At 39.3% G+C, this 144,179-nt stretch overlaps 2 protein-coding genes across 2 annotated transcripts; one reads left to right on the top strand and one right to left on the bottom strand.

The window, feature by feature from the left end:
• Window positions 1–34,739: 34,739 nt before the first annotated feature.
• On the top strand, window positions 34,740–81,927 carry LOC133612662 (1-phosphatidylinositol 4,5-bisphosphate phosphodiesterase zeta-1-like). Its single transcript, XM_061970288.2, has 12 exons — window positions 34,740–34,813; window positions 40,752–40,947; window positions 43,339–43,540; window positions 45,642–45,786; window positions 49,760–49,912; window positions 53,992–54,180; window positions 54,284–54,440; window positions 57,471–57,587; window positions 62,187–62,359; window positions 66,212–66,338; window positions 73,566–73,715; window positions 80,845–81,927. Exons 2-12 carry the CDS (start codon window positions 40,758–40,760, stop codon window positions 80,925–80,927), a joined length of 1,686 nt encoding a protein of 561 aa, XP_061826272.1. The 5' UTR covers window positions 34,740–34,813; window positions 40,752–40,757; the 3' UTR covers window positions 80,928–81,927.
• Window positions 81,928–82,740: 813 nt separating this feature from the next.
• On the bottom strand, window positions 82,741–138,713 carry pik3c2g (phosphatidylinositol-4-phosphate 3-kinase catalytic subunit type 2 gamma). Its single transcript, XM_061970289.1, has 33 exons — window positions 138,585–138,713; window positions 133,386–133,910; window positions 133,230–133,309; window positions 124,131–124,288; window positions 123,936–124,050; window positions 123,759–123,870; window positions 120,822–120,889; window positions 120,629–120,692; window positions 120,429–120,554; window positions 120,316–120,346; window positions 117,527–117,710; window positions 117,317–117,439; window positions 115,641–115,769; window positions 114,485–114,599; window positions 113,002–113,135; window positions 111,010–111,198; window positions 110,841–110,934; window positions 110,670–110,764; window positions 106,736–106,916; window positions 106,545–106,652; window positions 106,387–106,479; window positions 106,193–106,322; window positions 104,417–104,553; window positions 102,795–102,964; window positions 102,556–102,712; window positions 100,711–100,820; window positions 96,267–96,435; window positions 93,265–93,383; window positions 91,926–92,022; window positions 91,785–91,851; window positions 88,517–88,596; window positions 88,321–88,446; window positions 82,741–83,659 (listed from the first exon to the last, which is right to left on the bottom strand). Exons 2-33 carry the CDS (start codon window positions 133,860–133,862, stop codon window positions 83,507–83,509), a joined length of 4,191 nt encoding a protein of 1,396 aa, XP_061826273.1. The 5' UTR covers window positions 133,863–133,910; window positions 138,585–138,713; the 3' UTR covers window positions 82,741–83,506.
• Between the last annotated feature and the right edge of the window lie 5,466 nt (window positions 138,714–144,179).

Here is a 144,179-nt window from a genome sequence, read left to right as displayed (position 1 = left end):
TAATGAGAAGACAAAAAGTGCAAAAACAATAATGTTCGTGTCGGAGGAGTTGTGAATCACAGGTGTACCTAATGTTGTGTCCCTGCAGTCATTCACAACTCCTCCAACACGAACATTATTGTTTTTGCACTTTTTGGCTTCTTATGAAATAACTTTTTTAAATAGATTCAATCTTGCACGTGGAAAGTTCAAGTGTGGGCTTTAGTTGATATAACACTCCCGTCGGGGGGTGCATTCTACGGCGGAGGTGCAGGAGGCGGGATTACTGCGAGCCTCAGCCAGTGCGTCTTTTGCAGCCGTTTTATGATCGCTCAGCACAAGAAATACTTTACACACATACAGTTGTTGACAAAATACACTGTACATTCATTATATACCTCAGCTAACTAAACTATGGAAATGTATAATATAATTCATATAGCAATACGGTCTCACTGCACAGCAGGCCAGCAGTTAGCCGAGTCCGCAATCCATGGTGAGGCACAATTGAGTGACGTGCCTCAACTGGCTGCTGTTCACCGCACCGTCTCTTCTCAGTATTTGAACAGCAAATGTGAAAATTCAGCGATTTTAAATAAAAATAATCTAAAACTGGTGAAGTTAAATGGAAAATAACTTTATAGTATAAACACTGGATACATACAACAATTTAATAAATGTTTTTTCATTTTACATTTTTTTTCTTTCCATGATGGCAGGTGAGGCGGGGCCTCACCTGCCTCTAGTGACTGCACGTCACTGATGCAGAGGTGGGTAGTAGCGCGCTACATTTACTCCGTTACATCTACTTGAGTAACTTTTGGGATAAATTGTACTTCTAAGAGTAGTTTTAATGCAACATACTTTTACTTGAGTATATTTATAGAGAAGAAACGCTACTTTTACTCCGCTCCATTTACCTACATTCAGCTCGCTACTGATTTTTATCGATCAATGCACGTTTTGTTAGTTTTGGTTTGTCAGACAGACCTTCAAAGTAGGATCTATTTCACCAATCAAATGCAGATCATCTTTGCATGTATATATTGCACATCTTTTACACAAACCTTTAGTGGACCGGGCTCTCGGTGGTCAACTTCTGATGCGGACAATCCTTCCTCACATTAACCTTCAGGCAGAAGTTCATCCCCTGCATGAGTATAATTGAATGAGAGCGGATTTATGTTTTACACAGGATTGCAGCACATTGCCTGAGGTCAGTCATAATTAAAATTGTAGTCAGCAAAATGTTGTTGATTAGTTTGTTACACAACACACTAAATTAGTCTTGCTGTCTAATTATAGCCACAATCCTTTTCATTAGCCGTACAGTGTGCTGGCCAATTTGTTCAACCCGGCAGAATGCAAGTAGCACTTGTTGAGGGGGGAACGATAATGAGGGTAAAAATGACAATGGCTCATCAGAAATTGAGTTTTGTCCCTCCTGACAAAATAATGAATGGTGGTTGTTTTATTGTGGAACCACCCTTGGGATGTGATCATCTCCATCGTGCTCCAAATACTCGGAACGTTTGGTGTTTATGTCAAACAATATCTGAGAAAGTGTCAAATGTGTGTCTTCAGGGACGAGAGATGATGTTAGAGACCTGCCACATTGTGAAGGAGTTAGCATTTATTATGTTTATTTTACATTCTTGAAGATGGACGTTTCAGCTCCTCCATCATAGCGGGGCTGAATAAGAGAGTATCATCTCAGTCATTTCCCCGAGCCCAGCTCTCTCCTAATAATGAACACCAAAAGCAACATGTCAGAAAATGATGACTCGGATGCTTCAAAGGCGTGCACGCTGCTGGATTATGACTTCCTTATACAGCTGGCCATTTGCCCAGAGCTAAAGCAATGTCTCTGGCGTAAAATAACAAGACTACTAAAGCGGGGCCAAGAATTACGATTCTCTCTGCACAGGCAGCCTTCTTTTCCGTGCACAAACTTTTACATTTGACTCTTCGATGCTTAGTATGAGGCGGCTGGCTTGAATGCATAGGGTGGGGCTTGAAGGACTTAGATGCCCATTTTGGAAAAATATTAATACACGGGAGACTAAATTTGTAGTCATTTATTAGAAAAAATTAGTCAAAAAAAACAAAACATTAGTTTTTTCAGTATTGCATAATAAGTACCGTATTTTTCGGACTACAAGTGTCAGGACTTGGACTGTGGCGTGGTTTGTTCTCCCATGGTGCAAATGAACATTTGGACCAGACATGGCGTGAAGGTGAAGACATATTTAATTTTACTATAACAAAAAGAACAAACTAAAGGCGCGCACAAGGGGGAAGTACAAACTTGACAAATGAAACCAATACTTGCACGTGGGCAAAAAACTAAGGACATGAACAAAAGTCGCTAACTGTGGCATGAATCGAAAAAACTTACTTGGACAGGGCATGAAGTACGCAGAGGTAAACAGAGTGTGACAGGGGTATGATGTCACCAGGGAGACTTCCTGGCAACAATGGGTTTGAATAATAGTGACATGATTAAAGACAGGTGCGTGAGTCGTGAGGGCAGGTGAAAACTAATGGGTTGCTATGGTGACTAACAAGAGTGCACAATGAGTCCAAACGTGGAACAGGTGAAACTAATGGGTAACCATGGAAACAAGACAAGGGAGTGAAAAGCCAGAAACTAAAGAGTCCAATAACTAAACAAAACAAAACATCCTTTCATTTTCTCAAAACTAACGGTGCGCCTTATAACCCGGTGCGCCTAATGTACGAAATCATTCTGGTTGTGCTTACTGACCTCGAAGATATTTTATTTGGTACATGGTGTAATGATAAGTGTGACCAGTAGATGGCAGTCGCACATAAGAGATACGCGTAGACTGCAATATGACTCAAGTAAACGACACCAAAATTGTATATGTTCCATTGAAAATATAGAACATTACACACGGCGTTTAAAAATCTATCAAGATGTTTTAGTACGACTTTGGTAAGCTATGAAGCCGCACCGCTTGATGGATTGTACTGTGCTTCAACATAGGAGAATTATTATGGTGTGTGTATAAGGTAAGACATATTATCTGGCGTTATGTTTCGCAATATTATGCAAAAGTAACTTTTCTTACCTTCTGGTACCTGCTGATCTGTATTTGGGATCTGCATAAGTCCTGAAAATGTGCACGTGTCCACCTTGTAGTCTTCTTTTTCACTATCTTCTTGTTATGGGACATTCATCCTCCGCTGTTGCCATTTCTAATACAAACCCCGTTTCCATATGAGTTGGGAAATTGTGTTAGATGTAAATATAAACGGAATACAATGATTTGCAAATCATTTTCAACCCATATTCAGTTGAATATTCTACAAAGACAACATATTTGATGTTCAAACTGATAAACATTTTTTTTTTTTTTGCAAATAATCATTAACTTTAGAATTTGATGCCAGCAACACATGACAAAGAAGTTGGGAAAGGTGGCAATAAATACTGATAAAGTTGAGGAATGCTCATCAAAAACTTATTTGGAACATCCCACAGGTGTGCAGGCAAATTGGGAACAGGTGGGTGCCATGATTGGGTATAAAAGTAGATTCCATGAAATGCTCAGTCATTCACAAACAAGGATGGGGCCAGGGTCACCACTTTGTCAACAAATGCGTGAGAAAATTGTTGAACGGTTTAAGAAAAACCTTTCTCAGACAGCTATTGCAAGGAATTTAGGGATTTCACCATCTACGGTCCGTAAAATCATCAAAGGGTTCAGAGAATCTGGAGAAATCCCTGCACCTAAGCAGCTAAGCCCGTGACCTTCGATCCCTCAGGCTGTACTGCATCAACAAGCGACATCAGTGTGTAAAGGATATCACCACATGGGCTCAGGAACACTTCAGAAACCCACTGTCAGTAACTATAGTTGGTCGCTAAATCTGTAACTGCAAGTTAAAACTCTCTTATGCAAGGCGAAAACCGTTTATCAACAACACCCAGAAACGCCGTCGGCTTCGCTGGGCCTGAGCTCATCTAAGATGGACTGATACAAAGTGGAAAAGCGTTCTGTGGTCTGACGAGTCCACATTTCAAATTGTTTTTGGAAACTGTGGACGTTGTGTCCTCCGGAACAAAGAGGAAAAGAACCATCCGGATTGTTATAGGCGCAAAGTTGAAAAGCCAGCATCTGTGATGGTATGGGGGTGTATTATTGCCCAAGACATGGGTAACTTACACATCTGTGAAGGCGCCATTAATGCTGAAAGGTACATACAGGTTTTGGAGCAACCTATGTTGCCATCCAAGCAACGTTTCCATGGACGCCCCTGCTTATTTCAGCAAGACAATGCCAAGCCACGTGTTACATCAACATGGCTTCATAGTAAAAGAGTGCGGGTACTAGACTGGCCTGCCTGTAGTCCAGACCTGTCTCCCATTGAAAATGTGTGGCGCATTATGAAGCCTAAAATAGCACAACGGAGACCCCCGGACTGTTGAACAACTTAAGCTGTACATCAAGCAAGAATGGGAAAGAATTCCACCCTAGAAGCTTAAAAAATGTGTCTCCTCAGTTCCCAAACGTTTACTGAGTGTTGTTAAAAGGAAAGACCATGTAACACAGTGGTGAACATGCCCTTTCCCAACTACTTTGGCACGTGTTGCAGCCATGAAATTCTAAGTTAATTATTATTTGCAAAGAAAAAATAAAGTTTATGCGTTTGAACATCAAATATCTTGTCTTTGTAGTGCATTCAATTAAATATGGGTTGAAAAGGATTTGCAAATCATTGTATTCCGTTTATATTTACATCTAACACAATTTCCCAACTCATATGGAAACGGGGTTTGTATAAAGTAGTGTAATGAAAATGTACCTCAAATGTATTCCTGGACACATCATGCTCTGTCACTGATTAAAATTTTAACAAAAATGTGTCCTGTTACTTCTGGTGGCCCTCGTGGCGTGTGTGACTAGGAATTTCAAAGCAGCAGGTTGTGAGTTTAAATCCATGTCGGAGTTGAAGTAAAGTTTCTAAACTTATGTTTTAATGATGTTGAAATTGTTTAATATGCTTAACTTTAGAATAGTGATTTAAATAAGTGGATTGCTCACTGTGTTGCTCAAGGTGATATCATTGATATGGTGCTGAGAAAACCCACGATTTCAGATCGCTCTAAAAACATCCAAAAGCCTCAAACAATTTATATCCATTCATCAACAAACATAACACGAATATGTAATAACAGGCATAATAATGATAACATGTAATATTTACAGTGCTTTGGTCATTTTAAGCATAATTGAAATTTCTCCCATGGGCGCGTTGTCATCTTAGGCCGTTTAATCGATCGCAACTGGACTGCTTGGTTTGTATTGGTACTAGAGTAGGCTTCATCAGTTCCTGCTCATAGATTTAGATTGGTCAGATCTACTTTATTTTTCGGACTATAAGGCGCACTTAAAATCCTTTAATTTTCTCAAAAATCGACAGTGCGCCTTATAACCCGGTGGAACTAATGTACGGAATAATTTTGGTTGCGCTTACTGACCTCGAAGCAATTTTATTTGGTACATGTTGAAATGATAATTGTGACCAGTCGATGGCAGTCACACATAAGAGATACGTGTAGACTGCAATATGACACCAAATTTTGTTCCATTGAAAATATAGAACATTACACACGGTGCTCAAAAATCTTCTACCTTCTGGTATCTGCTGATCTGTATTTGGGATCTGCATAAGTACTGAAAATTTGCGCTCGTCTGCCTTTGTAGTCCGTGGCCACACCGTAGTCGATAAGATTCTTCTTTTTCTCTATCTTTTTGTTATGGGACATTCATCCTCCGCTGTTGCCATTTCTAATATAAAGTAGTGTAAAGTTCCTACTTATATCTGAAACTAGTAATTAATGAAAATGAGTAAAATGAACTGTTAAAGGTTAGTACTATTAGTGGACCAGCAGCACGCACAATCATGTGTGCTTACGGACTGTATCCCTTGCAGACTGTATTGATATATATTGATATATAATGTAGGAACCACAATATTAATAACAGAAAGAAACAACCCTTTTGTGCGAATGAGTGTAAATGGGGAAGGAGGTTTTTTGGGTTGGTGCACTAATTGTAAGTGTATCTTGTGTTTTTTATGTTGATTTAATTAAAAAAAACAAAAACAAAAAAAACAACAACATACCGATAATGAAAAAACCATTACCGATAATTTCCGATATTACATTTTAAAGCATTTATCGGCCTGCCGATATTATCGGACATCTCTAATCTTCAGAATGGATCTGACTATCATTTAAAAAGGTTTCCCTTTAAGGGACCTGTTTTTTTGTCCCCTAAAGGTGACTGTGTAAACAGAGCAATGTCCCCATTGCCAGAACACACACACACACACACACACACACACACACACACACACACACACACACACACACACACACACACACACACACACACACACACACACTGGTTATCCACCATCAGACATTGCCACTGTCATTTGGCTCCATGTCTGGCTAATAGCTCCAATGAGCCACGTAAGCAACAAATGAGCTTGTTAGAATCCTCAAACATGGCCTGACCTTATCACCAAGTCGAAAAGAAAATCTCACAGGTTCCTGTGCTGGGTTATTACTGACAGGAATCTTTTGAACCTTGACTGTATACGCATACTTGCCAACCCTCCCGGATTTTCCGGGAGACTCCCGAAATTCAGCGCCTCTCCCGAAAACCTCCCGGGACAAATCATCTCCCGAAATTCGAGTCCGCTTTCCCACAATATAAACAGCGTGCCTGCCCAATCACGTTATAACTGTAGAATGATCGAGGGCGAGTTCTTGGTTTCTAATGTGGGTTTATTGTTAGGCAGTTTCATTAACGTCCTCCCAGCGCGTTAACAACACACATCAACAGCAGTCACGTTTTCGTCTACCGTAAAGCAGTTCGTCTGCCGTAAACAGCAATGTTGTGACACTCTTAAACAGGACAATACTGCCATCTAGTGCATTTGATGAAAGCACTTTTGTGCGTGCCACACAGCAATGCATCAGAGAGGGTGTTCAGCATGGTTAGAAAAATAGTGACAGAGAATAGAACAAGGATGGACAATTCAACCCTTAACTCACAAGTATATGTGTAAATAAATGAACACTGAAATTCAAGTATTTCTTGTATTTATATATATATATATAAATATATACAGGTAAAAGCCAGTAAATTAGAATATTTTGAAAAACTTGATTTATTTCAGTAATTGCATTCAAAAGGTGTAACTTGTACATTATATTTATTCATTGCACACAGACTGATGCATTCAAATGTTTATTTCATTTAATTTTGATGATTTGAAGTGGCAACAAATGAAAATCCAAAATTCCGTGTGTCACAAAATTAGAATATTACTTAAGGCTAATACAAAAAAGGGATTTTTAGAAATGTTGGCCAACTGAAAAGTATGAAAATGAAAAATATGAGCATGTACAATACTCAATACTTGGTTGGAGCTCCTTTTGCCTCAATTACTGCGTTAATGCGGCGTGGCATGGAGTCGATGAGTTTCTGGCACTGCTCAGGTGTTATGAGAGCCCAGGTTGCTCTGATAGTGGCCTTCAACTCTTCTGCGTTTTTGGGTCTGGCATTCTGCATCTTCCTTTTCACAATACCCCACAGATTTTCTATGGGGCTAAGGTCAGGGGAGTTGGCGGGCCAATTTAGAACAGAAATACCATGGTCCGTAAACCAGGCACGGGTAGATTTTGCGCTGTGTGCAGGGGCCAAGTCCTGTTGGAACTTGAAATCTCCATCTCCATAAAGCAGGTCAGCAGCAGGAAGCATGAAGTGCTCTAAAACTTGCTGGTAGACGGCTGCGTTGACCCTGGATCTCAGGAAACAGAGTGGACCGACACCAGCAGATGACATGGCACCCCAAACCATCACTGATGGTGGAAACTTTACACTAGACTTCAGGCAACGTGGATCCTGTGCCTCTCCTGTCTTCCTCCAGACTCTGGGACCTCGATTTCCAAAGGAAATGCAAAATTTGCTTTCGTCAGAAAACATGACTTTGGACCACTCAGCAGCAGTCCAGCTCTTTTTTTCCTTAGCCCAGGTGAGACGCTTTGCGCGCTGTTTCTTGGTCAACAGTGGCTTGACACGAGGTATGCGGCAGTTGAAACCCATGTCTTTCAAGCGTCTCTTGGTGGTGGATCTTGAAGCACTGACTCCAGCAGCTGTCCACTCCTTCTGAATCTCCCCCACATTTTTTAATGGTTTTTTTTTCACAATCTTGACCAGGGCGCGGTGATCCCTATCGATTGTACACTTTTTCTGACCACAGTTTTTCCTTCCCTTTGCCTCTCCATTAATGTGTTTGGACACAGAGCTCTTAGAACAGCCAGCCTCTTCAGCAATAACCTTTTGTGTCTTTCCCTCCTTGTGCAATGTGTCGATGGTTGCCTTTTGGACAGCTGTCAAATCTGAAGTCTTCCCCATGTTTGTGTAGGCTTCAGAACTGGACTGAGAGACCATTTAAAGCCCTTTGCAGGTGTTTTGAGTTAATCAGCTGATTAGTTTGTGGCACCAGGTGTCTTCAAAATTTAACCCTTACACAATATTCTAATTTTGTGACACACGGAATTTTGGATTTTCATTTGTTGCCACTTCAAATCATCAAAATTAAATGAAATAAACATTTGAATGCATCAGTCTGTGTGCAATGAATAAATATAATGTACAAGTTACACCTTTTGAATGCAATTACTGAAATAAATCAAGTTTTTCAAAATATTCTAATTTACTGGCTTTTACCTGTATATATATATATATATATATATATATATATATATATATATATATATATCAGCAGTCCTTTGGGGTGACTGTGGCAATGTGGAGTTTATAGTAAATGCACTTTGCACATGCACGTTTTGACGTATACCATACTAGCCAACCTTGAGACCTCCGATTTCGGGAGGTGAGGGGGCGTGGTTGGGGGGGCGTGGTTGGGGGCGTGGTTAAGAGGGGAGGAGTATTTTTACAGCTAGAATTCACCAAGTCAAGTATTTCATATATATATATATATATATATTTATATATACATATATATATATATATATATATATATATATATATATATATATATATATATATATATATATATATATATATATATAAAAGAAATACTTGACTTTCAGTGAATTCTAGCTATAAATATATATTTATTTTATTATATATATAATAAAATAAATATGAATTCTAGTGAATTCTAGCTATAAATATATATTTATTTCATTATATATATATATATATATATATATATATATATATATATATATATATATATATATATATATATATAATAAAATAGATATATATTTATTGCTAGAATTCACTGAAAGTCAAGTATTTCTTTTATATATATATATATATATATATATATATATATATATATATATATAAGTATATATATATATATATATATATATATATATATATATATATATATATATATATAAGTATATATATATATATATATATATATATATCAAGTATTTCTTTATATATATATATATATATATATATATATATATATATATATATATATATATATATATATATATATATATATATAAAAGAAATACTTGACTTTCAGTGAATTCTAGCAATAAATATATATCTATTTTATTATATATATATATATATATATATATATATATATATATATATATATATATATATATATATATATATATATATATATATATATATATAATGAAATAAATATATATTTATAGCTAGAATTCACTAGAATTCATATTTATTTTATTATATATATAATAAAATAAATATATATTTATAGCTAGAATTCACTGAAAGTCAAGTATTTCTTTTATATATATATATATATATATATATATATATATATATATATATATATATATATATATATATATATATATAAATATATATATATATATATATGAAATACTTGACTTGGTGAATTCTAGCTGTAAAAATACTCCTCCCCTCTTAACCACGCCCCCAACCACGCCCCCCCACCTCCCGAAATCGTAGGTCTCAAGGTTGACAAGTATGGTATACGTCAAAACGTGCATGTGCAAAGTGCATCTACTATAAACTCCACATTGCCACAGTCACCGCAAAGGACTGCTGATGTTTATCCAGCACCATGGCAAAAGTGGTCAACATATCGCTGGGCTGCCAGCTGAGTGCGGGAGGTGCACTGATGCAGAGACACGGGCCAGATCCCGGGCTTCGTGTTCACTGGCCGGGAATTATCACATCAAACATGCACGGCCGACGGTTGTGACATTCTTGGAGCGCAGCCATTTCAGCCGGGTGTAAAGTGAGGACCGTGACCGGCGTCGTGCACCAGTGATTTCCCACGACACCAAACAACATTGCGATCGACAGACAAGCAGGGAGGAAGTTCTCGTCCTGCACGGCGAAACAACAAACACGCTCATCTGTTGTTTAAGCTTTGCTGACGTTTGGGGATTTTTTTTTTTTTTTTTTTTTTTAGATTTTCATCAGTGCTGGCTTTGCGATTTATTAAATGTGGGATTTTTTTTTTTAGTGGAAAGACCACTAAAAGTCAGTCACGCTGCGGCAAAGACTTAGGTGATTTGATCAGTGCACCCTGCAGCACTGCACTCAGAGAGCTCTCTTACAATATCACATTTTAATCACGCTATGCTGAATATTCAGCATTCGCTGTTCTTGTATTATAGGCATACCAAAAATAGACCTTTGGCAGGCTTCAATTGGTATAGTTTGTGAAATCATGGCGGGAAAGGCGTTGATCTACACTCAAAAGCATGCATGTTGATTTTTGATATATGCAAACCTGTTCTGCATAGCTACTGTAAGTATCAACTTGCATAACATACTGTACTTTTCGGACCATAAGGCGCACTTAAAATTCTTTAATTTTCTTAAAACTCCACAGTGCGCCTTATAACCAGTGTGCCTAATGTACGGAATCATTTTGGTTGTGCTTACTGACCTCGAAGCTATTTTGTATGGTACATAGTGAAATGATAAGTGTGACCGGTAGATGGCAGTCACACATAAGAGATACGTGTAGACTGCAATATGATGGCAGTCACACATAAGAGATACGTGTAGACTGCAATATGATGGCAGTCACACATAAGCGATACGTGTAGACTGCAATATGATGGCAGTCACACATAAGAGATACATGTAGACTGCAATATGATGCAGTCACACATAAGAGATACGTGTAGACTGCAATATGATGGCAGTCACACATAAGAGATACGTGTAGACTGCAATATGATGGCAGTCACACATAAGAGATACGTGTAGACTGCAATATAATGGCAGTCACACATAAGAGATACTTGTAGACTGCAATATAATGGCAGTCACACATAAGAGATACGTGTAGACTGCAATATGATGGCAGTCACACATAAGCGATACGTGTAGACTGCAATATGATGGCAGTCACACATAAGAGATACGTGTAGACTGCAATATGATGGCAGTCACACATAAGAGATACGTGTAGACTGCAATATGATGGCAGTCACACATAAGAGATACGTGTAGACTGCAATATGATGACAGTCACACATAAGAGATACGTGTAGACTGCAATAGGATGGCAGTCACACATAAGAGATACGTGTAGACTGCAATATGATGGCAGTCACACATAAGAGATACGTGTAGACTGCAATATGATGGCAGTCACACATAAGCGATATGTGTAGACTGCAATATGATGGCAGTCACACATAAGCGATACGTGTAGACTGCAATTTGATAGCAGTCACACATAAGAGATACGTGTAGACTGCAATATGATGGCAGTCACACATAAGAGATACGTGTAGACTGCAATATGATGGCAGTCACACATAAGAGATACGTGTAGACTGCAATAGGATGACAGTCACACATAAGAGATACGTGTAGACTGCAATAGGATGGCAGTCACACATAAGAGATACGTGTAGACTGCAATATGATGGCAGTCACACATAAGAGATACGTGTAGACTGCAATAGGATGGCAGTCACACATAAGAGGTACGTGTAGACTGCAATATGATGGCAGTCACACATAAGAGATACGTGTAGACTGCAATATGATGGCAGTCACACATAAGAGATACGTGTAGACTGCAATATGATGGCAGTCACACATAAGAGATACGTGTAGACTGCAATATGATGGCAGTCACACATAAGAGATACGTGCAGACTGCAATATGATGGCAGTCACACATAAGAGATACATGCAGACTGCAATATGATAGCAGTCACACATAAGAGATACGTGTAGACTGCAATATGATGGCAATCACACATAAGAGATACGTGTAGACTGCAATATGACGGCTGTCACACATAAGCGATACGTGTAGACTGCAATATGACGGCAGTCACACATAAGAGATACGTGTAGACTGCAATATGATGGCAGTCACACATAAGCGATACGTGTAGACTGCAATATGATGGCAGTCACACATAAGAGATACGTGTAGACTGCAATATGATGGCAGTCACACATAAGAGATACGTGTAGACTGCAATATGATGGCAGTCACACATAAGAGATACGTGTAGACTGCAATATGATGGCAGTCACACATAAGAGATACGTGTAGACTGCAATATGATGGCAGTCACACATAAGCGATACGTGTAGACTGCAATATGATGGCAGTCACACATAAGAGATACGTGTAGACTGCAATATGATGGCAGTCACACATAAGAGATACGTGTGGACTGCGATATGATGGCAGTCACACATAAGCGATATGTGTAGACTGCAATATGATGGCAGTCACACATAAGAGATACGTGTAGACTGCGATATGATGGCAGTCACACATAAGAGATACGTGTAGACTGCGATATGATGGCAGTCACACATAAGAGATACGTGTAGACTGCAATATGATGGCAGTCACACATAAGAGATACGTGTAGACTGCAATATGATGGCAGTCACACATAAGCGATACGTGTAGACTGCAATATGATGGCAGTCACACATAAGAGATACGTGTAGACTGCAATATGATGGCAGTCACACATAAGAGATACGTGTAGACTGCAATATGATGGCAGTCACACATAAGAGATACGTGTAGACTGCAATATGATGGCAGTCACACATAAGAGATACGTGTAGACTGCAATATGATGGCAGTCACACATAAGCGATACGTGTAGACGGCAATATGATGGCAGTCACACATAAGAGATACGTGTAGACTGCAATATGATGGCAGTCACACATAAGAGATACGTGTAGACTGCAATAGGATGGCAGTCACACATAAGAGATACGTGTAGACTGCAATATGATGGCAGTCACACATAAGAGATACGTGTAGACTGCAATATGATGGCAGTCACACATAAGCGATACGTGTAGACTGCAATATGATGGCAGTCACACATAAGAGATACGTGTAGACTGCAATATGATGGCAGTCACACATAAGAGATATGTGTAGACTGCAATATGATGGCAGTCACACATAAGAGATACGTGTAGACTGCAATATGATGGCAGTCACACATAAGAGATACGTGTAGACTGCAATAGGATGGCAGTCACACATAAGAGATACGTGTAGACTGCAATATGATGGCAGTCACACATAAGAGATACGTGTAGACTGCAATATGATGGCAGTCACACATAAGAGATACGTGTAGACTGCAATATGATGGCAGTCACACATAAGAGATACGTGTAGACTGCAATATGATGGCAGTCACACATAAGAGATACGTGCAGACTGCAATATGATGGCAGTCACACATAAGAGATACATGCAGACTGCAATATGATGGCAGTCACACATAAGAGATACGTGTAGACTGCAATATGATGGCAATCACACATAAGAGATACGTGTAGACTGCAATATGACGGCTGTCACACATAAGCGATACGTGTAGACTGCAATATGACGGCAGTCACACATAAGAGATACGTGTAGACTGCAATATGATGGCAGTCACACATAAGCGATACGTGTAGACTGCAATATGATGGCAGTCACACATAAGAGATACGTGTAGACTGCAATATGATGGCAGTCACACATAAGAGATACGTGTAGACTGCAATATGATGGCAGTCACACATAAGAGATACGTGTAGACTGCAATATGATGGCAGTCACACATAAGAGATACGTGTAGACTGCAATATGATGGCAGTCACACATAAGCGATGCGTGTAGACTGCAATATGATGGCAGTCACACATAAGAGACACGTGTAGACTGCAATATGATGGCAGTCACACATAAAAGATATGTGTAGACTGCAATATGATGGCAGTCACACATAAGAGATACGTGTAGACTGCAATATGATGGCAGTCACACATAAGAGATACGTGTAGACTGCAATATGATGGCAGTCACACATAAGAGATACGTGTAGACTGCAATATGATGGCAGTCACACATAAGAGATACGTGTAGACTGCAATAAGATGGCAGTCACACATAAGAGATACGTGTAGACTGCAATATGATGGCAGTCACACACAAGAGATACGTGTAGACTGCAATATGATGGCAGTCACACATAAGAGATACGTGTAGACTGCAATATGATGGCAGTCACACATAAGAGATACGTGTAGACTGCAATATGATGGCAGTCACACATAAGAGACACGTGTAGACTGCAATATGATGGCAGTCACACATAAGAGATACGTGTAGACTGCAATATGACTCAAGTAAACAACACCAACATTTTAAATGTTCCATTGAAAATATAGAACATTACACACGGCACTCAAAAATCTATCAAAATGTTTTAGTACGACTTTGGTAAGATATGAAGCCGCACCGCTTGATGGATTGTACTGTGCTTCAACATACGAGTATTATTACTAGGGTGTGGGAAAAAAATCGATTCGAATTCAAATCGCGATTCTCACGTTGTGCGATTCAGAATTGATTCTCATTTTTAAAAAATCTGGGTTTTTTTAGTTTTTTTTTCATTTTTATTTATTTATTTTATATGTATATATATTTTTTTTTTAAATTAATCAATCCAACAAAACAATACACAGCAATACCATAACAATGCAATCCAATTCCAAAACCAAACCCGACCCAGCAACACTCAGAACTGCAATAAACAGAGCAATTGAGAGGAGACACAAACACGACACAGAACAAACCAAAAGTAGTGAAACAAAAATGAATATGATCAACAACAGTATCAATATTAGTTACAATTTCAACATAGCAGTGATTAAAAATCCCTCATTGACATTATCATTACACATTTATAAAATAAATGAACAATAGTGTCACAGTGGCTTACACTTGCATCGCATCTCATAAGCTTGACAACACACTGTGTCCAATATTTTCACAAAGATAAAATAAGTCATATTTTTGGTTCATTTAATAGTTAAAACAAATTTACGTTATTGCAATCAGTTGATAAAACATTGTCCTTTACAATTATAAAAGCTTTTTACAAAAATCTACTACTCTGCTTGCATGTCAGCAGACTGGGGTAGATCCTGCTGAAATCCTATGTATTGAATGAATAGAGAATCCTTTTGAATCGGGAAAATATCGTTTTTGAATCGAGAATCGCGTTGAATGGAAAAAAATCGATTATGAATCGTCTCGTGACCCCAAGAATCGATATTGAATCGAATCGTGGGACACCCAAAGATTCGCAGCCCTAATCATTATGGTGTGTGTATAAGGTAAGACATTTTATTTGGCGTTTTGCTTCGCAATATTATGCAAAAGCAACTTTTCTTACCTTCTGGTACTTGCTGATCTGTATTTGGGATCTGCATAAGTCCTGAAAATGTTCGCCCGCCTGCCTTTGCAGTCCGTTCCGACGCCGTAGTCGATAAGCTTCTTCTTTTTCTCTATCTTCTTGTTATGGGACATTCATCCTCCACTGTTGCCATTTCTAATATAAAGTAGTGTAAAGTTCTCACTTATATCTGTCAGTAAACTCGCCATGAAAGCGCTAAAACATACCGGTGTAGTGAGTTTACATTATTCACCCAAGGAACTTTAGTTATTAGACGTTGTCAAAGGTGAGCCACGTAAATAAGACCGCCCACAAAACGGCGCATCCTGAAGCGACTGTCAGCAAGCGGCTTGAAGATGATCTGTAAAACCTCATCTATGCAACATTTTGACCAAAGAACCACCATTACATGTTATGTAGACCACAAGATAGTGTTTAAAAAAAAAATCATAATATGACCCCTTTAATGCACCCTATAATACGATGCGCTTTTTGTATGAAAATAGACCTGCCTAGACCCGCTCATCGGCAGTGCGTCTTTTAATCCGGTGCGCCCTATGGTCCGGAAAATACGGTAAATTCATGCATTAAAAATGTGCATTTTTTTGTAGGGCTGTCAATGTTCACAACTTGCTGTTGCAAATGTGGAGTTTGAAAAAGCCATGCCGACAGAAATCTTCAGTGGTACATGGTTTATTCATCGATAGAAAGGCTTTGTGAATCAGGTGAAGAGGACAACAAATAAAGGAAGTGTTTGTGCTAACAAACGCTGCAGTGGTTTAAAATCTTTTTTACACCTACCCAAAATCAACTGGAAAGTGTCCCAGGCCAGGTGGACCAGACAGGCAACTGTCCATCGAGTAAGTCACCATGATACTGATTCTGATACATGGAGCACAGTGCTTGATATTAGTTACCATACTTTTCAGGCTCCTGCGCGCATCGGTTTTTAAAGGGGAACATTATCACAATTTCAGAAGGGTTAAAACCATTAAAAATCAGTTCCCAGTTTCTTATTTTATTTTTCGAAGTTTTTTTCAAAATTTTACACATCACGCAATATTCCTAAAAAAAGCTTCAAAGAGCCTGATTTTAACCATCGTTATATACACTCGTCCATTTTCCTGTGACGTCACACAGTGATGCCAATACAAACAAACAGCAAGGTATAGCGACATTAGCTCGGATTCAGACTCGGATTTCAGCGGCTTAACACTGTCTGATAAGATAATTACTAACAACTATGAACTAGGTTTACAGCATATGAAATACATTTGGCAACAACATGCACTTTGAGAGTGCAGACAGCCCATTTCAGGCGCGCTACGAACATATATTTTTCCACGATTTCAGCACTCAGGTTAACCATACCTAAATAGACACAAAATACTGCATTACACAAGACTACCCGAATGTACTCGAATGATTGAAAAAAACAAATGTTTTTAAGCTAAATTATTGGTAAACACAGTTTATGTATAATAATTTACGTAAAACCGCGAGTAATGAATAAAGTTTTCATCAATTAATATATTCTGTAGACATACCCTCATCCGCTCTCTTTTCCTGAAAGCTGATCTGTCCAGTTCTGGAGTTGATGTCAGCAGGCCAGGGAAGCTAGGGGCGATATTCTTCTCTTGATCATCTTCGGTGGCATAAGGGACGGTGTGAGCCAAGACATCCAGGGGGTTTAGCTCGCTCGTCTGCGGGAACAAACTGCCGCCATTGCTTGCCGTGCTACCGAGGTCCTTTGTCCCTGAATAGCTCACACACTCCGGCAGATTCAATGGGGGTCTGGCGGCAGATTTCTTTGACTTTATCGTTGGAAATGCATCTGCTTTGAGTGTCGCAGGATATCCACACATTCTTGCCATCTCTGTCGTAGCATAGCTTTTGTCGGTAAAGTGTGCGGAACAAACGACTGACCATTTCGTCGGCTTTCCCCACACCCTCGTATTTTGAACAAATTTCGTCCAATTTCTTGCCACTTTTGCATCTTTGGGCCACTGGTGCAACTTGAATCCGTCCCTGTTCGTGTTGTTACACCCTCCGACAACACACCGACGAAAGTGAGAAAATGGCGGATTGCTTCCCGATGTGACGTCACGTTGTGACGAATAATAGAAAGGCGTTTAATTCGCCAAAATTCACCCATTTAGAGTTCGGAAATCGGTTAAAAAAATATATGGTCTTTTTTCTGCAACATCAAGGTATATATTGACGCTTACATAGGTCTGGTGAGAATATTCCTCTTTAAAGGGGAGCTGCATTTTTTGTGGATTTTGGCTATCGTTCACAATCATTATGAAAGACATGACGACAGATGTATTTCTTTTTTAAAGCATTCTAACTGGTAAATAAAAGTCTGTTTACAGCAAGGCCAATGGGAGGTCCTCCATTGCGTCCATAAAACCCAGGGTTTTCCCTAAATGTAATTGAATGTGGAGTGAAGCCACAGCATTTTCATTACCGCCACACCTTAAAAAAAGGGCTTTTTTTATACTTAAAAAAGGGAATTAAAGTAATATAACATATTGTAGACCCCAGAAAAAAAATCACACAAAGTCAGACGCTATTTTTACTTTTTATTACCAATCTTATGAAAACAAACAAGGGCACAGTTCCAACAGGTTTTACCTTGATGTTACAGTTACCGTACTTTTCAGGCTACTGCGCGCACCGCTATTTAAAGGGGAGCTGCATTTTTGGGGGAATTTTGGCTATCGTTTACAATTATGAAACACATACAATCATTCTAGTTTGTAAATAAAAGTCCACTTACAAAGGAGCCAATGGGAGGTTCTCTTTTCCGCCCTAAAAACCCAATAAATAGTGATCCAAAAAGCGCCAACAATACTCCATTTTCAATTTGTGACCTGAAATATTAACAAAGTATTAGTAATACTGTTCTTATAAGCGCTAATGCAGACGATCTATTTATAGCGGCGGCATGATCACAATGTGCCTATGTTGACATCATCAACTGGTGAGCTGCTTTCTCACCTCTGGGATCATGAAAGTTTATTCTAGATCATAAATCATGCCTTTCACCTTGATAGTAGAAGGATGAGGACGTACTCCAACAAGTTGGTACACTTTGACAGCAAATTTAGACCCGGAAATTGCGAGAACGACTCAAAAAGATGCTTGTTTCCGCCCCCTTTTCATCACGAGGATTATGAGTCATGTTTCATCTAAACGGGATACTATCAGTCAGAATCCTAATGACAGAAGACATTGTACAGTAAGTGATGTTTCATTATGTTTGTTGGCTCTCATAAAGTCTGCAGTGAGTAATGATCAGTAATGTTGTTGGGGAAAAAAACGAACGTTGTGATGCGTTTTTGAAATTAATGTTTGAAATGAGCAAAATACGTAAATATTAAATGTTATTATACATGTGCCCATTACTACATTATATATATATATGGTGTTTGGATGTTTTTTTAAGAGCTTCACAGACAGAATAGAGCAACTATCATAGGCTCCATTGTAGGCAAACTTTTGATCGCAATTATTTACTATTCAGAATGCATTAAAAAATAAAAACATATGTGTGCCCGTCTTACATAAGGATTCTGAATGAACTAGGGTTGTACGGTATACCGGTACTAGTATAGTATCACGTTACTAATGAATCAAAAACGGTACTATACCCTGTTTGAAAAGTACCGGTTCGCCATATGGTTCGCCGCGTCATCGTCATGTCGTGACATTGCTGGTTTTACGAGCAAAGGAGCATGTTCGGCAGCGCACAATCACAGAGTACTTACAAGCAGACAGTGTGTAGACAGAAAAGGGAGAACGGACGCATTTTGGCCTAAAAACTAACGATAAAGGTTAAGTTATAACACTGAAACGCCCTCAGGAAGAGGTGCTTTAAAACATGGCTAGCTAGTTAGCGGCTAATGTCCATCCGCAATCGGCAGCTTCTTCTAAATCACTAATCCTCGCCTCCATGGCGACAAATAAAGTACGTTTCTTACAAGTATCATCCCTGCAGGACGAGGAATAGCTAAACATGCTTCACTACACACCGTAGGAGGATACAATAGCCATACTTGCCAACCTTGAGACCTCCGATTTCGGGAGGGGGGGGGGGGGGGCGTGGTTAAGAGGTGAGGAGTATATTGACAGCTAGAATTCACCAAGTCAAGTATTTCATATATATATATATATATATATAAGAAATACTTGACTTTCAGTGAATTCTAGCTGTAAATATATATTTATTTTATTATATATATATATATATATATATATATATATATAAATACAAGAAATACTTGAATTTCAGTGTTCATTTATTTACACATATACTTGTTGATTTAAGGGTATATATATATATATCCAGAAAATATGCAAACAAAACTGTGTTTAGATAATTGATACTTCAAACTTGCATAAATAAATCTTAAGGAATATAACATAACTTGGCTTCTGAGAGCTTCAAAATGTAATGAATAAAATGCTAAAGTTGTTGATAAACAAGCAATTATTTTAAGAATTAAATATGGTCATTTTAAATTAATTACTATGATCATTTAAAATTAATTATTTCAAACATGAGTGTGAATGTTGTCTGTCTATCTGTGTTGGCCCTGTGATGAGGTGGCGACTTGTCCAGGGTGTACCCCGCTTTCCGCCCGATTGTAGCTGAAATAGGCTCCAGCGCCCCCCGCGACCCCAAAGGAAATAAGCGGTAGAAAATGGATGGATGGATGGATGGATGGATGTTTATTTTAATGCATAATTCTATGGCTGGATGTGATAAGGCGTCAGAAAAAATACAAATAAAAATACAATTAATTTTGATGTTTTTAGCAAAATATAGTAAAAATGTATTTAGTTTTTTTTGTTTTTTTTTAATTAATAAATATATTTATTTGTAGGTAAGATAAACATAATAATACAATTTATCTCTAGTCTGGATGATTTAGTTCTTGTCACCCTGTTGTCCTCCCGTCGTGAAAAAAGGCTGTTGTCACTCAGGTCCGCATGGAGGTGGAGGGGGCGTGGCCTCCAGCTCCGGCTCTAAATCGGGAGATTTTCGGGAGAATATTTGTCCCGGGAGGTTTTCGGGAGAGGCGCTGAATTTCGTGAGTCTCCCTGAAAATTTGGGAGGGTTGGCAAGTATGACAATAGCTCAGAATGTAAACAAATGCCATGGGTGGATCTACACCTGACATCCACTGTAATGATACCAAGTACAAGAGCGTAAAATATTGGTATCGAGACAACCCTAGAATGAACAAAAAGTGAAGTTACCCACCAAATTAAGTCATGTGATTAATGACATTTTATTCAAAAAATATCTAAATATTCCTGTATGACATTCTGACAATCAAACTGCACGTGTGTTCAAATATTGGAGTCTTTTTAAGTCGATTTAAATTCCGCACAAAAGTAATTTCCTGTCATTAAAAGTGTGATTAAGCTTAATAGAAATTGTGATCATTCGACTGTACTCATTTATTTAGAAATTGAACTCGTATTGAAAGGGTTGTAATTAGTTAAGAATGTATATTTTCATAAATGAACAAGTTTTTTCCCCTAGAATCCAAAAAAATATAATTACAATTTGCAAACTTTATCAAAAGATTTTTTTTTTCCTGGTAAATTGCTTACGACTCTGAAGCTGCTAAATTCAATTCCCAGTATGTTTTATTTTAGAAACAATAAACATGAATTAATCAAGTGACCTGTCCAGTGAGGTCCCCCAACTAAAGTGAGGCTGTGTTCCATGCAGATATTTAACATCAACTACTCCTTCGGCTTGCCTACAGGGTAGGAATGGGCTGTCGCTATGGTAACCATTGAGCGGTCTTCCCCTTGAGCTTAAAAAGTCAGCTCATGTTGTCATTGTTTTGCAGCAATATGCACAACAAAACCAGTAAATAGAATGTGAATAAGAGAAGGGATAAAGAGCTGATTCCATGTGTGGATGCCTAAATGCGATAGGAAACTATTTTGTCGCGATGCAAACTTCAAGAGAAAGTGTGGGAAAAGACTTCTAAAAAATTAAAAGGATAGAACATTAGCACATGGTGGTGGTAGATGACATGATAAAATATGTTAAAATAACGAGTTAACTTATGTGATTTTTCACAAATATTGCATTAACCATGTATATACTGTGTGCACAGGCTTACCTGGGGTGAAGCCCAGGGGTCCCCACCCAATTAAGGGCCCCCGATTTTGATGTGATTGGTGTTCATAGCTGGCAATCACAGACAGCTCAGCTCGGTGTAGAGATTACGTACTCTCTCTCGGCTGCTTTGACATCCAGGTCGCCGGTGTCAAAAGCGAGCGTGTTGACTACTGAGCTAAAAGCCGAGACAATCTCCCAAATCTACAGCACTATTCTTGAAGTTGACTGAACTCTGTTGCACGCGCACAGACGTGCATGCGCCCGTCTCTAAGGAGAAATATTCATAAACGCAATTATTTTTAAAATGCATGATATTTTTGTCTTGGTTCTGTTGAGTAAAATCATGGATTGTTTTTCTTACTGTTTTTTGGGGCTGAGGGGAGAGAGGAGGGTTGAGGTTTGGGCGGGGTTGTTGTGGTTTGCCGGGGCCCCCAAAACCCCAAGAGACCCCCTTAGGTCCTGTATACGTGGATTAACCAGGCAATTTATTTTGACAATACAGCAGAAACGGGATTTATTTGGCCCTATGGCTGGGCGATACGGCCCAAAAAATGACCACAATTCATTTTTTCATATCATCCGTTCTTGGATTAATATTACAAAGTATTTTTTTTCATTATTAAAGGTGGATTGTCCCGTGCAGGATTATACCGACCACCGTTGCATCCCGTCATCACAAACTTCATTCAGCAGTAAACAAAGTATCAGTGGTGTACTGAATACTACAATACACACTGCTCCCCTCACCTCCCAGGGGGTGATCAAGGGTGATGGGTCAAATGCAGAGAATAACAATCAGTGACAATCAGTGGTACTCATACTTGCCAACCTTAAGACCTCCGAATAGTTTGCCATTTTTGTTTGGTGTGGGTTGACAGTGTGGCGCATATTTGTAACAGTGTTAAAGTTGTTTATACGGCCACCCTCAGTGTGACCTGATTGATTGATTGAGACTTTTATTAGTAGATTGCACAGTACAGTACATATTCCGTACAATTGACCACTAAATGGTAACACCCGAATAAGTTTTTCAACTTGTTTAAGTCGGGGTCCACATAAATCAATTCATGGTATGTATGGCTGTTGACCAAGTATGCAGGGCATTCACTTATGTGTGTGCAAAAGCCGCATACATTAAGTGACTGGGCCGGCACGCTGTTTGTATGGAGGAAAAGCGGACGTGACGATAGGTTGTAGAGTACGCTAAAGGCAGTGCCTTTAAGGCACGCCCCCAATATTGGGAGAAATCGGGAGAAATTCGGGAGAATGGTTGCCCTGGGAGATTTTCGGGAGGGGCACTGAAATTCGGGAGTCTCTCGGGAAAATCGGAAGGGTTGGCAAGTATGGTGGTACTTACTTTTTTTAATTTCAAGTTAACATTTACTAAACAATGTAGCATACAGTCGAGGCCAGGGGTGTCAAACTCATTTTAAATGGGGGGCCACATGGAGAAAAATCTACTCCCAAGTGGGCCGGACTGGTAAAATCACAGCACAATAACTTCAAAACAAAGACAACTTCAGATTGTTTTCTTTGTTTAAAAATAGAACAAGCACATTATGAAAATGTACAAATCATGTTGTTTTGTTTTTTTACACCTACATGTTGCGGTTAATAGTATTCTATCTTTATTTGTCGTTATTTATATTTTCTGAATAAATTATGTGATAATGTTCATCAGTCAACTGATTGGTGTTAATTTTCAAATTAGCAAGTTAAAAAAAATATCAAAATCAAATTACAGGATGTTATTTATGTAGTTTGCTAATTTTCCTCGAGTGGCACACTAACATCACGTGGTTATTTTTATTTTTTTTACATATGTAGCATCATCTACAAAGATACAAAGAATTGCTATTGTGACATCTAGTGGACACATTTAGAACAGCAGTTTCTTTCATTCCAAAATTTCGGTTCATTTTCATCACTTAGCAAACTCATCCCGTGGTTACCTGAAAGGCAATCGATGCATATGCCGGTGCAAAGACGAGTGAGGAGACCGACACACTCTGACTGGACTTTAGTGGGATTACTTTCCCATGTTGTTTTGTTGAATCTTGCGATTTGATCCGATTTTTATACATTCTATGAATTGGTTAGGATTTATTGCATATTGTGGTGTTGTGACTAGACTTTGATTGGTTATGGTCGCTCTGCCGACTTGTCTCCACTCAAGATGATCCCTTGCCGGCCCCACTATGGACTGGACTCTCACACTATTAACTAGATCCACTCAACATCCATTGCACTGGTCGGTCCCCCACATCTGCGGTCCCCTTTAAGGTTTCTCGTTGTTCCCATTGGGTTGAGTTTTTTCTTGCCCTGATGTGGGATCTGTTGTGGCTTGTGCAGCCCTTTGAGACACTCGTGATTAAGGGCTATATAAATAAACGTTGATTGATTGATTGACTGATTGATGGTTGTGGTAGTATCTTGTTTCTAGCATGTACACAGTTACAATATGGTGCATCACATTCTCCCAGTTTCTCGAATGCTACCAAGTTTTGAGCAACTAAATGATGCGTTAAGGAAAGATCGACAGAGAAGGAGAAAGGGAAGTTTGCTGTATGAAAAAATGGCAGGATTACTTCGAGACGACACAGGACATGCCTGAGTCAGCTGGGACTAGAGGTGACATTTACCTTCACTTTTGAATAAGGAAATAGTGTCTGCTTGAGTCAGGAAGAAAGTTCCACAAGAAAGGAGCCTGATAGCTGAAGGCTCTACCTCCTTTTCTACTTTAAAAAAAAAAGAAAGAAAAAAGTAAGCATGAGCTCTGGGAGCGTAGCCTTCTACCTTCTTGATAAGAGCTCTTTCAGGTACATTTGTGCCATGTCGCGCTTTGTGTGTGAAAAGGAGGATTTTAAGTCCTAAATGTGACATAAAGCAGGTACGGGAGAGATACTCTAACCCAGTGGTTCTTAACCTTGTTGGAGGTACCGAACCCCACCAGTTTCATATGCGCATTCACCGAACACTTCTTTAGTGAAAAATAAAATGTGTTTTTTTTCTTTCAAATCCAAGACAAATTTATATGTTGTTTTTTTTACTGGTGCAGAAAATGAACCGTGCATGAACATCACCTTGTTCAAAGAACAAAACCAACACATGGCATGAACTCAGAACAAATTACACACCTGCAAACCAGTCTGACTTCTGCTGTTGCCTTTGAGAGACCAGTTTAGATATGCGTGGCTTCACCATGGCAAGTGCCATCCATCCATCCATCCATCCATCCATCTTCTTCCGCTTATCAGAGGTCGGGTCGCGGGGGCAGCAGCCTAAGCAGAGAAACCCAGACTTTCCTCTCCCCAGCCACTTCGTCCAGCTCTTTCCGGGGGATCCCGAGGCGTTCCCAGGCCAGCCGGGAGACATAGTCTTCCCAACGTGTCCTGGGTCTTCCCCGTGGCCTCCTACCGGTTGGACGTGCCCTAAACACCTCCCTAGGGAGGCGTTCGGGTGGCATCCTGACCAGATGACCGAACCACCTCATCTGGCTCCTCTTGATGTGGAGGAGCAGCGGCTTTACTTTGAGCTCCCCCCGGATGACAGATCTTCTCACCCTATCTCTAAGGGAAAGCCCCGCCACCCGGCGGAGGAAACTCATTTCGGCCGCTTGTACCCGTGATCTTGTCCTTTCGGTCATAACCCAAAGCTCATGACCATAGGTGAGGATGGGAACGTAGATCGACCGGTAAATTGAGAGCTTTGCCTTCCGCATTACTGAAGATGCCGCACCGATCCGCCTGTCGATCTCACGATCCACTCTTCCCCCACTCGTGAACAAGACTCCTAGGTACTTGAACTCCTCCACTTGGGGCAGGGTCTCCTCCCCAACCCGGAGATGGCACTCCACCCTTTTCCGGGCGAGAACCATGGACTCGGACTTGGAGGTGCTGATTCTCATCCCAGTCGCTTCACACTCGGCTGCGAACTGATCCAGTGAGAGCTGAAGATCCTGGCCAGATGAAGCCATCAGGACCACATCATCTGCAAAAAGCAGAGACCTAATCCTGCAGCCACCAAACCGGATCCCCTCAACGCCTTGACAGCGCCTAGAAATTCTGTCCATGAAAGTTATGAACAGAATCGGTGACAAAGGGCAGCCTTGGCGGAGTCCAACCCTCACTGGAAACGTGTCCGACCTACTGCCGGCAATGCAGACCAAGCTCTGACACTGATCATACAGGGAGCGGACAGCCACAATCAGACAGTCCGATACCCCATACTCTCTGAGCACTCCCCACAGGACTTCCCGAGGGACACGGTCGAATGCCTTCTCCAAGTCCACAAAGCACATGTAGACTGGTTGGGCAAACTCCCATGCACCCTCAAGGACCCTGCCGAGAGTATAGAGCTGGTCCACAGTTCCACGACCAGGACGAAAACCACACTGTTCCTCCTGAATCCGAGGTTCGACTATCCGGCGTAGCCTCCTCTCCAGTACACCTGAATAGACCTTACCGGGAAGGCTGAGTGCCACTCTGTAAAAAAAAGAAAGTTGAGAAAACGCAAATTTTCAAGTCAACATGATGCAACAAGATTTTTGCGTTTTCTCAACTTTTGACTACTGCTGGCCAGACACTGTTTTGGTATATTTTGTTGGACTAATTATAGTTTTCAAGTTAGTCAGACTCAGAAATAAAGTTTCACTATGTTTAACTACCAAAACAGTGTCTGGCCAGCATAGTCAAAAGTTGAGAAAACGCAAAAATCTTGTTGCATCATGTTGACTTGAAAATTTGCGTTTTCTCAACTTTTTTTTTTTTTACAGTGCACTCTCATGTCATTTTCACAGCAAGGTCTGTTCCTTTTCTTCGTTTTTATGTCCAGCACCCTCGAAAAGGGTTGCTCGCAAAGACTGGGGGTATCCATAATTCGCCGATAGGGAGAAGTTTTTATTTACACGATGAGTCGGGTATGTCTTGACCTCCGCCGAACCCCTAGGGTTCCATTGAACCCAGGTTAAGAACCACTGCTCTATGATCTCTAGTCCTGGTTTGTGCAGCAGCATTTTGGACACGCTGGCGGGGCTTTGCAGTAGTGATGCGCGATACCACTGATTTTCTGACCAATCCGATACCAAGTAAAATGATGTCTGGTATCGGCGATATCGATCCGATACCGATACCTTGTGCAAATATACCTAATGTGTCTGGTTAAATATAAAAAAATGTGTACTTCCAAGTGTGGCTGGGAATAATCTATAAACAATATAAATCACAAGGTATAAAAAGCCGCTGCCTGACCAGGGCTCAGAAAATCTGCAGAGACTCCTCCCACCCCCACCAAGGACTGTTTTCACTGCCGGACTCTAGAAAGAGGTTCCGCAGCCTCCGTAGCAGAACCTCCAGGTTCTGTAACAGCTTCTTCCCTCAGGCCGTAAGGCTCTTGAACGCATCATAATAATCCCCTCAATTCCCCCCAAAAATAGATTAACTGGCTGGAATATAAAGACAATATAACATACATCCATAAACGTGGATGCATATGCAAAAGTGCAATATATTTATCTGTACAGTAATCTATTTATTTATATCTGCACCTTATTGCTCTTTTATCCTGCACTACAATGAGCCAATGCAACGAAATGTTGTTCTTATCTGTACTGTAAAGTTCAAATTTGAATGACAATAAAGGGAAGTCTAAATCCGAGTCACTAAGTATAACAAATGAAGGCGTTATTCTGCACTGAACGTATTCTTATTCACTTTATTTAGGGTCTCCAAAAAGCCCACAATAAAATTATACATACACTTGCAGTTTTCTAATACTGAGTGACTCATTTTAATCGGCAGTGTTATTATGCACTTACCATGGCGGAAGAAAAAATAGTTCCCACCAAACACCTTTTATATACAAAACCCCAAACCAGTGAAGTTGGCACGTTGTGTAAATGGTAAATAAAAACAGAATACAATGATTTGCAAATCCTTTTCAACTTATATTCAAATGAATAGACTGCAAATGTGGACTCGTCAGACCACAGAACACTTTTCCACTTTGCATCAGTCCATCTTAGATGAGCTCAGGCCCAGCGAAGCGTTTCTGGGTGTTGTTGATAAATAGCTTTTGCTTTGCATAGTAGAGTTTTAACTTGCACTTACAGATGTAGAAACAAACAGTGGCTACTGACAGTGGTTTTCTGAAGTGTTCGTGAGCCCATGTGGTGATATCCTTTCCACACTGATGTCGGATTTTGACGCCTGAGGGATCGAAGGTCACGGGCATTCAATGTTTGTTTTCGGCCTTGCCGCTTACGTGCAGTGATTTCTCCAGATTCTCTGAACCTTTTGATGATATCACGGACCATAGGTGGTCAAATCCCTAAATTCCTTGCAATAGCTCGTTGAGAAATGTTGTTCTTAAACAATTTGCTCAGGCATTTGTTGACAAAGTGGTGCCCCTCGCCCCATCCTTGTTTGTGAATGACTGAGCATTTCATGGAAGCTGCTTTTATACCCAATCATGGCACCCACCTGTTCCCAATTAGCCTGTTCACCTGTGGGATGTTCCAAATAAGTGTTCGATGAGCATTCCTCAACTTTCTCAGTCTTTTTTGCCACTTGTGCCAGCTTTTTTGAAACATGTTGCAAGCATCAAATTCCAAATGAGCTAATATTTGCAAAAAATAAAGTTTACCAGTTCCGAACGTTAAGTATCTTGTCTTTGCAGTCTATTCAATTGAATATCATTTTATTAGCCCTCCCTCACCTTATTTTAAACATACAGTAATTCATTCAACCATTATCCTTATTTGTTCTGTCACCTAAAGCTTGGATGTTGATGTGACAATTACTAGTCAAATATATTAGTACCTGAGCGTTCGTACTTTGTACTAGTTTCTACCCAAGTTTTTGCGTACTCTCTCGGTTATACAACCGAACGTTGTGCATAATGAACTATTTGCGTATCAATTTGCAAAATCAAATGCTTACTCAGTCTCTGGGATTGTTGTATTGAGCATGCCTGCAAAAGTAATCCATTATGAGGTCAAAGACAGCACTTTGATAAAATCAAAAACGACTTCGGAGCAAAGTACAAAGGTGGCCCCTTCCAACAAGTCTTCAATAAAAGTAATGTTAGATTAATAATAACACATTTCTTTATTGATATCTATTTCCAATTATTTTCTCTCTGTGAAACCCGCCTGTGTAATTATTCTCTGTAAAATGTGTTTTGTGCTAAATAATTTTGGGTGTCTGGAATAAATTCATTAGTTTTACATTTATTTTTGGAGAAACTGATTCGGTTTCCGTATAATTCGGTCTTTCACACACGAAAACCGAGGTACCAGTGTGTTGATGGATTAAGTTTAGTTTCTTCAATGTACAAAACCTATAAAAGCACCATGCAAATTTTGCGTTTAGACACTACTTTACTAGTGTAAAACATGTAAAAGTCAATAATCATTCGAGAGATCCTAAAAAATAGTAAATGCAAAATATCCTTCTTGTCTTTTACTGACAGAAACCCCTGAACAGCCACTGAGACGAGATGGACCGGAGGAGTTCTACAAAGAAGCTCAGGCATCCTACGAGGGAAGATGAAGCAATCCTTTGGTGACTTTGAAGTCTTTGGGAGAATAAGCGTAGGAGGTAGTCTATGCATCAGATATCGGTCTGATATCAGCAAAAAAAAAAAAAAGTATCAGATGATGTAGCTTAGCATGTAAAATTTCCTTTAAAACTTCCAATACAAAGAGTTCTGCACTTGGGTCACGTTCCATGTGTCAGGTAAACCTCAACGAATGCGACCATATGAATCCCCTTGCTACTGTAAATGTCTTACAGTAAGCACACATGGTTTGTCTTTTTTTGTATTTTATTCAAGTCTTTTACAAAAGCTATGTGCTAAGCTATCTGCACGAAACATTAAAACATTTTAGCTTTGTGTTATAGGTGACAAAGCAAATGAGCGTAATAATTCATGATATATCTCAATAATAATGGCTTTATTTATTTATTTATTTTTTTTACCCCTGATACAAGCATTTAAAGCCACTCATTTACTGCATGTTAGAAGTGTCCCTTTCCCTCGTTAGTAGGTACTGATTATGCCCATGGACACATCATTTTACAGGACTTTCCTGCGACAAACTATTCATTACCTAACTTGCTCGCTCAGAAATCATTGCAATCAATGACAGATTTGCAGCTGAAGCTCCCCGAGTCAAACTATGAATATTTTATTCAAAGGTATTACATATAATTTATTGATGCTGTTTATTGTGCAATATTGTCTCCTTTTACCTGTTTTTGGCATCCTCAGCTAAATGTAATCTCTATTCTTCTACCTGACGCTATTTTACTTTTGAACGTCAAAAAAATCTCCTATTTGGGATGAATTGTGTCTTATTGTTTATGAAATAGACTGGGGGTCAGCAACCCGCGGCTCTAGAGCCGCATAGCGCCGCCCTAGTGGCTCCCTGGACCTCTTTCAGAGATGTGTAAAAATGGAAAAATGTTTTAATGTTTTCTGTAGGAGAACAAACATGACACTAACCTTCCTAATTGTTAGAAATCCCACTGTTTATATTAAACATGCTTCACTGATGAGTATTTGTGTTATGTTTACTGGGGGAGTTGTGACGGCACAGAACCACAAGGGGGAAATATTGCTCTGTCACACCGCGGTGAGGGATGTCTTGTCTTGGTTTCTTCTGTCTTGTGAATTGCATGTTTTACTTTGAAAAGTAACTTCTCTCGTGTCAGATCACTTGCCCTTCCTTTTGTGTCATCAGTCTGATGTCATCCCTGACCCCTGATTGTTTCCACCTGTTTCCCATTACCCTCATGTGTCTTATAAGCCCATGCCTCCACTTGTCTTGAGTCTTCGTGCCTCTCTAGCATCCATGTCCATGCCTTGCCTTACCTTGCCTTGCCTCGTCTCGTGTTTATATACCTTGATCCTGAATTCCTTCGTTGCTATTTTGAGTTTTCCTTTTCTCCTCCTCAGCAGAGTGATTTTTTGTTATTTAGTTTTTCAGCCGAAGTGGTGAGTTATCAGTTTTTCTTACGATTCTTTCTTTCCTCAAATTTTTGAGTGACATTTTTTGTTAACCTTTATTAGATTAGAGAAGTGTATAATTTTTCATAGCCATTGTTTCTTCCTCCTGTTGGAGCGTTTTGTGTTAATAATAAGTGTTATAGCATATTCGGCGCCAATTATAGTTCGTCTTTGTTTTTGTGTTTTCCTCCTTTCGGAGTGATTTTCGGTTGTTCCTTTTTTTTGGAACCTTTTTCGCCGACTAGTTTTGTTATTGTAGATATTGTATTACCCTGACTCTGGAGGTGAAAGGAAGCTGTCAAAATAAAAGCCTGTCGAAGTATTCCCTACTCTGCATCTGAGTCCTATCCTTTTGACCAAGCCTGACATGCTCTATGTTTTTATTATACCTGTATATATATATATATATATAGATATATATATATATAAATAATATAATAAATAATGAACAATATAATTTAATAAACTATAGAATAGTGTGTGACAAAATACCAAGAGTGTGTGGTGTTAGACTAGGTGTGGGTAGTTACCTGGGTGTTTTACCTAGTGTTGACTCGAGAGGAGGGACAAGACATGAAGTCCGTGGGGGCAGGCAGATGGTCAGGGCGAATGGCGAGGCGTAGGAGGTCCGTGTCCAAGCGGGGGTCGAGAATCGAAGAGGCAGTCCGGGAAGCAAAGAAAGCTATGACTGACGCGACGGTACACGATAGATTACGTTCCGGCGAGGATCCTTGGGTCCACTGGTCTATATACAGCTCGTCCTCATCAGTCCCAGGTGTGTTGATTGCTGATCGCCTACAGCCTTGCCGGCATGTGGGCGTGAACCGGCCAGCGCGAGCAGGGGCGTGTCTCGGCGCAATTCCAACATAGGTGCTGGCAGACCCAGCCGCCGGAGAAAAGCGGGTTCGAGCCCGCGCCGTGACAATTTGGCAAGCACCGTTTTGTCCTACTAATTTCAGCGATCCTTGAACTCATCGTGGTTTTGTTCCCATGTACAACTTTCTCCGATGCTGCCACAGAAAGACGTGTTTTATGCCACCCCTTCTTTGTCTCATTTTGTCCACCAAACGTTTTATGCTGTGCGTGAATGCACAAAGGCGAGCTTTGTTGATGTTATTGATTTGATCAGTCATATTTGCAAGCTAATTAAAACTAACATGTTATTTAGGCAAGCTGTATGTACATATTGCATCATTATGCCTAGTTTGTAGGTAAATTGGAGCTCATTTTGTGGGGCAGTATAGCTCGGTTGGTAGAGCGGCCGTGCCAGCAACTTGAGGGTTGCAGGTTCGATTCCCGCTTCCGCCATCCTAGTCACTGCCGTTGCGTCCTTGGGCAAGACACTTTACCCACCTGCTCCCAGTGCCACCCACACTGGTTTAAATGTAACTTAGATATTGGGTTTCACAATGTAAAGCGCTTTGAGTCACTTGAGAAAAAGCGCTATATAAATGTAATTCACTTCACTTCACTTCATTTAATTTCCTCTGTGTATTTAATTCATATTTGCATGTCTCATGACACATTATCTGTATGTACAAACCCCGTTTCCATATGAGTTGGGAAATTGTGTTAGATGTAAATATAAACGGAATACAATGATTTGCAAATCATTTTCAACCCATATTGAGTTGAATATGCTACAAAGACAACATAGTTGATGTTCAAACTGATAAACATTTTTTTTTTTGCAAATAATCATTAACTTTAGAATTTGATGCCAGCAACATGTGACAAAGAAGTTGGGAAAGGTGGCAATAAATACTGATAAAGTTGAGGAAAGCTCATCAAACACTTATTTGGAACATCCCACAGGTAAACAGGCAAATTGGGAACAGGTGGGTGCCATGATTGGGTATAAAAGTAGATTCCATGAAATGCTCAGTCATTCACAAACAAGGATGAGGCGAGGGTCACCACTTTGTCAACAAATGTGTGAGCAAATTGTTGAACAGTTTAAGAAAGACCTTTCTCAACCAGCTATTGCAAGGAATTTAAGGATATCACCATCTACGGTCCGTAATATCATCAAAGGGTTCAGAGAATCTGGAGAAATCACTGCACGTAAGCAGCTAAGCCCATGACCTTCGATCCTTCAGGCTGTACTGCATCAACAAGCGACATCAGTGTGTAAAGGATATCACCACATGGGCTCAGGAACACTTCAGAAACCCATTGTCAGTAACTACAGTTGGTCGCTACATCTGTAAATGCAAGATAAAACTCTCCTATGCAAGGCGAACACCGTTTATCAACAACACCCAGAAACGCTGTCGGCTTCGCTGGGCCTGAGCTCATCTAAGATGGACTGATACAAAGTGGAAAAGTGTTCTGTGGTCTGACGAGTCCACATTTCAAATTGTTTTTGGAAACTGTGGATATCGTGTCCTCCGGACCAAAGAGGAAAAGAACCATCCGGATCGTTCTAGGCGCAAAGTTGAAAAGCCAGCATCTGTGATGGTATGGGGGTGTATTAGTGCCCAAGACATGGGTAACTTACACATCTGTGAAGGCGCCATTAATGCTGAAAGGTACATACAGGTTTTGGAGCAACATATGTTGCCATCCAAGCAATGTTACCATGGACGCCCCTGCTTATTTCAGCAAGACAATGCCAAGCCACGTGTTACATCAATGTGGCTGCATAGTAAAAGAGTGCGGGTACTAGACTGGCCTGCCTGTAGTCCAGACCTGTCTCCCATTGAAAATGTGTGGCGCATTATGAAGCCTAAAATACCACAACAGTTGAACAACTTAAGCTGTACATCAAGCAAGAATGGGAAATAATTCCACCTGAGAAGCTTAAAAAATGTGTCTCCTCAGTTCCCAAACGTTTACTGAGTGTTGTTAAAAGGAAAGGCCATGTAACACAGTGGTGAACATGCCCTTTCCCAACTACTTTGGCACGTGTTCCAGCCATGAAATTCTAAGTTAATTATTATTTGCAAAACAAAAATAAAGTTTATGAGTTTGAACATCAAATATCTTGTCTTTGTAGTGCATTCAACTGAATATGGGTTGAAAAGGATTTGCAAATCATTGTATTCCGTTTATATTTACATCTAACACAATTTCCCAACTCATATGGAAACGGGGTTTGTAATATTGGCTGCATTTCTGATAGTTGTTTGTGTGCCACGTTGTTCCAGACCACAGCAAACTTTACCCAGCTTGCAGAGATTGTAATAAAACCATTAGAAGAAGACATCCTAACGTTTTCGTTAACTTGGACAAACACATCTATACCTTTGGCCATTAAAAGCCAGTAATTTCCAGAAGTGATTTCATCCTGTGAGAAGCCTCCATTTTACTAATGTTTTCCAATGTTGCAAAAATGTGTTGAATAAAAATTAAAATACAACATTTCTGTCAACGAAGATTTGTTTCAGCCTTTGATAGTAGGCTAATATAAGACTCTTACATCATGTGTTGCCTTCAGTATAACACTTATATACGGCTTTTCATTTGTTGCGGCTCCAGACAGATTTGTTTTTTGTATTTTTGGTCCAATATGGCTCTTTCAACGTTTTGGGTTGAAATAGGCGGGGACCGAGGTGTCCTTCAGCAAGGCACCGATGCCCCAAATGCTTTCACAAGACAATAACAGCATTTGGATGAAATCTGTGGGCCAACAACATTCCTTGGTACCAATACATGACCTGTGAGAGTAACAACGTCTTTGATATCAGGCCCGCCTTTGACATGATGTAGACAACTTTAAGATGATATCGACTATCAACTTAAAAGGTGATGTCATACAGCATCGGCTTCAGGGGTAGATGATTATTTTCGAGTCGGTAGAAATAAACAGAGCTGAGTGAAACTATTAAAGATGTCCACAACACCTGTGCTTGTTCTCTCAAGCCAAGGGAAGAGTGAAGGTATGAGAAACAATTATCTTTTGAAAAGGTCACCACTCATTACAGTAAGGCCTTGATCTACTGAGATCCCACATAACAAGTGCTAAATAGCATGCACAAAATAAAAAGATGCAAGTTCTATTGGTTTGTGTGTTGAGGGTGATCAAGTGAGCGTGCAAAATTGATAACGAGTGCAAAAACTGATCTACTAAGATTGTGTAGTGAGGATTGCGACTCTTAAGTGGTGAAAACAGAGCGCAATCCATTATCTTCATGAATATGCTGATTATTGGAACACCCACAATAAAGTGAGGAGCGAATACAATCATTCAGCGTTTGCAATGTGATTTATCAAGACCGAAACTGTGCGAGGACGCAGTTTTGCGTTCCTATTTAGCCCGTTTGGGACGTATGTGCAAACTGGCACAGTTATGCACAAATGGCTGCAAAAAGGAGGCGATCGCTGCAATGGCCAATAATGGCAAGAAAACCCTCCGTCCGTGAGCGCGTAAACATATTTGGACTGTCCGAAATAAAAAATATTGGACATATTGTCTACTCACAATACCATTTTAGAATTGTATAACTGCTGGATGACGTATGATACTTACGGTGCGCCCTATGGTCCAGAAAATACGGTAAATACACTGCAAAAAGTCAGCGTTCAAAAACAAGAAAAAAAAAAATACAAAAATGAGGGGTATTTTATTTGAACTAAGCAAAATTATCTGCCAATAGAACAAGAAAATTCAGCTTCCATACTCCTTTTTATACACTTTACATGAAATACATTGGCGGCAAACTCCGTAGCTTGCTAGCTTGTGCGCGCCATCTTTCTGAGACTCTTATTTTGTTAGTGCAGGCAGGAGGAAGCAGCGCTTTTATTGTGAAGACAAGAACTGTGCAGTCGGTCCTTAGAGTTTTGACGGCAGGTACGGCGTGAGAGTCTTGAAATAAAAAGTATTTCTTGCCTTCCTGTCGGTCATTTTTTCTTAATAATGATCTGGCAGCAGCCAGCGTCATCTCACAAGACCCTCGGGTGCCGTGAATGTCAATCAAGTGACGAAAGTGACGTCTTGGTGATGATTGATGATCGCTAATTTTTAGGTCTATTTTTTTGGTATGCCTGCACTGCAAAATAGTCAGTGTTCAAAAACAAGAAAAAAAATTACAAAAATGAGGGGTATTTTATTTGAACTAAGCAAAATTATCTGCCAATAGAACAAGAAAATTTGGCTTGTCAAGACTTTCCAAAACAAGTAAAATTAGCTAACCTCAATGAACCCAAAAATACCTTAAAATAAGTATATTCTCACTAATAACAAGTGCACTTTTCTTGGTAGAAAAAAAAATTAGACCTTTTTTTCTCAATATGTTGAAAAATATTCTTAAATGAAGTAAATGCTAGTGCCATTATCTTGACATAATGATATGCGCTCGGCATTGCATTTCTTGAAACCAGCAAACTTATACTAAAAACTAATTTATTTTTCTTAATAGAAAGGCAACAAGGCAACCGTTTGTTACTCTCGGGGTCTCCTAGCCGCTCAGGCAAATCATATTGTCTAAAAATGCATTTTTCCATCCATAACACGACATCATCACGCCAAGTGCGTGCTCTTTCAGTCAATTAGTGCGCATATATACAGCCAGGCTCCCGACCAAAATGTTTTAATTGTAATTTTGAGGAATTCATCTGAATGTTCATTTGTACATACAGCTTGCCTAAATAGCATGTTAGCTTCGATTAGCTTGCAAATATGACTGATCAAATCAATAACATCAACAAAGCTCGCCTTTGTGCATTCACGCACAGCATAAAACGTTTGGTGGACAAAATGAGACAAAGAAGGAGTGGCATAAAACACGTCTTTCTGTGGCAGCATCGGAGAAAGTTGTACATGGGAACAAAACCACGATGAGTTCAAAATTGTTAGAAATGTCAAATGTTAAATGTTTCAATATTAACTGTCAGTTTACTGTACTGTGCCAACTGTACTACTATATGAGTATGTCTTTTCTATTGTTTCATTGAAAATAAAACAGCAAAGTCATCTGTTTTAATTATGAGACACAATTGTGTCAAAGTAAGAAATTATTACTTTAAAAAAGTAGTTTTATACTTGTGAGTGTTGATGACACAGCTTTGCAACAGTTGATATTCTAGTTTCAAGCATGTTTTACTCAATATAGGTCATCAAATCTCAGCAACAAGCTGTAATATCTTACTGAGATCATTTAGGACCAAAACACTTAAAACAAGTAAAACACTAACATAAAATCTGCTTAGTGAGAAGAATTATCTTATCAGACAGAAAATAAGCAAATATCGCCCTTATTTGTGATATTTAATCTTACTTACATTTCAGTTTTTGCAGTGTACAAAATGACATTGCTGAAAAGACTCGTATTTTTATTTCTGACAAATAAAGATGGTGGACTTCACCAAGCTGCAAGGTCGTGGTGACTTAAAAATCATGATCTAATTTACAAACTTGTTGTACCCAGCATGCATTTCACATAATTCTACGATTTGCAACGAGACAATAAGCAGAGTCTGTTCCTTTGACTGCATTCACTGAGAAACATGTGCTGGGTACCCATTGACAGTTTTTAGCTTGAACTGATGCAAGAACTGCGAGAAGGGCTGTAGAACACAGAATAGAAGACAGGGAAGGGAGGTTGTGAGATGCAACACACACACACACACACACACACACACACACACACACACACACACACACACACACACACACACACACACACACACACACACACACACACACACACACACACACACACACACACACACACACACACACACACACACGCTCAGATACTCAATGATAAGAATAAAAAGCAGCAGCGACTCTAAAGTCTGATGTGTCACATTAGAAGTGTGGCTCCATATTTATTTCAAAAAATAAAAACTACTTCCAAAAGTGGCTATGTTTTGTTCTACTTCTGCCTTCACGTCACCACGGTGGATGTTGAATAGAAGAGGTGATTGAAATGCTGACGTTCAGCTTTAATTTAAGGTTGTTGTTTTTTTTACAACGTAATAAAAGACATTCAGGATGTACAATAAATAGAAACAGGAATCAGAGGACATTTTTTGTAATTTGTGACTAAAAACAGCCATTATATGTAACCCCATTTTTATAATGATACACTGGAAGTGTAAATATAACCAAGTAGGAAACTTTGAGGGAATAAAACTGAGAAATAATTGGATACAAATCATCGACAGACGCCAAACTCTCGGGTTTGCTTGCTGGAAACTTAAACTATTACTGACCCATTTACACTTTTTTATTCTACTATGTTTTGGGTATAAAGATTAAGTTAAAGTTAAAGTACCAATGATTGTCACACACACGCTAGGTGTGGCGAAATTATTCTCTGCATTTGACCCATCACCCTTGATCACAATAATTTTTGGTGATTTAACCCCCAATTCCAACCCTTGATGTAGGAATTGTAATGTTTTAAAGTGTTTATACAGCACACCCCGCGACCCCAAAAGGGACAAGCAGTAGGAAATGGATGGATGGATATTGTTTGATTGACAACATTTTGATGCAATCAGAAAGTGTTTTTTTATTATTATTTTTTAAGATTTTTGATAATTGGGGTGTCAAAGTTAACGTGATACTAAGGAGTAGTGTTGTCCCGATACCGGTGTCGGAGGCAGATATTTACATATATCCGAATTTAAGTGTTACTTCTTTTATTTCATAATCATATTACAAAACAGCTAGTGTTTTTCTTCCAATTGTGGTCTTTTGGTTGTCTGCAAAAAACTGTGTGCTTAACCTTGAGTGAGGAATGTAAGAAAGAGAGATAATGGTCATGTGTTTTGGCTGGAGGGACAAGACTGCGTGGGTGGGAGGGAGAGACTTGAGAGAATAGAAGGTTTCCAGTTTTTTTTAGGGCAGACCATCTTGGCGGCGCGATTGAATGTTCTATGCTGGACTGGTCTCAATGTATATGCAAAGCTTTGCAAATATATTACAAAATACCTATTCTGTCTCTGGTGGGGGCAGCACGGTGGCAGAGGGGTTAGTGCGTCTGCCTCACAATACGAAGGTGCTCAGTAGTCTGGGGTTCAATCCCAGGCTCGGGATCTTTCTGTGTGGAGTTTGCATGTTCTCCCGTGACTGAGTGGGTTCCCTCCGGGTACTCCGGCTTCCTCCCACCTCCAAAAAACATGCACCTGGGGATAGGTTGATTGGCAACACTAAATTGGCCCTAGTGTGTGAATGTGAGTGTGAATGTTGTCTGTCTATCTGTGTTGGCCCTGCGATGAGGTGGCGACTTGTCCAGGGTGTACACCGCCATCCGCCCGATTGTAGCTGAGATAGGCTCCAGCGCCCCCCGCGACCCCGAAGGGAATAAGCGGTAGAAAATGGATGGATGGATGGATGTCTCTGGTGGTTTTTCTACTCAGCTTTAAGTGTCGTAAAGAGCTTGGGAGCGACTTGTGACTTGAATTCCCTGGGAGGAACAACTGGTCCAAACGCAACACCGGTAACCAAAATGTATTTCGATACTTTTCGGTGCTTTTTGATACTTTTCTAAATAAAAGGGACCACAAAAAATTGCATTATTGGCTTTATTTTAATAAAAAATCTTAGGGTACATTAAACATACGTTTCTTATTGCAAGTTTGTCCTTAAATAAAATAGTGAACATACGACACAAGTTGTCTAATTTTTCTTTAAATGTGCACTCGTCAGACCACTTTGCATCAGTCCATCTTAGATGACCTCGGGCCCAGCGAAGCCGGCGGCGTTTCTGGGTGTTGTTGATAAATGGCTTTCGCTTTGCATAGTAGAGTTTTAACTTGCACTTACAGATGTAGCGACCAACTGTAGTTACTGACAGTGGTTTTTCTGAAGTGTTCCTGAGCACTTGTGGTGATATCCTTTACACACTGATGACCCTTTTTGATGCAGTACCGCCTGAGGGGTCGATTCTCTGAACATTTTTGATGATATTCCAGACTGTAGATGGTGACATTCCTAAATTCCTTGCAATAGCTCGTTGAGAAATGTTGTTCTTAAAGTGTTTGACAATTTGCTCACGCATTTGTTCACAAAGTGGCGACCCTCGCCCCATCCTTCTTTGTGAATGACTGAGAATTCCACGAAAGCTGCTTTTATACCCAATCATGGCACCCACCTGTTCCCAATTAGTTTTTCCAAATTAAGTGTTTGATGAGCATTCCTCAACTTTCTCAGTCTTTTTTGCCACTTGTGCCAGCTTTTTTGAAACATGTTGCAGGCATCACAATTCCAAATGAGCTAATATTTGCAAAAAATAACAAAAGTTTTCCAGTTCGAACATTAAGTATCTTGTCTATTCAATTGAATATAGGTTGAAAAGGGTTTGCATATCATTGTATTCTGTTTTTATTTATGATTTACACAACGTACCAACTTCACTTGGGGTTTGTGATATAAGCAGGATAACGACAATGGTTCGGCCTCACAGTTCATGATCCGTGTTCGAATCCTCGTGTAAATCTCTGTGTAAAGTTGCCTCCCTTCTACATCCCAAAAACAAGCCTGTTAAGTAAATTGAAGACTCTATATTGTCAAAAGGTGTGAATTTGGGATGCTTGTGTTCCGTGTCCTGTGATTGGCTGGTGACCAGTCCAGTTCAGCCCTGCAATGAGGTGGCGACTTGTCCAGGATGTACCCCGCCTTCCGCCCGAATGCAGCTGAGATAGGCTCCAGCACCTCCCGCGACCCCAAAAGGGACAAGCGGTAGAAAATGGATGGATGGACAGTCCAGTTCATCCGTGACCCTCATGGGGACAAGCGGTAGAGAAAAATGGATGAATAGTTAATAATAATGATGTCATCTGAAAGATTGGATTTCACTCAAAGATCTACTAAACATGGTTAGGATAAGGATGCATAATGTTTAAAAAAATATATATGGTGGTTTGCAGATCAAGATGAGGAAAAGCAAGGCCCCGTCCACCAGGAGAGGAGAAATCCAGAACCTCTTTCAAAGTTATGCCTTGGGCCAGGCGGTCTTACCAGCCTGCTCCCTGCTCAGGTTCCTACACAAGGAGCAGTTGGAGGTGACTGCCAACGAGGGCACGGCGGAGAGTTTGATCGAGAAATATGAAATTGAGGAGAAAGGTGAGCAAAGAGAATCTGTGGGACGTTTCTGCAGGCTGCTTGTGATTAAGAATGCTGACTTTGATGTTCCTTGAAGCCAAGTGTTGACACTTCACCGACACGAAATGATGCACGCCCGACCAAAGACGATCCATGCAGAAAGATCTTATGCATGGATCTCAAACTCGCCTCCCAATTTTCTGTGGCCCTCTACTTAACTTCATAATATAGTGTAACTGCATGTTTGTGGCAAATTACAGCACAACAAACACAATGAGCAACTTCCTGCACTGTAAAAACTGAAATCTAAGTAAGATTAAATATCTCAAATAAGGGTGATATTTGCTTATTTTCTGTTTGATAAGATAATTCTTCTCACTAAGCAGATTTTATGTTAGAGTATTTTACTTGTTTTAAAGGCCTACTGAAACCCACTACTACCGACCACGCAGTCTGATAGTTTATATATCAATGATGAAATCTTAACATTGCAACACATGCCAAAACGGCCGGGTTAGCTTACTAAAGTGCAATTTTAAATTTTGCGCGAAATATCCTGCTGAAAACATCTCGGTATGATGACGCCGGCACGTGACGTCACGGATTGTAGAGGACATTTTGGGACAGCATGGTGGCCAGCTATTAAGTAGTCTGTTTTCATCGCAAAATTCTGGACATCTGTGTTGGTGAATCTTTTGCAATTTGTTCAATGAACAATGGAGACAGCAAAGAAGAAAGCTGTAGGTGGGAAGCGGTGTATTGCGGGCGGCTGCAGCAACACAAACACAGCCGGTGTTTCATTGTTTACATTCCCGAAAGATGACAGTCAAAGCTTTACCATTGGCCTGTGGAGAACTGGGACAACAGAGACTCTTACCAGGAGGACTTTGAGTTGGATACGCAGACGCGGTACCGTGAGTACGCATGCAGCTGCAGCTTCCAAACATTTGATCGCTTGCCCGTACGTGCGTGCCGCTATGTGCATGTCACGTACATAACTTTGGGGACTTTGGGGAAATATATGTGCTGTATGAACTTTGGGGAGGTGAACGGTACTTTGGGCTGTGGGATTGAGTGTGTTGTGCAGGTGTTTGAGTTGTATTGGCGGGTTATATGGACGGGAGGGGAGAGGTGTTTGTTATGCGGGATTCATTTGTGGCATATTAAATATAAACCTGGTTGTGTTGTGGCTAATATATATATATGTCTTGTGTTTATTTACTGTTTTAGTCATTCCCAGCTGAATATCAGGTCCCACCCGCCTCTCACAGCATCTTCCCTATCTGAATCGCTTCACTCTCACTTTCCTCATCCACGAATCTTTCATCCTCGCTCAAATTAATGGGGAAATCGTCGCTTTCTCGGTCCGAATCGCTCTCGCTGCTGGTGGCCATGATTGTAAACAATGTGCAGATGTGAGGAGCTCCACAACCTGTGACGTCACGCTACTCGTCTGCTACTTCCGGTACAGGCAAGGCTTTTTTATCAGCGACCAAAAGTTGCGAACTTTATCGTCGATGTTCTCTACTAAATCCTTTCAGTAAAAATATGGCAATATCGCGAAATGATCAAGTATGACACATAGAATGGACCTGCTATCCCCGTTTGAATAAGAAAATCGCATTTCAGTAGGCCTTTAAGTGTTTTGGTCCTAAATGATCTCGTAAGATGTTACAAATTGTAGCTGAGATTTGATGAGTAAAACATGCTTGAAACTAGAATATCAACTGTTGCAAAGCTGTGTCATCAGCACTCACAAGTATAAAACTACTTTTTTAAAGTAGGAAGGAAGTGCAACCAGGAACTAAAGAAGTCCAAAACTAACAGAACATAACCAAACTAAACATGATACGGACCACGGATCATGACAGTTGGTCGCTACATCTGTAAGTGCAAGTTAAACTCCTACTATGCAAGGCGAAAGCCATTTATCAACAACACCCAGAAACACCGCCAGCTTCGCTGGGCCCGATCTCATCTAAGATGGACTGATGCAAAGTGGAAAAGTGTTCTGTGGTCTCACGAGTCCACATTATAAATTGTTTTTGGAAACTGTGGAAGTCGTGACATCCGGACCAAAGAGGAAAAGAACCATCCGGATTGTTCTAGGTGCAAAGTTCAAAAGCCGGCCTCTGTGATGGTACGGGGGTGTATTAGTGCCCAAGGCATGGGTGAATTAAAGTGTGTCATAATTTTTGCGCTTAAGAAACTTTTATGAGTTTAGCTCCAGACTTCTGTTTGTTTGATATTTGATACTGCCACAAGTGGTGGAAAAAGTGTATTACCATACGGATCACAGCTGAGAAAGATACTTTTTGGCGAAAAATACTAACACATTTGTGCTCCGTACTTTTACTACATACCTAACTTTAATGACAAATTAACTTTGTGTCGTCACTTGTGCTCTTCTAGCTTCAGAAAGTCAGTGCATGACCTTTGAAGGATTCCTGCGCTACATGGAGTCCAAAGACTGTTGTGTGTTTGACCAGGTCCACACATCTGTGTACCAAGACATGAACCAGCCGCTCACCAGTTACTTCATCTCCTCCTCGCACAACACCTACCTAACAGGAGACCAGCTCGTAGGCAAAAGCCACCTGGATGCTTACGTCTGGTAAAGATGATTCTAATAGTTTCCAACACTGCCAACCAAACACATCATGTAGAAAACACTCTGCTAACTTAACAAGCAGGTTTTAGCATCTTTCTTTGCTCTCTTTAGGGATGTCAAAGTGGTTTTCATTGAGGGCCACATGGCAGTTATGGTTGCCATCAGAGGGCCGCTTGTTACAGCGAATAATGTATGAATTTGCCTCTCCATCTCATTATTAATTTTGTCAATTGTTTTAAGTAGACTTTCCATTTTACAGCAAAAACTTTACATATACAACATTTTACTGTAAAATAGTGTTTTGTTTTTTTTTTACAACATTTTACGGTAAATGGAAAAACAGTATGTCAGGTTCAAACACCGATGACATCTATTAAACAGATAAGAAGCAAGGAATTAAACAGAGACAGGATTCAATTTGGCTCATGAGGAGAAACATCTGGGCTGCACTCTTGTACAGTTTTCCACCACGCTCTGCCAAAATGGTTGCACGCCTACACTTTTATTTGGACTTTCCCTGATTACGTAGCAACAGCTGTTTCTAAGGGGAGATGGGGTCGTAAAAAGCTGTTGCACTCGGTCACAAAACAGTTCAAAGAAAAGCTGCCTGGAGCTTGCGTCAGGTCCTGCTTCCTCTCCGCTTTGTAGACGGGTCAAGACAAGATCTTCCTGTGGATCACGATAGATCAAAGAAACCGACACCTTCATGTCGCTTCCCCTCATACACAGTGGAGTTTTACAAGATCAAAGACAGCTTTTGTCTCCTCGCCGGGAACTAATGGGAACAGAAAGTTTTGTGATAACTTACATACAATTATTCTGACACAGCACCACCGTTTTTTGGGTGTGTTTTTACGGAAAAAGCTGGCAGCTTAGTTGCCAGAATTGTTGTGTTAAATTGACATTGGTTTTTACAACATTATATTGTTAATGGAAAAACAGTACAAGTTTGTTTTTTATTCTGGCAACTCAGCTGCCAGTTTTTCTACCGTAAAAACAAATGTACCGTCTTTCCATTTACAGTAATACACCGTTAAAAACAACAGCCGTAGATTTTACAGTCAAAAACTGGCAGCTCAGTCAACAGAATTTTAACGCAAAAAACAGTTGTAGTTTTTTTCAATTCACAGTAATATGCTGTAAAGAACGACATAACATTTATTGTAATTTCTATTAATTTGATCGGTAGTTTGCTGTAAAGTTAAGTATTTTTATTTAGACAAAAACTTGTTTGGAAAGTATGATAATATACTGTAATATTTGTTGCAATAATGGATACTAATACAATTTAAAAGGCATGCAATTTCAAGCAGTACATATATTTTTTCTGTCAAAATAAAAATATGACATTAGCCGCTAGCTAGCTAGCCATGTTTTAAAGCATCTCTTCCTGAGGGCGTTTCAGTGTTATAACTTCACCTTTATCTTTACTTTTTAGGCCAAAATGCGTCCATTCTCCCTTTTCTGTCTACACACTGTGTCTGCTTGTAAGTACTCCGTGATTGTGCGCTGCCGAACATGCTCCTCTGCTCATAAAACCAGCCATGTCACGACGTGAAGACGACGCGTCATCATGCCCGTTAAAAAAGGGGAACGGGGGGCAGGGACCGGTACTTTTTCGAGGCGTTATAGTTCCGAATATTATTCATTAGCATCGCGGTACTATACTAGTACCGGTATACCGCATACAACCCTAGTTTGTTGCACTAAAATCGCAGGAACAAGTGAAAGTTGCAATAAATTGTTTTTTTTACTCTATAATTATAATAGAGAAATTTGCTGAAGAAGAATTAATTAATGAACAAATTCAAACAACAAGACAAAAAAAGCATCTGATTAACATGGCAAACACAAATGTGCCAAACAGGTGTTGTCCATCACAACAAAGTACGCGTGTATTACTGCAAGGAAAAGACTAAAAATGATGTCTCAGCTTTCACTTGCAAAAAAATATATGCTAAAGATGAGTAAGCAACACAGATAATCTTAAAAGGTCATTACTTTAGAAATGACAGTGTGTTTATCAGCTGTACACTGACTATTCTAAGTATGTTTCAGCGCAGTAATGGCGATGCATATTCAGTGTGTGATGTGTGTGGCACAGCGCTCTGAGGAAAGGCTGCCGATGTCTGGAAATAGACTGCTGGGATGGACCTGGTATGGAGCCTGTAGTCTACCATGGGTACACTTTGACCACCAAGATACTCTTCAAGGACGTCATCACCACCGTGGACCAGCACGCCTTTGAGGTATAACGCTCAATAGGAGGATTTTTCTTTTCTTTAAGACGAGCACCCCCTGTTGTGTTGTCCTTGTTGGACCCTCACCTCCCTTTTGAACCAACTCATCTCTACTAACAGCTTGCAAGTTGTATTTTAGATGCAACGTTCAATGAAGGCGTTTGCAGTTTTTTTGTTGGAAATGTTTCACCTTTCAATCCAAAATACTTATTCAGTTCTAAATGTTATCTTCCTATTTGTGTTTTGGGGTGTGTCCCCAAGGTGGTCACCATACTTGCCAACCTTGAGACCTCCGAATTCGGGAGATTGGGGGGGGGGGGCGGGGGGGGGGTATACTTATAGCAAGAATTCACTGAATTTAATTTCTTTATATATATATACATACAGTAGTATATATATATATATATATATATATATATATATATATATATATATATATATATATATATATATATGTATGTATGTGTGGGAAAAAAATCACAAGACTATTTCATCTCTACAGGCCAGTTTCATGAGGGGTTCCCTCAATCATCAGGAGATTTTAATAGAAGCATTCACATACCATGGTTTATATAGAGCACAGAACGGGTAGGTACAGGCAGGCGTAGGGGCGTGGTGATTGGCTTATGTGTTACCTAGGAGGTGTTTCCGTCTGTGACGGCATGCTGATACAATTTCGCTGCACTTGTTGAGGGATGAAAGGTCTGGGCGGTATATAATAAACAGTTTCTCTTTTAAGCATAGGTTGCATCTTTTATTACCACTGTTGTAAGGTGTGCTGGATGCAAGAATTTGCCATGTTATTGAATATTCAACATTATTGTCTTTGAGGTTCCAAATGTGCTTGCTGAGTTCTGTAGTATTCCGCAGGCTTTGGTTCCTGAAGGAAGCCTTGTGATTGTTCCATCTGGCTTTGATTTCTCCCTCGGTTAATCCTACATACGTGTCAGATGTGTTAATGTCCTTGCGTGTTACCTTTGATTGGTAAACGACTGATGTTTGTAAGCACCCCCCGTTGAGAGGGCAATCAAGTTTCTTGCGACAGTTGCAGCCTTTGTTGGTTTTGGAGTCGCTCTGTCTGGGGCAAACGGCTCCTTTGCAATTGCTTTGTTGTGATTTGAAATAATTTGTCGTATATTGTTCATACAGCTGTAGCTCAATTTAATGCTGTTCTTGTTGAATACTTTTCTTAGGGTATTGCCTTTGGGGAAGTGTTTGTCGATTATATATATATATATATATATATATATATATATATATATATATATAACAATATAAAATTTCAGTGTTCATTTATTCACACACATACACACACACATAACACTCCTCTACTCATTGTTGTATTTGAAAGTGCAATGCTTTGCAGCCAGTAGCACAGCCTTTGAAGGAGCATAGGTATGGGCAGCATCTGTGAAATTTAATTTGCAGGAAAGGAGTGAGTTTAGGGTTGAATTGTCCATCCTCGTTCTATTCTCTGTCGCTATCTTTCTAACCATGCTCAACACCCTCTCTGATGACTTGCAAGCGTACTTCTTCTTCTTACTCGTCGTCGCCATGACTGTCTCTTCTTCGTTCTTCTGCTTCGTCTCCTTCTTATTGTGTGTGCGGTTGTGCACTCTCCAAAAGCCGTAGATGTTATAACGTGACTGGGCCGGCACGCTGTTTATATGAAGGAAAAGCGGACGTGACGACAGGCTGTCCTCACTCAGGTCCGCATGGACCTGGAGGGGGCGTGCCTTGTTGTCCAGCTGGAAATCGGGAGAAATTCGGGAGAATGGTTGTCCCGGGAGAGGCACTGAAATTCGGGAGTCTCCCGGAAAATTCGGGAGGGTTGGTCACAAGAGGGCCATGTTATGGCTGATGCATGATTGCCATTCCTTTTCCTCTGGTCCTCCAGTGAGTAATCTGTTTATTTTCCGTCATGGTTGTGAGGATTAGTGTCTTAGAACCGGCTTCACACTGTGGATAGACGCGTTTGTCGCAGCTTGCTCTCAAATTCGAACCAGTGTTCTGGCGAGACACGCAGACTCTGGAATTCATGCAACTCCTGCATAGAAGGAATATGGAAATGCAATTGTTGTCTTCTTATAAGCGTACATCCCTTTTGAAGGAATCTTTCACTTGAGTACAACTTCAGCCATGTGAACAGAGCTGTGGTAAAGATTGGCTGGGCTCAGCAACTCATCAGCCAATCGCCGATCGGTTAGAATAAAGCAAATAATGGGCGCCAATCCAATCCCATTATCGGAATCGAGACAAAAACATCCCTATTGTGACCACCCCCAGGGGACAACCAGCAGAGACATAAATAGGGACATGGATGACTGAGGCTATGTCTACATTAAGCCGGATAACTCCTTCAACGAATAATTATTCAGCCACACTAACCCATCGTTTAAGGTTCCCCTCCTTGGGTAATTTTTTACACGGGTAAGTGCGCCGTGTCTTTCTTGAGTCTCCGGCTCTTAGCTTCGTATGGACTCATTGATCGTTTACAAACTGAGTTCGGAGAGGAAGTGACGCCAGAAAGGCAGGAAGTGACGTGAGAAAGAACACGTCAGAGCCAGCTTCATAACAAGCGCTTTCGTAACTCGGAGGTAACCACTGAAAAGATGGAGGCAAGTCATCCAGACATGCCCGTGTTTCTCCTTCCGTCTGTACAGACGCTTGTGGAAATCACACATGAATACCTTAAGAGAAGGAAACACGCAATTGCAGCTATGTGGGATACAACACATCTCAGCTGTGATTCTACTTACCGAAACACTTTGTCCATTTGTCGAAGGAGAGACAACGAGAATGCGGGCTACTGTGGATGTGATAAAAAAGATAGCGTGTGCTTTGTATTACCTGGCCAACGAGGGAAGACTACGGAAAACAGCGAATGTTTTTGGACTGGCAAAGCAGACTGTATCAGTTATTGTCCGCCATGTATGTCGCAGACTCAACGTCTAGGTCCAAAGGAGTGTCCAAAGTCACCAAAAACAAATGGCCAATGAAGGTGAAGGTAAAAGAGTGAGGAGTGTCCTGACCAGATATCTCGATCCCTAGTTAGATTGATGTAAAATGTTCTTAATCACATTGATTACTTTCACTTGTCCACTAAAGATTTTATTAATTTATGATGGCTCAGGTGTGATTGACTACAGTAGGGCCCCACAGCACACTGGATTCCAGTTAATTGAAATACCACAACACTGGATATTGTTGAGATAAGTTAAATGTAATTTAAGAACTTGCACACAAAGCAACACTGGAGGTGACTATGACTATGTGCACATTTTCCGCGCATGCGTACTAGGTCGCGTTTTGACGGCGGACGGAGTGGGGGTCTTAAACTGTGGCATTGTGTGTGTGGACTAGGATAAGGTTAGGTGGGACTTACCCTGGATAACCTTAGTGTCATGACTTGGACTATGGCGCAGTTTCCTGCGTGGATTGCTTTCCCGAGATGCAAAACAACTGGACTGGACATTGGATGAAGGTAGATACATGATTTAATTCTTACTTAAAAAAAGAGTGAACAAAAGGCGCGCACAAGGCGGAGAACAAACTTGGCTATGAAACAAAAAACTAGCACAAAGGCAAAACTATGGACATGCAATAAATAAGCACTTACTGTGACATGAACTATGGCATGGACTATGATATCAAGGGTATCATCAGGTAGCATGGGTAGTAGAGGTAATCATGGCATGAAGTGAGCAGAGGTAACAGAGGTAATGTCGCCAGGCTGAATACATAAATAGTCTCTTCATTAGTGACAACAGGTGCGTGAGTCCAAAACGTGAAACAGGTGAAAACTTATGGTCGCCATGGTGACAAAGCAAGGGAGTGAAAACAGGAACTAAAAAGAGTCCAAAAACCAAACAGAACAAAGCCGAACAAAAACATGATCAAAAGACATGACACTTAGTGTAGAAGGGGCCTGAGAATCTACAGACAAGTTGTGTTTAATGGCTCTATTACGGTTTTCTGGCAGGTGTCTGTTTACCCGGTGATCCTGTCACTGGAGAACCATTGTTCTAAAGAACAGCAGGAGGTCATGGCCCTCTACCTCACTGGCATACTGGGGGACAAACTGCTCAGTGTCCGCCTGGATCACCCCACCACTGGAGACCTCCCTAGCCCAAAGGTAAGACTTAAGTAACATGGAAGATGTTGCTTTCTTAGGGAATTCAGAGAATTCCATATTTATGGGAAACAGTTTGGGGAAGATCCATTTTTCTGGTGACGCTGTCCTTCATTTGCAAAGCTGTTTCATCTCAAATTGATTCATGTTCAAACAATGTTACAACTTCTGTGCTCCCGCGTCAGACTGAAAGTAGCCTTGCAGTGACTGGCTACAGCATATCCAGTCGCCAGATGATGAGTTGGATGAAGGGCTTTAGTCTGAGAAGGGATGTGTTTGCAGCGCTTTCTCGCCTGAGAGCTGCTTCTCATTTGGAATTTATTGCCAGAGAGCATTTTCATCCGCGTCGACTCGTGATTCTTAAAGCTTCCCGAATAAATGTCTTCCTTTTTAGATGTCAGAGAAAAGCTGTGATGTCTGCTTTGACAACCAGCAAGTTGGAAGTTATTTTAGTGCTTTATCCGAATTGACTTGCAAATAAACAAGATAGCATATATCTGTCCCATATACTTTTTCACCTGCACTATAACTTCATGACTTCATTAGAACAACTGAATTATTGTAAAAGTCATAACTTTTTACCAACTGGTACAAGGTGATTGCAGTATACATCATGTCTACTTTGACTTTGTCGGTTATTTAGAGCAGTGTTTTTCAACCTTTTTTCAGCTAAGGCACATTTTTTGCGTTGACAAAATGCGGAGGCACACCACCAGCAGAAATCATTAAAAAACAAAACTCAGTTGACAGTAAAAAGTCGTTGTCGCAATTGTTGGATATGACTTTAAAGCATAACCAAGCATGCATCACTATAGCTCTTGTCTCAAAGTAGGTGTACTGTCACCACCTGTCACATCACACCCTGACTTATTTGGAGTTTTTTTGCTGTTTTCCTGTGTGTAGTGTTTTAGTTCTTGTCTTGCGCTCCTATTTTGGTGGCTTTTTCTCTTTTTTTGGTATTTTCCTGTAGCAGTTTCGTGTCTTCCTTTGAGCGATATTTCCCGCATCTATATTCCAGTTGTTTTTATCATTCTTTGTGGAGACATTGTTGGTTGTCATGTCATGTTCGGATGTACATTGTGGACGCCGTCTCTGCTCCACAGTAAGTCTTTGCTGTCGTCCAGCATTCTGTTTTTGTTTACTTTGTAGCCAGTTCAGTTTTAGTTTCGTTCTGCATAGCCTTCCTTAAGCTTCAATGCCTTTTCTTAGGGGCACTCACCATTTGTTTATTTTTGGTTTAAGCATTAGACACCTTTTTACCTGCACCCTGCCTCCCGCTGTTTCCGACATCTACAAAGCAATCAGCTACCGGCTGCCACCTACTGATATTTAAGAGTATTACACGGTTACTCTGCCGAGCTCTAGGCAGCACCGACACTCAACAACAACAACATATAATTTGCAGACTATAGCTACAGGTTTGCAAAAAATATTTTTAACTAGGGATGTCCGATAATGGCTTTTTGCCGATATCCGATATTCCAATATTGACCAAACCCTTAATTACCGATACCGATATCAACCGATACCAATATATACAGTCGTGGAATTAACACATTATTATGCCTAATTTGGACAACCAGGTATGGTGAAGATAAGGTCCTTTTTAAAAAATAAAAATAAATAAATAAAATAAGATAAATAAATTTAAACATTTTCTTGAATAAAAAAGAAAGTAAAACAATATAAAAACAGTTACATAGAAACTAGTAATGAATGAAAATGAGTAAAATTAACTGTTAAAGGTTAGTACTATTAGTGGACCAGCAGCACGCACAATCATGTGTGCTTACGGACTGTATCCCTTGCAGACTGTATTGATATATATTGATATATAATGTAGGAACCAGAATATTAATAACAGAAAGAAACAACCCTTTTGTGCGAATAAGTGTAAATGGGTTGAGGGAGGTTTTTTGGGTTGGTGTACTAATTGTAAGTGTATATTGTGTTTTGATGTTGATTTAATTAAAAAAAATAAAAAATAAAATTTAAATTTAAAAAAACGATACCGATAATTAAAAAAAACGATACCGATATTTTCCGATATATTACATTCTAAAGCATTTATCGGCCGATAATATCGGACATCTCTATTTTTAACCCAAATAGGTGAAATTACATAATCTCACACGGCACACCAGACTATCTCACGACACTAGTGTGCCGCGGCACAGTGGTTGAAAAACACTGATTTAGAGACGTAGCAGTTATTTCCAATAATATCATGCAAGGTGACGGTTATTTCTAATTACCGGTACTAGTGTGAGGAGTGACCCTGTTAATTTTACACCAACGTCCAGATTGACTATTAATCATTTTTCCGAGATGTCTTATAGCTCTCCATTTCAGTGCTCTTTTCTTCTTCTTTCTGCGTTGTTTTCCTTACAAAACCCAAAACCAGTGAAGTTGGCACGTTGTCTAAATGGTAAATAAAAACAGAATGCAATGATTTGCAAATCCTTTTAAACTTATATTCAATTGAATAGACTCCAAAGACAAGATATTTAATGTTCGAACTAAGAAACTTTTTTTTTTTTTTTTGCAAATAATCATTAAGTTAGAATTTAATGGCAGCAACACATTGCAAAAAAGTTGGCACAGGGGCATTTTTACCACTGTGTTACATGGCCTTTCCTTTTAACAACACTCAGTAAACGTTTGGGAACCGAGGAGACTAATTTTTGAAGCTTTTCAGGTGGAATTCTTTCCCATTCTTGCTTGATGTACAGCTTAAGTTGTTCAACAGTCCGGGGTCTACGTTGTGGTATTTTAGGCTTCATAATGCACCACACATTTTCAATGGGAGACAGGTCTGGACTACAGGCAGGCCAGTCCAGTACCTGCACTCTTTTACTATGAAGCCATGCTGTTGTAACACCTGGCTTGGCATTGTCTTGCTGAAATAAGCAGGGGCGTCCATGATAACGTTGCTTGGATGGCAACATATGACCACCATTACATGTTATGTAGACCACAAGGAAGTCTTTTACTTTTCGAAAAAATAATAATAATATGACTTCTTTAATGCGCTTTATAATCCAGTGCACCTTATATATGAAAAAAGATCGAAAATAGACCCGCTCATCGGCAGTGCGCCTTATAATCCGGTGCGCCCTATGGTCCGGAAAATATGGTACTCAGTTTGTAACGTGTGTATCCAATATGCTTCACGTTTCCACAAAACACTTTTTAACATATTCAACAGTCTTCTGCCATCTGGCATCTAAAGTGGATAGTGCTCCCCCCAATTTGTCACGTTTCATGTGTCAGGTAAACCGTGACGAATGGGGCCATCCCCTTCCTACTGTACATTTCCATTTATACAAGTTTGCATAAAGACTGATTATTCGCGAAAAAACACATTAATTGTCAGGTTCAAATACTGATGACATCTATTAAACAAGACATGAATTCATTTAAGTGGACCCCGACTTAAACAAGTTGAAAAACGTATTCGAGTGATACCATTTGTACGGAATATGTACTGTACTGTGCAATCTACTAATAAAAGTTTCAATCAATCAATCAAAACAAGAAGCAAGGAATTAAACACAGAATTCAATTTAGCTCAATTGAGGAGAAACGCGTAGACACTGTACCCTTGTACAGTGTCGTCCCACGCTCTGACGAAAGATTGTACGCCTCCTCTTTTATTTGGACTTTCCCTGATTACATGGCAACAGCTGTTTCTAAGGGAGGGGGGTCGTAAACAGCCGTCACCCTTATCACAAAACAGTTCAGAGAAAAGGTGCCTGGAGGGGAGTCAGGTCCTGCTTCCTCTCCGCTTTGTAGATCTCGGGTCAAGATAAAATCTTCCTGTGGATTACAATACGTCAAAGAAACCGACGCCCTCATGTCGCTCCCCATCCTACACAGTGGAGTTTTACAAGCCTTTTGATTGGTAAGATCAAAGACAGCTTTTGTCTGTTCGCCGGGAACTCATTGAAACACAGTTTTGTGATAACTTAGATACAATTATTCTGACAATCATGTAAAACGCAGATTAATCACCCAATTTATGAATAGTTTGACAGATTGTGTGTGTGTGTGTGTGTGTGTGTTTGTGAATGTTCACGCAGGACCTAAAGTATAAGATCCTCATTAAGAATAAAAAGCTAAAGCCTCGTGCTAAGGTAGAGGGAGTGACAGGGACAGAGGCAGACGAGAGTGGAGATGAGGGCGAGGAGGAGGAGGAGGAGGAAGAGGAGGAGGAAGATGACGATCTACAGAGCAGACTTAAGTTTTGGTCTCCCAGAAAGATAGTCAAAGTGAGTCAGACTGCAGGCCGAGGCTGAAACAGACGAGAACAGTATGATGTCACACTCGACACACTTGTCGTAACCACCGTTGTGTCTTGTCTCATTTGAGCAGAAGAAGAAGGTGGTGGTGGCGGACGCTCTGTCCGACCTCGTCACCTACACCGTGTCTGTCAAGTTCATCAGCTTCAGCCATTCCAAAGACAGTCAGAACTACTGTGAGAACACGTCGATGGCGGAGAAAAAAGCCCGCAAGCTGGCCAAAGTTACAGGTATAGTCGCACCTCCCGGACTACAGGTGTACTACAGTCGTGACTCAACACACATTCTTGTATTTGTTACCTTCTTGAGACCTCCGGAAAATGCCTACCTCTTCAGGACCACCCTTTCTTGCTTTATAAAGATTTGTATGTACAACATTAATAATTTATACATACTATGCAAATATAAAAAAGGTAAGCTTTTAGTTTAATTTTTTTTTTTTTTTGTTCGTAATTGTTTTTTAATCTTCATTATTTACTTCAAGTCATTACAGTATGTCTCTATATAATTTTTTTACTTTTATTAATTTTGGCCAAAGAGGGCGCATTTAAATTTCTTTCACACACTTAATACATATGTCGACCAAAGGGGGAGCACTTCAAAGTTTTACATACACCTGTTATTTCATATGTTGACACACACAGTCAATTTGAAAAATCCCTGCTTTTTGGGACCACCCTAATTTTGATAGATTTCACCTCCAGGGGTGCAAATGAGACATTCTCTATTAGATGCAATGGTTTTCTGTATTGGGACCATGATTTATGTCCTAACTTGTTCACCGGTCCTCATATGGAAGGTACTTTTCCTTTTGATGTCTCAAGAAGGGTAGAAATACAAGAACACACACACACATTATTGTATTTGTTACCTTTTGAGACCTCCGAAAAATACCGACCTCTTTTGGACCACCCTTTCTAGATATATAAAGATTTGTATTTACAACATTAATAATATATACATACAATGCAAATATAAAAAAAGGTAAGCTTTAAGTAAATGTTTTATTTTTTGTTTGTAATTGGTTTTTAATCTTTATTATTTACTTCAAGGTATTACAGTATGTCTTTATATACATTAATTAATTAATTTTGGCCAAAGGGTGCACATTTCAATTTCTTACACACACTTGTTATTACATATGTTGGCCAGAGGGGGAGCACTTCAAATTTTTACACACACTTGTTATTTCATATGTTGACCAGAGGGGGAGCACTTTTAAAACCGACACACAGTCAATTTGAAAAATCCCTCCTTTTTGGGACCACCATAATTTTGATATATTTCACCACCAGGGGTGCAAATGAGACATTCTCTATTAGATGCAATGGTTTTCCGTATTGGGACCATGATTTATGTCCTAACTTGTTCACACCTCCTCATATGGAAGGCACTTTTCCTTGTTGATGTCTCAAGAAGTGTAGAAATACAAGAACCCACACACACACACACACACACATATAATGATTTGTATTTACAACATTAATAATATATACATACTATGCAAATATAAAAAAGCTTGTTGTGAAAAATGTGTTGGAAATTCACAAGAAATAGTTCACAGTTTCACAAAAACTTTGAATTTTGGCAGTGTTATAATAGAAGTAGTAATTTAACTCAATGCTAGTCAAAATTGTACAAGAAAAACTGAACATTTGTGCAATATTTTGATAAAAGTTGGAATTTTACTGAATAACAGTCGCAATTTCACAAGAAATGCTTAAAATGCTGGCAATTTTATAAAAAGAGTCGTAATTTTACTAGACAAAAGTCACAATTTTATAAGAAAACTTAAAAATGTTAGCAATGTTTTAATAATAATCAGAAATTTTACTCATGTCACTATTTTACAAGAAGAACAAAAAAATTAGCAACATTGTGATAAGTCAGAATTTTATATGACAAATGTCATCACTTTGCATTAAAAAGTAATAATTTTACATAAAAAAGTAATTTTACGAGAAAATATTGCAATATTAGAGAAACCAAAAGAATATGAAAAATTGTTCCCAATTTTATAAAAAAATAAACTTTTTTTTTGTTTGTAATTGTTTTTTAATCTTTATTATTCACTTCAAGTTATTACAGTATGTCTCTATATACATATTTTATTTCAACTTTTTTTATTAATTTTGGTCAAAGGGGGCGCATTTCAATTTCTTACACACACTTGTTATTTCATATGTCGACCAGAGGGGGAGCATTTTTAAGACAGTCAATTTTAAAAAATCCCTCCTTCTTGGGACCACCCTAATTTTGATATATTTCACCAAATGAGACCCCTTTTTTTTGTTTTTTGTAATGTGCTTAAGGCCGAGGACAAACGAGTCACGGACCACAGATGGCCCCTGTGCCGCACTTTGGGCAACACAGCTGTAGAACCTAACTGTTAATTGCCACTATAGTCTTAGTACCGTAGTGTATTTGTTCATCCTATGGTCTCATATGGGACGCGAGTTGTCTTACGTCAGCACCAGAAGTCGTCAGATCAGCTGTTCACCTGGCAAATTTTTTGGGGGGATGAATAGGCAAGTCCATCTTTAGCTGCCGTCTTGTTTTATCATATATTGCTGCCTTTGCACCTGTCAATGTTTACTTTTGTATGCACATTAAATCAACCAAAAAAAATCCTGACTTTGGAGCAATGTTCACAGACTCTAGTATTTGGCTCTCTATTGGATGCAATGGTTTTCCGTATTGGGACCATGATTTCGGTCCTAACTTGTTCACCGGTCCTCATAGGGAAACTACTTTTCCTTGTTGATGTCTCAAGAAGGGTAGAAATACAAGAACACACACACACACACACACACACACACACACACACACACACACACACACACACACACACACACACACACACACACAATAGTGCAAACGCTCCGAACACAGAAATGATCCAAAACAACTAAAAAAATACAAGCAAGCCATGAAACTAATATTCATGTTTTTAACAAGAATAAGAGGAAATAGCCTTAAACTTTACATGTTATCACCGGCGATGTTTTTGCGAGTGACCTACTTCCGAATGGAAGAACATGAGCAATGACATCGCCACTATTGTCAACAAATAGAATTGTCGACAAATCGTTGCAGCTCTATTTACAATGAGTAATTCCAACTTCCTAGACATGTATTTACCACAATCACCCCTGGAACTAATGGACAGTAATAAACAAGGGTTTCCTCTACACTGATTATTCACATGATATATCCTTTATGTTCATCTTTTGACTGCGTGGCATCCTCTTTTTTTGAAGGTAAAGACTTTGTTCACCACAATCAGAGGTTCCTCAGCAGGATTTACCCAGCAGGCTCCAGGACGTCCTCCTCCAACTATAACCCTCAGGAGTTTTGGAACGTCGGCTCGCAGCTCGGTGGGTGTTTGTATACATGACACCATCACGTGTGTGCAGCACAAACTGGTTTCATTTACCCCAGTGGTCTTCCAAAGTGCGGCCCGCAGCTGATTTTAAAAAAAAGGTGTAAAGTAACAAGAAAATGTTGCAATGTTGACACTAAAAACACAATGCTGCCATGCAGGCAGTTTTTTTTAACTTTAGAACTGTCATTCTACAAAACCTAAAACCAGTGAAGTTCGCCCTTTGTGTAATTCATAAATAAAAACAGAATACAATGATTTGCAAATCCTTTTTAACTTATATTCAACTGTATTAATAATGAATTATTCTCCTTGAGAAATGTTGTTCTTAAACCGTTCGACAATTTGCTCACGCATTTGTTGACAAAGTGGTGACCCTCACCCCATCCTTGTTTGTGAATGACTGAGCATTCCATGGAAGCTGCTTTTATACCCAATCATGGCACCCACCTGTTCCCAATTAGTCTATTCACCTGTGGGATGTTCCAAATGCGCATTCCTCAACATTCTCAGTCTTTTTTGAAACATGTTGCAGGCATCAAACACCAAATGAGCTAATATTTGCAAAAAATAAAGTTTTCCCAGTTCGAACATTAAGTATCTTGTCTTTGCAGTCTATTCGGGGCGGTATAGCTCGGTTGGTAGAGCGGCTGTGCCAGCAACTTGAGGGTTGTAGGTTCGATCCCCGCTTCCGCCATCCTAGTCACTGCCGTTGTGTCCTTGGGCAAGACACTTTACCCACCTGCTCCCAGTGCCACCCACACTGGTTTAAATGTAACTTAGATATTGGGTTTCACAATGTAAAGCGCTTTGAGTCACTTGAGAAAAAGCGCTATATAAATGTAATTCACTTCACTATTCCATCGAATATAGGTTGAAAAGGATTTGCAAATCATTGTATTCTGTTTTTATTTACCATTTACACAACGTGCCAACTTCACTGGTTTTGGGTTTTGTATAATTGCTGGATACATTTAAAGCTGATCTACAGATTTGAGCCTTGAAAGTAAAAATAACATTTATATATATATATATTGCATATTTTTCCATAGAAAATTGGTTTTATTTGTAAAAAGAAAAAAAAAAGACATACAACATAAAAAAATTTAAATTTGAAAACTTTAAATTGATCTACTGTACATATATTTTTGTGTTGGAAGTTTAAAAAAAATAATGTATTGATTTATTTTTAACACTTTAATGACTGAGACCAGAGTCTATTTTGGGTCCCGGGAACTTTGACATTCACCAAAATTGAGGGGAGCCCTAATCATTTTGAAAATTATAAAATATCAACATGTCCCCCGCATGTTTAATTTTTCAGTTAGCGGGCCTCAGTGGAAGAAATTTGGACACCCTGGTGAACAGCCTTTATTCAACTGCCACGTGTGTTGACAACCGTCAGACTTGACGGCCAGACCTTAAAGCAGGCCAGGGCAATTATTTTGACTCGGAGGGCCACATTTAGAGAAGAAAATCTGTCTGGGGGCTGGTATATCTCATTTTTAGCAACTGTAATACAAAACCTCACAATAATGTCTGATTGAATGCTAAAAACGTTATGACAGACCGCCTTAAAAAACGGAATGGAATTTAACATTTTTTTACTGAATGAGACACTCAGAATGTACATGAAAATAAAGAATGTGGGATTTACAATATTAACTATGAACGATAAAACACTGAATATTGACAACATATGAACGTCGCACCCCCTCTCCATCCACATATATTACAATCAAACGAAACGCGACAAAAATGCAACAAACAGTAAAATATGAACACGAAGGGTAAAAAAAACAAAAAAAAACACCTACAGTCTGATATATCTGATATATCACTAAGCTTTAGAACTTTGTTGTAAAAATCTCCATCCGCGTCTGTCCCTGACACCCACATTTCAGGCTCTGGAAACACTCTGTGGAAACGCTCCCCACCCACACTGCTTGGTGCCTCGTCTGAGCTGCTGTGACTTAGAAGACCATAGTAACTAATTAGATGACCATATTAACTAATCAGATTACCATAGTACCTAGTATATCATGCAAAAGCGCAGATTCCGACCATTGAAATATTTTGTATAGTTGAAGACTTACGGTCATTAGAAAACATCACTGCACATCATAATGGCAGCTACACTTTCCATCTTAAAGATCTAAAAAAAAATATTTGGGAATGTCCAGCGGGCCAGATTGAAGAACTTAAACGGGCCGCATGTGGCCCATGGGCCTTAATTTGCCCAGCTCTGCCATAAAAGGAAGCCATTGCAAGGAACCACACACACGTTATGATCATCCCATTTGCTCTTTTAAGGATTTACTATCGCATATTTTTGAATTATTACTGAAAAAATACATTTTTGAAAAACAAAAATTTGCTTATTTATACAGGGTCATGAATTTTGGGATATTTACAGTATGGGAAAAAGAAAAATGTTTTCATTTTTCTAATGTGAAAACATTTAGTTGAAGTTGTCAGCCCTTTCCAAAGTTGAAAGGTGAATTCCATATTAAATGCCGGTTAAAGGGGAACATTATCACCAGACCTATGTAAGCGTCAATATATACCTTGATGTTGCAGAAAAAAGACCATATATTTTTTTAGCCGATTTCCGAACTCTAAATGGGTGAATTTTGGCGAATTAAACGCCTTTCTAATATTCGCTCTCGGATCACATCGGGAAGCAATCCGCCATTTTCTCAAACACCGAGTCAAATCAGCTCTGTTATTTTCCGTTTTTTCGACTGTTTTCCGTACCTTGGAGACATCATGCCTCGTCGGTGTGTTGTCGGAGGGTGTAACAACACGAACAGGGACGGATTCAAGTTGCACCAGTGGCCCAAAGATGCGAAAGTGGCAAGAAATTGGACGTTTGTTCCGCACACTTTACCGACGAAAGCTATGCTACGACAGAGATGGCAAGAATGTGTGGATATCCTGCGACACTCAAAGAAGATGCATTTCCAACGATAAAGTCAAAGAAATCTGCCGCCAGACCCCCATTGAATCTGCCGGAGTGTGTGAGCAATTCAGGGACAAAGGACCTCAGTAGCACGGCAAGCAATGGCGGCAGTTTGTTCCTGCAGACGAGCGAGCTAAACCCCCTGGATGTCTTGGCTCACACCGTCTCTTAAACTGGACAGATCAGCTTTCAGAAAAAGAGCGCGGATGAGGGTATGTCTACAGAATATATTAATTGATGAAAACTGGGCTGTCTGCACTCTCAAAGTGCATGTTGTTGCCAAATGTATTTCATATGCTGTAAACCTAGTTCATAGTTGTTAGTTTCCTTTAATGCCAAACAAACACATACCAATCGTTGGTTGGAAGGCGATCGCCGAATTCGTCCTCGCTTTCTCCCGTGTCGCTGGCTGTCGTGTCGTTTTCGTGGGTTTCGCTTGCATACGGTTCAAACCGATATGGCTCAATAGCTTCAGTTTCTTCTTCAATTTCGTTTTCGCTACCTGCCTCCACACTACAACCATCCGTTTCAATACATGCGTAATCTGTTGAATCGCTTAAGCCGCTGAAATCCGTGTCTGAATCCGAGCTAATGTCGCTATAGCTTGCTGTTCTATCCGCCATGTTTGTTTGTGTTGGCATCACTATGTGACGTCACAGGAAAATGGACGGGTGGTTAAAATCAGGCACTTTGAAGCTTATTTTTTAGGGATATTGCGTGATGGGTAAAATTTTGAAAAAAACTTCGAAAAATATAATAAGCCACTGGGAACTGATTTTTAATGGTTTTAACCCTTCTGAAATTGTGATAATGTTCCCCTTTTAATATTAATTGAAAGTGGACTGATTCAAAGCAGCTCTTATCTCGTGTAAAAAAAATAAAGAGAGAGACCGCATTGGCTTAGTGCAACATTAAAGTGGAACATGTCTAATGAACAGTGAAAGAACATTTCCTTGCACCACCTAATCTGGCTTTCACCTGCAGACAAACTGAAATGGTTTTTAAATTGATTTCACCGCCACTGAAAATGTGCTTGTATTATTTCCCTCGACTTTATCCTGGTCGAATTCTAACTTCTGCTGTTCCATTTCGTTGGAGCTCTCCTTCAATGAACCAGACAAAGGCAGAGTTCATGTGCACGCGGTCTCTCTCTCTCTCCTGGCACAGCTGGATAAAACAAACAAGCTAAAAGGCGCAACCTTGATGCGTGTGCTGCTGTTTTGTCTGCCGCTCCTGTCGCCTCGCTCCCTTCCCTCGGCTGCCAGAAAGCGAGCCTGATGTGAAACCTTGCAGATTGCTGGCGCGACTGTGCAGTGGAGACATTTTGGGTTGTTTTTTATTTGAAAGATGCTGCAGGCTGGATGGATCAATGCCACTTCAAATCAGTAAATAAGTTACATGATTTAAAGTTGGTTATTATCTGTTGTTCTCACTGGCTTTTTGCATGCGCGACAAACCCTCACACGTACACAAGAGTAGGGAAGAACATTCTCTGCCCGTGATGCAACATGGAGGATGGTTGCAGATGCATCATGCACAACAAACCAAAGCTTCTCATCTTCGAGGACACACAAAACAAGAAAAAGCTCGATTCTGTTCATTCCTCACCATTGGCCTTGTGGTATTTTGCAGTGGCACTCAATTTCCAGTCCCTGGGATTGCCAATGGACCTTAATGATGGCCGTTTCCAGGACAACGGGGGCTGTGGGTATGTCTTAAAGCCTGCAGTGCTCATGTCCAGTCAGAAGAGCTTTGATCCTGGCGGCAATCAGCGCGGCGTGCAACCAACACACCTGCTGCTCAAGGTACGACCGTGACAGGGTCCTCCTGATCCACTCTGGGTGCATTAGGGCAGGGGTCGGCAAACCAAAATGCTAAAAGAGCCATATTGGACCAAAAATACATGTCTGGAGCCGTAAAAAATGTAATGTCTTTTATAAGTGATATAATGAAGTCAACACGTGATACAAGTGTCTGTATTAGCTATAATAGCCTACTATCAAAATGACTACAGTATTTTTTGGAGTATAAGTCGCACCGGCCGAAAATGCATAATAAAGAAGGAAAAAAACATATATAAGTCGCATTTTTGGGGGACATTTATTTGATAAAAGCCAACACCAAGAACAGACATTTGAAAGACAATTTAAAATAAATAAAGAATAGTGAACAACAGGCTGAATAAGTGTACGTTATATGAGGCATAAATAACCAACTGGTATGTTAACGTAACATATTATGGTAAGAGTCATTCAAATAACTATAACATATAGAACATGCTATACGTTTACCAAACAATCTGTCACTTCTAGACGCTAAATCCCATGAAATCTTATACGTCTAGACCAGGGGTCGGCAACCCACGGCTCTAGAGCCGCATGCGGCTCTTTAGCGCCGCCCTAGTGGTTCTCAGGAGCTTTTTCAAAAATGTATGAAAAATGGAAAAAGATGAGGGGAAAAATATATATTTTTTGTTTTAATATGGTTTCTGTAGGAGGAAAAACATGACACAAACCTCCCTAATTGTTACAAAGCACACTGTTTGTATTAAACATGCTACACTGATCGAGTATTTGGCGAGCGCCGTTTTGTCCTACTAATTTTGGCGGTCCTTGAACTCACAGTAGTTTGTTTACATATATAACCTTCTCCGACTTTCTAGGACGTGTTTTATTCCACATCTTTTTCTGTCTCATTTTGTCCACCAAGCTTTAAACGTTGTGCATGAATCCACAAAGGTGAGTTTTGTTGATGTTATTGACTTGTGTGGAGTGCTAATCAGGCATATTTGGTCACTGCATGACTGCAAGCTAATCGATGCTAACATGCTATTTAGGCTAGCTATATGTACATATTGCATCATTATGCCTCATTTGTAGCTTTATTTGAGCTCATTTAGTTTCCTTTAAGTCATCTTAATTCAATTTATATCTCATGACACACTATCTGTATGTAATATGGCTTTTAATTTTTTGCGGCTCCACAGATGTGTTTTTGTATTTTTGGTCCAATATGGCTCTTTCAACATTTTGGGTTGCCGACCCCTGGTCTAGTCTCTTACGTGAATCAGCTAAATAATATTATTTGATATTTAAGGCTAACGTGTTAATAATTTCACACATAAGTCGCTCCTGAGTATAAGTAGCACCCCCGGCCAAACTATGAAAAAAACTGCGACTTCTAGTCCGAAAAATAAGGTATGTGTCCCGAGCTGAAGCAAATCTTTGTTGACAGAAATGTTGAAATGTAATATTTAATCTACCCATTTTTACAACCATACCATATCAACTTTATTTATAAGGCCCTTTAAAAACAAGCACAGTTGAAGAACAAAGGACAGACTGTACACCACAAAGAAATAGAGGCAAAGGACAGACTAAAAAAATAATATTTAAAACAGAAGTAAAATACACTTTGAAAAAGCAAATACAAAGAACAATTTGTAAGATAGATAAAAAGCAGTTAAAGACAGTTAAAAAAAAGTTAAACAGTTTAAAGTCTCATGCTGGGTTAAAAGCCAGTGAATAAAAATGGGTTTTAAGAAGGGTCTTAAAAGTAGCCAAAGAAGGGGCCTGTCTCACATGGAGAGGGAGATCGTTCCAGAGTTTGGGACCCGCAACAGAGAAGGCTATGTCCCCTCTGAGCTCGCGCTTTGATTTGGGTACCTCCAGGATCAGCTGATCAGCTGACCTGAGGGACCGGGGTTTTTTTTTTCAAACAATGTTGCCTTCTTCCAAACTTGCTACAAATGAGCCATTTGGAATTTTAACTTTAGTGACGTATTTTGCCTTACTAATGTCAGCGGACATCTCCATATATGGTCAAGGTTTGCCCAAAGAGCTTTCCACGTGTCCGCCATTTTTATCCAGTTGTAGTCTAAAGTTGTAGTCGATAAGTTCCTTATTTTCCCTCTATCCTTTTGTTGTTGGGCAGAATGGCTCGTACATCCACATGCATACGATTTCTAATAAAAAAAATGTTTTATATAAATATATATATATATATATATATATATATATATATATATGTGTGTAATGCTGTATAATAGACTGTATTTATATTATTCACATGTAAAAATACCTAAATGTTTATTGTCTATTGTGAGTGAACTCTGGTGCTGAATTTTCCCCAGGGATCAATAAAGTACTTTCTATACTATTCTATATATATAATTTTTATTTTTATTTTTTTTTCCCAAACCCTCCCTTTTTTTCATACTTTGTGTATAACAATGTTTATACTATTTGACTCAAACTTTCATTAAATTTGATGTATTTTTTTTGGACTAAACCCAATTCAAAGAAAATAAATTCTTCTTTTTTTTTTTGTGGGAAATGACTAATTTTAATATAATTAAACATACATTATTACTATCACTGGGGATCAAACAGTAAATCTACCATATGAAACAAGTGCTTCATGCTGCGTCCTTTGGGCCCAGAAACAATGTGAAGAGAACTTTGCTATTATCAGTGACGGAGCAGTAAAGTGCTAGGAAAACGTTTGCGCCGTTCAGTGTCACTGAGGGAAAAAAAGTAGGGATGTCCGATAATGGCTTTTTGCCGATATCCGATATCTTCCAACTCTTTAATTACCGATATCAACCGATATATACAGTCGTGGAATTAACACTTTATTGTACCTAATTTGGACAACCAGGTATGGTGAAGCTAAGGTACTTTTAAAAAAAATTAATAAAATAAAATAAATAAATTAAAAACATTTTCTTGAATAAAAAAGAAAGTAAAACAATATAAAAACAGTTACATAGAAACCAGTAATTAATGAAAATGAGTAAAATTAACTGTTAAAGGTTAGTACTATTAGTGGACCAGCAGCACGCACAATCATGTGTGCTTATGGACTGTATCCCTTGCAGACTGTATTGATATATATTGATATTAATATTGTGGTTCCTACATTATATAACAGAAAGAAACAACCCTTTTGTGTGAATGAGTGTAAATGGGGGAAGGAGGTTTTTTGGGTTGGTGCACTAATTGTAAGTGTATCTTGTGTTTTTTATGATGATTTAATAAAAAAAATTTTTTTAAAAACTATACTGATACCGATAATTTCCGATATTACATATCAACGCATTTATCGGCCTCTATATCGACATCTATAAAAAAAAAAAGGTTGATAGGTAGGTCGGTAGTTTTTTATAAACAGTTTGCTTTCTTCTCATTTACTCCCCTCCACTTGGGTAACTACACTTAATTTTAATTTAATAAAAAAAGAAATGAACAAAAGCCTTTCAAAACCTTAAAAAAAACAACCAGTGATCCTTTTCAGCATAGATCAAACGGTGAATCTATAAAATATAAACGTGATGAGTGAGTCGAGGGCCATCACTTTTATTTGCATTGTCACCGTTGTCATTTAAACATTTCAAGGGGAAACATTGCAGCCTCCAGTCAACGCTGTTTGAATCCTGAGTAGCATTTAAAGAAGCCATGATGTAAATTATTCATCTGTTCAGGAAAACAATATCCCACCTTCTTGTTTAGCATAACAATCTGGTTTTATTGGCTATTAGGAATCAAATCAAATCAAATCAACTTTATTTATAAAGCACATTTAAAATTTACCACAGGGGTAGCGAGATATGTTATCTATGTTTATGTTAAATAGTCACACACTTGTGCCAACTACAGGTGATCAGTGGCTCCAACCTACCTGTTCCCAGGAGTGGCAAGGCTCTGGACCCTTTCGTCAGAGTGGAGATTCACGGGATTGCATCGGACTGCAACAGAAAAACCACACACACTGTCAAAAACAACTGTAAGTACTGCAAAACTTTTACGGTGCACCACTTTGGCAGTCTGCACTTTTATTGGGGGACTGAAGCAGAGGGTCCGTGTACCTTCCTCCGTCCATTCCATTTCCAATTCTCTAATGCAAATCCCCCCCCCAAAAAATGTTGGGCCATTTTTTCTATTTATTATTTCTGAAACAAAAGTTGGAAAACTATTTAATGAGACTTTTTTAAAACGACAATAGGACAAAGGTGGTCCGTGTACCTTCCTTCTATTTCCAATTCTGAAAGGCGAATCAAAAAACAAAGTTAGGGCCGTTTTTTCGATTTTTACTATATATGGCATATTTGAAAATAAACAAAAAAGGGCTGATTTTCATTAAAGTATTGCCATAAAATTTGATTTTGTGCCGTTTTCCTTTTATGGATTTTTAATTTTCCAGATAAACACAAAAATCCAATTGATGTTTATCCAAAATGCAAAAATGCGTGTTTATCTGTGTGATGACAAATTGAACCGGAAGCAGTATTTTAGCTTTTCCTTCACGTTTAGCATGTTTTTAGCATGACGCTAACATTTTTGTCGTTTAAAAAAAAAAAAAACTTGTGTTTCAGAAATGAAAATAGAAAAAAAATGGCCCGAAATTTGTTTTTTTGATTTGCATTTAAGAATTGTAAATGGAATTAACGGAAGGTACACGGACCAAAGGTGTTACTGTTATGCTAAAAACATGCTAAACGCGAATGAAAAGCTAAAATACTGCTTCCGGTTCAATTTGTCAGCATATAGATAACCACGCAATTTAGCATTTTTGATTAACAAGAATTGGATTTTTGTGTTTATCTGGAAAAATGATAATCCATAAAAGGAAATCAGCACAGAATCAAATTTTCGGGCAATATTTTAATGAAAATCAGCCCTTTTGTTTGTTTTCAAATCTGCCATATATAATAAAAATCGAAAAACGACACAACTTTTGGTTTTTGATTTGCATTTCAGAATTGGAAATAGAACGGAAGGTAGCCTACACTTTATTAATTTTGGCCAGAGGGGGCGCACTTCAAATTTTTACACACACTTGTAATTGCATATGTCGACCAGAGGGGGAGCACTTTTAAAACCGACACACGATCAATTTGAAAAATCCCTCCTTTTTGGGACCACCCTTAATTTTGATAGATTTCACCACCAGGGGTGCAAATGAGACATTCTCTATTACCGTATTTTCCGCACTATAAGGCGCACCTAAAAACCACAATTTTTCTCAAAAGCTGACAGTGCGCCTAATAACCCGGTGCGCTTTATTACGATTAATTTTCATAAAGTTTCGGTCTCGCAACTTCGGTAAACAGCCGCCATCTTTTTTCCCGGTAGAACAGGAAGCGCTTCTTCTTCTACGCAAGCAACCGCCAATGAAAGCACTCGCCCCCATAGAACAGGAAGCGCTTCACCCGCCCCCATAGAACAGGAAGCGCTTCACCCGCCCCCGGAAGAAGAAGAAAAAACGCGCGGATATCACCGTACGTTTCATTTCCTGTTTACATCTGTAAAGACCACAAAATGGCTCCTACAAAACGATCCGGTTCATAAAAAGACGCAATCTCTCCATCCGCACACGGATTACTACCGTATTTCACAGCAACTGAACCGCACTGTGGAACGGGAGCACGTACGGTGAATATTCGCTCCACAGGGAATGAGAAGTCATCCTTCACTGTGGTTCTAGCTTGCCATGCTAACTTCCACCCATCCAAAAGAGACCTTTCCAGCCGGCGTCATCATAAAAGCTAACTCGAAGGGATGGATGGATGAAGAAAAGATGAGCGAGTGGTTAAGGGAAGTTTACGCGAAGAAGCCGGGTGGCTTTTTTCACACAGCTCCGAAGGCGAACACACCTTCACTAAGACGGGCAGATAGCGCCGGTCGACATACGCCAACATCTGCCAGTGGATCGTAAATGCCTGGGCAGATAGTTTCGGTCACAACTGTGGTCCGACCTTTCCGGAAGGCAGGATTCACAGAACTGCTGCACAACAACAGCGACACTGACTCCGGTGACTTCGACGAGACGGAACCGGCCATTTTGGATCCCGTATTCGCCCAACTTTTCAATTCGGACACCGAAGACGAAGAATTCGAAGGATTTACGAATGAAGAATAACTTCAGAAGGTGAGCGCTATGTTTATTTTGTGTGTTGTGACATTAACGTTCGAGCAACATTATGTTGCTATTGTTCTACACCATTTTGAATTTTACTATGTTTGTGATTGCACATTTGCGTACATTTTGGGACAGAGTTGTTAGAACGCTGGTTTTCAATATATTATTAAAGTTTGACTGAACTATCTGACTGTTTTTTTGACATTCACTTTAGCGCAGCGTTTTTTTGACATTCACTTTAGCGCAGCGTAGGCGCGGCTTTTAGTCCGGGGCGGCTTATTGGTGGACAAAATTATGAAATATGTAATTCATAGAAGGTGCGGCTAATAATCCGGTGCGCCTTATAGTGCGGAAAATACGGTACATGCAATGGTTTTCTGTATTGGGACCATGATTTAAGTCCTAACTTGTCCACCGGTCCTCATATGGAAGGTACTTTTCCTTGTTGATGTCTCAAGAAGGGTGGAAAAACAAGAACACAAACACACACACACATTGTTGTATTTGTTACCTTCTTGAGATCTCCGAAAAATGCCTACCTCTTTAGGACCACCCTTTCTAGATATATAAAGATTTGTATTTACAACATTAATAATATATATATATATACTATGCAAATATAAAAAAGGTAAGCTTTTAGTAAATTATTATTCATTTGTTTTTTTTTGTTCTTTTGTAATTGGTTTTTAATCTTCATTATTTACTTTACGTTATTACAGTATGTCTCTGTATACATATTATTTTTCTTTTTAAATTAATTTTGGACACATTTGTTATTACATATGTCGGCCAGTGGGGGAGCACTTAAAATTTTTACACACACTTGTTATTTCATATGTTGACCAGAGGGGGGAAACTTTTAAAACCGATTTTGATAGATTTCACCACCAGGGGTGCAAATGAGACATTCTCTATTAGATGCAATGGTTTTCCGTATTGGGACCATGATTTATGTCCTAACTTGTTCACCGGTCCTCATATGGAAGGTACTTTTCCTTGTTGATGTCTCAAGAAAGGGTAGAAATACAAGAACACACACACACACACACACACACACACACACACACACACACACACACACACACACACACACACACACACACACACACACACACACACACACACACACACACCCGGTTGTGGTCCAAGAATCTCTTAAAAATAGCTAATAAATAAATCAGAAGTTAACTGGTCCTTGAATTTTTTTTTTCCCCCAGAATATTTACTTACTCAAACTCAAGTAATTATTTGAATGACTCCCTTTTTCACTTTTACTTAAGTCATATTACTCTGAAGCACTTTTTTCACTAAATACCACCTCAGCAAACACTCGGCTCTCCAAGTACCACCATAATGACCAACCATTAAAATACAGTAGCATAGTAGGCCTAAAGTATTCATTAAAAACAATTTAATACTACAATGTAATACTACACACAGTTTGAACAGTAACACTGTGTTTGAATATTTAAGTGGTTATTTGGCGTGCCACAAGATGGAGGTACCACAGTTTGAGAATCACTGCTCTAAAGAAACGTTACTCTTACTTGAGTACATTTTTTTGGCTCGTCTCCCCACCTCTGCAAATCAGTTCCAAAAGGTCAATCATTAAAAAAAAATACTATGTAAATCCAATTATTTCCTCCCAGATATGCAAATTCGTTAACATAAAACTCATTTTATCGATCATTAAAAAAAAGCCCTCAGGGAGCGCAGATCTTTGCTTGGCTCGACCTTCAATAGTAAAGTCCTCAATCCAGACGGTGATCCTCTAAATCAGAGGTGTCAACGTGGTTTTCACTGAGGGCCACATTGCAGTTACGCTTCTAACAGTGAATACTATTATTTAGGGGTGTGGGAAAAAAATCGATTCGAATTCGAATCACGATTCTCACGATGTGCGATCCAGAATCGATTCTCTTTTTTTTTTTTTTTTAAATCTCTTTTTTTTTTTTTTAATTATTCAATCCAACAAAACAATACACAGCAATACCATAACAATGCAATCCAATTCCAAAACCAAACCCGACCCAGCAACACTCAGAACTGCAATAAACAGAGCAATTGAGAGGAGACACAAACACGACACAGAACAAACCAAAAGTTAAAGTTAAGTTAAAGTACCAATGATTGTCACACACACACTAGGTGTGGTGAAATTTGTCCTCTGCATTTGACCCATCCCCTTGTTCACCCCCTGGGAGGTGAGGGGAGCAGTGGGCAGCAGCGGTGCCGCGCCCGGGAATCATTTTTGGTGATTTAACCCCCAATTCCAACCCTTGATGCTGAGTGCCAAGCAGGGAGGTAATGGGTACCATTTTTTTTATAGTCTTTGGTATGACTCGGCCGGGGTTTGAACTCACAACCTACCGATCTCAGGGCGGACACTCTAACCACTAGGCCACTGAGTAGTGAAACAAAAATTATTATTATCAACAACAGTATCAATATTAGTTACAATTTCAACATAGCAGTGATTAAAAATCCCTCATTTACATTATCATTAGACATTTATAAAAATAAAAATAAAATAGTGTCACAGTGGCTTACACTTGCATCGCATCTCATAAGCTTGACAACACACTGTGTCCAATATTTTCACAAAGATAAAATAAGTCATATTTTTGGTTCATTTAATAGTTAAAACAAATTTACATTATTGCAATCAGTTGATAAAACATTGTCCTTTACAATTATAAAAGCTTTTTACAAAAATCTACTACTCTGCTTGCATGTCAGCAGACTAGGGTAGATCCTGCTGAAATCCTATGTATTGAATGAATAGAGAATCCTTTTTGAATCGGGAAAAAAAATCGTTTTTGAATCGAATCATGGGACACCCAAAGATTCACAGCCCTACTATTATTACACATTTTTATTATGCATTTCATTGGATTTTTTTTAGTTCCAAAAAATGTGATAAGTTGCAATAATTTCACCTCAAAATGTAGTGTATATTACTGTAAATGGAAAAACTGTACTGCTGTTTTTATGGTAAAAAAAAAAAAAAAAGGCAGCTCAGTTGCCAGAATTTTACTGTAAAATTTACATGAGTTTTTTTACTGTAAATAAAGAAAACTGCATTTTTACTGTAAAATGTTGGCACCTGAGCGGTTTGTTTTTTACCGCAAATCAACAACTGTAGATTTTTCGGTGTATTACTGTAAATGCCAAAACGGCACCACGGTTTTATACAGTAAAAAAAAAGTGTTTCTTTTATTTAGAGAAAAATGCTGTAAAAACCACAGTAAATATCACAATTTTACCATGACATCTATTGCTACTTTTACATTGCACAATTTGATGGATAACTTGCTTTTGTCATGACTTGGTCCTGGGGTTTAGTTTTTCTCGAAGGCAACGGAAAGTTGGCTCGGGCGAGACGGGAATGCAGGTAAATTTTTATTTAAACACTATAAATACAAAACAAGGAAGTAAACAAAAGGCGCGCACAATGGCGGAGAACACACTATGAAACCAAACACTTGCACAAAGGCAAAAACTATGAACAACAAAAAACACTAACTGTGGCAATAATAAACAAAACTTACTTGGCATGGACAAAAAGGAGCAGCGTGAACGACGGACATGAAAAAAGAGTCAGAAATGTGCAGAAGCATAAATGTGGAGGATGTCACCAGAAAGACAAACTGAAAAACAATGAACTTAAATACTACAGACATGATTAACAAAAACAGGTGCGTGACTCAAAACGTGAAACAGGTGCGTGACGTGACAGGTGAAAACTAATGGGTTGCTATGGTGACAAACAAGAGTGCACAATGAGTCCAAACGTGGAACAGGTGAAACTAATGGGTAATCATGGAAACAAGACAAGGGAGTGAAAAGCCAGAAACTAAAGAGTCCAATAACTAAACAAAACATGACTAAGACAAAACATGATTACACAGACATGACAGCTTTGAAATCATTATTATTAGTATTAGGGATGTCCGATAATGGCTTTTTGCCGATATCCGATATTGTCCAACTCTTTAATTACCGATATCAACCGATACCGATACATACAGTCGTGGAATTAACACATTATTATGCCTAATTTGGACAACCCGGTATGGTGAAGATAAGGTCCTTTTTAAAAAAAAAAAAAAAAAATAAGATAAATAAATTAAAAACATTTTCTTGAATAAAAAAGAAAGTAAAACAATATAAAAAGTTACATAGAAAGTAGTAATTAATGAAAATGAGTAAAATTAACTGTTAAAGGTTAGTACTATTAGTGAACCAGCAGCACGCACAATCATGTGTGCTTACGGACTGTATCCCTTGCAGACTGTATTGATATATATTGATATATAATGTAGGAACCAGAATATTAATAACAGAAAGAAACAACCCTTTTGTGTGAATGAGTGTAAATGGGGGAGGGAGGTTTTTTGGGTTGTGCACTAATTATAAGTGTATCTTGTGTTTTTTATGTTGATTTAATTTAAAAAAATAAAAAAACAATACCGATAATAAAAAAAACGATACCAATAATTTCCGATATTACATTTTAAAGCATTTATCGGCAGGCCGATATTATCGGACATCTCTAATTAGTATTTATCTGTTTAAAAATTGTTTAAATGTTTGAGAATATTTTTTTGCAAAATTAAACAATATTCAAGTTAACATTATTTGCGATTGCATGGAGTACTTTTTTTTTTTCTTCTCCCAAAATAGAAAGAAATAATACATTTAGTAAGAAAAGTTGCAGTACTTTATTGATACATACTATTTCCAGGCTTTCGAGGGCCAAATAAAATTAATAGGCGGGGCCTTGAGTTTGACACCTGTGCTCTAAATGTAGTAGCTTGTTCCTTTTCCCATTTCTGACATTTTCTGAATGTCTCATCATGATGTATGGAAAAATGGAATGGAACAAACCGTGTTCTCATGCAGCATCTTTGTGTCTGTGGGGCCGCCAACATGCACAGACTCCTACAAGAGGTGGGGCGTACAAAAACCGAGGCGCAGTACGATGTTGTGTGGCATATTGCAGCCCGCCACACCTCTCAATCGCATGTCATTTCTGATGGATTTGCACTTTCTAGTCGAAGTGATTAAAGAAGCTGGTGACCGTTGCAGCTCTGAACCCTTACTGGGACACAGACATGAACTTCCGCCTCAGCATCCCCGACCTGTGCCTGGTCCGCTTCTCCGTCCGAGACCAGACCGGTTTCCTGTCCAGCGACTTTGTGGGCCAGTACACGCTGCCATTCTTCAGCATGAAGAAAGGTGAGCCCGGGACACTAAGGTTGGGTATTGTCTGGATTTAGACCATTACACTGACTCTTGCCAATGATTCTCCATTCCCATTCTACAAAATGTGCCAACAATTTGGTCAAGCAGTATATTAAATATCAATCATTGGAACTTGAATATAAATGTTATAAAGTACAGTTGCACAAAAGTTTCACATTATTTTTAATAACCCTATTAAAAACATTTACACATATGCTGTTGTTTATGTGTTAGTCATAGAGATGTTCCGAAATTGGCTGATACTGTTAATTATTTTAAGTACCGTATTTTCCGGACCATAGGGCGCACCGGTTATAAGGCGCACCGCCGATGCGCGCAATTTTTGATTAATGTCCCATAACAAGAAGATATAGAAAAAGAAGCTCATCGACTACAGTGTCGGCACGGACTACAATAGCGGACGCGCGCACATTTTCAGGATTTATGCAGATCCCAAATTCAGATCAGCAGATTCCAGAAGGTAAGAAAAGTTGCTTAAATATTTTTATAGATTTTTAAACGCCGTGTGTAATGTTCTATATTTTCCAATGGAACCATTAAAATGTTGGTGTTGTTTACTTGAGTCATATTGCAGTCTACAGGTATCTCTTATGTGTGACTGCCATCTACTTGTCACACTTATTACACCACGTACCAAATAAAACAGCTTGGAGGTGGGTCAACTCAACCAGAATTGTTCCGTACATTAGGCTCACCGGGTTATAAGGCGCACTGCCGATGCGCGCAATTTTTCAGGATTTATGCAGATCCCAAATACAGATCAGCGGGTACCAGAAGGTAAGAAAAGTTGCTTTTGCATAATATTGCGAAACAAAACCCCAGATAATAGGTCTTACCTTATACACACACCATAACAACACTCTTATGTTGAAGCACAGTACAATCCATCAAGCGGTGCGGCTTCATAGCTTACCAAAGTCGTACTAAAATATTTTGATAGATTTTTGAGTGCCGTTTGTAATGTTCTATATTTTCAATGGAACATATAAAATGTTGGTGTTGTTTACTTGAGTCATATTGCAGTCCACACGTATCTCTTATGTGTGACTGCCATCTACTGGTCACACTTATCATTACACCATGTACCAAATAAAATAGCGTTGAGGTGGGTAAGCTCAACCAGAATGATTCTGTACATTAGGCACGCGGGTTATAAGGCGCACTGTCGATTTTTGAGAAGAAAAAAAAAAGATTTTAAGTGCGCCTTATAGTCCGGGAAATACGGTGTTTATGTCGAGTGCTACTGAGTGTAACAAAATCAACACAATATTTAAAATAGTTCCTAGTTGTCTTTTATTACATACAATTGTTAGGTCAAATTAGGTCAAAACATATACAAAAGTGTAGCACATAGTAACTAAACTAAAGCAAAAGCTACTGTTAATCGTATTTTTCGGACTATAAAGCGCACTTAAAATCCTTTCGTTTTCTCAAAACTCGACAGTGCGCCTTATAACCCGGCGCGCCTAATGGACGGAATAATATTGGTTGTGCTTACCGACCTCAAAGCTATGTTATTTGGTACATGGTGTAATGATAAGTGTGACCAGTAGATGGCAGTCACACATAAGAGATACGTGTAAACTGCAATATGACTCAAGTAAACACCAACATTGTATATGTTCCATTGAAAATATAGAACATTACACACGGCGCTGAAAAATCTATCAAAATGTTTTAGTACGACTTTGGTAAGCTATGAAGCTGCACCACTCGATGGATTGTACTGTGCTTCAGCATACCAGTATTATTATGGTGTGTGTATAAGGTAAGACATATCTGGCGTTTTGTTTCGCAATTGTCATGAAGTGGTGGTGACGAACCCTAAGATGCAGAAATGGCAGATGGTAGTGATGGGTCCGGCAACATCGATGCATCGGCGCATGCGTCGAGCTCATAGAGCAAAACCCTGTGTCGGTGCGCGTACCGCTTTTAGAAAGTCACGTGACCGATCATGAGCTGTTTTGGTCACATGACCGATACGCAAACTGTGTCGCACTCACGCCTCCTCTGTGCCCTGTGAGCGTGTCTTTTCTACAGCCGGAGAAATAATAACTAAGAAGAGAAATCGTCTAAAATGTAATACGTCGGAAAAACTTTTTTTTTTTTTCTTTTTTTTTATAAAAATGTGTAAAAAAATAATATTAAAAAAATTCCCAGTCCACAATCATCCACAACACGTTCTCTTAGATTTCCATGTTATGATACATGTTCACATTATTTATTGACTGTATCTAAAAAAGATAAAAATATATTTTTATTTAAATGAAGATATGAAATAATCCTAAATGAAATACAATGACTTGGTTTATATTATTGTATATACTAGGGCAGGGGTCACCAACGCGGTGCCCGCGGTCACCAGGTAGCCCGTAAGGACCAGATCAGTCGCCCGCTGGCCTGTTCTAAAAATAGCTCAAAGAGCAGCACTTACCAGTGAGCTGCCTCTATTTTTTTAATTTTATTTATTTACTAGCAAGCTGGTCTCGCTTTGCTCGACATTTTTAATTCTAAAAGAGACAAAATTCAAATAGAATTTGAAAATCCAAGAAAATATTTTAAAGACTTGGTCTTCACTTGGAATAAGCGGTAGAAAATGGATGGATGGATGAGTCTTCACTTGTTTAAATAAATTCATTTATTTTTTAATTTGCTTCTTATTACTTTTAGAAATACAATTTTAGAGAAAAAATACAACCTTAAAAATGATTTTAGGATTTTTAAACAAATACACCTTTTTACCTTTTAAATTTCTTCCTCTTCTTTCCTGACAATTTAAATCAATGTTCAAGTAAATTTATTTATTTTTTTATTGTAAAGAATAATAAATATTTTAGCTTCTGTTTTTTCGACGAAGAATATTTGTGAAATATTTCTTCAAACTTACTATGATTAAAATTCAAAAATATTATTCTGGCAAATCTAGAAAATCTGTAGAATCAAATTTAAATCTTATTTCAAAGTATTTTGAATTTCTTTTAAAATTTTTGTTCTGGAAAATCTAGAAGAAATACTGATTTGTCTTTGTTAGAAATATAGCTTGGTCCAATTTGTTAAATATTCTAACAAAGTACAGATTGGATTTTAACCAATTTAAAACATGTCATCAAAATTCTAAAATGTATCTTAATCAGTAAAAATTACTAATGATGTTCCATAAATTCTTTTTTTTATTTTTTCAAAAAGATTCAAATAAGCTAGTTTTTCTCTTCTTTTTGTCGGTTGAATTTTGAATTATAAAGAGTCGAAATTGAAGATAAACTATGTTTCTAAATTTTATTTTAAATTTTTTCTTGTTTTCTCCTCTTTGAGACCGTTCAATTAAGTGTTTTTTTCATCATTTATTCTCTACAAAAAACCTTCCGTAAAAGGAAAAAAAAATGTACGACGGAATGACAGACAGAAATACCCATTTTTTTATATATATAAATGTATTTATTTAGCTATTCTTGTTTAAATCACACTTACGTGTAACTTACAAATGACAATATATTTATTTATTTAAGTGTGTATCAAACTGGTAGCCCTTCGCATTAATCAGTACCCAATAAGTAGTTTTTGGTTTCAAAAAGGTTGGTGACCCCTGTACTAGGTCATTAAATCAGTGTCAATTGAGTCGGTCCATAGGTTGCCTGTAGGGATTTTTCATGTCCAGCAGATGTCAGTATTTAGTGACACAGTATCGACACAGTATCAATACAGTTTTGCAAAGTGTCGAAACGCTTCATGACGCCTCATCAACCCATCACTAGCAGATGGTTTTAATGTTAAAAAAAAGCAAGGAAAACACGAACCAGAAACCAGGAAACAGCAAACAGGGACAGGAGTCAGGATCCAGGGAATAGCTCACAGCATTCAAGAAACCGGCAGTCCACAGCATACAGCAAACAATACTCCAGCACTGACTGGAGGGCAAGGCAGGTATATATAGCAGCCGACTGATTGACACCAGGTGTGGCCAGGTGCCAATCAGTCGCAGCTGAGGAGAACAGCGCTAAGGGAGGCAAGCAGGAAACTGAACAAAAGTAAGAGCGCTGACAGGAAATAAAACACAGAGGGGAAACTAAAACATAACCAAAACTGTCAGTGACAAGCCTGACAGCAATATTATGCAAAAGCAACTTTTCTTACCTTCTGGTACCTGCTGATCTGTATTTGGGATCTGCATAAATCCTGAAAAATTGCATGCGTCCGCCTTTGTAGTCTGTGATGACTCTGTAGTCGATAAGCTGCTTCTTGTTATCGGTGTCAGGCTTGGTAAAAAGGATAGGACTCAGATGCAGAGTAGGGAATTTTGACAGGCTTTTATTTTGACAGCTTCCTTTCACCTCCAAAGTCAAGGAATTAATATATCTATTTAACCAAAAAACTAATCGGCGAAAAAAAGGTTCCAAAAAAATAGGAACAACCGAAAATCACTCCGAACGGAGGACAACACAAAAACAAAGACGAACTATAATTAGCGCCGTATATGCTATAAAACGTATTAACAAAAAAACGCTCCAACAGGAGGAAGAAACAACAGCTATGTAAATTCTACACTATCTAATCTAATAAAGTATAACAAAAATAGTCACTCAAAAATTTGAGGAAATAAATGAAAAATAACTGATAACTCACCACTTCGGCTGAATAAACTATCCATCCATCCATTTTCTACCGCTTATTCCCTTCGGGGTTGCGGGGGCGCTGGAGCCTATCTCAGCTACAATCGGACGGAAGGCGGGGTACACCATGGACAAGTCGCCACCTCATCGCAGGGCCAACACAGATAGACAGACAACATTCACACTCACATTCACACACTAGGGCCAATTTAGTGTTGCCAATCAACCTATCCCCAGGTGCATGTTTTTGGAGGTGGGAGGAAGCCGGAGTACCCGGAGGGAACCCACGCAGTCACGGGGAGAACATGCAAACTCCACACAGAAAGATCCCGAGCCCGGGATTGAACCCCAGACTACTCAGGACCTTCGTATTGTGAGGCAGATGCACTAACCCCTCTCCCACCATGCTGCCCCTGAATAAACTAAATAACAAAAAATCACTCTGCTGAGGAGGAAAAAAGGAAAACTCAAAATAGCAAGAAGGGATTCAGGATTAAGGAACATAAGCAAAAGACGAGGCAAGGCATGGACATGGGCATGGACGCTAGAGAGCACGAATAAAACGAGACAATCTGGCACAGAACAAAGGGAGGAGTGGGCTTATAAGACACATGAGGGTAATAGGGAACAGGTGGAAACAATCAGGGAACCGGGATGACGTCAGACTGATGACACAAAAGGAAGGGCAAGTGACCTGAAACGAGAGGAGAGTTACTTTTCAAACTAAAACATGCAAATCACAAGACAGAAAAAAACAAGACAAGACATCCCTCACCGCGGTGTGACAATGGGACATTCATCCTTCACTGTTGCCATTTCTAATATAAAGTAGTGTAAAGGTCTTACTTATATCTGTCAGTAAACTCGCCATGAAAGCGCTAAAACATACCGGTGTAGTGAGTTTACATTATTCACCTAAGGAACTTTAGTTATTAGAGAGTTCCGGTCGGACGGTTTTTCACGGGACACATTTCCGGCGTTCTTGTTGCACTAGTGAGCCACGGATGAGGAGATGCTGCTCCGTTATTGATTGAAGTAAAGTCTGAATGTCATTAAAACAGTTAGCTCCATCTTTTGACACTTCTTCCACTCCCGTCCTTGCACGCTACACCGCTACAACAAAGATGACGGGGAGAAGACGCTGTCGAAGGTGAGCCACGAAAATAAGACCGCCCACAAAACGGCGCATCCTGAAGCGACTGTCAGAAAGCGACTTGAAGATGATCTGTAAAACATCATCTATGCAACATTTTGACCAAAGAACCACCATTACATGTTATGTAGACCACAAGGAAGTTTTATATTCAGAAAAAAAATCATAATATGACTCCTTTAACGCGCCTTATAATCCGGTGCGCCCTATGGTCCGGAAAATACAGTACTACTCATGTTCACCTTTTTTGCCCTCAAAGTCCTCTTGTGTCCAGGGATTTATTCCCTGAGTTTGTAAATATGAAAAAAAGATTTTGTGCAAATAAAAAGATCGATCCAATCACTTCCCAGCAAACTTGTTGAATTAAGGTGTTTTGTCTCCTCTTGTGGCAAATACTACTGTATTATTGATCTTTTTTATTTTTTTTTTGCCATTTTCTATGCTTGAAAATGCTTGATTTAGGTCAGGGGTCGGCAACCCAAAATGTTGAAAGAGCCATATTGGACCAAAAATACAAAAACAAATCTGTCTGGAGCCGCAAAAAAAATAAAAGCCATATTACATACAGATAGTGTGTCATGAGATATACATTGAATTAAGAGGACTTAAAGGTAACTATGTGAGCTCAAATATAGCTACAAATGAGGCATAATGATGCCATATGTACATATAGCTAGCCTAAATAGCATGTTAGCATCGATTAGCTTGCAGTCATGCAGTGACCAAATATGCCCGATTAGCACTCCACACAAGTCAATAACATCAACAAAACTCACCTTTGGGCATTCACGCACAACATTAAAAGTTTGGTGGACAAAATGAGAGCAAAAGAAGTGGCATAAAACATGTCCTAGAAAGTCGGGGAAAGTTATATATGTAAACAAACTACGGTGAGTTCAAGGACCGCCAAAAGTAGTAGGACAAAACGGCACTTGCCAAATACTTGAATCAGTGAAGCATGTTTAATATAAACAGTGTGCTTTATAACAATTACGGAGTTTTGTGTCATGTTTGTCCTACAGAAACCATATTAAAATCAAAAATATTTTTCCCCCCCCTCATCTTTTTCCATTTTTCATACATTTTTGAAAAAGCTCCAGAGAGCCACTAGGGCGGCGCTAAAGAGCCGCGGGTTGCCGACCCCCGATTTAGGTCAATAAATGATAGAATATGCTTAAAAAGAATCCACCTTGTGGTGAAGATGCGATATTTGAAGTGGGATGTGGCGATGGAGGAAAGTATATTTTTCACTATTCAACCTTAAACTGCCACTGGTGGGAAAAATACTCCTGTTTGAATGATGTGGATTTTTTACATCATTTCTTGTTTTATTTACCTCCAGGCTATCGCTGGGTACCTCTACGGTCCCGAGACGGATGCAGCCTGGATCCAGCATCTCTTTTTGTTTTTGTATGGTACTCCTAAAAACAGCTCCGTAACACTTTGCCAACAGAGAGGCAGCTCAACAACAATCAAATGGAAATAAATTCAAAAGATCCATGAGCTATATATTGTTGCATGTGCTGCAGGGGAGGGGTGGGGGGGGGGTAGGACCAGAAGACTCCAGCGTGGCTGAAAAGCAAAGAAAAGCAGCTCGTCTAAAACTGAAAAAATCCCTGGAGTGAGATTGTAGTTTCCTGTGACGAAATGAATATTTGATGCAAGTTCAGTTGTTTTCCCTCTCAGAAGAAGAAATCTGGCTGAGAAGCCAACATGTGACGGCAGGTTACAGTAATACTCCGCTCGGTGGAAAAGTGGAGCTGCTTCTCTCCCACATGAGAAATCCTGCAGGGAATAATATAAATAGCCGTCACAGAGGTGTACATTATTGAAGAAGAGTCTATTTTCGTCCTGGCTCATCACTAAATCCAGTAAATGAGACAGGGAGAGAGGATGGTTTTGGGGGGTGTGTGTGTGGGCCAGGCCTGGGCAATTATTTTGACTCGGGGGGCCAAATTTAGAGAAAAAAATGTGTCTGGGGGCATATATATATATATATATATATATATATATATATATATATATATATAAATTGTTGCGTTTGGACCAGTTGTTCCTCCCAGGGAATTCAAGTTTCTGGTCGCTCCCAAGCTCTTTACGACACTTAAAGCTGAGTAGAAGAACCACCAGAGACAGAATAGGTATTTTGTAATATATTTGCAAAGCTCTGTAAATATAATGAGACCAGTCCAGCATAGAACATTCAATCGCGCAGCTAAGATGGTCTTCCCTCAAATATGGAAACCTTCTCTCCTATAAAGTCTCTCTCCCTCCCACCCTCGCTGTCTTGTCTTTCCAGCCCAAACACATGCCCATTGTCCTCCGCAGCTGGACTCAAGAAGAGATAAAAGAAGGAGTATCTCTCCTCCTTACATTCCATACTCAAGGTTAGCACACGGTATTTGCAGACAACCAAAAGACCACAATTGGAAGAAAAACACTAGCTGTTTTGTAATATGATTATGAAAATAAAGAAGTAACACTTAAATACGGATATATGTACATATCTGCCTCCGACAATATATATATATATATATATATATATATATATATATATATATATACAAAACGGTGCATCCTGAAGCGACTGTCAGAAAGCGACTTGAAGATGGTCTGTAAAACATCTATGCAACATTTTGACCAAAGAACCACCATTACATGTTATGTAGACCACAAGGAAGTCTTTTACATTTAAAAAAAAAATCATAATATGACCCCTTTAATGCGCCTTATAATTCGGTACGCCTTTTGTATAAAAATACACCTGAATAGATCCGCTCATCGGCAGTGTGCCTTTTAATCATATATATGTATATACACACACTATGTACATATATATGTGTATATACATATATACACACATATACAATATACGTGTATATAGACACACATTTATATACATATATATAGTATATATGCACACACATTTATATACAAATATTTATATATATGTACACACATATATGTGTATATATATATATACATGTGTTTATATACATATATATACACACACACAAGCAATATACGTGTATATATACACACATATATAGACACACACTTATATACATATGTATAGTATACATGCACACACATTTATATACATATATTTATATATATGTACACATATATATATACACACACATATATATACACACATATATAGATACATACATACACACACAGACAGTATATATATATATATATATATATATATATATATATTTGCAGGCCTATTGTAACTTTTTAATCCTGCATACGGCGCCAATATGAAACACCAACACAGCATCAGGGAAGTGTCAATGCAGCCAGTGAGTGTGCCACGCACTCACTGAGGCGTAGTTTACCCATCACTACTAGTGGTTTTCATTCAAAATAATGTTTGTTGAATTACTGTACTGTGCTTATTGTGCGCTCAGCACTTATTCCATGTGGCGATAGCATTGGATAAATACAGTACGTGAAATAACTCAGTCCGGTTATTTTCCGTCATCCTCGGTTCAGGAAGCACATTTTGAGTAGTTTAAAAATGTGTTTCATCAGATTTGCAGTAGAAAAACTTTTGTTCATTCCAACAAACCAAATGGCAGTGATAGTCACATTTTCACTCGTCTGGATAAAAGTAGTGTTTTCTGCAGGATTGTGAGTTTGAGGTGAGGCTTTTGTGCGAGTTGTCCCATACAAAACTCACTTGAGTGTGCCTGTGTAGACCCTGCTTGTGCAAGGAGTAATATATTATGTCAATAAAGGGAAAAGACCAATAAAATCAAGTATTTTCAATCACAAGGCCAAATAATTAGATTAAATAAAATAAAAAATAAAAACATGTACTGTAACTCATTTAAACATGTGTGCATGTTCAATGCATTGTAACTTCATGAGGTTGTCCTTTGGCTCCATTGCTTCATCCAAAACATCCTCAGCATCTTGCATATGGATTGTCAAAAGAGAGCGTTTGTATGGTGGTGGCACCCCCTTGTGGCAGCAGACCTTCACTGCAGCGCAAGTTAGAGTGCACAGTTCCTCAGTGTAAACCAGGTCTCCTTGTTGAGCAGCTCCTCCTCCAGCTTGATGTTTGTTGCAGCCACAAAAGTCTTTTTGCTCTTCACGGTCACTTCCAGCACCATGCCGTACAGCAGGGGAACGTTGGTGTACTCCAGCTGTGAAGGGCACACGCGTTTTGGGAGACGTTAGCGATGCGGACATCGGACACACAATGTGAGGTGAGCAGTTTACGTTAACTCACAAAAATGTGAATTGTTATTTTAATAGTCACAACTAGATTGGGTACCTTTCATACTTGAATCAAAACGGGTACCAGTACCTGGGAATCAATACCGAAACCCAAAAGGTACCATTATTTGTTTGGTACACATGTGGAATTTATTTTTTCATTGAATAGGGACGATACAGTTCATAGTTCCAAAACAATTAAATGGTAAATGGGTTATACTTGTATAGCGCTTTTCTACTTTTAAGGTACTCAAAGCGCTTTGACACTATTTCCACATTCACACACTCATTCACACACTTGATGGCGGGTGCTGCCATGCAAGGTGCGAACCACCACCCATCAGGAGCAAGGGTGAAGTGTCTTGCGCAAGGACACAATGGACGTGACAAGGTTGGTAGAAGGTGGGGATCGAACCAGGAACCCTCAGGTTGTTGGCACGGCCACTCTCCCAACCGCGCCACGCCGTCCCCATTAATTAATGCAACTGAGGTGCTGTAACGAGTTTATAGCTGATGATTAATTCCAACTTTTGTCTCTCGAACAAGGGTCAGCAACCCGCGGCTCTTTAGCGCCGCCCTAGTGGCTCCCTGGAGCTTTTTCAAAAATTGGAAAAAGATGGGGGGAGGGGTAAATATATTTGTTATTTTTTTATAATGTTTCTGTAGGAGGACAAACATAACACAAACCTTCCTAATTGTTAGAAAGCCCACTGTTTAATATGTTTGTGTTTAGGCTTCACTGCCAGCGCCGTTTTGTCCTAATATTGGCGGTCCTTGAACTCACCGTAGTTGGGTTACGTCAGGGGTCGGCAACCCGCGGCTCCGGAGCCGCATGCGGCTCTTTGATCACTCTGATGCGGCTCAGCAGCTTATTTGCCGACTCCCCCGATTTTCCTGGGAGACTTCCGGATTTCAGTGCCTCTCGCAGAACACTCCCGAGATTAATACTCTCCGATTTTCACCCTTACAGTTATAATAAGGGCGTGCCATGATGGTACAGCATTTGGCGCCCTCTACAATCTGTATTAACAGTGCCAGCCCAACCCCGTGTTATGCAGTCTGCATCTTCTGCTCGCACACGTACGTGACAGCAAGGCATACTTGGTCAACAGCCACAAAGGTTACACTAACGGTGACCAACTTTAACACTCTTACTAATAATGCGCCACGCTTTGAACCAAAACCAAACAAGAATGTCAAACACATTTCGGGAGAACATCTGCACCTTAACACAACAGAACAAATACCCAGAATACCATGCAGCCCTGAGTCTTCCGGGCTACATTATACACCCCTGCTACCACCAAACCCCGCCCCCACCCCAACCCTGCTCCCTCACACATCAACCCCCCCCCCCCCCGTGCGTCGGTTGAGGTGGGCGGGCTTTGGTAGCGGGGGTGTATAATGTAGCCCGGAAGAGTTAGGGCTGCATGGGATTCTGGGTATTTGTCCTGTTGTGTTTATGTTGTGTTACGGTGCAGATGTTCTCCCGAAATGTGTTTGACATTCTTGTTTGGTGTGTGTTCACAGTGTGGCGCATTATTAGTAAGAGTGTTAAAGTTTTTTGTTTTTTTATACCGCCACCTGTGTGGTTGTTGACCAAGTATGCATTGCTGTCACCTACTTGAGTAAGCAGAAGCCCCATGCAACGTGAGGCTGATCAGGCACGCTGGTTGTAGTGGGTGCTAAATGCTGCACCAACACAGCAGCATGACGCTGACAAGTTCCGTTCATATAAGACCCGCGTGCCGCACCAGCATTCAAATTTCATACTAAGGTATGTGCAGCGTGTCTGAGACCCCTGGTTTATACATAGCACAAAGCAAAAAAAAAACTTTTTATGCAGTGGTAATTCATTTTAAATTTCAAAAATGTTTTGTGGCTCCCATTATCTTTAATTTGTGAAACTGGTCAAAATGGCTCTTTAACTGGTAAAGGTTGCCGACCCCTGGGTTACGTGTACAAAATTCTCCGTCGCTGCCACAGAAAGACGTGTTTTATGCCGCTCCTTTTTGTCCACCAAACGTTTTATGCTGTGCGTGAATGTACAAAGGTGAACTTTGTTGATGTTATTGACTTGCGCGGAGTGCTAATAATCCATGCTAACATGCTATTTAGGCTAGCCGTGTATGCATATTGCATCATTGTGCCTCGTTTGTAGGTATGTTTGAGTTCATTTCATTTCCTTTACTTATGTCCTCTCTGTATTTAATTTACATTTGCATGTCTCATGACAGATTATCTGTATGTAATGGCTGCATTTCTCATTGTCTGCCATGTTGTTCCAGACCACAGCAAACGTTACCATGTTGTTCCAGACCACAGCAAATGTGACCCAGCTTGCAAAGATTGTAATAAATCCATTAGAAGAAGACAGTCTGTCCTTTCCTGTAACTTGAGCACACACATCTATACCTTTGGCAGTTTTAAGCCAGTAATTTCCAGGAGTTATCTAACCCTCTGAGACACTAATTTAATGTGTTGCCTTCATTATAACACTTATATAAGGCAAGATAAGATTAAGACAGATTAGTTTTTTGTATTTTTGGTCCAATATGGCTCTTTCAACATGCTGGGTTGCCGACCACAGCCCTAGAATGTTAATTGTTTAGTAATAACTGTGCTGTCCATTTGGTTCTTACACCTCAGAGTCTCATTTGCATGTATTGTATAGTAGACTTTGCATGCATGTTAGTAGGCTTGGGCCGATAATAAATTTTGCTAAACGAGATATTGACTTACGTATTATTGCCGATAAACGATATTATTGCCATTTTTTTTATGAGACCAAATTAACCGTCGATGTAATGATACATACTGTAATAACACATGTATATCCTTTCAAATGCAATACAATTGTATTTATCATGTATTTTAACATTGTAATTAAATGGAAAACGTTTAATAAAACAATAACAATAAAATGTACTTTATCTGTGAGCAAAATGTTGCACTTGAATCAAAATTACAACCAATAGCAATAAAAAATATTGAGGGGTGGGGGGGGGGGGTTGTGGGGGGGGGCTCGAGTATACACAACTATAACAATAAATAAAATAGTTAAATAAAGTATTGACGAACAAAGTTGCACTTCAATATTGAACATGCAGGCAGAGGTCGAGTTGTACATGACTTAACAGGCAATCAAGGTATGACTTTTTTTTTAAACAAAAGTGCAAAGTAATAATATAAACACTACAGTTTAAACAGGTTTATTAACAGGTCATATGAAAAAAATTAGTTTTTATCTTGGAGAAGATAACTGCCTTTATTAATTATAAATTGGAGAAATTTACTTCATACTGGGAAAATTGGGTCAACTATGTCACGCTCCATAAACCTGACTTTAATTTTTCGAATTAGTGATTGTATTGCCAAAAAGAAAGGGAAAGAAAAAAGATTAAAAAAAAAAAAAAAAAGGGGGATTACGCCCTACAAGTGTATATGTAGGTATGTATATATATGTATTTACATATTTATATATATATATATATGTATGTGTGGGTATATGTATATATATATATATATATATATATATATATGGGTATCTGTTTATATTTTATGTAGTATTATTATTTATTTCTCTCTCTTTTTTTTTTTTTTTCCTTCTTTTTTTCCCCCTCTTTCTTTGTTTATTTAATTGATGTATTTGTAGATATTACTTCGTTTTTTTGTTGTTTCTTTCTTTTTTTGGGGGGTGGTGAGTGGTATGGTTGGAAAATATCTTGACATTTAGGGCAGACAATAGATATATGATTGATGTGAATATGATGTAATGGATAGGAATGTCTGATGCTGGATGTCAATAAAAAAAAAATAATAATAATAATAAAAAAAAAAATTAGTTTGTTAAAGTACTTGTACACACTTTTTTTGTGGGGTGAGTTTTTCCTTACCCTTATGTGGGCTTTGTACCGAGGATGTCGTTGTGGCTTGTGCAGCCCTTTGAGATACTTGTGATTTAGGGCTATATAAATAAACATTGATTGATTGAAAAACTTTTTCCAAACTTTAATTCACACAAAATACTTTCTTGGCAGAGGAAAATGTTTTATGATAATATTCTGGCTACTTAATCATTTTTGAGTGTTTCAGTACGTTTATCTTTTTCCTTTTTAATTTGCAGAATTTTAGTTGGGGTTTATTTTATGTTTAAAAAAAAAAGTGCGTTGGGTGCGTCACGTTCAGTTTTTGTGATGTCACGCAAATTCACTTGGTGTTGTGATACTGCTTCAAGTATCGACCGATATCTCTAAGAAAGCACAGCCTGTAAGGTTAATGTGCATCATTTAATATTTTAGTTGCTCAGACAGTAATGCCTTTATACAAGTTTAGATTGGGGAATGGCGTTATTATTTTTAATGGAGAAATACGTTAATGTCTCTTGTTTTCATGTTAAGTTCAGTAAATGAGCAGCAGCACCAGTCCGTGACTTGAAGTGTTATCAATCACGATTTTATGAACATTTTAATTTAAAAGGGTAATACTAACCGTTGGATGTTTTACCCACGGTTTATCATTACCGCGTTTACAGAAATAGCCGGAAACAAGCAGACCTCACAGTGAACATGTCCAATAAGAGTTGTACCAGTTCGTTGAAGGTGGGGTTGTCATGATTCCGCACCACCTTAGTCTTTCTCCTGGATCGCTGCTTGACGTCTGGTCTCAGACACGTGACCACGTAGGCGTCCGGATTAGAGCCGTTTGGCGCCTTCTGGAACAACAAGCCCCATGGCGACTGTAAGTCACCTAGAAATCATCGTAATCTTGTCATTGGAACTTACGATGTTCTTGAGGTGTTTCACCAGGACGGAGAGCTTTCGGTCGGTGTAAGAAATGAAGAGCTGGATTTGAGGGCAGTCTCCTGTAATGGAGTCAACATACACATTTGACATTATTAACGTCAGCTTATATCATTTTAATAAAATACTGTAAAATCCTTGTTTCGGACAATTCAGACATTTTTAAAGACCCTATTTTTTGGAACAAATATTTTTAAGACAAACATCTAAATTACTAAAATAACAGACTGCAATTTAAAAAGATTGCATTCCTTAGCTGCCTGACATTATATTAAAATCAGCATAACTCCTTCTCTGTTGTTGGCGAACAACTTTTAGACACTTTTTGTGTTGGTCTGTCACGGCCGCATCGCTCCAAGTCAGGTTTGCATGTGAGTGACAGAAGAAAAGCTCTGACTCATTATGCATAACACCGGCGAGATTGCATATAACCTACTCAGTGGCCTTGTGGTTAGAGTGTCTGCCCTGAGATGGGTAGGTTGTGGGTTCAAACCCCGGCCGAGTCATACCAAAGACTATAAAAATGGGACCCATTACCTCCCTGCTTGGCACTCAGCATCAAAGGTTGGAATTGGGGGTTAAATCACCAAAAATTATTCCTGGGCGCGGCCACCGCTACTGCTCCCCTCACTTCCCAGGGGGTGAACAAGGGGATGCATCAAATGCAGAGGACAAATTTCATTGGTACTTTAACTTTAACTTTAAAAATAATCTTGTTTTTGTCTACTGGATCAAAATCACCTATTCAAGGCTGTAATTACCCAACCTCAAATATTGCACTCTGCATGTTGTAACTTATGGGTTATATAGTTCATGTGTGATGATCATTCATAATTTGCATACTTGATTTAATTGCTGATAAATGAATCTATTATTATTTACAGTTAACAAGAGTTAAAAGGGAATTGATTTGATTTATACATGTATTTGATATTGATTATTTGAGAAACACTGACACTGAATTGAGTTGTTTTCTACTTCATAGCCTAACAAAGGGTTAACTAAGATACTGCATGTTCCACAATTCATTGCGGCAAACCGGATGTTAAAAAAAAGACCGGGAGCAGGTGCATTGTGGTTGTTGAGATTGAGCATTACCTATGGCGTCACATTAGTGCCAAAAATCAGAGCGCATAAAAACTGTTATCGCGCACTGATTCTCCACTTCGTGCGCGCGCGCGACACCCTTTTGCGCGCATGGTGCCTTTTTGCTCGCGCGCGCGGTGCCTTTCTGTGCGCTCTCTGTGTACTCCTGGCATCTCTCCTCGCGCTGTCATGTTTCTTTTTGGCACTTTGGGGGCGGGTATGCTTAGACGGCCCCTCCTTTCTGATTGGTCAGGCGAAAAATGCTGAAAAATGCTCAGAGCCAATCAGAAGTATAGCAGGGCGGGTCATCGTCAATATGTATCAAGATTTACGGAGGAAGAAGTGGATAAAAAAATGTCGCGCGCTGATGAAGGTTATTTCATACCACATAAACACAATACAGGGTAATACAAAATGTGACCCAAATAAATAATAAGACAACAAACACCATAATCACATCTTTCAGCCAGAACTGGTCCACCAGCAATAACATCCAACCATAACATTATTTTATATTTTCACTTCTTCTTGAACATTTGTTTTCTAATTTATGGAATTTCTTTTGATTCAGCCATAAAATTAATGAAATAATCTTTGAATTTTGTTTTTAAAATGTTAAAAATAGCTTTTAATAATGTATTCTGAAACAGTTTAAAATAATCAGAGAACTGACTAACACTGACCCTACACAACTATGTTGCACAATTAAGTCATTTTTTTTTTAAAGCGAAAGAGGTAATTTCAACAGGTCCAGCATCCTATGTCATATCTACATGTAATAAGATTTGTAACAAGGCAAACCGTTTGTAAATTGGTCGAAAATCGAGCAAGTTATGGTAATTTAATTAGTACATGTACCATTGACATCAATGTAATGATTGAGGCTAGCTGTCCGAGGTAAGATGGCTACAACGTTGCTACGCTGGAGAATGATTGGTCATATGAAAAATGCTCACAGCCAATCAGAAAGGAGGGGCCGTCTAAGCATACCCGCCCCCAAAGTGCCAAAAAGAAACATGACAGCGGGAGGAGAGATGCCAGGAGTACACAGAGAGCGCGCAAAAAGGCACCGCGCGCGCACAGAAAGGCACCGCGTGCGCGCAAAAAGGCACCACGCGTGCGCAAAAGGGTGTCGCGCGCGCGCACGAAGTGGAGAATCAGCGCTCAATAACAGTTTTTATGCGCTCGGATTTCTGGCACTAATGTGACGCCATAATTACCAGCCTACGGGTGAATGAATGAACGACAGATAACAAGATAAAAGGATCCTTTTGTACCGTTTTGTATGCCCATTTTTTTCTTATATAAAGTACAACTTTATTTACACATTTCCGACGTCCTTTGATCGTAGTTAATCTACACTGCGACTTATTTTTGGAATATTCTATATTTAGCATTTCCCCATTGTAAAACAACTTTTTTCTTGACAAAAAGTCTGTAAAACATTTTAAAAAAAACAAGCAATAGTAATAGATGGATCAGAAGTTTTTAAAAGATTTCAAGCGTTGAAATTCAAAGAAAAATAATATTGCTGCATAACCCTTTTGGATCCAAAGAGGAAGTGTGTATACTGTATTTTTCTGATTATAAATCGCAGTTTTTTTCATAGTTTGGCCGGGGGTGCGATTTATACTCAGGAGCGACTTATGTGTGAAATTATTAACACATCACCGTAAAATATCAAATAATATTATTTAGCTCATTCACGTAAAAGACTAGGCTTTATAGAAGTGGTTCCTGAGGCTGTGACGCTGGGCAAGATTCAGCAGGAGTGGGGTCTGGGCGGGACCCTTCGACATGACACGCTGGAAAAGTGGTTCCACATGTGGAACAAAACACAGGAGGACTATGAGAAAGGTGAGCACAGCTCCTCGATCAGAGGTGTCAAAGTCATTAATGTTTGATTCCCGGGCGGGGCCACCGTTGCTGCCCACTGCTCCCCTCACCTCCCAGTGATGGGTTCAAATGCAGGGAATAACTTCACCACACGTAGTGAGTGTGTGACAATCATTGGTACTTTAACTTTTTTTTAACTTAATATGCGAATTTCCAGACTATTTTCCGAGGGAGAAAATATTGCCTTGTGTACCTCTGATGGTTTCAAAACCAATAATTATCTCTGTAAAGACAATTCTTTGTACGGTTTGTGTGTGTGGAAAATCACCTGTTGCCACATTTCCTTGAATATCCCTTTTGGGTCCGTCCAAAAACAAGCTGCACACAAATTCATTCTGGAAGCAAAGAGTTGTGATGGTTTGTAACAGCATCAAGGAGCGCAGCGAGAGAGAATATCAACACAACTTACTCCCTTGCAAGGTCCTTCAAAAAGCTGTTTAAGGTATTTATTTAACTGAGACACCTTTCTGCTTGGTGTGAATGTCATCATATACCAGGAAGGGAACCTAGAAGAGTAAACAAAAAGGTAAGTACGTTGCATTCAATGTATTTATTATAGCTACAATGCTAATAATTAGCATGATAACACCAGAAAAGAAGTAGATACATGTATCAGTGTGTGAATGTGTGAATGTGTGTGTGTGAATGAGTGAATGTGGAAATAGTGTCAAAGCGCTTTGAGTTCCTTAAAAAAAAGGTAGAAAAGCGCTATACAGTACAAGTACAACCCATTTCCCATTTGTATTTTTATTAGAGATGTCTGATAATGGCTTTTTTGCCGATATCCGATATTCCGATATTGTCCAACTCTTAATTACCGATTCCGATATCAACCGATACCAATATATACAGTCGTGGAATTAACACATTATTATGCCTAATTTCGTTGTGATGCCCCGCTGGATGCATTAAACAATGTAACAAGGTTTTCCAAAATAAACCACTCAAGTTATGGAAAAAAATGCCATATTTATTATTGAAGTCACAAAGTGCATTATTTTATTTAGCATGCCTCAAAACAGCAGCTTGGAATTTGGGACATGCTATCCCTGAGAGAGCATGAGGAGGTTGAGGTGGGAGGGGTTGGGGGGCGGGGTAGCGGCGGGTGTATATTGTAGCGTCCCGGAAGAGTTAGTGCTGCAAGGGGTTCTGGGCATTTGTTCTGTTGTGTTTATGTTGTGTTACGGTGCGGATGTTCTCCGGAAATGTGTTTGTCATTCTTGTTTGGTGTGGGTTCACAGTGTGACGCATATTTGTAACAGTGTTAAAGTTGTTTATACGGCCACCCTCAGTGTGACCTGTATGGCTGTTGACCAAGTATGGGTTGTATTCACTTGTGTGTGTGAAAAGCCGTAGATATTATGTGATTGAGTCGGCACGCAAAGGCAGTGCTTTTAAGGCACGCCCCCAATATTGTTGTCTGGGTGGAAATCGGGAGAAATTCGGGAGAATGGTTACCCCGGGAGATTTTCGGGAGGGGCACTGAAATTCGGGTTGGCAAGTATGACTGGGAGACGCAACTGCTCTGTACTTCTCCTTACGTCCGTGTACCACTCCGTACAGCGGCGTTTTAAAAAGTCATAAATTTTACTTTTTGAAACCGAGTCCGATAATTTCCGATATTACATTTTAAAAGCATTTATCGGCCGATAATATCGGACTGCCGATATTATCAGACATCTCTAATTTTTATATTAGCAAACAAGCTTACAATCACCAATAGTAGACAGATTTGTGTTATGACTCACTGAGGCAGAGTGGACTCTATAAAGTGTTTCAGCAGCTGCTTGTGGATCATCTCAAAGTCCTCAAATGTCATTTCACTATAGACAAAGCCATCATCAATGGTCACTTTCAGATAATAGATCTGGGAGAAAAAAAAAAAAGCATCAATATTAAATCGATGGTGCAGAGTTAGGGTTGTCAACACCTTGAAGGAAAACATTTAAAAAAACCTTGCAGGGCTGGTCGATTCCATTGTTTTTGCCGTTTTAAAGTCGGGCAAAAGGAGTTTTGTATCCACAAAGAGTGAATGAAAGCAACTGGACTCGTCTTGTTTGTTGAAGATGTTTCAGCCTTTTTGGATTACATGACCATTATAATGTCCGACAATCTGCACACATTTTTGTACCCTTTGACTACAAATGTACCGTATTTTTCGGACCATAGGGCGCACCGGATTAAAAGGCGCATTGCAGATGAGCGGGTCTATTCAGGTCTGTTTTAACCGACTCAGTGGCCTAGTGGTTAGAGTGTCCGTCCTGAGATCGGTAGGTTGTGGGTTCAAACCCCGGCCGAGTCATACCAAAGACTATAAAAATGGGACCCATTACCTCCCTGCTTGTCACTCAGCATCAAGGGTTGGAATTGGGGGTTAAATCACCAAAAATGATTCCCGGGCGCGGCCACCGCTGCTGCCCACTGCTCCCCTCACCTCCCAGGGGGTGATCAAGGGTGATGGGTCAAATGCAGAGAATAATTTCGCCACACCTAGTGTGTGTGTGTGACAATCATTGGTACTTTAACTTTAACTTTTCATACAAAAGGCGCACCGGATTATAAGGCGCATTATGCAGATCCCAAATACAGATCAGCAGGTACCAGAAGGTAAGAAAAGTTGGTTTCGTATAATATTGCCAGACAAAACGCCAGATAATATGTCTTACCTTATACACACACCATAATAAGAACTCCTATGTTTAATGCGTTGACAATCCATCAAGCGGTGCGGCTTCATAGCTTACCGAAGTCGTACTAAAAACATTTTGACCGATTTTTGAGCGCCGTGTGCAATGTTCTATATTCTCAATGGAACATTTAAAGTTTTGGTGTTGTTTACTGGCGTCATCTTGCAGTTTACACGTACCTCTTATGTGTGACTGCCATCTACTGGTCACACATATCATCACACCATGTACCAAATAAAATTGCTTCGAGGTCGACCACAGTTATGCCGTACATTAGGCGCACCGGGTTATAAGGCGCACTGTTGATTTTTGAGAAAATGAAAGGATTTTAACTGCGCCTTATAGTGCAAAAAATACGGTAATTAGATGCTCGGATTTTGGAGTATTATGAATACATGGAAAATAAATTGTTCAATAATCAACTTTTTCGCGCAAAATAAAATGAATATAAATATTTCTTGCTTACTTAAAAAAAATTAAAATAAACATTTTTGTCCATCCTGCTTAACTTGAAACAGTATAAATTCAATGTGCTGCTTTATGATAGAGCAGGTCTACGATTTTTATCACTAAAAAAACTACTTTAACTCTAAAAATAATGGAGAGGTGAGACATTTGTTTGTAATTTATAAGACTGGAAGCCCATGTTCTCTCAAAAAGTGTGGCCATGGTATCTATGCTATATTGTGATCATTTGAAGCGTAATATCAGAATTTGATATATAAAAAACATTGAGGGCCTGATTTACGAAAGGTTTGCATGTACTAAAAACACGTGCAAACTTGATAGCACATGCAAAGCTGACCTACTAAATGGGTGCTAAGTGGATTGTGTCACATAAGTGGAATAAGGTGTTCAATCGATTTTGCGTCTCGACATGTATGTGTCAACATTTTGCATGATCACAAATTTAAAAAAAATATTGCAAATATCATCTATACAGCAACATACTTTTATAATTTTATAGCTGCTGGAGGACTCAATGGCCTGATTAAAACAAATTAGATTGATGCATTTTGGTGTCCTTAGGACTTTTACCACATAGATTATATTATTAAAATATTTATTACATGAAAAAAAACGTTTTTATGTATGCATTTTTTGGCCTGTTGAGCAAAGTAAGTGCAGCCTCTCTCCAATGAGCGCATCTTTGGTGGTTAAAAAAGAAAGAAAGCGTTTTCAATGTAGATCCAATGCACGACTGCTTCTAAAATGCCCATAAAAAGTGGTACATGTCTCCTGCTTGAATGAAAACATAGCAAAACGCCACAGGTAGGAGCACGACAACATGAATGTGCAGTAAATGAGAGTGTCTCCGTGGTGATGCCCATTACAGTACACAAAAAAATCCTAATTTAAATAAGGAGGTCTGCACCACTCTTCAATTGCACAAGCAGTCTTAGTAAATCACATGCAACAAGCCCACTAATACTACACGCTCTTTTATAGATTGCACATGCTGTGTAGCGCGAGGTATTTCGATATTAGTGGATCAGGCCCTATTTGCTTCGATACGCAAATAGTGTTTTGAGGGCAAGACATTGTTATAATGACAACAAGAGAGCAGATGCTAAATGACACATCTAAAAAAAGTGAGCTAGCTATGTATCTTCAAGACGTGATCGCCACATGTAACTCAGACAAAAACGATGTCCGAACTTCCCCAGGTGTCCTTTTTTTTTTTTTTTTTTTTTAACAGAAAAATGTGGTAAAAAGTCACATTTGGAGTCTGATTGCCAGAAGCTAGCTCTTGCTCGCTGCTGCCAGGCCAAGGAGGTTTGACAGCCAAAGCAAAAGGATTAAAAAGATGCCAGAAAAGTCAAACTGCAATAAGTTTGATATGTTAGCAATCAGGCATCGATTGGGTTAGACTTAGCTTGGAATCTATTGATATTCTACCATTTTTGTATTTTTACAATAATAAAAATACGGGACAAAGAGCATCCTTTGACAGCTTAATACAATCATCAATAAACACGGGAGGATTCTGTTCAGCAAGGGACGGTTGGCAACCTTATTTACAAAACAAATAGGAGGTAAAAGAAAAATCTGCGCAGCCTCACCACAACTTTGTCCTTGATGCTGTGGTCATGGATGACAGCATCTTGGATGTTGGCGCTGGAAGCAGGAACGCCATCACTGATTTGTGGTCCTTGTTTCTTCCCTTGGGCCATGCTGTGTGTGAGGAAGTTTAATTTGGCCGCAACAGAACCCATGCTCTCCTTGATCTTCCTATACCATGAACACAGTGGATTAATACAATGTAGTATTCGGGAGCATTTTGGAATGAATATGATGACATTTGAAGATTCTTCCACAATGTGTGCTGTGTGAACGATATATATTTAAAGGGGAACATTATCACCAGACCTATGTAAGCGTCAATATATACCTTGATGTTGCAGAAAAAAGACCATATATTTTTTTAACCGATTTCCGAACTCTAAATGGGTGAATTTTGGCGAATTAAACGCCTTTCTAAAATTCGCTCTCGGAGCGATGACGTCACAATGTGATCCGCCATTTTCTCAAACACCGAGTCAAATCAGCTCTGTTATTTTCCGTTTTTTCGACTGTTTTCCGTACTTTGGAGACATCATGCCTCGTCGGTGTGTTGTCAACACGAACAGGGACGGATTCAAGTTGCACCAGTGGCCCAAAGATGCGAAAGTGGCAAGAAATTGGATGTTTGTTCCGCATACTTTACCGACGAAAGCTATGCTACGACAGAGATGGCAAGAATGTGTGGATATCCTGCGACACTCAAAGCAGATGCATTTCCAACGATAAAGTCAAAGAAATCTGCCGCCAGACCCCCATTGAATCTGCCGGAGTGTGTGAGCAATTCAGGGACAAAGGGCCTCGCTAGCACGGCAAGCAATGGCGGCAGTTTGTTCCCGCAGACGAGCGAGCTAAACCCCCTGGATGTCTTGGCTCACACCGTCCCGAAGATGATCAAGAGAAGAATATGGACCCTAGCTTCCCTGGCCTGCTGACATGAGGGTATGTCTACAGAATATATTAATTGATGAAAATTGGGCTGTCTGCACTCTCAAAGTGCATGTTGTTGCCAAATGTATTTCATATGCTGTAAACCTAGTTCATAGTTGTTAGTTTCCTTTAATGCCAAACAAACACATACCAATCGTTGGTTAGAAGGCGATCGCCGAATTCGTCCTCGCTTTCTCCCGTGTCGCTGGCTGTCGTGTCGTTTTCGTCGGTTTCGCTTGCATACGGTTCAAACCGATATGGCTCAATAGCTTCAGTTTCTTCTTCAATTTCGTTTTCGCTACCTGCCTCCACACTACAACCATCCGTTTCAATGCATTCGTAATCTGTTGAATCGCTTAAGCCGCTGAAATCCGAGTCTGAATCCGAGCTAATGTCGCCATAGCTTGCTGTTCTATGCGCCATGCTTGTTTGTGTTGGCTTCACTATGTGACATCACAGGAAAATGGACGGGTGGTTAAAATCAGGCACTTTGAAGCTTTTTTTAGGGATATTGCGTGATGGGTAAAATTTTGAAAAAAACTTCGAAAAATATAATAAGCCACTGGGAACTGATTTTTAATGGTTTTAACAATTCTGAAATTGTGATAATGTTCCCCTTTAATATACAAAAAACAGGAAGGATATAAAACAACTTTAGGAATAAAAATGTCAGCGTTCCCTCACGTCATTGTCCAATTTGCATAACTGGCTATGACGCATTTGCAAAGAGTGAGTAAAAAACAAGACATTTTTAGAACAACAAATGAACTTTTCTTCTGTCCCTAATCAAGACAAGAGAGAATCTAGTTGTGTCTAATTACTTGCTAAATGGAGCAAGTCATCCTGCGATGTCTTCCTATGCTCTGGCAGACTAGGTGCGTTAATCCAAAAAGGAGTACGAAGAAGCAAAGTTTATTTAATAATTTCCATTCTATATATACTACTGATAACTATTCCCACTATACCTTTTACATAGTGACACTTGCAATATTTTGTTTGCTTACATTGTCATTTAAAGATTGTTCTGTGTTTAAGTGTCACCTTTTTGATTAAAGAGACACAAATAGAGAATAATAATGGGAGAAAAAAAGAGGTCCTGGAAAAATACGAACACGTTTAAGATTTGTTTCAAGCAATGCCCAAAACAAACTGGACCGGGCACATTTCTTAATACGCTTTTATATGGAGCTAAATTAGAGCCAAATGTATTTTGAAACTGTAAAATCAAGTTTTAAATGTAGAATTTTGAAAAATACATCTTTGTGTTCAAAATGATATTAAATGCACACATTTTATTTTCAGGTTATATATAATTATAATTCGCTCGGGTAATTCTCTTGAATAAATTATTTATTTTAATTTTTCAGTTTGTTGAATTAATTTATGGAATGGATTAAAAGCATAGAAGTCAAACAAAGTACTAATATGATCCAGTTTAAAAAAAATTCTAACTCAAAGTGTTTACAAAGTACAATAATGAAGAATTCTGATCCAGCTCTTTAACTTAATCGAAGAAATTAGACCATTTTATACACAACTTTTAAACTATTTTTTCATGAAAGCTTTATTGATAGATTATTTATTCAATGTTTTTTTACAAATTGAGTACAGTAGATTGAACAAACAAATGGAAAAGGGGTCAGATTAAATAAACTTTGCTTCTTTCTGCTCCTTTTCGGACATAAAAACATGAAAATATGTGATGTGCCACATTGTAACCATAACCATTTTTCACATTCATATATTTTAATATTTGAGCTTCTGGTTTTTTTCACATTAAAATCGTTTACTTTACAGTTTCTTTTTTTTTACTGTTTTATATATCTTTCTTTTTTAGATTAGAAAAATATTATTTTCCTAGTTTCTGATTTTTGGCCCAAATTTAGCATAGGGAGCTTGTTCTCAACTGCTAGGGGAATGGGATCATGACACACAGTTTAGCAAAAAGGATGTGGGGGGGGGGGGGGTCTACTATTATGTTACCTTAAGGGAATGTAATCTGAAGCTATTTATTTATTCATTTATTAGGTTTTATGTATAAAACCAAGACACGCACAAAATTAATACGGAATAACTGAGATTTGTAAACAGTGACAGGCTACTATTTCCATCTCCTTAATTTGCCCTGTCTTGTCTTGAAGTTCTTATGTCTCACCAGTATTAACATGCTAAATTCAATCTCCATGTTCAGCATCTTTTCTCCCGTTCTTTAGTCTATTTTTCTCATATTTGCCCCACTTACTGTACCTCATTCTCACATATTCTCCACACTTTTCTGCGATAACCAGGAAACACGATGTCAGAGCAAACTGCTACTGCACTCCTGTTTTCATTTATTTGGGGAGCTGGGAGATAATGAGGGGAGTCAGGTAAACACAAATAAGAAACTACACCAGGGGTCTTCAACCTTTTCCAAGCCAACCACCCAAACTGATGGAGAGACCCTATACTTGTATATCTTGTATGAAATTGTGTTTCAAATCAAAGTGGTCCTAAAAGTATGTTGTTAACCTGCAGTTTCTGAAGTGAAGAGTAGGTGGGCTTATCTCTCTTCAGCTTGTGTATTTTTGTCGTGCTAAAAAACAATCCTTTTTTCCGATCCAAACGCATAAACTGCTTAAAAGTGCTCCTGTGTGTCGTTAAATGTGTGCATTGCTGACGGAAAAGTATCTTCTGCCACCATGTATCCGTTGTGTTGTATCACTACTCATGAGTATTTAAAGACATTTTAATTTATGGAAAATAGAAAAAAATATTCTAAAAAAGGTTTCAATCAAACAATTCACGACCCGCTGTTAAAAACCTTTGAACCATACGTTACAAAACGAACCAACCATCGCTTGAAGTTTTATGATAGCAAATTTTAGAACATTTGATGCGTTCAAAGACAGCTTAATAAAGTGGAAAAAGTCAACTGAATATTATTTTTTAAATGATTATTTTTCCAATCAATTCATTGTGACTGTGATCCAGTGGTCGGGGAGCTCTGGTCGAGCCTTATTAAAGTGGGGAATTGTCTTTGTTCCTACGTTCCCTGAAGGCAACGTGATCAGGGACGCCCTCTCGCTCTTTCATGATTCCACTGCCCTCTTAGTTGATGGCACACTCTCCACGTGAAATTTAAGCCAAAAGTTTGAACCCAAAGAAAAACAAAAGATTTAGTGAAACTTAAAAAACAAAAAAAGAATCTGAAAATAACAGAAGCTCAAATATCAATATGAAAAATGTAAATGAATAATTTATTCAAAATAATTACCCGGGTAAATCATAATTATTCTACCTGGACATTTTTTTCTGCACTTATTTTTATTTTGTATACACTGAGGTATTTTATTTTCTAAGTCCACCATTAAAATGACATGTTTTAGTTTTAAAGTAAATGTTTTCATGTACAAGACTTTTGGCCCTAATTTTGCTCCATACCTCTCTATTTTGTTCTTAAAGTTGAAGAAACTCCCATTGTTTGTGGATTAAGACAAGTAACGTGCGTGTGCGTGTTTTGATGCGTTCAATTACTTTGTAAAGTAGGACGTGGCTTCCAGGTCCGTGTTGTTAGGTCTGAGGTTGTTTTGGACGTACTGCAGGTCATTAGTATCCTTCAGTTCTGCCATTCCTGCACTGATCATCTGCGAACATGACACACCAACGGAAAACAGGTTTTATTAACTTCTTGTTTTGATCATCGTTTGTAAATTGGCTGTATTAATGTAACACTACTGTTGTAATTTTTTTTTATTCTGGTTAAAAAGAGAATCCCTGAAATGGCTGATATTTGCAAAGCAAATAGTAATTTTTCGTATTAGTGTAGTATATTCAGTTTTGGTTAATAATAGGTTTGTGTTTTTCATACCTCCTATTGTTATCTGTTTGTAATTTCACTTGATCAAGCAGTTTTTAAACATTCCATACCACAAACTATAAAAGTACCGTATTTTTCGGACCATGGGGCGCACCGGATTATAAGGCACACTGTCGATGAGCGGGTCTATTCAGGTCTATTTTCATACAAAAGGCGCACCGGATTATAGGGCGCATTAAAGGGGGCATATTAATATTTTTTTTCTAAATTGAAAACACCTCCTTCTTCTCAATCAAGCAATCCTTGTGGTGTACATAACATGAAATGGTGGTTGCATAGATTGTGTTTTACAGATCATCTTCAAGTCGCTTTCTGACAGTCGCTTCAGGATGCGCCATTTTGTGGGCGGTCTTATTTACGTGGCTCACCTTCGACAGCGTCTTCTCCCCGTCATCTTTGTTGTAGCGGTGTAGCGTGCAAGGACGGGAGTGGAAGAAGTGTCAAAAGATGGAGCTAACTGTTTTAATGACATTCAGACTTTACTTCAATCAACAACGGAGCAGCATCTCCTCATCTGTGACTCACTAGTGCAACATCAACACCGGAAATGTGTCCCGTGATAAACCGTCCGACCGGAACCCTCTAATAACTAAAGTTCCGTGGGTGAATTATGTAAACTCACTACAGTTTTTAGCGCTTTGATAGCTAGTCTACTGACAGATATAAGTAAGAACTTTACAGTACCTTATATTAGAAATGGCAACAGCGGAGGATGAATGTCCCATAACAAGAAGATAGAGAAAAAGAAGAAGCTTATCGACTACAGCATCGGCACAGACTACAATGGCGGACGCGCGCGCATTTTCAGGACTTATGCAGATCCCAAATGCACATCAGCAGGTACCAGAAGATAAGAAAAGTTGCATAATATTGCGAAACAAAATGCCAGGTAACATGTCTGCTAAGAGGTGCCATTTTGCAGTCCTTATACACACAACATAATAAAACTTGTATGTTTAATGCGCCGACAATCCATCAAGCAGTGTGGCTTCATAGCTTACCGAAGTCGTACTAAAACATTTTGACAGATTTTTGAGCGCCCTGTGTAATGTTCTATATTCTCAATGGAACATTTACCGTTTTGGTGTTGTTTACTGGCGTCATTTTGCAGTCTACACGTATTTTATGTGTGACTGCCATCTCCTGGTCACACTTATCATTACATCATGTACCAAATAAAATTGCTTTGAGGTCAGAATTATGCCGTACATTAGGTGTACCGGGGTTATAAGGTGCACTGTCGATTTTTGAGAAAATGAAAGGATTTTAAGTGCGCCTTATAGTCCAAAAAATACAGTAAGTATTATTCGGGCTAATATTGCATCGGGTCAATATCGGAATCAGCCAACACTTGCCACATGCTGAAAAATCAAAGGCTTTCAGGGGCCATTTTGCTATTTACAAGTTAGTAAAGTCTTCCAGGTGACGAAAACATCATTATTAGTATGACGGCCTCGCGCCCCATCCCCAGTTTGAAGTGTCGATGTTTCAATTGGCTTTACCAGCTCCAGCAGACTGAGTACGAGGGCAGATCGCCGTCTGATGATGTTGTAAGCCTCACAACAGAGTTCCACAAAGCGATGCAAGCGCTGAGGCTTCTGGCCGCCGCCTGTGATGAAGTGCTGCATCTCCGACGTGAAGATGAACGGTGATCGGTCCCTAACAGTGTGGCAATATAAAGAAGGTAAGCGTTATTATATACAAACACGGTATTTGACTCTGAGTCAGAGTTCTGACGTGCCTTTTAAAGTTTGCAATCTTCTGCGCGTTGCCCATGATCTTGCCAAAGTCTATGTGGAACATGTGCCCGCTGTGCTTCAACATGATGTTGTCGTTGTGGCGGTCGCAGATCCCCAGGATGAAGGTGGCCACGCACCAACCTGCGCATGAGTGAATGAAGTTCATCACAGCCTGGAAACATGTGATAAGCAAACAGGAGCGCAGGTTAATGATCAGTACTCGTGGTCAACATATAATTGATTGATCTAGGACACAGGTGTCAAAGTCAAGGCCCCGGGTGCCAGATGTGGCTCGCCACTTAAATAAATAAATAAATGGGTTATACTTGTATAGCGCTATTATACCTTCAAGGTACTCAAAGCACTTTGACAGTATTTCCACATTCATCCATTCACACACACATTCACACACTGATGGCGGGAGCTGCCATGCAAGGCGCTAACCAGCAGCCATCAGGAGCAAGGGTGAAGTGTCTTGCCCAAGGACACAACGGACGTGACTAGGATGGTAGAAGGTGGGGATTGAACCCCAGTAACCAGCAACCCTCCGATTGCTGGCACGGCCACTCTACCAACTTCGCCACACTTCATTTTATTTGGCCCTCGAAAGCCTGGAAATAATATGTATCAATGAGGTACTGTAACTTTTCTTACTCAATGTATTCATTTTTTTTATTTTGGGAGAAAAAAAAAAAATGTACTCAATGTAAATCGCAAATTATGATAACTTATATATTGTGTAATGTATAATACATTCTAACAATAATGATTTCAAAGCAAGTTATCCATTAAATTGTGCAATGTAAAAGTAGCAATAGATTTCAAAGTAAAATTGTGAAATTGACTGTTTTTTACAGCATTTTTCTCTAAATGAAAAAAACAGTACTTTTTTTTTTTACTATAATAAATAAATAAATTGTGGTGCCGTTTTGGCATTTACAGTAATACACCTAAAAATCTATAGTTGTTGATTTACAGTAAAAAAAAACAAAAAAAAAAAACTGGCAGCTCAGGTGCCAAAATTTTACTGTACAATTGCATTTTTTTTTTTACAGTAAAAAAAAACAAATGTACATTTTACAGTAAAATTCTGGCATCTTAACTGCCTTTTTTAACCATAAAAACAGCAGTACTGTTTATCCATGTATAGTAATATACACACATTTTTTAGGTGAAATAATTGCAATTTACAATATTTTTTTAACGTTTTAGTTTAAAAAACAAAATCTACTAGTGAAGTGAATTATATTTATATAGCGCTTTTTCTCTAGTGACTCAAAGCGCTTTACATAGTGAAACCCAATATCTAAGTTACATTTAAACCATTATGGGTGGCACTGGGAGCAGGTGGGTAAAGTGTCTTGCCCAAGGACACAACGGCAGTGACGAGGATGGCGAATGCGGGGATCGAACCTAGAACCCTCAAGATGCTGGCACGGCCACTCTACCAACCGAGCTGTACCGCCCCAATACTACTAATAATACTAATACTAATAAAATGCATTAACAAATTGTGTAATAATAGTATTCACTGTTAGAAGTGGCCCTCTGGGGCCAAACATAACTGCGATGTGGCCCTCGGTGAAAACGACTTTGACGCCTCTGATCTAGGAGCTGTGCTTACCTTCTCATAGTCCTCCTTTGTTTTGTTCCACATGTGGAACCACTTTTCCAGCGTGTCCTGTCGAAGGGTCCCGCCCAGACCCCACTCCTGCTGAATCTTGCCCAGCGTCACAGCCTCGGGAACCACTTCTATAAGGCCTGCCAGTTATAAAACATGAACATGGAATATACTGTACACACGAGCCACACAGATTTATAGCTATCTTCTCACATAGTTGCTAGCATTTACTCAACTGCAGTGAGTACCAGACACCTACAGATAAACTCGTTTCACCCCTGAGCAACCTTAAGATTGACTATACACACCTCCTCTTTGGATCCAAAAGGGTTATGCAGCAATATTATTTTTCTTTGAATTTCAACGCTTGAAATCTTTTAAAAACTTCTGATCTACCTATTAATATAATGTTAAAGTTCAAAACGTTAAAGTACCAGTGATTGTCACACACACACTAGGTGAATTAGAGAAATTATTCTCTGCATTTGACCCATCACCCTTGATTACCCCCTGGGGGTTGAGGGGAGCAGTGAGCAGCAGCGGTGGCCGCGCCCGGGAATCATTTTTGGTGATTTAACCCCCAATTCCAACCCTTGATGCTGAGTGCCAAGCAGGGAGGTAATGGGTCCCATTTTTATAGTCTTTGGTATGACTCGGCCGGGGTTTGAACTCACAACCTACCGATCTCAGGGCGGACACTCAAACCACTAGTTGTTACTATTTCTTATGGTTTTTTTATGTTTTACAGACTTTTTGTCAAGAAAAAAGTTGTTTTATAATGGGAAAATGCAAAATATGCAAAAATTTAATGATGAGCTTCAAGAGGTAGTCACCTGAAATGGTTTTCACTTCACAGGTGTGCTTGAAGCTCATCGAGAGAATGCCAAGAGTGTGCAAAGCAGTAATCAGAGCAATGGGTGGCTATTTTGAAGAAACTACAATATAAAACATTTTTTCAGTTATTTCACCTTTTTTTGTTAAGTACATAACTCCACGTGTGTTCATTCATAGTTTTGATGCCTTCAGTGACAATCTACAATGTAAATACCGTATTTTCCGGAGTATAAGTCGCACCGGCCGAAAATGCATAATAAAGAAGGAAAAAAACATATAAGTCGCACTGGAGTATAAGTCACATTTTTTGGGGGAAATTTATTTGATAAAACCCAACACCAAGAATAGACATTTGAAAGGCAATTTAAAATAAATAAAGAATAGTGAACAACAGGCTGAATAAGTGTACGTTATATGAGGCATAAATAACCAACTGAGAACGTGCCTGGTATGTTAACGTAACATATTATGGTAAGAGTCATTCAAATAACTATAACATATAGAACATGCTATACGTTTACCAAACAATCTGTCACTCTTAATCGCTAAATCCGATGAAATCTTATACGTCTAGTCTCTTACGTGAATGAGCTAAATAATATTATTTGATATTTTACGGTAATGTGTTCCTAATTTCACACATAAGTCTCTCCTGAGTATAAGTCGCACCCCTGGCCAAACTATGAAAAAAACTGAAAAATACGGTAGTCATGAAAATAAAGAAAAGGCATTGAATTAGAAGGTGTGTCCAAACTTTTGGCCTGTACTGTATGCCACATCTGCTCTGTTGTCAGTGTGTCCTGCGGTAAAGACATTTGCCATGAGACATTGAGGCGTCTATTCAAGGTATGGTGTTTATTTATTCAAGTGGGGGGCACGTGCTGGAATGAATCTGGGCATCACTATTTGATGAAATATGCCAGACACAAATAAATGAAGGTATACCTTGAGATTGGCCAGTCGAGAGACATCCATAGGTGACCATTCGCAAGTCCAGCCCTTCTTGGAGCCACAACTTGTCCATCATCCTGACCATCTGAAGGACCAACATGTCCTGGCGCACGCTATCACCGGTCTGCAAAGCACATTGGTGCTCATCAACTCAGAGTTCTCGACTAAAGAGGTGCTTTATTACCAACCTTGCAGATTAGACTAATATTCTTGGCCAGCGGGTCAGTACAAATAAAGGATAACCCCAGGGGAGCAGTATTGGAGTTGTAGAACTTGCAGGCCTAAAAGTATAAAACATATAAAGACATCCTCAGAGCTGCATCGTTTTGATGTTTGTCATATTTACATCCAGGTCCACTCCTTTTACACGGACAGCAACATTTAAAGGTAGACAGCAGCTTCTCCCATCGCTAAAGAACTTCTCAATCTTCCCCTTTTCTTTGTTCAAAACAGTCTGCAATCAAACCAACAGACACAATAAAACATTTGCCTTGCAGCTCAGGCCAAGCTACTGACTTGAGGGAAAGTTTCAAAGACCTTTCGTCGTGACTTCTCCGTCGTGCGAACCTTCTCTGCAACCTGCACAATCACCGACAGCAGACGGGCTTCCTGATCAAGCTCCTCCCTCAACACTCGGCCACAGCAGTAGCGCAGGGCCGCCTGCACCTTACTATACCAGCTCTGGTAGTACACATCTGTGCAAGCATCCTCCAGCAGCCTGACGACAACAAAAAGACAACACTGAGTAAAATATGCAGCCGTAATTCCTTTCCAGCTTTACAATGTTAAACTGTAAACATGTGATATTGTGCATTGTAACTGTATGCTTGTTTGAAATTAAGTAATACCGTCCATAAGCATAACTGTTACTGACTCGACTGCAGAACTGGGCAAATATTTTGACTCGGGGGCCACATTGAGAGAAAAAATGTGTCTGGGGGCCAATGTGTTTGTGTGTATAAATTATATGTACACATTTAGCTGTAAAAATCTGCCTTACAGTATGTGTTTAGGTCCCTTTTTTTCAGGAACACTAATACCAAAAGTCACAATGTCCGATATAATTCTAAAAAAGTTATGACAGACCACCTAAAAAAAAAAGAATTGAAAATTGAAAATCCGGGCTGGATTGAAAATCTTAATGGGCCGAATGTGGCTCGGGGGCCATATTTAGAAAAGGTCTGCTCTACTGTGTCTTTCTGATCTTTCTCTTTAAGTGTATAAAGAGCTATTGTTATATCATATATTTGCACAGTTTATATTTATAGAGAACATACAATAAGTCAGTGGTTCTCAATTATCTTATGTAATATAATTGTTACGATCCGCTGCCCGGATCATAGTTTGTTTATGTTTGAGTCACATGTGTTTTCAGCACCTTGAGTTTCGTTTGTTTCGGTTGCCATGACAGCAGATTATACACACCTGCCTCTGGTTAGTGTTCGGGACGCGCACCTTTTGCCCGGGCGCTAATCAGAGGGCTATTTAGTCTTTGCCCTGGCCTCACTCAGTCTGGCTTCCTAGTTTGTTCCCACACAACTGATGACGACGATTATTTCCTGTGCTTTAGCTGCTAGTTCTCACGCTAGGCTATTTTGGCTTGCTAGCTCCCACGCTAGCCCTTTTGTTTTGCCTTTTGTGCTACGTGCATGTCTTTTGTTTAATCATCGTATGATTTATATTTTTACTGTAACGACGGGGTCGCATCGTGATGCGGGTGTGGTTCTCCCAAGGATGCAGACGGCTTCGGACACAGCTTGCAGGTAGGAATATGATTTATTTAAAATATAAATCATACGATGAATAAACAAAAGACATGCACGTAGCACAAAAGGCAAAACAAAAGGGCTAGCGTGGGAGCTAGCAAGCCAAAATAGCCTAGCGTGAGAACTAGCAGCTAAAGCACAGGAAATAATCGTCGTCATCAGTTGTGTGAGAACAAACTAGGAAGCCAGACTGAGTGAGGCCAGGGCAAAGACTAAATAGCCCTCTGATTAGCGCCCGGGCAACAGGTGCGCGTCCCGAACACTAACCAGAGGCAGGTGTGTATAATCTGCTGTCATGGCAACCGAAACAAACGAAACTCAAGGTGCTGAAAACACATGTGACTCAAACATAAACAAACTATGATCCGGGCAGCGGATCGTAACAATAATGTCATGTAATATAAACTATAAAAGACATCCACCAGGCCCTATCACATAGTAGTAAACAAGTCCGATAATCTGGATCACCTCCAAAGACATTACTTGAATATCCGCCCATTCTTTGTGCGCAATGAAGGAAACTGAGTAAAACTCTCTTGTCAGTTATCCACTGTCTGTCTCTGCGGGGTTGTTAAATGTATTTAAAGGCATATTTTACATGACAGTACTAGAATACATGATAAACAAATGATTTACTAATTTTGAATGCAATATAACAAAATTAACAGTAAAGGAAACAACAGTGTGCTATTCACAACTTAATTGTATAGTTGATTTTTACGGGAATTGAACCCAGATTCATCCACCTTGTGTAACAGGATTGCACACACTAACCACTGGACCACCACGATTAAAATATATTTTCTGTGAACGATTGCAACTCTCTTGTACTCGTATCTGACAACTGATTGGTCAGCTGGCAAGACGACAGCCCCAGAAAGCCAATCAATGAGCTTGTGGGCTGGTCTAAAGGGATCGGCTTAAGTATGAGTGGTGGTTTTCCGCTCGGCACAAGCGACTTGCCGCCATTCGATAGCGTTACATAGTTTTTGTACTTTAAAAAGTGCAGTGGACAAAAAAAAAAGACATGATGTTGTCTTTCACTGTTGAGTACCATAGTTTGAGCACTGCTGCCAACTGGCTGGACACGTGTGTATTGTTCAAGCATGAATAAAGACACTTCTTAAAACTGACCATTTGAGAAGTGCTGCTTTTCTAAGTGTGACACAGTGAGCTTCCCCTTTAAGAATCAAACCACATTGTGTGCTCTCCCACTGTAGGACTTTATCCTTTTGGCATGTAACACACCCCAAGTTAGTTTAAAAGGGTTTTAGAATAAAAGGTTAAAGTTAGTACAAAATGCGGCTGCTCGACTTTTGACAAGAACAAGAAAGTTTGATCATATTACGCCTATACTGTATATACATATATATATATATATATATATATATATATATATATATATACTGGCTCACGTGCACTTAAGATGTGACTTTAAGGTTTTACTACTTATGTATAAAATACTACACGGTCTAGCTCCATCCTATCTTGCTGATTGTATTGTACCATATGTCCCGGCCAGAAATCTGCATTCAAAGAACTCCGGCTTATTAGTGATTCCCAGAGCCCAAAAAAAGTCTGCGGGCTATAGAGCGTTTTCTATTGGGGCTCCAGTACTCTGGAATGCCCTCCCGGTAACAGTTAGAGATGCTACCTCAGTAGAAGTATTTAAGTCCCATCTTAAAACTCATTTGTATACTCTCGCCTTTAAATAGACCCCCCTTTTAGACCATTTGATCTGCCGTTTCTTTTCTGCTCTGCGCCCCTCTCCTTCGTGGAGAGGGGGGGCACAGATTTGGTGACCTCAGATAATGCGCTAGCTGTCCAAAGTCGGGACCCAGGGTGGACCACTCATCTGTGCATCAGTTGGGGACGTCTCTGCGCTGCTGACCTGTCTCCACTCAAGATGATCTCCTGCTGTCTCCACTATGGACTGGAGTCTCACACTATTATGTTAGATCCACTATGGACTGGACTCCCACTATTATGTTAGATCCACTATGGACTGGAGTCTCACACTATTATGTTAGATCCACTATGGACTGGACTCCCACTATTATGTTAGATCCACTATGGACTGGACTCTCACAATATTACGTTAGATCCACTATGGACTGGACTCTCACAATATTATGCTAGATCCACTCGACGTCCATTGCACCGGTCGCCAGGCGGCGGAGGGTCCCCACCTCTGCGGTCCCCTCCAAGTTTTCTCATTGTCATCCCATTGGTTTGAGTTTTTTTCTTGCCCTGATGTGGGATCTGAGCCGAGGATGTCGTTGTGGCTTGCGCAGCCCTTTGAGACACTCGTGATTTAGGGCTATATAAGTAAACTTTGATTGATTGATTGAGAATTGTTATTTTTACTAAGGTGCTGCTCTTCCCCTGATGTCTTCTGACCCACCTCGCACTTTAAAACCCTCTATTTTGAAGGTCGTACTGTGCCAAAAAACTCCACTCCTTCTTCACGTTATACTTTTTGAGTGACAGCTATTTTTGTATGTTTTGCATAATCATGCATAAAATTGTATTATCTCTCTCTTCCATATGATACAAACACATATAACAGAAATCATATAATCATACAACATTTCACGGTACAGTATAAACTCTGTTGTAAAGTGTTCCTGTGAGTATTTTTTTTTACACTAAATTCAATATACGGTGTAATAAGAAAAATCCGGAAGGTTTCCACTGTTGCTCACCAGTAAAGTTGCTGTGCAATTCTGATGTTCTTTAGTGATCTCTCTAGCAGCAGCATGACCAGAGGTCCATCCAGCTCCCACTCACTCTTCAGAGCCTGTACAACAAGATGATCACTCAGAGAAACCGCACAAAGGAAGGTGTCGGTTCATGGTGGATGTCATTGTGCTCACCTGGACCAACTGCGGCAGGAATTGCTCCAGCACATCATCTGGTATTTGTAGAAAATAATCAACAGCGGCTGTGCGCACTGTCTGGTCGGGGAAACTGCAGAATACTTTTTTTTTAAATAAAAGCAAAGCACATTTTGAATCCTGACGGGAAAGAGTGCATGCTTCCTACCTATCAGTGAGCAGAAAGAGGGCCTCCTCAGGGAGGTGGATGGCCCAGTGCTCCACAATTGTGTAGATTTCTGTTAGGTCCTCAGGCTGCCACCGGGGGACTCCACCCAGCACAAGGTGAAGGAATGTACTTGATTGGTCGCTTTGGTGACGTTTACTCCACATAAAGTTCTTCTCATTTTCTGACAGACTGGGAACAAAAGGTATACATCAGTAAACATGCAGGAAAATGTGTTGGGTTTTTTCACTGACATAATTTTATATTACATTACTGTTTCTTTTATTAATATCAGAGTCCGTTCTGCAAAAGGGTAATCCCTAGAAGCGTACACCTTATGAATAGGGACCCAGAGTTAAAAAATACATCACCATATAATATACAAAATACAGTACAATAAAATTCATTTCAAAACCCACCCGATACCCATTTACAATTTTATACCAACAGGTTGACATTTACAGAGAAGGAAGCTTTAAATCCACCAAATCAGTCTCGATATCCTATTATTCAAATGTGAATAAAAAGATTTGCGATAATCGTATCATACATACAGAAGTCAAGACCAAAATTATGCGGCTAATGTCAAGTCCTCTGCCATGAGGGGTGTGCTAAAAATACTAAGCATAACGTAGCAATTCCATCCATCCATCCATTTCTACCGCTTGTCCCTTTTGGGGTCGAAAATGAAACAAATATAATACACTAGTATGTATTTCTTTAAAAGTATATGATCAACTGTCATAACGGGTTTCAATTTCAAAGGTTTTTAATTAGCAAATAAGAATATTTCTTTCTTTCTTTTTTCAATTTGCTGTTAGACCAGGCCTGGGAAATTATTTTGACAAGGTGGGCCAAATTTAGAGAAAAAAATGTGTCGGGGGACCGGTCTATCTATATATGTGTACAAATATATATACACACACATACTGTATATATATGTAAGCTGTGAAAATCTGCTGTACAGTATGTGTGCTTGGGTCCTATTTTTAGGAACACTAATACAAAACCTCACAATAATGTCCGATTGAATACTAAAAACGTTATGACAGACCGCCTTAAAAAACGGAAGGAAATTTAAACATTTTTTACTGAATGAGACACCCAGAATGTACATGAAAATAAAGAATGTGGGATTTACAATATTAACTATGAACGATAAAACACTGAATATTGTCAACATATGAATGTCACACTCCCTCTCCATCCACATATTTTACAATTAAGCGAAACGCAACAAAAATGCTACAAACACAGTGAAATATGAACGTGAAGGTTAAAAAAAAAAAAAACTTTGTTGTATAAATCTCCTTCCACGTCTGCCTCTGACACGCGCATTTCAGGCTGGACGCTCTGGAAACGCTCCCCACCCACACTGCTTGGTTCATCATCTGTGACTTAAATTACCATAGTAACTAATTAGATGACCATAGTAACTAATTACATTACCATAGTAACTAGTATATCATGCAAAAGCGCAGATTCCAACCATTGAAATACTTTGTATAGTTCAAGACTTACGGCCATTTGAAAACATCACTGCACATCATAATGGCAGCTACACTTTCCATCTTAATGATGTAAAAAAAATTATTTGTGAATGTCCGGCGGGCCAGATTGAAAGGTTTAATGGGCCGCATGTGGCCCCCGGATCTTAATTTGCCCAGGTCTGTGTGGTGCGCAGCGTTAGTGCTGGTTTTTAAGACAGTCGTACTGAGTGTATGTTTTCATGTTAAATATGTTATTCCGAACAAAAAAAAAACTAATTTGCCATTTTCTTTCCTGTGAATTAGTTTTAGTATGTGCACCAAATTAAACTTAGGTTTTATTAAAAAAATTATAAAAGTGTAAAAAAAGAAAAAATTAGTAATGGGCCAAATAAAATTCTGCTTTGGACTTTTTAGTTTTGATTATTCAAAGCCTTCTTCTGTGTTTAAACCTGTCAATTGGAACCAGGAGCACTTAATGTTGTTACTTTTTTTTTTTTTTACTCACAAGCAAACACTAAGCTTCTTCGACATTTGTAACAATTTCTTTCTCAAATCTTCACAAGGCGAAGAGAAGAGGATCGACCCGGAGAGCTCGATCGGCCTATGATACATCCACTTCACATCATCTGGAAAGTCGAGCTGCATGGGAGAAAGGAGAGAGGGTCAACAATGTAGGGCAAAGGTGGCCCGGTGGCCAGATATGGTCCGCCACTTCATTTTATTTGGCCCTTGAAAGCCTGGAAATAATATGTATCAATAAAGTACTGTACCTTTTCTTACTAAATGTATTATTTCTTTCTATTTTGGGAGAAAAAACATATCTACTCCATGTAATCGCAAATTATGTTAAATTGAATATTGTGTAATTATGCAAAAATATAATATCAAACATTTAAACCATTTTTTAAATAGAAATAAATACTAATAATAATGATTTCAAAGCAAGTTATCCATCAAATTGTGCAATGTACCGTCTTTTTCAGACTATAAGTCGCAGTTTTTTTCATAGTTTGGCCGGGGGTGCGACTTATACTCAGGAGCGACTTATGTGTGAAATTATTAACACATTACCGTAAAATATCAAATAATATTATTTAGCTCATTCACGTAAGAGACTAGACGTATAAGATTTCATGGGATTTAGCGATTAGGAGTGACAGATCATTTGGTAAACGTATAGCATGTTCTATATGTTATAGTTATTTGAATGACTCTTATAATATGTTACGTTAACATACCAGGCACGTTCTCACTTGGTTATTTATGCCTCATACAACGTACACTTATTCAGCATGTTGTTCACTATTCTTTATTTATTTTAGATTGTCTTTCAAACGTCTATTCTTGTTTTGCAACTTATACTCCAGTGCGACTTATATATGTTTTTTTCCTTTTTTATTATGCATTTTCGGCCGGTGCGACTTATACTCCGGAGCGACTTATACTCCGAAAAATACGGTAAAAGTAGCAATAGATTTCATGGTAAAATTGTGAAATTTACTGTGGTTTTTACAGCATTTTTCTCTAAATGAAAAAAAAAAACAGTACTTTTTTTACTGTAATAAATTGTGGTGCCGTTTTGGCATTTACAGCAATACACCGAAAAATCTACAGTTGTTGATTTGCAGTTAAAAACAAAAAACAAACTGGCAGCTCAGGTGCCCAAATTTTACTGTAAAATTGCATTTTTTTTTATTTACAGTAAGAAAATAAATGTAAATTTTACAGTAAAACTTTGGCAACTGAGCTGCCTTTTTTTACCATAAAAACAGCAGTACTGTTTTTCCATTTACAATAATATACACTGAATTTAATATATACAATGTTTTTTTTTAAATCTACTAATAAAATGCATAAATAAATTGTGTAATAATAGTATTCACTGTTAGAAGCGGCCCTCTGGGGCCAAAGGTAACTGCGATGTGGCCCTCGGTGAAAACGACTGACACCTCTGATGTAGGGGTTTTGTTGTTTTGGCCACTACTGACCTGCAGGATGACCCCGACTGCTTGCCTGTGGCTGTCAAACAAGGCGGGAGAGGGAGGCGAATGCAGCATGGCCAATGTGGACATACTGAGCAGGATGGTCCCTCCTAACAAGGTTCTAGACACATACAAAGATTAAAGCCTGTAAGTCAACTTTGCGTGCAACGTGTTTGGTGCTATTTGTTACGCCTTCGCTCATAAACGCATTTCAATGTGATTGTCTGTGACAGTTGTTACAACTCTGTACAGTAGATAGCATTGTAACATCTGATTATTAACACACCTCATATGCACCTGGGGCCTCGTTTGTGTGTTTGGATTCCACCTTAAACATTTTGTATGCACAAACCTCAGAAAATCAGTACCATCGAGTACCAGTGTCGATTCGCAAGTACCAGAAATTGGTACCTTATCGCAGTGATTCTCAACCTTTTTTCAGTGATGTACCCCCTGTGAACATTTTTTTGATTCAAGTACCCCCTAATCAGAGCAAAGCATTTTTGGTTGAAAAAAAGAGATAAAGAAGTAAAATACAGCACTACGTCATAAGTTTTTGATTTATTAAATTGTATAACAGTGCAAAATATTGCTAATTTGTAGTGGTCTTTCTTGAACTATTTGGAAAAAAAAACAAAAAAAAAACTAAAAACTTGTTGAAAAATAAACAAGTGATTCAATTATAAATAAAGATTTCTACACATAGAAGTAATCATCAACTTAAAGTGCCCTCTTTGGTCGATTGTAATAGAGATCCACCTGGATTGATGCAACTCTAAACATTTCTTCAAAAAAAAAGAAATCTTTATGGAACATGTCCACAAAAAACCTAGCTGTCAAAACTGAATATTGCATTGTTGCATTGTAATTAATGGAATAGCCTACTTGATTTGATGTTCAGTTTATGAACTTACATTCATATTTTGTTGAAGTATTATTCAATAAATATATTTATAAGGGATTTTTGAATTGTTGCTATTTTTAGAATATTTAAAAAAAATCTCACGTACCCCTTGGCATACCTTCAAGTACCCCCAGGGGTACGCGTACCCCCATTTGAGAACCACTGCCTTATCGGTTCATATGTGAAAAGGTACCCATTCCTAATACCAGACCGTATTACAGTAGGAAATGCTTGCTTTTTGATGTATTAATAGCCTACCTGTAGCTGTACAGAGGAAGAACAGCCCAAGCCAGCATCTCAGGGCTCTTCCCTCGTTTTGAGCCCATGAGCTGAAATGTCAGCATGCACTCATAGGGCAACTGCTTTACTGTCATAGGAAACGCCATCCTAAAAGTCAAAAGATGCATAACCAACATAATCATTTGTGTTGTGCAACATAATAACATCATTAATATTGTAGTGTACCACACATAATGCATTTCAATTCAAATATATCTTTTTAACCAACAATTAGGCCAATCTTCAGATTAGTTAGCATTAATTAGTTGGGGTATCCCAATCTGAAATTGGTCCAATATCAGCAAAAAACAAGCATCGGAGGATATATTGGCTTGCATCTAAAATCTCCGATAGAAATCCAACGCCCTCGACGCAAATCCCATTGGGTTGATGGAAGGAAGGGCAGCGCCTGAGAGCTGTGGCCTGTCACCATGGCCCCCCACTCCCTCCCCTCTGTTGCTAGATATCTTTAGATGTACGTTGTAATATGTATATGTGCTTTGCTATGGAGGTTTTTTCCCACTCCAGACTCCTTAGGAGCCCAGTCTAGATTGTATTTTTTTACTCATCCTTCCCCAGCGTTTACCTTTTTCCCCATCTTTTACGGGGCGCCAACGTTCCTGTTCTGTAACCCTGTACACTGTTTGTCTAATCTTGAACGGGTTTGTGCTGAAAACAAAGTTTAATAAAGACCTATCTTATCCTATCCTAGAAGCTCCAATACAAGCAATCAAACAACGCATTTACTACAGTTAACTAATGAATATCCTCCAAAAAACACACAAGATTGGTCTTTTCTTGTATTTTAGTCAAGTCTTTTACAAAAGGTAAACATAGTAGGCTACTAGGGGATAGCATTATGCACACAAGCTTGATGTACAAAATAAATGTCCTTTAATTGAACAATATCGCAGCTTAAAGCACAACATTTGTCAATATAAACAAGTGTCAAACATTTACAGATATAAAGTATTCAAGGCAGGAGCATATTAGCAAATATGCAGTAACAAACGTGTCTGCATCATTCAACCTCCTGCGTCATGCCCTTATGACCACGAGTTGTCACCGGAACACAAATTAAGACTAGTAATTATAATAACACACTAATAAAATATTTCATAAGTTAGCGTTTTTTTATACCTACCATTCTGTGGGTAATTTCACTTGATCGAACCCTTTCTAACATGATTCCACAGTACAAAACAATAAAAGTATGTACTTTCATGCTTTAAGGTAATCGTTTTTTATACCTACCATTGTTCTCTTTTTGACTAATTTCACTTGATCAAACGTTTTCTTGCATTCCGCAGAATCCACACTACAAAATACTAAAAGTATATACTATGAATCCTGCTGACATTGTATCGGGTTAATATTGGTATCGGCCAACAATCCAAGTTTCATATCGGTAATCTTATTTAGGTAAAAAAAAAAAAAGTTGCATCGGGACACCCCTACTAATTAGTATTGTAAACTGCTGAGTCTATCCCAGCTTCATTCTGAATTGGTCACCAGTCAACCACATTTGAACTTTTTACAAGGCATGCATTGTTCCAGACTGATCATAATTAAAGCCCACTTGCAGACTGTCTCATAACAACTGATCAATCAAAGTCCTCATGCAGTTCTGTATATAAAGACAAGGAATAACTTACAAGCGGTTGCACTGTATTTTCTTCTCAAAGCATAGCGCAGTGCTAATATTTTCCGAAAGAACACCGGAGCAGATCTGTTTTTCTCCGTATGTCAGCTCACAGGACATGGAGAAGCAGTCGTAACTTGCAAAAAAAAAAACAAAGAGAGAGAAACGAGCACGAGTAAGGAATTGAGTTGTTGTTACAGAATGTTTATATTTACTCTCATACTTGGTCATCCAGCTGGGTTGTAGTTTGTAGAGGGCGGTCACGTTGAATTGGAGGAGTGCACTGTTGTTCTCCACATCACGAGTCGGCAGGGGTTTGGGGACCCCTTCAGGTCGGAAGTCGGACAAGATGTTTTCCAAAAAGCTCTGCATGACTGCTATCAGGGCACTGCGCAGCGCCTTCATGGCTGCAAGACACGTAGTGATCACCATAACACGTATTTATTTGATTCACGCATTTATTAAACGCATTGATCTGCTACTATTATGGCGCCACAGTACACAACTGAGCCTCCTCTCATTTAGACTAAATATTTTAGGCATTAGAAGGCAACAATCCCAATGATTTTAACAGTGGTAGACCAGTGATGGGCCGTCAGGGCCAGCAAGGCCTTCTCTCCAAGTGGACGTTGTGTCCTCAGGACCAAAGAGGAAAAGAACCATCCGGATTGTTATAGGCGCAAAGTTCAAAAGCCAGCATCTGTGATGGTATGGGGGTGTATTAGTGCCCAAGGCATGGGTAATTTACACATCTGTGAAGGCACCATTAATGCTGAAAGGTACATACAGGTTGTGGAGAAACATATGTTGCCATCTAAGCAACGTCTTTTTTATGGACAACAGACAATACCAAGCCACATTCTGCACGTGTTACAACAGCGTGGCTTCGAGGTAAAAGAGTGCGGGTACTACACTGGCCTGCCTGTAGTCCAGACCTGTCTCCCATTGAAAATGTGTGGCGCATTATGAAGCCTAAAATACCACAACGGAGACCCCGGACTGTTGATCAACTTAAGCTGTACATCAAGCAAGAATGGGGAAGAATTCTACCTGAAAAGCTTCAAAAATGTGTCTCCTCAGTTCCCAAACATTTACTGAGTGTTGTTAAAAGGAAAGGCCATGTAACACAGTGGTAAAAATGCCCCTCTGCCAACTTTTTTGCAATGTGTTGCTGCCATTAAATTCAAAGTTAATGATTATTTGCAAAAAAAAAAGATGTTTCTCATGAAAAGGATTTGCAAATAAATCATTGTATTCTGTTTTTATTTACGAATTCCCAATGTGCCAACTTCACTGGTTTTGGGTTTTGTATTCCATTCATTATTTGTGTATGCAGAAATATTTTCTGCATGTAAAACTATAATAATTCCTAACAAAATGTGTGCATATTTTGGGGTGTCTGGAACAGATTAATTTAGGTTAGGTTAAGTTTATTTCGAACATGTATAGAGTTTCAATAGGATACATCACATATTATACACTTTTTTTTTTTTTTTTACATGTCCTAAAAGGAGTAGGAAGAAGCAAAGCTTACTCAATCCTATTCCTGTTCTACTTCACAGCAGTTACTAACACACATACAGTATATTGACTTCCTGTTCTCAATTTGTACACAATTTATATCAATGAATTCGAAACTCAACATGTGTCAGTTATAATTCACCCAATGAAATGAAAGTTATATCATTTTCAATAAGCTCAAGACATTTATCATAATTCTTCTTCTTTGAACCTTTTGAACACTTGTAGTTTGAACAGTTTCTTAAACTCCATCCATCCATCTTATTCCGCTTATCCGAGGTCGGGTCGCGGGGGCAGCAGCCTAAGCAGGGAAGCCCAGACTTCCCTCTTCCCAGCCACTTCATCCAGCTCCTCCCGGGGGATCCCGAGGCATTCCCAGGCCAGCCGGGAGACATAGTCTTCCCAACGTGTCCTGGGTCTTCCCCGTGGGTTTCTTAAACTGAACCATATTAGTGCACCGTTTGATTTATTTACTTAATCCATTCCATAATTTAATTCCATATATTGATTAACTAAAAGTTTTAAATGTTGTAGATTAGATTAGATTAAAATATTTTCTTATGAAAAAAATTGCTTCAGTTTTTGTACAATTTGGTCTCCATCTGACCTTTTGGAACAAATTATAAAACAAAAAACATTTTGGGGTGGAAAAGATCTCTCTTAGTTTCATTCAGTCTTACTCATTGATAATCATGTCAGATACAATTCTGTATATTACAGTAAATACCAATAATTGTCAGGTGCGACAGTGTCCAACCAGATTGTTTTCTTTCTTTGTAATGTGGAGTTTATATTTATTCCAAATCATGCAACATCTACAAAACCCCAAACCAGTGAAGTTGGCACCTTGTGTAAATCGTAAATAAAAACATAATAATAATGATTCATTCATTCAATGTTGGTTTTTGGCCTTGCCGCTTACGTGCAGTGATTTCTCCAGATTCTCTTTTGATGATATTACGGACCGTAGATAGTGAAACACCTCAAATTCCTTGCAATAACTGGTTGAGAAAAGTTGTTCTTAAACTGTTGGACAATTTGCTCACTCATTTGTTCACAAAGTGGTGACCCTCGCCCCATCCTTGTTTGTAAATGACAGAGCATTTCATGGAATCTGCTTTTATACCCAATCATGTCACCCACCTGTTCCCAATTAGCCTGTTCACCTGGGGGATGTTCCAAATAAGTGTTTGATGAGCATTCCTCAACTTTCTCAGTCTTTTTTGCCACTTGACCCAGCTTTTTTGAAACATGTTGCAGGCCTCAAATTTCAAATGAGCTAATATTTGCAAAAAAATAACAAAGTTTACCAGTTCGGACGTAACTATCTTGTCTTTGCAGTCTATTCAATTGAATATAAGTTGAAAAGGATTTGCAAATCATGTAAGCAGAGGGGTCATGCACGAACTGTGACCACCTAAAGTTACATGTTTGGTTTGTGTTAACTGCTAATTCTCACACTGCTAATTACGTCATCTCCTCAATACTCACCACGCTCACACTCAGACATTTCCTGGGGATTCTGCAAGACAAGATGTGAAAACGCGCCATCAGTAAAATGAGGAGTGTTGGTTTCCTGACGTGAACGTCTCGTGACATCCTACCAGGGCAATGGGGTTGACTCTGTTGAGCATGCCGATGGCGTCCTCCAGCTCTCGACTTGAGAAGCCACATAGAAGATCAATAATGGTGCGGACGTGGGCCACGAGCACGTTGACCATCATCCCCGACTGAATTCATGGCGAGAGCGTCAGTTTGGCATTGTTGAAGAGCGAGAGAAACGTGAATAGCGATCTTTACTGACTCGACTTCTCAGCAGCATGGCCTCCTCCCTGCCGTAGCTAGTTAGCACATTCTGCAGACTCAACCTGAAAGAGAAACAACTAAAAGGTTAAACACACACAGTGTGTTGCCTTTATCTAATGTTTCCTGCAAACACACACATTGTTGGCATACCATGAAACACCAAACAAATACCATGTTGTTCTTTTTCTTACTTGCTTGTGCTGAAGACGCCAAAAGGCCGCACCAGCTCGTAGACATGAGATGGTTTGTCGTTCCCGTCCTGCTTGAAAAATACAAGGGTTGTATTGTATGTTACTGATAGATTGTACACTGATCTTTACACACATATGCACGCATGCACACACACACGTACAGTTACAATCCTAAAAAAATAATTGGACATTTAACAATTATATTAGGGGTCTTTAGTGTTTTAAAGTTAAAGTTAAAGTACCAATGATTGTCACACACACACTAGGTGTGGTGAAATTTGTCCTCTGCATTTGACCCATCCCCTTGTTCACTCCCTGGGAGGTGAGGGGAGCAGTGAGCAGCAGCGGTGGCCGCGCCCGGGAATCATTTTTGGTGATTTAACCCCCAATTCCAACCCTTGATGCTGAGTGCCAAGCAGGGAGGTTAATGGGTTTCATTTTTATAGTCTTTGGTATGACTCAGCCGGGGTTTGAACTCACACTCTAGGCCAAGGACCCCCAAACTGATGGAAAGTGTGTCCAAAGTGTGGCCCACAGTATATTGTTGAAATAAAATAAAATTAAAAAAACGAGTAAATGATGCAATTATATCTATCAAAATTGCCCCCTTATTCTCTGGATTTTTAGGATGCAGCCCTCGGTGGGGACACTGTTGTCCTATTTATATTATATTTATATAGCTTATATTAATTGTGTTATAATTTGTTATACTTATAGCCAGACCTTTTGTTTGCTTCCGTACCTGACGGTTTCGGCTACAACTGTTGCCTTCCTCAGAGGTTGTCACGTACGGAAACCGTCAGGTACGGAAGCAAACAACAGGTCTGGCTATAAGAATAACAAATTGCATCATTTTTTGAAGACCTAATGAACCTCTTTGGATTAATTGTGTTATAAATCAAAATAGTTAGTTAGTTGTGCAATAATAAGATCAGGGTTTCCCCTTAATGTAATTGACTGTGGCACACCGCCACGGCATTTTCATTACTGCCACACCTTGAATTCTTTTTGTTTTTAAACAAATTAAGGTAATGTAATATATTGTAGCCCCCAGAAGAAATTACAGAGTCCCACGCTATTTTTAAATTGTATTGTCAATCTTGTGATAACAAACAGCACAAATACAACAGGTTTTACCTCCCGTGAAAACGCTTTCGTCTCCGTGAGTCCACACGTCACACAACAACACTTCCTCATTCTCCGCCAATCACCTTCCAGGCACGGATGGTGTGTTTGCATCAACATCAAATCCAAACCACACAAATATAAAACATTAACACCAGCTGGTTTTTACCGTTTGAACGGATGTATAGGCCAATTATTTGCGCGCTATTGACAAGTGATGTAACGACAGTGGCGGCTTTTAAAGAGAGAAAGTCCAATTAGAGCAACAGCGCCAAGCAAGTGTGATGTCATGCTCACTGCATGCTCTTTTGTCAGGGACAGTGAGAGACAGAAGTAGAGTCTCTCAACACGAGTACATTCTATAGGGACACCATAAAAATATGCTAGATTTGTGCCAGTTGTGCTTAATAAAATAGTACTGTATTTTTTGGAGTATAAGTCGCACCGGAGTATAAGTCGCACCTGCGGAAAATGCATAATAAAGAAGGAAAAAAACATATAAATCGCACTGGAGCCCGGCCAAACTATGAAAAAAACTGCAACTTATAGTCCGAAAAATACGGTAATTAAAAGTCTCTCGACACTTGAAAACATTTCAACAAAGAACACAAGCAGCAACAATTGCAGCAACAACTGAAAATATGGCAAAACGAAAACAAATATATATATATACACATATGTTAATACTAATTAATAATAACAGATTTGTTTTTAAATGCATGTATACATTTTTTGAGCCTTTTTCAAAAAATAATATAATATATCATCATAGCAAATTATGCAAATTGTTCATGACATGGTGACCACGCCCCCACCACCACAGGTATCTTGGCAGTCTAGTATATATATATATATATATATATATATATATATATATATATATATATATATATATATATATTACTTTTTTGAAGCCAATTCCTAAAAAAAAACACTAGATTGCTCCAGTTGTATAGAGGAACTTGGACCACTGTAAACACATTGGCAGATCCTTGCATCGACATTTTAATCTTGCTAGTACACATAGAACACTGGGGGCCAAACTTGTGATTTACATAACTGAGGCGTTCCTCAAGGCACCCATTTACACTAAGTCCTCTTCTTTTTGGCTTTTTTTTTTTTGATAATGTGTAATTTATACATAATTCAGATGCAGTGAGTAGTCATTTGTTCAACTTCATTAGTTATACGAGTGGTGTTCCTCAAAGTTCCTTTTTAGGTCCTCTCTTTTTTATCATTTGGGCTATTTAACTAGTGGCCCACAAGGTCAATTCAAAAACTGGTGAGGGACTCGAATTTTAGCAGCAGATTCTTAAAAACACTCGGATGCTGTCATAGAGATGATCTTTAACTAGCTTTTGGCAGAAGGTTCTTAAAAAATGCACAGTGTTCCTGTAACACTGACGCTATAAATAGACCTAAATCAGTATACTAAATCACCGTTGAGGATACTGGTTTTCCGGCATATACAAAATAACAATAATAGTGAAAGGAGTTTATTAGCTTTCTGGAAATGTGGCCCCCTAAAACAATTTAGTTGAATATCCTAGGGTTACAGACGCCCAATTGATGACCTCTGAATTATATAATTCAGCAATTTTTTGGAAAATATTGTGTTCACATACAAACAAACCACGATTCCAACTCTAAATGCCAAAAGCCAGGATGTAATTTGTATACAGAACAAAGTCAAAGTCAAAAGACTGCGGGCGGTGTTTTTACAACGACACCTGCCCTGATAAGTTGGAGCAGAGCTTCCACAAACAAAATGGCCTTTTCCTTCTTGGTCAATGATTAATGTTAGTGACTCACATCCCTAGCCAGGCTGTGCTTCAGGCTGCTGGTGTGGAGCAGTCGAAGGGGGAGGTCCAGGTTGAATTTGCAGTGGGTGTGGACGATCTCGTGCACGCCGAGCAGCTCTTCACTGTAGAGATAGTGCAGCGTAAGAGTGCAAATATAACAGACGGAGGATAACAATAATGAACTCACTTGTGGAGATACTCATCAGAGTTGCACATCTTGAGAACATAATGGCCGTTTGTTTTGGGAGTGAGGTCCAGCAGCCGGACGGTTTGATCAATGAAACTTTTCACTGTCCTGTTCACTGGGGAGAAAGAGATGTTAATATTAGGTTGGTAGGGAAATAAGTAGCTGGGTGGATAAATGAATGGATGGGTGTTGTACCTGAGGTGGGGATGGTAAGCGGATTACTTTTATATTCAATTGACACGTTAATTGTCAGCTCCACTTGCTGTAGCAGTGCAGGGTGGATCTCCAGCACTCTGGTATAAACCACGCCCTGGTTTAAAGTGCTTTGTGCATTTTTGTAGCGTGACTTCAGACTGCCAGTGGAAATAGGATGACAAAAATAAATAGGACAAAGCTCAAAGATGTAGATGGTAGTATTGGTGGTCGGAAACTGGAATAACAAGTTGAATTACAGGTATATTTACAATCTAGACCGGGGGTCAGCAACCCGCGGCTCTTTAGCGCTGCCCTAGTGGCTCCCTGGAGCATTTTTTTTGTTTTGGTATGTTTTTTGTTTGAGGACAAATATGACACAAACCTTGTGTATGCTTCACTGATGAGAGTATTTGGTGAACATCGTTTTGTCATACTAATTTCGGCAGTTCTTGAACTCAACATAGTGTGGACTGTGACGCAACAGTTTGTTTACAAGTAAAATCTTCCACTCCTTTGTCTCATTTTGTCCACCAACAGATTCATACTTTGCGTGAATGCACAAAGGTGCGCTTTGATGATGTTATTGACTTGTTGGAGCGCTAATCAGGCTATTTAGGCTAGCTGTATGTACGTACGTATTGCATCATTATACCTCATTTGTAGGTATATTTGAGCTTGTTTAATTTCCTTTACTTTTATCCTCTTTGTATATAATTTAGTTTTGCATGTCTCATGACACATTATCTGTATGTAATATTGGCTGCATTTCAGATAGTTGTTTGTGGGCCATGTTGTTCCAGACCACAGCAAACAGTCCCTAGCTTGCCAAATAATGAAATAAATCTATTAAAAGAAGACAGCCTGCCGTTTCCTTTAACTTGGACACACACATCTATACCTTTGGCCATTAAAAAACAGTAATTTCCAGGAGTTATCTAACCTTCTAAGTAGCCTCTGATTTGCTAATAGCATACTTGCCAACCCTCCCGGATTTTCCGGGAGACTCCCAAAATTCAGCCCTTCTCCCGAAAATCTCCCGTAATTCAGGCGAAGCTGGAGGCCACGCCCCCTCCAGCTCCATGCGGACCTGAGTGAGGACAGCCTGTTTTCACGTCCGCTTTCCCACAATGTAAACAGCGCGCTTGCCCAATCACATTATAACTGTAGAATGATGGAGGGCGAGTTCTTGGTTTCTTATGTGGGTTTATTGTTAGGCAGTTTCACCTCCCAGCGCGGTAACAACACACAACAACAGCAGTCACGTTTTCGTCTACAGTAAAGCAGTTCGTCTGCCGTAAACAGCAATGTTGTGACACTCTTAAACAGGGCAATACTGCCATCTACTGTACATGCATATGTGACAATAACATCTAGGGCTTTTAGAGAGTGCAGTGCACAACTGCGCACACAACAAGGAGACGAAGCAGAATGCATCATCAGAGAGGATGTTCAGCATGGTTAGAAAAATAGTGACAGAATAGAACAAGGATGGACAATTCAACCCTTAACTCAACAATGAGTAGATGAGTGTTATGTGTGTGTATACCATCCATCCATTTTCTACCGCTTATTCCCTTCGGGGTCGCGGGGGGCGCTGGAGCCTATCTCAGCTACAATCGGGCGGAAGGCGGCGTACACCCTGGACAAGTCGCCACCTCATCGCAGGGCCAACACAGATAGACAGACAACATTTACACTCACATTCACACACTAGAGCCAATTTAGTGTTGCCAATCAACCTATCCCCAGGTGCATGTCTTTGGAGGTGGGAGGAAGCCGGAGTACCCGGAGGGAACCCACGCAGTCACGGGGAGAACATGCAAACTCCACACAGAAAGATCCCGAGCCTGGGATTGAACCCCAGACTACTCAGCACCTTCGTATTGTGAGGCAGACGCATTGACCCCTCTCCCACCGTGCTGCCCTTGTGTGTGTATATATATGTGTAAATAAATGAACACTGAAATTCAAGTATTTGTCTTATTTATATATATATATATATATATATATATATATATATATATATATATATATATATATATATACACATATATATATATATATATATAGCTAGAATTCACTGCAAGTCAAGTATTTCTTATATATACTTGGTGAATTCTGGCTGTAACTATACGCCTCCCCTCTTAACCACGCTCCCAACCACAGCCCGCCCCAACCACGCCTCCCCCCACCTCCCGAAATCGGAGGTCTCAAGGTTGGCAAGTATGCTAATAGTTGAAAACGTCGCAATATTTTGAGGCCTTTTTTCCCCCCAACAAAATTTGGTCAGCTTGGGATTTTATGAATTTGATATCAATGTTTTGAATGTTCCTTGTAACTCTAACCTCAAAAGGCAAAAAAAAAAGAATTGGGAAAACTAACACTGTATTGTTGTTTTACTTGATGTATACCATCCTAACTTGGCTCAGATGGTACTGGTTCAAAACCAACTTCTGCCATCCTAGTTACGGCCGTTGTGTCCTTGGGCAAGACACTTCACCCAGTGTGCTCCCAGTGCCGCTCACACGGGTGTATGAATGTTTGGTGGTGGTCTAAGAGGCCGTAGGCACAAATCATTCTAGTCAGCTTTGGCTACAAATGTAGCTTACAATTGTGGGTTTTAACGTCTCACTGTAAACATTACATTCTTCCCCTGGCAATATTTTCCGGAAATTTTAAATACTTTTTCACGGATATGCGGATGACACCCAGCTCTACGTCTCAACCAAACCAGCTGTTTCTCTTCCTCCTTCCTGCCTTACAGACTGCCTCAGTGAGCTCTCATCCAATTTCCTCCAACTCAATAGTAGTAAAACCGAAATCTTACTTGTAGGTACAAAATCCATTCCAGCCTAAACCAACAGCTTGTCCGTTACTCTTGGCAATTCCTCCGTCCCACCCTCCTCCCAATTTAATTGTCTGGGTGTCGACAGCACACTCTCTTTTCAAGCTTACATAAACAACATTACCCGGTCTGCTTACTTTCATTTACGCAACATTAATCGACTTCGCCCATCCCTAACACCACATACTCACTCCTGCTTGGTCTCCCTCACAAGTCACTTCACAAACTTCAGCTTCTCCCGTATAATCACCAGAACCCCTTCAATCCAGCACATCACCCCTGTTCTGCAAGAACTCCATTGGCTACCCATCAAACACCGTATCCAATTTAAAATAACTCTCCTCACTTTCAAAGCTACCTTTTTCCGTCATATCTCTCTGACCTGCTCCATGTCGCCACGCCCTCACGTTCCCTAAGATCCTCTTCATCCATCCATCTCACTGTCCTCTTATATAAAACATCCACCATGGGTGCCTGAGCTTTCAGCCGCTCAGCCCTTCATCTTTGGAACTCATTACCACCAGACCTTTGTAATATAGACTCAATATCCCTCTTTAAATCAAGACTCAAAACACACCTATTCCTGACTGCTTATTCACTGTAAATCTTGTTGTTGTGTTTATCCAATTGATTCTCTTGTTTTGATTTTGTACTGTGTTCTTGAGTGCCCAGAAAGGCGCCTTTTCAGTAAAATGTATTATTATTATTATTATTATTATTATTATTAAAGCGCTTTGAGTGTCTGGAAAAGCGTTGTATAAATCTAATCCATTACTATTATGACTAGATGGCAGTAAAAGTACAGACTCAGAGCTTGTTGTCAAATTACTGTACTGTTTTAATTATAACTAATAATTGTCATTATAATTACAAAAACTAAACACCACCAAAAACGTCCTTTTTGTCCACAAGTTGCAGACATTTTCTATGTATGTTTTACACTTAAAAATAGTTTGTAAACCTAAATTTACAGTACAGGCCAAATGTTTGGACACACCTTCTCATTCACAACACAACTGATGGTCCCAAGCCCATTGATAAAGGAATAAATTCCACTAATCAACTCTGATAAGGCACACCTGTAAAGTGAAAACCATTTCAGGTGACGAAGCAGTAATCGGAGCAAAGGGTGGCAATTTTGAAGAAACTAGAATATAAAACATATTTTCAGTTATTTCACTTTTTTTTGTTAAGTACATAAATCCACATGTGTTCATTCATAGTTCTGATGCCTTCAGTGACAATCTACAATGTAAATAGTCATGAAAATAAAGAAAACACATTGAATTAAAAGGTGTGTCCAAACTTTTAGCCTGTACTGTATGTTCCAACACATTTGTGAACTGTTGAGAGGGATCTACAGCGGTAATTTTTGTTGGTAAATAAAAGACGATGAGATCATCATCACACTTCAACATCTCTATCATGTAAATACTGCCTCTTTGCTAGGTCAGCATTGCAAATGAGAATTTGTTCCTAATTGTCTTACCCTGGATAATCAATGGTTAAATATGACATTATCTCGAACAGGGGTGACAAACTCGTTTTAATTGAGGGCCATATCGCAGTTATGTTGGCCCTCAGAGGGTCAATTCTTAATACACAATTGCCTATGCATAAAATGATTTGTTTTTTTATGTACAACAATGTAAAAACATTTTGTAGATTTTACAGTAAAAAACTGACAGGTCAGTCGCAAACATTTTACCGTAAAATTTACAGTGTTTTTTTCAGCATCTTACTGTAAATGGACGGTACAAAACTGGCAGCTCAATTGATAGAATGTTACAGTGCTTTTTTCCTGTAAATATAAAACTGCATTTTTTCAGTACAATTCTGGCAATTTAGCTGCCGGTTTTTACAGTAAAAACGTAAACTATTGTGAATAGCACAACAGTACCACCGTTTTTTACAGTAAAAACCTGGCAGCTCAGTTGCCGGCATTTTAAGGGTTAAAAAACAGTGGTACTGTTTTTTCATGTACAGTAAAATGCTGTAAAACCACAGTAAATGTAATAAATCCATCCATCCATCCATCCATCCATCTTCTTCCGCTTATCCGAGGTCGGGTCGCGGGGGCAGCAGCCTAAGCAGGGAAGCCCAGACTTCCCTCTCCCCAGCCACTTCGTCCAGCTCTTCCCGGGGGATCCCGAGGCGTTCCCAGGCCAGCCGGGAGAGATAGTCTTCCCAGCGTGTCCTGGGTCTTCCCCGTGGCCTCCTACCGGTCGGACGTGCCCGAAACACCTTCCTAGGGAGGCGTTCGGGTGGCATCCTGACCAGATGCCCGAACCACCTCATCTGGCTCCTCTCGATGTGGAGGAGCAGCGGCTTTACTTTGAGCTTCCCCAGAATGACAGAGCTTCTCACCCTATCTCTAAGGGAGAGCCCCGCCACTCGGCGGAGGAAACTCATTTCGGCCGCTTGTACCCGTGATCTTGTCCTTTCGGTCATGACCCAAAGCTCATGACCATAGATGAGGATGGGAACGTAGATCGACCGGTAAATCGAGAGCTTTGCCTTCCGGCTCAGCTCCTTCTTCACCACAACGGATCGATACAGTAATAAAGTCACTGTAAAATCTGTTTCTGAAATTAGACAATTTGATGAATAACTTGCTTTGAAATCATAAGTTAAGCAGATAAAAAGTATTTATTTCTAGTTTAAGAAAAACATTGTTTGAATGTATGATCATATATTTGTTACACTATAATATGTATGTTTAAAAAATAAGCGATTGCATTGAGTGCATGTATTCTTTTTGTCAAAATGGAAAAAACTAATACATTCAGTAAGAAAATATAAAGTACTCCAATGACACATATTACTCAAGTTTAAAATTAAACATTAAGAAAACGGCAACAATGTATTTTGTAAATAAATATAAAATGTCATCCTTTCCAAATATAACTGTAATAAGGAAATAATACAAAATGTTAGTGAATATCGCTACCTGGGTGTCATTCTAGACCCAACACTTGGCTTTAAAAAACATATCAAACAGATGTGCTAGAGTCTTAAGTACAACATAAAAATGTTTAAATGTATCAGGAATTCGTTAACACTGGAGTCAGCTGAAACTTACTTCAATGCAATGATTATGTCTCGTTTTTATTAGAGATGTCCGACAATATCGGACTGCCGATATTATCGGACTGCCGATATTATCGGCCAATAAATGCTTTAAAATGTAATATCGGAAATTATCGGTATCGGTTTCAAAAAGTAAAATTTATGACTTTTTAAAACGCCGCTGTGTACACGGCCGTAGGGAGAAGTACAGAGCGCCAATAAACCTTAAAGGCACTGCCTTTGCGTGCCGGCCCAATCACATAATATCTACGGCTTTTCACACACACAAGTGAATGCAAGCATACTTGGTCAACAGCCATACAGGTCACACTGAGGGTGGCCGTATAAACAACTTTAACACTGTTACAAATATGCGCCACACTGTGAACCCACACTAAACAAGAATGACAAACACATTTCGGGAGAACATCCGCACCGTAACACAACAGAACAAATACCCAGAACCCCTTGCAGCACTAACTCTTCCGGGACGCTACAATATATATATTAGGGCTGCAACAACTAACCGATTAAATCGATTAAAATCGATTATAAAAATAGTTGGCGATTAATTTAGTCATCGATTCGTTGGATCTATGCTATGCGCATGCGCAGAGGCAATTTTCTTTTTTTATAAACCTTTATTTATAAACTGCAACATGTACAAACAGCTGAGAAACAATAATCAAAATAAGTATGGTGCCAGTATGCTGTTTTTTCCCCCAATAAAATACTGGAAAGGATAGAAATGTAGTTTGTCTCTTTTATCCGATTATTAATCGAAGTAATAATCGACAGATTAATCGATTATCAATCAATCAATCAATCAATGTTTATTTATATAGCCCTAAATCACAAGTGTCTCAAAGGGCTGCACAAGCCACAACGACATCCTCGGTACAGAGCCCACATAAGGGCAAGGAAAAACTCACCCCAGTGGGACGTCGGGTAACCACCCCCCTCAAGGGGAGACCGAATGCAATGGATGTCGAGTGGGTCTGACATAATATTGTGAGAGTCCAGTCCATAGTGGATTATCAAATTAATCGTTAGTTGCAGCCCTAATATATATATATATATATACAGTATATTATATTTATGCATGAGAACATTTTGTTGTAAACTGTGAGGTGTGTTGTTATAATCTTGGTTGTTTTTACAAATGACAGATGTGAACAAGAGCATGTATTGTCTGTGTGATGATGTAAATGAGGTGTGGTTGTATTGTATAATTATGTGTCATTGAAAGGGCATTTTATGACTTTTCTTAATTTGATTACATGCTATAGTATAACTTTAATGTTATATTTTTTTGCATGATTTTTTGTATCTCTTTAATTTAGGTAGCCAGGGACTGCAGATGGAAATGAGCTATTTAGCTATAATCTGGTGCAGAACATACAGTATCTGTCTTTGAGCTTAATGTCTCAGTGCATTGTCCCTTCAAATAAAGACTAAACTAAAATACAAACTTCCAGGCTTTCGAGGGCCAAAAAAAATGAGATCTCTTGAGTTTGACACCTGTGATCTAGCTTGAGTTTGACACCTGTGTATGGCGTCACATTAGTGCCAAAAATCCGAGCGCATAAAAACTGTTATCGCGCGCTGATTCTCCACTTCGTGCGCGCGCTCGACACCCTTTTGCACGCGCGCGGTGCCTTTTTGCGCGCGCGCGATGCCTTTCTGTGCACGCGCGGTGCCTTTCTGTGCACGCGCGGTGCCTTTCTGTGCGCGCGCGGTGCCTTTTTGCGCGCGCGCGGTGCCTTTCTGCGCGCGCACGACGCCTTTCTGCGCGCTCTCTGTGTACTCCTGGCATCTCTCCTCGCGCTGTCATGTTTCTTTTTGGCACTTTGGGGGCGGGTATGCTTAGACGGCCCCTCCTTTCTGATTGGCTGTGAGCATTTTTCATATGACCAATCATTCTCCAGCGTAGCAACGTTGTAGCCATCTTACCTCGGACAGCTAGCCTCAATCATTACATTGATGTCAATGGTACATGTACTAATTAAATTACCATAACTTGCTCGATTTTCGACCAATCTACAAACGGTTTGCCTTGTTACAAATCTTATTACATGTAGATATGACATAGGATGCTGTACCTGTTGAAATTACCTCTTTCGCTTTAAAAAAAAAATGACTTAATTGTGCAACATAGTTGTGTAGGGTCAGTTTTAGTCAGTTCTCTGATTATGTTAAACTGTTTCAGAATACATTATTAAAAGCTATTTTTAACATTTTAAAAACAAAATTCAAATATTATTTCATTAATTTTATGGCTGAATCAAAAGAAATTCCATAAATTAGAAAACAAATGTTCAAGAAGAAGTGAAAATATAAAATAATGTTATGGTTGGATGTTTTTGCTGGTGGACCAGTTCTGGCTGAAAGATGTGATTATGGTGTTTGTTGTCTTATTATTTATTTGGGTCACATTTTGTATTACCCTGTATTGTGTTTATGTGGTATGAAATAACCTTCATCAGCGCGCGACATTTTTTTATCCACTTCTTCCTCCGTAAATCTTGATACATATTGACATGACCCGCCCTGCTATACTTCTGATTGGCTCTGAGCATTTTTCAGCATTTTTCGCCTGACCAATCAGAAAGGAGGGGCTAAGCATACCCGCCCCCAAAGTGCCAAAAAGACAGCGCGAGGAGAGATGCCAGGAGTACACAGAGAGCGCGCAGAAAGGCGTCGCGCGCAAAAGGGTGTCGCGCGCGCACTAAGTGGAGAATCAGCGCGCGATAACAGTTTTTATGCGCTCGGATTTTTGGCACTAATGTGACGCCATACCTGTGATCTAGCTTGAGTTTGACACCTGTGATCTAGCTTGAGTTTGACACCTGTGATCTAGCTTGAGTTTGACACCTGTGATCTAGCTTGAGTTTGACACCTGTGATCTGGAAGGCTTAGCGCTGTAGACGGCAACAAAAAGTAGGCCTGAGCTACGCGGGACGACGGTAATTATACCGTTTGAGCAATAAAGAGTGAATTTATTGTTACACGTTACTGTTGACATTTAAGCGCTGCTCAGAGACAAAGGAGATTAGCAAAAATTATGCTGATTGGGCAAAATGTGCGGGGACGTTGCAGGCATTGGAGAAAGTTGCAAGGCCGAGCATAAATATTACATATTACAGGCTTTTTGGTGGACAGAAAAAGAAGGCAGTATTACATACTTGGATGCTGCTTGGCAAAATGCAGCCATGGTTCTGGTGCTACCTTGTGGAGTATCGATCAGTTTGATGGTCCATTGATCCTGATGTGCAAGAGAAGTGTTTAGGACTGATGTTCAATCATCTTTTTTTTTTTAATAAACTCTTTAGGGTACTCACCATCACCACGCCATCAGTCTGTGTGTTGGAGCGGCTCAGTTTGTGGACAGGATCACTCAGGTCACATGAGAACCTTGTTTTGCTGTGGGCAAGCGAGACATGGTGCCTGGGCATTATGGGAGGGGACACGAGCAAACTTGTGCTCAGGACTCGGACGGGAGGACGAGGGGCTAGTGGAGGTTTATTTGTTCCTTTGTCGACGGCATCTTTAAGACTTCCCTGAGCCCCGAGATGGTTTGGGGGCTCAGGCTGAGTCTGAGGCAGTTGTTCATTGGAATAAAACTCAATATCCTCGTAAAGATGCGATTCATCTTCAGTCAGAGATTCTGAGGGGGTGAAGATGTTTGCATTTTGTCTTTCGATGGTTTTACGAGGTGGTACAGGTGGCGGTCCAAGAGATTTGCTATTTGTTCGTCCATAAGATTGGTGATATGGCGATCCAAGTGATAGGCTGTATGGTGGTGCAGATGGCTCCATTACATTATATTCTAGTCAAGGGTCTAGAATAATTCATTGTGGGAAACACTGCAAGAAAGTATCACATGATCAGATTGTGAGACAGCAATTTAGGACAGAAGCTGAGGCTCTTGATCATGGGTGTCCAAAGTGTGGCCCGGGGGCCATTTGCAGCCCATACAGTACAGGCCAAAAGTTTGGACACACCTTGTCCTCATTCAATGAGTTTTATTTATTTTCATGACTATTTACATTGTAGATTGTCACATCAAAACTATGAATGAAATCATGTGGAGTTATGTACTTAACAAAAAAAGGTGAAATAACTGAAAACATGTTTTATAGTCTAATTTCTTCAAAATAGCCACCCTTTGCTCTGATTACGGCTTTGCACACTCTTGGCATTCTCTCGATGAGTTTAAAGCACACCTCCATCCATCCATTTTCTACCGCTTGTCCCTTTTGGGGTCGCGGGGGGTCGCTGGAGCCTATCTCAGCTGCACTCGGGCGGAAGGCGGTGTACACCCTGGACAAGTCGCCACCTCATCGTGAAAACCATTTCAGGCGACTACCTCTTGAAGCTCATCCAGAGAATGCCAAGAGTGTGCGAAAAAGTAAACAGAGCAAAGGGTGGCTATTTTGAAGAAACTAGAATACAAAACATGTTTTCAGTTATTTCACCTTTTTTGTTAAGTACATAACTCCACATGAAAATAAAGAAAACGCATTGAATGAGAAGGTGTGTCTAAACTTTTGGCCTGTACTGTACATTCTAAAAACACGATTAAAGAAAAACATTAAAAAGTGGAATAAATGAGCAAACAGGTATAACAAGACACAATTGCAATGTTGACTCTAATAGCACAAAACTGCCATAAAGGCTGTTATTTTCTTTGAAGCTGTCATTGCTCAAAAAATAAATCAAAATCAATGCGGTTATAAATTATTGACGCATTACATATTTTGTGTGTTTGCCATATATAAAAAACAAATTTTTCTTTGACAAAAAGGGCATAAGACAAACAAAACCAATAAAGAATACAAAAAAATTATAATCGACGGATATATTTTAAGTTGATTTAGAGACTTGAGAGTTTAAAGTAAAAAATACAAATTGTATGACTAATTTCAACACTTTGTTTTTAACTGTTTTCAGTTACTTCACCTTTTTTTGTTAAGTACATAACTCCACATGATACACATTTATTCCTGTCAAAATCAAAATAATTATTTGCAATTAGTAAAAAAAAAAAAAAAAAAGGAAGTATTTTATTAACACACATTTTTCTTAGGCTTCCGTGGGCCACACACAAAAATGTGGGGGGCCAGATCTGGCCCCCAGGCCTTCAGTTTGACACCAGTGATCTAGAGATTTAAGCTTTGAATTAAAAACAATTACATAAAATAAATATATGACTTATTCATAACATTTTCATTGCTGAGACCCTTCCGGTTCCAAGGGAACAATTTTAATTATAACTAATAATCATAATCATAATTACAGAAACTAAATACCACCAAAAACGTCCTTATTGTCCACAAGTTGCAGACATTCTCTATGTATGTTTTACGCTTAAAAATAGTTTGTAAACCTATATTTACAGTACAGGCCAGTTTGGACACACCTTCTCATTCACAACACAACTGATGGTCCCAACCCCATTGATAAGGCAAGAAATTCCACAAATCAACCCTGATAAGGCACACCTGTGAAGTGAAAACCATTTCATATGACTACATCTTGAAGCTCATCAAGAGAATGCCAAGAGTGTGCAAAGCAGTAATCAGAGCAAAGGGTGGCTATTTTGAAGAAACTAAAATATAAAACATGTTTTCAGTTATTTCACCTTTTTTTGTTAAGTACATAACTCCACATGTGTTCATTCATAGTTTTGATGTGACAATCTACAATGTAAATAGTCATGAAAATAAAGAAAACTCATTAAATGAGGAAAAGGTGTGTCCAAACTTTTGGCCTATACTGTATGTTGGGCTGCAAATGGCCCCCGGGCCACACTTTGGACACTCATGATCAAGAACCTTTTTTGTTAAGTACATAACTCCACATGATACATTTTTTTCCTGTCAAAATCTAAATAATTATTTGCATTTAGTAAACAAAAAGGAAGTATTTTATTAACACACATTTTTCTTAGGCTTTCGTGGGCCACACACAAAGATGTGGGGGGCCAGCAAACTCATCCCGCGGGCCGGATAAAACCTGTTTGCGGGCCGTACGTTTGACACCCCTGGTTTAGAAGATACGCATTTTTTCCTCAAAAAATCGAAATAATTATTTGCATTTAGTTAAAAAAAAAGGAAGTATTTTATTAACACACATTTTTCTTAGGCTTTCATGGGCCACACACAAAGATGTGTGGGCCAGCAAACTCATCCCGCGGGCCGGATAAAACCTGTTTGCGGGCCGTACGTTTGACACCCCTGGTTTAGAAGATACGCATTTTTTCCTCAAAAAATCTAAATAATTATTTGCATTTAGTTAAAAAAAAAAGAAGTATTTTATCAACACACATTTTCTTAGGCTTTCGTGGGCCACACACAAAGATGTGGGGGGCCAGCAAACTCATCCCGCGGGCCGGATAAAACCTGTTTGCGGGCCGTACGTTTGACACCCCTGGTTTAGAAGATACGCATTTTTTCCTCAAAAAATCGAAATAATTATTTGCATTTAGTTAAAAAAAAGGAAGTATTTTATTAACACACATTTTTCTTAGGCTTTCGTCGGCCACACACAAAGATGTGGGGGGCCAGCAAACTCATCCCGCGGGCCGGATAAAACCTGTTCGCGGGCCGTACGTTTGACACCCCTGGTTTAGAAGATACGCATTTTTTCCTCAAAAAAATCTAAATAATTATTTGCATTTAGTTTTAAAAAAAGAAGTATTTTATCAACACACATTTTCTTAGGCTTTCGTGGGCCACACACAAAGATGTGGGGGGCCAGCAAACTCATCCCGCGGGCCGGTTAAAACCTGTTTGCGGGCCGTACGTTTGACACCCCTGGTTTAGAAGATACGCATTTTTTCCTCAAAAAAATCTAAATAATTATTTGCATTTAGTTTTAAAAAAAGAAGTATTTTATCAACACACATTTTCTTAGGCTTTCGTGGGCCACACACAAAGATGTGGGGGCCAGCAAACTCATCCCGCGGGCCGGGTAAAACCTGTTTGCGGGCCGTACGTTTGACACCCCTGGTTTAAAAGATACGCATTTTTTCCTCTAAAAAATCGATATAATTATTTGCATTTAGTTAAAAAAAAAGAAGTATTTTATCAACACACATTTTCTTAGGCTTTCGTGGGCCACACACAAAGATGTGGGGGGCCAGCAAACTCATCCCGCGGGCCGGATAAAACCTGTTTGCGGGCCGTACGTTTGACACACCTGGTTTAGAAGATACGCATTTTTTCCTCAAAAAAATCTAAATAATTATTTGCATTTAGTTTTAAAAAAAGAAGTATTTTATCAACACACATTTTCTTAGGCTTTCGTGGGCCACACACAAAGATGTGGGGGCCAGCAAACTCATCCCGCGGGCCGGGTAAAACCTGTTTGCGGGCCGTACGTTTGACACCCCTGGTTTAAAAGATACGCATTTTTTCCTCTAAAAAATCGATATAATTATTTGCATTTAGTTAAAAAAAAAGAAGTATTTTATCAACACACATTTTCTTAGGCTTTCGTGGGCCACACACAAAGATGTGGGGGGCCAGCAAACTCATCCCGCGGGCCGGATAAAACCTGTTCGCGGGCCGTACGTTTGACACCCCTGGTTTAAAAGATACGCATTTTTTCCTCTAAAAAATCGATATAATTATTTGCATTTAGTAAAAAAAAAAAGGAAGTATTTTATTAACACACATTTTTCTTAGGCTTTCATGGGCCACACACAAAGATGTGTGGGCCAGCAAACTCATCCCGCGGGCCGGATAAAACCTGTTTGCGGGCCGTACGTTTGACACCCCTGGTTTAGAAGATCCGCATTTTTTCCTCTAAAAATCAAAATAATTATTTGCATTTAGTAAAAAAATGAAGTATTTTATCAACACGCATTTTTCCCAGGCTTTCGTGGGCCACACACAAACATGTGGTGGGCCAGATCTGGCCCCCGGGCTTTGAGTTTGACACCTGTGATCTACGGATTTAAGCTTTGAATGAAAAACAATTACATAAAATAAATGTACGACTTATTCAGGCTTAGGCTGCTGCCCCCGCGACCCGATCTCGGATAAGCGGAAGAAGATGGATGGATGGATGGACTTATTCATAACATTTTCATTACTGGGACCCTTCCGGTTCCAAGGGACCAAAACTGAAGGGAGCCCCTAAAATTTTAAATAAAATGTATAGATTGGTTTTGAACATTAAAAATATCAAAATGGCCCCTGCATGCTTTACATTTTTTAGTGCGCGGCCCTCGATGGAAAAAGTTTGGACACCCTTCTCTTGATTAATCAGTAACAGCATTTCAAATCTTAACAGGAAATGTTGCAGGGCGCCAACGTCTGGACTATTTTATTTTGTTTATACAGGTTTAAAAACATGGCAGCCACATGAAATACGCACAATTTAAGGAAATATCACAACTTCCAATGTAGTGTGTAGCGTATAGTAATCCCATACAATTTCACATGAGCAAAATATTACAGACGCGTACAAACGTATTAAAAACACCAATAGATTAGAAGAATTCAAACAAATACATGACATTAGTAACCTACCATTGAAGCTGGGGTTGGTGTCACGTCCTTGTAGAGACGAGAAGCACATCACGCTCGGCGAGTTTAACCTGAAGACTTGTTTGCTTAATTCTTGGCTCCTCCCACTTTCTTCCCCTGTCCACAACAATGACAATACTCCCCCTAGTGGAGGACTACTAATATTACACCGGCCAGAAGCAGGGCCAGTATTTAAAAACTAATAATTACATACAGCACTAATATGTCATTGCTTTAGTATATTTGATTGTGCATGGGAAATTATTAATAACATAATTTGTTCAAATAAAATATAGTAAGTTATTTGGGTTCAATTTCAACTTTTCTAGACCAAAAATCACTTCACATTCTCTACTGCTCGCTAGTGTTACCATATCTGAGTTATTGTGTAGAAATATGGGGAAATAACTACAAATGTTCGCTTCATTCACTAACTGTGTTACAAAAAAGATCAATTAAAATAATACATAATGTTGGATATGGCAGCACGGTGGAACAGGGGTTATAATGTGCATGTGCCTCACGATACAAAGGTCCTGGGTTCAATCCCGGGCTCGGGATCTTTCTGTGTGGAGTTTGCGTGTTCTCCCCGTGACTGCGTGGGTTCCCTCCAGGTACTCCGGCTTTCTCCCACCTCCAAAGACATGCACCTGGGGATAGGTTGATTGGCAACACTAAATGGGCCCTAGTGTGTGAATCAGTGACGTGCGGTGAGGTTGATGGCTGGTGAGGCACTGACTTCATCACAGTCAGATTTACAAACATATGAACCCTAAAGAGTATCTTATTCACCATTTGATTGGCAGCAGTTAACGGGTTATGTTTAAAAGCTCATACCAGCATTCTTCCCTGCTTGGCACTCAGCATCAAGGGTTGGAATTGGGGGTTAAATCACCAAAAATTATTCCCGGGCGCGGCGCCGCTGCTGCCCACTGCTCCTCTCACCTCCCAGGGGGTGATCAAGGGGATGGGTCAAATGCAGAGAATAAATTTCATTACACCTACTGTGTGTGTGACAATTATTGGTACTTTAACTTAACTTTAACTTTACACATACAAACTGTAGCACACAAAAAAGCACATTTAATAAAAAAAAACTTTATTATGGTCTTACCTTTACTTATAAAATAAATCCATGAGCCGCTATTGTGCTGGATTAATGCACCCCCTGACGAGAGTGTTATATCAACTAAAGCCCTCACTTAAACTTTCCACGTGCAAGATTGAATCTATTTAAAAAAGTGTAACCGAGGGTTTATAAATGTCACCTATACTGTTTGAAACTACAAAATAACAAACACGGAGGCTCCAGTTTATTTATTTACCTTCTTTCAAAAACTTCCGCTCCACTCCAACGTGTCGTCACTTCCGCTCTTAGCGCCTTCAAAATAAGAGCTCAAGGCATATACTGTATAACAGCGCATAACAGGAACTTAACATCACAAAGAGGAAAGCCCATAAAAATAGGTTACAAAAGTTATTTAATAAGAAGCCAAAAAGTGCAAAAACAATAATGTTCGTGTTGGAGGAGTTGTGAATTAGGTACACCTGCAGTCTGCAGGTGTACCTAATGTTGTGGCCCTGCAGTCATTCACAACTCCTCCAACACCAACATTATTGTTTTTGCACTTTTTGGCTTCTTATGAAATAACTTTTTTAAATAGATTCAATCTTGCACGTGGAAAGTTTAAGTGTGGGCTTTAGTTGATATAACACTCCCGTCAGGGGTTGCCGTGCATTCTACGGCGCGGGTGCAGGAGGCGAGCCTCAGCCAGTGCGTCTTTTGCAGCCGTTTTATGATCGCTCAGCACAAGAAATACTTTACACACATACAGTTGTTGACAAAATACACTGTACATTATATACCTCAGCTAACTAAACTATGGAAATGTATAATATAATTCATATAGCAATACAGTCTCACTGCACAGCAGACCAACAGTTAGCCGAGTCCGCAATCCACGTTGAGGCACAAAGCAGTGACGTGCCTCAACTGGCTGCTGTTCACCGCACCGTCTCTTCTCAGTATTTGAACGGCAAATGTGAAAATTCAGCGATTTTAAATAAAAATAATCTAAAACGGGTGAAGTTAAATGGAAAATAACTTTATAGTATAATCACTGGATACATATAACAATTTAATAAAAAAAATATATTTTTACATTTTTTTTCTTTCCATGATGGCAGGTGAGGCCCTGTCTCACTTGCCTCTAGTGACTGCACGTCACTGGTGTGAATGTTGTCTGTCTATCTGTGTTGGCCCTGCGATGAGGTGGCGACTTGTCCAGGGTATACCCCGCCTTCCGCCCGAATGCAGCTGAGATAGGCTCCAGCAACCCCCGCGGCCCCGAAAGGGACAAGCGGTATAGAAAATGGATGGATGGATAGATAATTGTCATGATCGTTACCCGGATCATGGCATGATTTATGTTGGTTATGTTTCTGGTTTTAGTCTGTTTCCTGGTTGCACCCTCTTTCCCTGTTACGTCTTGGAGGCATGGTTGCGATTGTTGTGTTCCTTCCAAGGCAGGAGACAAGTAGGAGCGGAGTGCAGGTAAGATCTTAAGTATATTTAATAAATAAAAGGCAGGACAAAAATACAAAACTGAGGACGCTAGCAAGCGTGGAGCTAAACAAAAAAAAACAAAATGTCACCAAGGGTGATTAACAAGGAATGCTAGCGTGCACAAACTTACTATGAGGAGAAAACCAGGGGAAACGTAAATGTTGCGTAGAGCAAACATTGACCCAGCACTTAGTGCTGGGTGACAGGAAACTATAAAGGGGAGTGATTAGCCAAAACACCTGGTGGAAACACTAATTGCAAAACTAAGACAGGTGAGGAGAATCAGTGCCCATGGAAACCAAGAATAAACAGGGAAAGAGGGTGCAACCAGGAAACAGATTAAAACCAGAAACATAACCAACATAAATCATGCCATGATCCGGGTAACGATCATGACAGATAATGTTGGATATAGAGAACATACAAACCCTTTATTTATTGAATCACAATTATTGAAATTCAACAATTTGGTGCATTTGCAAACAGCAAAAATTATGTACAAAGCAAACTATAACCTGCTACCCAAGAATGCACAACAATTCTTCTCAACAAAAGAGGAGAACTATAACCTTAGAGGAAAATCTAATTTAAAACATTTGTATGCTCGTACAACACTTAAAACCTTTAGTATATCAGTATGTGGAATTAAATTATGGAATGGATTAAGCAAATCAATCAAAACAAAGCAGCAATATGATTTAGTTTAAGAGACTGTTCAAACTACAAGTGTTCACAAAGTACACAGAACAAGAATTATGATAAATATCTTAAACCTTTTTTTTTATTATTGAGACAAAGATTACTTATATGGGTATGCTTACTATGGTATATTATTTATTTATTATTTATTTGTTCACTGTTCTGTTACAGAGAACAAGGAAATTGGATAAAATTGCTATGTTATGAAAAGGGGTAGGATTAAATAAGGTCTGCTTCTTCCTACTCCTTTTCGGACGTGCTGTAATGAAACAACTGGAATTGTGTGATTCATTACATTGTATCGTATGCATGTTCCACATAAACTGAAACTGAACTGAACTGAACTTTAATTCAAGTTAGCAAATAAGATTCATTGGCATCGTCTTGAATTTAACTCGCATAACATGAAACAAAATAGACATCAGCCACATTACAACAAGAGCTGTGTAACAAATTGTGAACTATAATCACAACAGCACACGTTAATGTTAATCTGACTGTGTCAATGAAAAACGAGCATTATTGTCTATGCAAAGGCCCAAGGCCACTCCTGGCTAAATCGAGGCCCAAAGCAGGGTTTAATTTGGAGCCCCCCCATTACAAAAAAAAAAAATTCACAGTATTGTACAATTGTTATATATTTTTTTTAAGTCAAACTTGAATTTTATTTGATGCATGTTTTGTAAATAAATGATTTAATGATAAATAGATTGTTCAATAAGTAATTATTTTTGATGCAAAATAACAATTTTAACATTATTAAAACATACATTTCAAATTCTTCCTATTACAACTTCTATCGAGAACCGGGCCCCACTGACACTGCCTTTCTAGTGCCACTAACACCGTGCGCCACAGGAGCCAGTGAGATAATGAGGGGACAGGTTTCTATTACATTCTTATCAGTGACGGAGCTGGAAGGGGCTGGGAAAAAATGTGCGTTAAAATTTCATATGATGCGCCCTGTCATGAATACATTTAAATTTCACACGTGCTTCTTCACACAAAATGGGTTGTGCGGCCTACCCACAGTGACTGATCTGTGGCCCGAATAATAATAATAATAATAAAAATAAAAATAAATCAATAATAATAATAATAATATTAATAAGAGTGTTTTGAGATAAAAGCTGTCTCTCTGCTAAATGTTATGTTTTATATCAAATACCACAGTCAACCCCATGAGATATGCCCAAAACATATAATTTCTTGTTATTATATTAATATAAAAATAAATAATCTAAAACATGACCGAGCTTGTCGCCAACTAGTCTGCCCAATACTGAAACAGAATGAGTCAAAAGCTCGCCAATGATGTTAAAATAATGTCTAAACGACGGACATTTCACTATAAAAGTATGAAAGGGCTGCTGATAGTGTGTTTGACGGTACCGTAGAAGTCCACTTTCCAAGGTGCTGTACATTATTATTACATGACTTCAAAAAATACTGTAGTTGCTAGTGCTGCATTCAATTGTATTGTTTTTATACTGTATATCTAAAAGGTATTTTTTCTTTTTACATGTTAAAATGATTTCTATTCACTTCAATGGGAGATGTTGATTTGAGATACAGTCACAGAAACTCGTAAATTGAGGTACTAATGTACTTTGACTGTATTTTGCTGTACCCAATGTTGTGACCAGTGAAACATACACAACCATTTGTTACAGTACAAATACTATAATTAAAAAAAAAGGTACACTTGATCGTCGGTAATTAAGTGTAATCACTTCCTCATCCGATGAAAACAAAGCCGCTGCACTCCTTCATCAGGAATGTTATTGAACAGGTTGGTACCAAGTTTCTACGTACGGTTACTTTCGTTCTCTGTCCAAAGGCCTTCTTCAGCAGGAAGCAATGTCATCCACACTCAATATCCATACACTTAAGAGTCATGAGGCGACGGCCCGTCACTGAATGTGTCACGAAGGTGCAACGTGGAGGCCGCACACACAGGAGGGGGTTTGGAGGAGGAGAGTAAGCACATGAAAATGCATCCCAACCAAACTACTCCTCACATTCCCCCTCAAGACACCGACAGCGGATTTGTTGCCTACGCCGCCGTCATCCCTTTTGTCGTCCTCACACTGGTTGGATGTGTGGCAGCCTTGGTAAGAACCTGTACCTATCTTCTTCTTTCATGGTCAATCACATGACTGCATCAATGTTTGCACACCCTCAGGTTCTTTATATCAAAAGGAGAATGAGGTGAGATGTATTTTTTGTTGCTGTACTCACAATACTTGAAGATTGTTCAAGGCAGTCATTCTGGACATTCTTTGCGTCAGGTTAGATGAGCTCCGCCACAGACTGATTCCAGTGTACAGCTA

This window comes from Nerophis lumbriciformis, linkage group LG10 (assembly GCF_033978685.3).
Source record: "Nerophis lumbriciformis linkage group LG10, RoL_Nlum_v2.1, whole genome shotgun sequence".
NCBI lineage: Eukaryota > Metazoa > Chordata > Actinopteri > Syngnathiformes > Syngnathidae > Nerophis > Nerophis lumbriciformis.
The sequence above is the reverse complement of the archived record's forward strand: the minus strand, read 5'-3'. Positions and strand labels throughout refer to the sequence as shown.

Excerpts from the sequence above, each read along its gene's own strand:
- pik3c2g (XM_061970289.1), bottom strand. The coding sequence starts at position 133,862 with ATGGAGCCATCTGCACCACCATACAGCCTATCACTTGGATCGCCATAT. Across the intron at positions 104,554-106,192 it reads CTCGACTGGCCAATCTCAAG|GCCTTATAGAAGTGGTTCCC; the intron begins GTATACCTTCAT and ends TATAACTGGCAG. Across the intron at positions 88,597-91,784 it reads TCAAGGAAATGTGGCAACAG|GAGACTGCCCTCAAATCCAG; the intron begins GTGATTTTCCAC and ends ACTCCATTACAG.
- LOC133612662 (XM_061970288.2), top strand. The coding sequence starts at position 40,758 with ATGAGGAAAAGCAAGGCCCCGTCCACCAGGAGAGGAGAAATCCAGAAC. Across the intron at positions 43,541-45,641 it reads CACCTGGATGCTTACGTCTG|CGCTCTGAGGAAAGGCTGCC; the intron begins GTAAAGATGATT and ends TGTGTGGCACAG. Across the intron at positions 49,913-53,991 it reads GAGACCTCCCTAGCCCAAAG|GACCTAAAGTATAAGATCCT; the intron begins GTAAGACTTAAG and ends ATGTTCACGCAG.